This window comes from Bemisia tabaci, chromosome 1, assembly GCF_918797505.1.
Source record: "Bemisia tabaci chromosome 1, PGI_BMITA_v3".
In the NCBI taxonomy this organism is placed as follows: Eukaryota; Metazoa; Arthropoda; class Insecta; order Hemiptera; family Aleyrodidae; genus Bemisia; species Bemisia tabaci.
Window position 1 is genome coordinate 50,387,564 of NC_092793.1, and position 114,402 is coordinate 50,501,965.

The 114,402-nt window shown below is 39.3% G+C and overlaps 4 protein-coding genes across 10 annotated transcripts; 2 read left to right on the top strand and 2 right to left on the bottom strand.

The window, feature by feature from the left end:
* The first annotated feature begins 1,008 nt into the window (after window positions 1-1,008).
* On the top strand, window positions 1,009-3,600 carry LOC140226088 (uncharacterized). Its single transcript, XM_072306558.1, has one exon. It carries the CDS (start codon window positions 1,044-1,046, stop codon window positions 3,453-3,455), a length of 2,412 nt encoding a protein of 803 aa, XP_072162659.1. The 5' UTR covers window positions 1,009-1,043; the 3' UTR covers window positions 3,456-3,600.
* Window positions 3,601-5,154: 1,554 nt separating this feature from the next.
* Window positions 5,155-15,936, top strand: ppk23 (amiloride-sensitive sodium channel pickpocket 23). The gene is made up of 12 exons (XM_072303094.1): window positions 5,155-6,304; window positions 7,071-7,271; window positions 7,998-8,180; window positions 8,923-8,950; window positions 9,287-9,438; window positions 9,516-9,532; window positions 10,062-10,240; window positions 10,985-11,261; window positions 12,298-12,351; window positions 12,888-12,969; window positions 14,090-14,205; window positions 15,293-15,936. The coding sequence occupies exons 1-12, from the start codon at window positions 6,144-6,146 to the stop codon at window positions 15,700-15,702; spliced, it is 1,860 nt and encodes a 619-aa protein (XP_072159195.1). The 5' UTR covers window positions 5,155-6,143; the 3' UTR covers window positions 15,703-15,936.
* Window positions 15,937-19,962: 4,026 nt separating this feature from the next.
* LOC109035592 (uncharacterized) lies at window positions 19,963-53,483 on the bottom strand. 6 transcript variants are annotated; one of them, XM_019049286.2, is made up of 9 exons: window positions 49,586-53,483; window positions 38,564-38,665; window positions 28,022-28,281; window positions 25,310-25,483; window positions 24,545-24,699; window positions 22,820-22,958; window positions 22,052-22,240; window positions 21,159-21,302; window positions 19,963-20,552 (listed from the first exon to the last, which is right to left on the bottom strand). In XM_019049286.2, exons 1-9 carry the CDS (start codon window positions 52,962-52,964, stop codon window positions 20,400-20,402), a joined length of 4,695 nt encoding a protein of 1,564 aa, XP_018904831.2. In that variant the 5' UTR covers window positions 52,965-53,483; the 3' UTR covers window positions 19,963-20,399. The 6 variants fall into 6 exon arrangements, with proteins under 6 accessions (XP_018904831.2, XP_018904829.2, XP_018904834.2 ...); XM_019049284.2 differs by having other exon boundaries at window positions 49,574-53,483; XM_019049289.2 differs by having other exon boundaries at window positions 49,691-53,481.
* A 17,574-nt stretch (window positions 53,484-71,057) lies between these two features.
* On the bottom strand, window positions 71,058-104,769 carry LOC140225082 (protein kinase C-like 2). Of its 2 annotated transcripts, XM_072302594.1 has the most exons (7): window positions 104,098-104,765; window positions 81,037-81,130; window positions 76,466-76,613; window positions 75,446-75,477; window positions 74,491-74,699; window positions 73,383-73,468; window positions 71,058-71,107 (listed from the first exon to the last, which is right to left on the bottom strand). In XM_072302594.1, exons 1-5 carry the CDS (start codon window positions 104,124-104,126, stop codon window positions 74,649-74,651), a joined length of 354 nt encoding a protein of 117 aa, XP_072158695.1. In that variant the 5' UTR covers window positions 104,127-104,765; the 3' UTR covers window positions 71,058-71,107; window positions 73,383-73,468; window positions 74,491-74,648. The 2 variants fall into 2 exon arrangements, with proteins under 2 accessions (XP_072158695.1, XP_072158689.1); XM_072302588.1 differs by lacking the exons at window positions 71,058-71,107; window positions 73,383-73,468 and having other exon boundaries at window positions 73,648-74,699; window positions 104,098-104,769.
* Between the last annotated feature and the right edge of the window lie 9,633 nt (window positions 104,770-114,402).

Here is a 114,402-nt window from a genome sequence, read left to right on the forward strand (position 1 = left end):
TTAACGTAATCCCAATGTACAGTCACTGTACAGTGTGCATTATATAAATACACAAAAAGGAGGTGTTTGCATCTTGAGGATTGTGTACCCTGTGACGTAGGTCGGTACAACCTGGTCAGCAAAATCCGAAATTTGAAGTATGGAAAACGGACAATAACGTTCGATTTTTTTTCTTAAATCAACTCATGATATAATTTCAAACACTTTATGTAGAATGCATTTTTTCCATAAACTACACCATTTCCAAGAAAATCGATGATAAAAGTCGCGGTACCGGCCTACGTCATCAAAAAAAAATCCGTGATGCCCGAAATGCGAACACCTCCTTTTTTTCTCTATGATATATGTATATAAATAATTAGAGTCAATTTGACTCCCCCTTATTATATTACATTTAACTAAGTTAAGCTAATTAGGGTTAATACATATTAGATTGTAGCCCCCTATTTCTTTTAATAAAAAAAATATCTAAAAATAAAAGAAAGTAACATTACTCCACACCACACGCCATACTTCAGGTTTCCATCGTGTTTCTGCAATGCTGACCAAGCCAGCACCGTTTGACAACATCATGATTCGCATTGCCACGACTTTACTCGAAATGATATCCACTTGGGAGGAATGCAGGTGTAAGATTTTCTTTCAAGGAGCGTGTCAGGCGAGTCACTCCTTTTTCATGAAAGTAAAATTCGAACCAAATACTTTTATACCTACTCCGGTCATGTGTTACTTAACATGCCTATACTTTGTCAGAAATATTTTTTTTGTGTCAGAATAGATTATGTGCTACAAACGCTGAATTCAGCTAATTTTTTTTAGTGCATAAGTCAACGTGATTTACGATAATTTCACGTTGATAGTGGTAAAAACAACCGTGTTTAAAACATTATCGCTGCATATTTTGTCTTCAGTTTTCACCTAAAATTTGTGCAGAATCTTGTGCACTGTGTAGTTTCCCTCTATCATTAAGTCTCACTTCAGATGCAGCTATAAAATTCTTCAAAAGTAAGCCTCGTTGGTATTCATATACTCTCTAAAATATCATGTTTTGTAAAACAGGGGTGTCTTTGATTTTGTTCTCAAATCTATTAATTACTGGCCTGACGATGGTGATGGATCCCTCATGCGTAGAGAAAAACTTATTATACTATGCCAGGTTGTGCTCGCTTACTGTTGAACGTTCGCATGTGTCATTTTTTCACATCGTGACTTTGAACGAAGATTTTCCAATCCAAAATTTCACTCAGTTGTTGCATACGAAAGCTATCCCCACAAGCCTTGTTTCACATCACACAGAATTGACCAGAAACATCAATAAACATTCCATCAAAAACGTACTGGTGGTGACGAGGAGTTTGTACGATATTTTCAATCTAATGATGTACACTGTGCCTCCGTTTAACGCCACTAAAGGTGCGTCGGAAACTCCACTGAATCATACTAGACCCTCACACAACCGGAAAACACAAAACTCAGTGCTCACTCAAACTATCAGAAAAAATTCATCTTTTGTCTTACCCAATCATTGTCTTTATTCAAGATCGAACTCTTCAAAAATTTTTGGAAATTGGAATGAGAAGTGTGATGTGAAACTATTTATAGACGAGAAAGACTTAGAAATCGCCGTAAAACCGACTCCTTTCAGCGTCAATCCCTTCCGTAGATTTTACAACAACTATATTTGGAATGCACACAGTTTTTACTTGTTTCTTCAGTACGATAAGTTTTCATGTGCTCTATTGAATTCTAGCGGGATTGAAAAGTACACGCTATGGAAAAATACCTCGTCCCTAAAAACGGGATCCACGGAAAACACAGCAACCCACGAGCACGTGCTCTCCAATAGGCAGAAAATCGACCTCGCATCTGATCCCCGAAGTGATCTCAACAAATCCGTTAGCGTGCACAAAAAATCAAACAGAGAGTTACATTTTATTTTCCGCCTTATTTGGCGATTATTTCGTGGACATCAAACCGTCATTTGCTTAGCCACTCTCTGCTACCGTCGGAAACCGTTCGATGACGAATTGTCGTTTTACTCGCCCGAAAATACATCTTACTTCGATTTCTCATGGCTCACGATGAACGAGAAGCCTCTAAGGATTGTCCTCAAATACCAGCCACCGTACATAGAATATTCCTTCGCTCTGAGGAAGTGGCGAGGATGTAACTTCCAGTTCCTCAAGACTCTCGTCGCCACGATGAAGTTCACCCCGTCGATCTTCCAGCCGTCCGACGGGCGAATCCAAGAGGGTAAATATAAAAATGGATCCTATTCCAGTGCTCTTGGAGATCTCATCGAGGATCGAGCGGATATCAATTTTAACTACGGGCTAATGAGTGATATCACTGCCAGGGATTTCGATTACACAGGCGTCAGCAATAGTATCTACCTGTGTTTTACCCTACAACAACGCGGTCTCATGCCTCAGTACCTGGTCATTTTTCGCTGCTTCTCAACGTTCGTCTGGTTTTGTCTTCTGGCGCTCTATGTTTTCTATTTTATAATTTTCGAGCTCTATCGCTATTGTTTGACACGGCCACAGCCGTTCAGGCGTTGCCACTCGAAGAGCGATCTAATTAAATTTGAAAGGTTGTCTTCGGTGTTGGCCGTTTATCAGTTTTGCCTCTGTCTGGCGCAGAAACATCTCCTACTCGGCAACCTGCGAGCAGGGAAGATTCTTTTCGTTACGGTCACCATGTCCGCCATGATCTTCGCGACTGTGTTCCAGAGTGGAATGGTGACCCTGCTTAGCAAACGAGGATACTTCGAGGACATTGATTCCATCAAAGAGCTCGACGAGTCGGGGTCGTACATAAGCACGAAAAACGCTAATTTTTTCAAGCTCCTATTCCACGATGACCCAAGATTTGCCAGCATGACGGAGCGCTTTCTAGAGGGCTCGTTGAGTGCGCCACGCTCGAAAGTAACCAAACACGCATTGGACCTGCTCAACAACTCCTTCGTGGTTTACGAGGTGAACAGACATCCTGACATAAAGGACAAAGAGCTTCGCGAGCTTTTGATCAAAACAGACTCCTACTTCGAAAACGACGCAGCCTTGACTTGGCTTTCGACAGCCGAGAGATTGGACAAAAACCAGATTTTCAACTACGATATCCTCAATAAGTCCTACCACATACATATTATAAAAGAGTGTGCATTATCCTTCTATCAATCCTTCACCATTCCACGATACTCGACGTATCAAAGTCGAATCAACTCTATCATGATTCGCTGTGTCGAGGCCGGGCTTTTTACCAAGTGGGAGAGAGATGCAATTGAATCGGACAACCGGTTTGAAAGAGTCAGAGATTTGCGGCCAGACGAACCGTTCAGATCTTTCAGCATGACGGACCTACAGATAGCCTTCATCGTTCTATTTTTCGGATTAATCTTCAGCCTGTTTGCTCTAATCATGGAATATTTTTACGCCTTGCTCCTGGAAAAATAGATATTACTAAGGGACTTACCCCCTGGCTACTACGCGGCCAAACCCCCCCCCCCCCTCCGGTCAGAGGGCGCTTCGCGCTCTCTCAGGCCTGCATCGACAAAAGAACTACCAAAAAAAATAAAAATATTTTCATACCCGACTCTCATTTGTCAGATCTCCCTGGAGTTTAAAATATTATAATGTATCAATTAAAACTGTTGCTTTCACACAAAAATGAGTTTTTGTAATTTAAGTACGCGTAATTTCGCACCCCAATTTTAGGTAACAGCCTCACTTCAAGTATATAGATGTAACCATCGATTCTTAATAATAAATACATACATGTACACTTGTACACAGTAGGCCAAAAATTTTTCTTGAGGGAGACAAAAATGAGGTAATTGCACCACAGCTGGCCGTATGGTACTTCGCACCACAAATAATGTATCCGTTTGAAGCCAATTGTTCCTATGACTGTAATAGCGCCGGCAAACTTTAACACCGGTTCTCTCCTGTTTTCTGCTCTCGGATACCTCTATACTTCAAATCGCTGCCCAAAGGGTCAATTTTTGGATTTTCTTTGCGTTTCCCATGAAGGCTATTTCCATTTAAATCTTCCGAAACATTCTTACGGCGCAATGATACAACTATTTGAACTCTCCGGAATGCGTGAGGTATCACACCGCATTTGAAGGCGTTTTCAAAACAGCCAAGTTCTGTTATTGGAGTAATCGTTTTGAATAGTTCATATTATTTTGTTTCCATTATTAACGACTAGTTTAATTATGATCCTCCTATAAAAACCACCCATTTGCTAAGTACAATTCTAGCTGAAGCGCACTTAAGCGCATTCATGACTGCGAAAATGTTAACGGAAATCGAAAAGGCCAGCGTGCTTGAAGGCTATTTCAATTGCAATCTTCCGTCGCATTTCTAAGGCGCAATGATACAACTATTTGAACTCTCCGGAATGCGTGAGGTATCACGCCGCATTTGAAGGCGGTTTCAAAACAGCCAAAGGAAATCGACACGCCCAGCGTGCATGAAGGCCGGCCCGCCACAAGGGGGGGGGGGGGGATACTGGGTCCCTGGTACCGGGTCCCGGGCCCCGGAGGGGGCCCGTGTTACCCATGAAAAACCACTATGAATTCACATGCAAACCTTGTTTCGTAAGAAAAAGTGCAAAATTTACCCTAAAAATGTCGCAAAAGGTGAATAGATTTTCAGAAACACGCTGGGGCACTGTAGAATTCTTCTTGAATTTTAAAAGTTATATACTTCTCTGAAAATGTCTATCTTTTTTCAAGATTTTCAGCACAGAGGGATATTTTTAGTAACTGCGTTTCATTTTCTTCCGTCGTCAGATGCTAAGAGTCTCCAGTCTGGGCATTCTCGACTTCAATGGCTCATGGCTCAAATCCCTTGCCATAGACAAACGAAGGGGGAGTCCAGGGGGGCCTGGTCCTCTTAGAACTGAAAATAGTATCATATCATCAAAAAAAAAAAATAAATAAATAAAATTTTTCCAGATGTTTGGAATGCAACAATTCGCAAGTATTTTGTGCTGAAAGTAGAAAAAAAAAAAAAAAAAAAACATAATTATTCCGCAGAAATGATGGAAAAATTCTTTATGGAAGCTTCAAAATGCGTCCGATTAGTCGTATAAATTTTAAAATTTCTCGGGGGATGCCCCTCGGACCCCCCCCCCCCTCCTTGCTTGGAGCCCGGACCTTAAAACTGTTACCAGGGTCCGAGATGGGATGTGGCGAACCTGCCTATGATGCAGAAGTAACCTCTCCAAGAGTGGGTTAAGATTTTGACCCAGGATGTTCATGAGAGTATCAATCATCGAAAACTGAAAAATGTATTTGAACCTAAACTGGTTGTTTAATCGCGCAGAATTGGAGTTCCCGCCTTAAGGCACATCCGGGCTTGCTGTGCATGTCACATATTTTTTCCGTTTAATATTTTCCGATGTCTAAGTTCCTGTTCGACCAAAACAACTTCAGCACAATATATAGTTAGGCTCTGCTAGCCGCCCATGGAAAGGTGTTACTCTCGCATTTATCGATTTTAGATACTTGGAAACGATAACCGAATTGGATTATAATTAGGAGCATTTTAATGGGTCGTCGTCATGCTTTTTCTACACATCGCGTGACCCTAAAATTATGAGCGACGGCAAAAATCACGACGCAATGATGGCTCAAGCTCATGTTACTTTGTTGTCCTCCTTGTGTGTACCACTAACTTTTGCTGAAAGACTGATCATTTTAAATCGTCTCATCCTACCTACATGCAGATGGCAGGTCAAGAATTGCGTCTCTTTAATTACGTCTCTTTTAACATTCATTTTTTGAAGTTACATTCGACGTTTTTTAATGCTTTTGTTTGAGAACATTGAGCGAGACTTTTCAGAGATATTGAAGTTCCAAAATAGTTATATCATCGAGTAACCTCTTATTAAGATTTATAGAATATGAAAAAAAGTTCTCAAATTGTTTTCGTCTTGAGCTGGAATTGCGTTTATAATTACTAAGATTTGGAGAAGTGAACGATGCGACCATCTATTTCATATATTTTATGTATAATTGATGGACAATTTTTTTCCAAACTGACAAGCCAGGACAGTATCGCATGTTCAATACTTCAAATAATGTTGTAAGTGTCGATTAGTGATATAATTGTCAAAGTACTTATTGAGAAAAAATGAAGAAACGTAAATTAATTAATAATAAAAAAACAACCGATGTGTCATTTTTCAATTTGTTGTGCACTAGTTGGTCTTATCAAATAAAAGAATTTTCGGAGAAAAGTACTTTGCATGGCATCAGGTACGTTGCGGAAACTAAGCGTCCATTCTGTGAAAGGTAAGCACGAAACATTTTCACTTATTATTTGAAAATATACTCAGGAGCTTCTAAGGCATTACAAAACAATACATTCTCTAAGTAGATGCTTTTTCATAAAATCTGATTCGAGTCTATCCCTGAAAAATCTTGAAATAATCATCCTCTCATACCTCCAAGAACTGTGACACTGAGACTACATTTTGCCTTGCGGAACCAATTTTTATCTTAATTCGTTGGAGAAACAAAACAACATGTGCATTATCAGTTCCATCATAGAGGTATGCATACTATCAAAGATATAAACTAGAAATAGTATTTTTTTACAGCTAGACGTTATCAATGTGCAAATCCCGAACATGTTTTATGCTCAGAGAAAGTTTTCTAAAATAAAATGAACTCCTTCAATCTCTTTAACAGTATACTGCTCAGTTATGCGAAATCAGGATAGCAATTAAGCCCTGTATTTTAAATTTGGTAGAACCGAGAGCTCACTCTGCTACTTGAAACGGTTCATTAACTTTGTTTTCATGCAAATAAAACAGATTTGCAAAAGAAATAACCGAAATTGTGCTTGTGACTGCACCACGCCATGAAAGCACTGTAATGTAAATTCCACTGTGTTTTTAATACGAATCTGCGGTTTATTGGAACGCTCGCGCTAACCCGCTTTGTACTTAATGTTTTGATTATTTTCATAATTTTGGAACTTTCATTTAAGACAGAAACAATAGTTTTAATAATATTTTGGACTTCTATTTTTCTCAAAAAAAAAAAAAAAAATTAGGTTTATGTGGTTTTGCTTCATTATGGCTGGAGTTGCTATTGTAACCATCAATGTTGCATCGCTATGGGACAAATATCAGACCAACCCCACCATTACTGGGCTTGACATGGACTTCCACAATTGGGATGTACCATTTCCAACAGTCACTTTATGTCCTGAAAATACGGTGAACGACTCTTTGATCTCCGAATATATTTATGGGTAAGGCTTATGATTATTTAAATAGTTTATCGAAGTTAAAATAAATTACTGTGCACTTTTTTGATATTATGCTCGTGTCAAGTTGCAACATCCTATGACAATCCAAAAAATTCTTTGTGAATTCTAGAAAAGGCATTTTTTTCAATTCTTAGTCCTTTTTTTATTTTTTTTTTAAATTTTTTATTTTATTTTATCACCTCAATTTTTTGATGCTCAGAGTATCTTGAAAATACTGAGTACCTTGAGATAATTAAATATCTAATTGCAAAGCACTTTGATTTTAGTTTAATATCCAATTTGACTGCAAAAATCATCTCTTATTGTGCGTAGGAAATATCTTTAAAAGCCTGGAGATACGCATTCTTTATTTTGATTAATCAATTTTAAAGCACGAAGTCCTAAAACTTTTGAATCATGGAAATTCTCATATCGTAGAATATGTCGTCATTTACTTCTCAGGCATTTCTCAAAATTTGAAGAGACATCTTATCCTATCACAATTCAATTCCATCAGAACATCGCAATCGTGCTCGTAACTCTGATGAGTTTTTCAACTGTTTACGTAAACGAAACATTTCGTTGCGCAGAATTATTTCAGATTGATAATATATTTTCATCGTCAGTGAATAAAATGCATTCATAAATAAAAAATAATATTAAGAAAGTGTGCGAACATTAAAATTTTACGCAAACTTTGCATCCAAGTTTTTTCTTCGTTTTTTTCAGACGATGGGGAGACGTCAAAGACGAGTTGCTAGAGAAGTACACGAATTTTTTAATACATCTTGGAAACATATCTTACGAAAGCTTAGCTGGATTTTCACGATATAAAGACGACCAAATTTTACCTCAAGATAACTTGAGGGAAATATTCAGTCGAGTGGGTGACATCAGCATAATTTTCAATACGTTTTCATGATTTATGTTTAAATAAAGCTGAGCTTTTTACCCTTATATTAAATTTCGCTTGACGACCTTAATGAACCTATGCCTGTAACCTGGCATTAAGTGCAGAGGCCACCAATTTCTATTACAGAAATGTTCGGAAATGGTGTACACCGGGGTAGGTTCTACACCAAGAACATACGGCTTCTTAACGACTTGAGCGCGCACCATGATATACGCGCAATGCATGAAGTATCCTGCAGACTTGTAAGGCGCTATGCGTTGCGCGCATCGCACCGTGCTGTACGCGCAATGCACGAAGTATTCTGCGGTCTTGTAAGGCGTCACTATGCGTTCCGCTCCGTGCGCGCTAGCCGCTAGCCCGTATTCGAACGGCGTCAGACGTTCTCAACTGATTGTTTTGAAGTTTTTGTACAGCTTATTGGAATTATTGTCATTTAAAATGAAAAACATTACATAAAACCCAACTACTTTCCTTCTCCTCATTTACATATTTTTATAAATACTTATAAAGAAATAAAGAAAAGCATGCAAGTGAAACGACTTTTACGTGTAGGCTCCCTAGTTGGTCAGCGATGTAATGGCGTGAATACTTGGACTACATTTTGATATTCGGAACCAAAATTTTTAGCTAATCTGTAAAAGTACTCGTGTGCATAAGGAAACTGTTGTTCCTAAAAGAAGCCAGAAATTTTGGTTCCTAATTGCAAAATGAAGATAATTTGATCGATGAACGCTTTCGAAGCGTAGGTTATGGATTTGACGAATCGGAGGTAATGGATTCAATCGACATGAATCGATCGACGTGATGCGATCGAATAATTATTAAGAAAACGGTCTAGATTCGATCAACATGAATGGATCGAAAAACAATGTCGATTCGATCGACATGAATCGATCGAATGGACACCGGAATTTGTTGGTCGAATTGGCGTCGATCGGTTCACAGCCATTGATTCATGTCTATCGAATCCATGCCCTCCTTTCGAAGCTTCTAGTTTTAAAGTAAAGAGCCTGTTTACGGACTTTTCCCACCAGGAGCTTGTCCGCCTCTGGCTGTTTGCACATTGTAGCTCTTTGTAAAATCTTGCGTTCTTTTGTTCGTATAGGTTGTTTTGAGATGTGAAGACTTAATCGACTTTTATTGCTTGTGGAAGGATGAATCTTATGCTTGCTGCAGAGGTTTCTTCCCAGTTATTTCAGAAAATGGCTTCTGTTATTCATTCAATTCTGAAAGAATAGATTTTAAAAATTGGCCTTGGTAATTATTCTACAAGATGTACTTATCTCACATATCTATTTCAATAAATGTTAAAAATAAAATTATTTTACTGCAAGTGTTTCCCCGAAACCCGGTTATTCAAAAATGTACTAAAGATTTACTCACAGTAAAAAATAGGAATTTGGGTCGTATTCCAACAACCACGAGAAATAAATGATAGGCGCGTGCACGCGTACACAGTAGTTGAGGAATAATATGCACAATTATTCTTATCTTTGCGCACAGAATGCACTATAATACGTAAAAGGGGAAAAAAGAGATTGAGAGCTGGGAAGACAGGAGTAGAAAGGAAAGGGGAATGCAGAGAAAGAGAAAAAGCAAGACAAAAAATTATGCATCAAATTGCAATATGTTGAAGATGTCTTTGAAAAGAAAGAACTCAATTCAATAATATGAATGAGATTTCAGTATAAGATTTTCAAGAAGAGTTTGTTGCCTTCAGAGCTTCATAAAGCTGTGTTTAAATTTGCGGTTGTTGCACTCTAAGTATCTGGTAGTCTTTTAATGTCTGAAATAGTCTGGAAACCGAAGAGGAACTTATACTTTTGATGCAATCGTAGCCCATTAGATCCGCTTTAAGCGAAGTAATTAATTTTGCTTAGCTTTATATGTTGAAATCAGCATCTTACAGTTGCATGAATTAATTAAAATAAACTGCCTATTTTATTTTCTTTCCAGGTTAGATGATATCAGTAGAACCGAAACAGAGTACATTTTTGAAACTGATTCAAATTTACAGCTCTCATTTAATATATTGAATTCTTACGGAAAATATGTGAGGGTAGGTCCTCAAATACTTTTATCAGTTTCGACAAATTTCAATTATGTACTTTATTTACACAACAGATATTTACGCAATTCAAAATATTTATCACCTAAACCATAGAAATACACCAAGCTTATGTTTATAACACATAAAGTAAATGAATGAATAAATGGGCTTGGAAATTCGTTGGCTCTCAGAGAGTTGTAAAAGAATTGCGGAGAATAAACAAATCTCCCGAGGGTGTTCTCTGTATCGATGGCGAAACTAAAAAATCATGTATGTGTCACGGTTTGCGATCTCGTTGACTTCCTGTCATATTTTCTTTAAATCTGAGAAAACAAACCGTTTATTTATCCGTGTCACATTGAATGATTCTGAATATATTCTTAAAAAAATTTTCAGAATGAAAATATTGGTTGATTCTTGCTTTAAATATTTGTAAAAAAATAAATAAAAGAATAAAATAAAAAATTAAAGAGAGAATGTTAATTATGAATCACTGATATCAAGCTATTATGTATTTTTCTATTTTTTTCATCAACATACAGACGTTCTCACTCAATTAATAAAAGTGCTATTCAGCATTCTGTAAATAAATTGATTTTAATATGATTTAAAAATTGTAGTTTAGCATTTTAATTGATATGTTGGCTAAAGATGTTGCTATAAAATTATCAAAAGAGCGTTTGATGAATTCAAGTTAAGACTTTGAGGTCAATGGCATCAATCATATTAACAATAGCCTCGTTGGGTTTTCAGATCTATATACACAACAATAATGAAATACCTGATGTTAAATTTTTCCCTCAACATGTTTGGATGGGACAAAGACGTAGTATACTATTCAGTGCCAAACACACCTACACCATGGATGATGTGCGACAACTCTCTATTCAACAGAGACACTGCGTATTTGAGGACGAGATTCAATTAGTTACTGACAAAGTGTATACCTTCAGCGCATGCATGGCTCAGTGCCGTATGAGATACTCCATGCGTAAATGTAACTGCATTCCCTTTTTCTACAAAGAAACAAGTAATCATTTTTTGTATCTTCACAATGTAATAACACCTGCACACGAGTAGATTTATTTTCGAAACGTCTCTACCGTCACGTTTTCGCTAACACATTACCTACAGGTATATTTTTCTGATTGAACTTTTGTAGTTGGAGATATTAATCCTGAATTACGGTACTTATCGAGCAGCAATTCTCCAAGCGACTGTTGAGGGAAAGAAAAGCGCACAGTCCTGTTAAATGAAAGGATTCAAAGCAGGAGGAGCGAGATGAATGTGTGTTACGATATTTGAATAGATAACTAGCCGCGCTCCCTGTACGCTTGTTGACTAAATGGTATAATTCAAGGCGAACCTCAAGTTGACAAAACTGCCAATATGCCAACGAATTGTTCAACCACTGGTTTCATCAAAATTTACGGAAGGAGATAAATCTGTCTTATTCGAGGAGATAACTACTCGCACTCCCTGGTGTGTTTGTTGCCTATATGGCGAAATTGAAGGCGAACTTCAGGTTGATGAAACCTGTCAACAGATTTACACATTATTTACTGGGCTCTATCGATGTTTGTAGAGTGAAGGTGCTCGTCATTTCAAGAGACAACCCTTAAACTCTATAGCAATATAAGCTACATTCATTTGGGGTAATTTTTAACTCTTAATTCTATCATTAAATTTTCATCGCTCTCCTTACCTATCCTCAAGCGTTCCACGTTCAATATATTGTGTCGAAAGTTGCTATTTAGACGGATCTCATTATTTTTAGCAAATCTGCAAGAATCAAGCTTCAAAATACATCTGTGACCAGTGAAACTGATCCATTTTTGTGAAACGTTTTAAAGAGAATAAAGTGGCTCAACGACACGGTTCCAAAACGTTTCTGAGACTAAATGTGCCACTAGGGTCACAAGCTTGAAATCAGCTTCGATAGATTGTTTTGTTTCAGACTTTTGCCATCTACGTATTATTGTATTGTCCGTGCCGTAAGCAGCAAGGGAAATTCGAATGTGTACTCATAACATCCATTTTAATTATTGATGATTTTCTTTTCTCAGAGGAGTTTCCTCACTGCACATTGAAGGGCCTCAGTTGCTTAGCAGACTATGCCGGTAAGTAAGATAACTTATGGATTTGAGTTTAAACGGTGAGTACTGGCCGTGGCACGGTAAGCACAAGTGTGTGTGTGCTGTAAGGTCCTCTGTGTCAACTCGGTAACAGATCTCACTCCGAATGTTTGACAACTTGTTTGACTAAAATGCCCTAGTCAAAACCTAAGTTTGACAAGGTTATCATAGGTTTAAGGTTTAACTAACCAACGGGATTTACCTGTGAAAAAATGCACAAAAGAAAGCAAACTTGGTAGAGAAAATCGAAGCATATCAATTACTTATTTTCTTCTGCATATCTGTAACAAATCCACTTGATGAGTCAGTGAGTCAGTGAGCAAGGATTGTGACGCACCAATATACCTGTCCGCCTGTCCGAGTGTACAAAAGAGAATTTGTTACATTTTTTTTTTATTATTGCATAATGTTTTGGTGCGTGAAAATGAAAATGGTGCATTCATTTGGGACCAACTATTTTGACATTACCTCGATGACTTCTTTTGCATCTGCCCTTTAAAGTTTTGCCTTGATGGTTACAGATGAGTTAAGGACAGACTTGAATTGTGACTGTGAGTTGGGTTGCAAAAACACCGTTTACGAAGTTGAAAAAATTGATGGCGAGTAAGTTTGGACTATTTTGATTTTATGTTAAATAAAAGATAAGTTCTTGTTCCAAGCCCGATAAACGCATCCAGTCTGTTTGAAAACCCTCTCGCTTTGAGCTGCGCAAAAATCAAGCCGGTGCTAAGACATTACTAGTATTTAACACCGCACATCGATGGCTGTAAAGTTGGAAATGCATATTGTCATTGCGACTTTTAGAAATTCGTCCAGGGTAGTCCATAGTCCAGGGTAAGTAGAATCCGAAAAGCAGATGGGCGTAATAACGACCTACACGTCTAAAGGCTGTTCTTGGTGCGGTGTCCTCAATCGTAATCTTCCGTCGCATTTCTAAGACGCAATGACACAACTATTTGAACTCTCCGGAATGCGTGAGGTATCACGCCGCATTTGAAGGCGTTTTTAAAACAGCCAAGTTCCAATACCCGAGTTATCGTTTTGCAAAGTTCCTATTATTATGTTTTATTTCCTACCATTTGTTTGTTTTTAATCCTCCTATAAAAACTACTCATTTGCTGAATACACATCTGGCTGGAGCGCACTTAAGCTATGCATTCACGACTGCAAAAATGTCAAAGGAAATCGACAAGCCCAGCGTGCATGAAGGCTATTTCAATTGTAATCTTCCGTCGCATTTCTAAGGCGCAATGATACAACTTTTTGAACTCTCCGGAATGCGTGAGGTATCACGCCGCAATTGAAGGCGTTTTCAAAACAGCCAAGTTCCGATACCCGGATTATCGTTTCGCCTACTTCATATTCTTTTGTTATATTCCGTACCACTTGTTTATTTTTAATCCTCGTATAAAAACCACCCATTTGCTAAATACAATTCTAGCTGGAGCGCACTTCAGCTATGCATTCACGACTGCAAAAATGTCAAAGGAAATCGACAAGCCCAGCGTGCATGAAGGCTATTTCAATTATTGATGAAACTTTAAAATCTTGAGTTGTATTAGAAATGGATAATGAAAGAATAAAAACGTCAAACGGTTGTCAAAATTTAGGTCAAACCAGAACCGAAGGTTCAATAAGTCTTTTTTAATATACTACCCAGTTTTTTAACAATCGCATTAGTTTATTCATTTGTTTGTTTGTTTTGTTTTTGTTTTGTGTCTAGAGATAAACAGCAAGAATTCACATCACCAAATCAACCGAATCTTATCGTGGGATTTCTTTCTTGGCCTACCGTTCGTTACAAACGAGAGGTTTTATTTGGATGGGTCGATTTACTTGGTAATACCGTTCTAGCTTCTTACTTTGCAGTGCACAAATATGATTCAAATAAGCAGTATTACACGCGAGAATTTTACTTTTTATCTCCTTGCCATTTGTGTTGGTATCATGATGCCTTCCTTTCCTCCCGCTCCCTTTGAATGTCCTAGCAAGGTAGAATTATGCACTTGGACATTTAATAAAAAGAAAGAGTACTTTTCGTAAAAATCCCACCCCGTTTGACCGTTTTAAATATCGACGGTGAAACTACCAGACCCCGAGTCTCGTTTGCGGCGTTTAAAAATTTCCGCTTCCATTTTATTTTTATGAAGGCGAACAAACCGATATCATTCCTTGAAATTGTCACAGCTTTTTCTTCACACAGAGATAAAATACACGGCACTTTTCAAGCATTAACGTTGAGTAGTTTTACATCTAAAGAATAAAATATGATGGGAAAAGTCTGTCACGTCGCAAACTGAGATACGTGGTCTAATGGTTTCACCGTCGAAATGTAGATACAAAATCAAGATTAGCCAGAACTTATAATGATAGGGTCCTTCAACAATAATGACTTAACTGCCTGTTTTTTTTTTTTTTTTTTTTTTTTTTTTTTTTTTTTTTTTTTTTAAAGATTCAAAACAAAAAAATACCAGAGAGAACGCACCCTGCCCCGAGCTTCTTTCTCAGAGGAGGATCCTACTTTCCCTAGTCTGCCGGCCAATACTGCCGTGCTATGGAAGAACGCCGCATGAACCTTCAGGCGTTGCCAAATTTCCATTTTAAAACCATGAATTTCCTGGTAAACTTCATGAATATTTTTCTTCCAATTTTTCAGATAATGTTGTTCGCAATTTACTTGCAGTTCCTGGAAATTCCAAGAAAAAATATGCATAACTTTTCTCAAAAATACACATTTTATCGACGGAAATTCGGCAACTCTCAAATGTTCATACGGCGAATTTCCTCAGCACGGCAGAATACAAGGTTCGATTCCTAAAACCACGGTATTGGACCGCCACTGTTGATGGATGATCAAAAGTGCGTATGGTCTAGTCATTTCAAGTGTCTAACAATTTCCCTTTCATTTTCTCTTTTTTTGTTACAGTTGCCTTTGGCGGTATCGCCGGTCTTTTTTTGGGGTTCAGTTTGCTGAGCGGGATTGAAATATTTTATTACTTCACTCTTCGCGCCCTGTGTATGGTGCACACAGACAAGAAGAAATTAACGAAGCTACACTGGCAATATAAGTGGGAGAAGGAGAGTCAACTCATTAATCTGGATCTTGAGCCTTTCCTTTTCGGGAGAAAACATCCAAAACTCACCAAAAATTCCGGCTACCTCAAAAATGAAAGAGATACATTCTCCGATAAAACTCAGCATACAGGACGTTCTACGAATCAAATCAGTGTGATATCTTCTGGTTGGACAATAGAATCATCCTCGATGAAACACGGGCAGATTATGTCCACGCTCCACTCAGAGAGTTCTGATTACACGATCCCGTATTTACCGTGATGATCAAAACATATATATAGATGGTGAGATTCATATGCATCTCTCGATTTACGACGTTGTAGACTTTCTGTCGTACCTTCTTTTCTACATGTAAAACAACTAAACATGTTTTTTGAAAACATCGGTGATTTTCCCTCTCTATGTAAAGAATATTTTGTGAAAATTTCAAGTCATGATGGTAGTTTGGTCTCCTCTAAAAAAGTAAAATAGGAGCGGATAGTTTGGGAGACAGCAACTGAGATACGCATCCCTGATAAAAATGAAAAAAAAAAAAAAAAAATTAAATTTAGTGAAATAAATAGTTTGCCGAATGATTACCCTATCATAATTTCTGATTCACGAACTCCTTTTTCCTGGCGGTATAAATAGTCTTGGAAACGAGAAGATATTTAAACGGAGGAAGTTTCCAAGTGAATTTTAAAATTATTCTTGAGCCCGGGCTTTAAGTAGTGAAGCATATGGTTACCATGAACCATGGAATCGGATCTTAATTTTCCGCAAAAGGTTATTTCAAGCAGTTTCCACTAATTTTATCTGTGATCACCCCTTCCACTCTTTCCATAAGGATAAAATGACAGCATTTGTTACTTGTATAATGCGAAACAGGGGTGGAATTTTTCCTGAAAATAGTAGCTTAAGTATAAGGAGCAAGGTATTATCTCCCTTCAGTCCATCCTTATTAAAGGTCGAATGGTTCTACCCATGATGCATGTATACCATCACAAAGATACTTCTCCCAAGAACAATTGGACTACATTTTGCAATTTGGAACTATAAATTCTGGCCTGGTTTAAAAACAACGTATGTGCCATTAGCTTCCCTATGCACATAAAAGTTTTTTTCAGATGAGCCAGAATTTATAGTTCAAAATTACAAAATGCAGTCCAATCAATCCTCATCTAGAAAAATACATATTCACAAATTTCTTTTCAATCATCGTTTCAATGAAGGCGAGATACCTCCTTTGTAAGTGCACGGTAACGAAAGACGGATCATGTATATATTCTCCGGATGCATTTCTGATGAATACTGTTCATCAATTCCTTGTGCGTTTTAAAGATATTATATCTATTCAAACGAAGGAACTGCACCATGTGTTTTGGCGTAAAATAAGGAACACGCCAGAGAAGCTCTTTTAAATCTTAATGAACCTGCAATGAATTAAGTCTCTCGCCAACTTTGCTTGTCAATACGCCAGATTTGATCCAAAAATAGCCTCACAATTTCACTAACAAGATAAATACTCGTGCATGGTTGCATAAGTCTGTACTTTGAATTTTTATTAAGTTTATAAGTATATCTTGCATCATCAGGCAACCGTAGATATCCGGAATTAATTTTGGAAATGGAATATCAATTGAGCAATTAAGCTGTAAACATACTTCTTTAAATTCCCTTGATAAGCCTCTCACAAGTGTACTAAAATTAAGAGCCATAAAATTTTCATCATGAGAAGACGGTGTTCAAATTTAGCTGAAATATTTTCATGCGAGGACTTTCGCGAAACTGGCATAAATTTAGTATACTCCTAAAGCCCGGTGGAAGTTCCAATATATGGACATTTATTGTTACCAGATTTCAAATGAAATTAACATCTATTAAAGTATTCTGTGTCGCTCTATCAAAACCAACTCCTGAAAATGCCTTTCAATAATGACGGTTCCGGTTGGATATTTCAAAAAAAAAGAAAAGAAAAGAATAGAAAGAAGAAATCAAGGCACATGAAGGAGTAAACCATGCAAATACAGCATCATTTCAAAAATAATTATTACAAATGAATTTATTACCTATCTAATATGTATAAAAGCATAGTAACCATTAAATTACACGTCAAATCATATGTACAAATATTATACATACATAGAATGCTTTCAATGTTTCTAGTTTCAATCACATATACATAAAATCGATAATTGTAATAGTAAGTACTTAATTTGACTTTATATATAAATAGTTGAAAAAATTAATAGTTATAAACAAAATGACTAAACATCACAATACAAAAATAGGAAAACCAAAAATTGAACGCTTACAATGAAGTAAAGTGTAAAATTCGGAATTTTGTTTATTTGTGCTGCTAAGCATGTCATTTCTTCTTTCCTATGCAGCACACTCTTACTGGAGATCTTCAAAGGGAATCTAAACCTCGAATATGCCACATTTGGACTTCATTTTGCAATTAGGAGCTATAAATTCTAGCCCGGTTTAAAAACGACGTATGTGCCATTAGTTTTTCCCTATGCACACAAGTGTTTTTTCAGATGAGCCAGAATTTATAGTTTCAAATTGCAAAATGCAGTCCATTTAGCAACACTCGTAAGAATATGCCCAAAAGTAAGCCTCACTATTCAGTATTTCAAAAACTGTGATAAAGAGAGCATTCTGAAATAGGAAGAAAGGTTAAGGAAAAATATCGTTAGAGTTTCATGAGCAATACTCTCAGTTCTCTAACAGTCTTTGAAATTTGATTCTGGATTGCTAAAGAAACTATAGTGTCATGCTTTGGAAAGTGCTTTGAAAAAGGAGAAAACTATATTGAAAAATAAAAATGCGCATTTTAAAATATCTCCAACAATGCATTTGTGTTTTATTTGTTATACGAGCCCGTACTCACGGTTTAAGAGAAAGTGGGCGCAAAAAAGCTAAATATCTCTGCAATCTGGTACACTTCAAAAGTAACTGCATCAAAAAGTGAGATTATGCCTGCGAGTTCAGGTTTTTTGCTCCTCTTATTAAAATAGTTCAGAACTTACTTTTGGGTACATTCGTCACCCGACTGTGCCTACATTGTGGGTTTTGTGCCACCGGGTGACATCATATAAGATCCATCATAGTTTCAAGATGACCCTCCTAAATAGAAAAATATCCATAAGTGATACTCCTCTACAAATTTAATTATCAGTAGTTCATTTGTTTAACTCCCCTTAAATTAATAATTTTCAAATAAAATGAAAAAAATAATTATGACTTAATGTAGAATTAGTGACTCGAGTTTTACAGTATCAAAAATATGAATATTTTTTTCTCTTAATTAGAATAATTCAACATGGATAAAATCAAAAGAAATTGCAATAGAAAAGAAAAAGAAGAAAAGAAAACAATTTAAAAACATTTGGCATCGCATATTACTATTTTGCCCGAGTAGTTGCTCTGATCATTTTATCAGGATTACAAAATTTGTTGATTCAGCGAAGATGAATGCAGGTGTAGTTACAAATTAACTGTAAATATTTGGATGAGGTATGCTCGGTCATTTATCAATAAAACGGATTCAATTATGAAGTTCCTGCTTGAGGTTGAGCAGAAATCTCAAACGAACGTGCATTTCAAGTCGTGGAGGCTCATAAATATTTTCCCGTGTCTCTTTGTTAAAACATGTCATTACATTCGCATTTAGTGGCAACTGCTGACTCCCGGACACATCGATGGTGAAACTGCAAAAACGTGTTAATCGTCTGCGATGTCTTAAAATCTCCGCTCCCAGAGCATTTTATTGAAGGAGGACAAACTTACACTACTTTTCTTTGACATTTTCACAAAGGGAGGAAAAATCAAGACAGTTTTTAACCAATGACGTCGAGTATTTTTAAACATCGAAAATAAATCATACTAGGAATTCTGCAGTGTCACAAACCGAGTTACACGTTTTCGCAGTTTTCTCATCGATATTTGTCGATGTGTTTGACCTAACGCGAATGGTTCGCTTCTGGTTACAGTCCTTGCGCAATAAATAAAACGGGGAGAAAAGCATTTCAAAAAGACATGAGATAAAATCCAAAAACGTTATCGAAGTGGAAGAAGATGAAAAGATTCCTGTGAGCCAAGAAAAATACTTCATATTTTAAAATTATTGCGAATTAATTTTCGTTGTCATCTACTTTAGCGACAAATTATGTTTGTAGGTATTCCCAAGTATAATATGAAGTATGGTAATTATATTATTTGAATAATTGGACGGATTTGTTTTAGTATTAATTTTTAGTAGAGATGGCTCCTGTCGGGAAAATTGCATGCTCTCCATTCTTTCACGAGTTACAAGACTTGGTTTAAATCTAAATTTCAGATATTATCATCGGTTTTACAAAAATAATGCATGTTACGGTCAGATAATAGTCGACCAAACATGATGTAGAGCAGCAAACTTCAATTGAAATACATTAAGAAGTATACACCCCAGTAGGAATTGTAATTTTAAATAATGCTTATTTTTGGTATGTTTATCGGATCCTAGGACACGCCCCAAATATAAGTCAATGTGTGACAAAAAAATCAAATGTGATTTACGACGTTGCAATCGAAGAAACACAGTTTCTCAATTTTACACATAAATATATATGTTGAAATCGGAGAGCATGCTATACTGAATTAATACTGAGAAGTTCTCTCACTCAAAATTGGTCCTTGGAATGGGAAAAGTCTCACCTGCATGTGTCCGAAATCCACTTTTGTGAAACAGAACTTGTCAAAACAAAAATTAATTTTAACCAATTTTTACGTGGTGAAACCAGCCAGCTACATCAACGTTATAAGTTGTCCACAAATATCTGTAGAAAAGACATTTTTGTTTTAGTTTTGAGCTGTATCGCCTTGAAAATAAAACTCAGCTGCACCTAGCAAAAATATCTTCTTGAATCGATGAGCAATCACGGTCGTGTTGCTCTGTGAAGGAAATTGTCGAATTCATGACGTGGCGGGTTTCAACCGTCTGTCGTGGCATTTGGATTTGTGTAACTAAATCCTTGGAACTGAGTTTGATCCATAGATTGTAAAATTGCGCGGTCAATCGGGGTGAGTTTCGGCCTCTCTCGTGTGAACGCCTTCTCGAAATAGTGCACATCTAGAGGATGGGTCTGTAAAAAATATGCAGATGAACACGATGTAAACATTTAAGGAATGATCAGGACATCAAGGGCTTTAGAGATGTCTAGGTTATGATAAAAAATCATGCTTTATCTCGGATCATGGATCTTTTTAATGTTTTTGTTAAATTTTTAATGATTCGGAATGACCAAGTGTTTCGAGGAGTGAAAGCCTAACCAATCACAGCGAAAAAATAATGGCGAAGTGGCCAGCCGGTATACTTTCTGCTTCAATTTTTTTTTCTTTTTTCTCATTTTGTCCTCATATTCCCTGTATTTTAATTTCATTGTTATTTCATTATCCTGGATTAATCTAGATGCCCAAGATGCCTTAAATGGGTCATATTGACCCGAGGCTTGCTAAAAAAAAAACATGCCCCGTGGGTTGTATGTAAGGTCGGTACTTACGAGCTTTAGATATAGGTTTAAAAATATATCATACAAAGAATCAGACGTTAAAGGAAAAAAAACGGATGGGAGAGACGTATTCGGACCTCGTCTCTTAACTTTTCACACATCTGAGATACAAAAAAATAAAAAATAAAAAAAAAAAAAAAAAAATAAAATAATACATAAAGTTTAAAGAGGAATCCTTACCACTCGTGGTTTATAAGGAGGCGTAAGTTCACGTCTCTCAAGTTTGTTCCAATCAAGACCTCGGAAAAATACGTGTTCTGTAATTTCTCCCAAAGAGTTTGTCTCGACCGACCCTAATCGCTTGCTTGCATCTTTTTCAAGGAGCTGGAATGGTAAACAACAAAAAGAAAAAGATTAAAGAGTTGGGAACCACTATCATAAAATTGCTATGATCATGAGTATAAACCAGTATTTTCAGTAATCTGCGTCAAATAATTTGATGTGTGTAAGCACTCGGTTGTGCTCGATACACCGTTGATTGGGTTTTTATATGACGCAACTATTCGGCCTCTGAGGCCACGCTAGGAAGTATCTTTTCAAAATGAAGGCGTTTCTCATGCGTCGACACTCTTCGTTAAATAATTATCTCAAGCAACCGTATTACTCCCGATCCTACGCTGCCTACACATTGATTGGGTTTTTAAATGATGCAACTATTCGGCCTCCAAGGCTACGTGCCGTCTACGAATATCCCTCTCATCAGGAAGTTGCGCCAACAAGAGCGCCTTCTTTTTAAAGAGTTACACAAGACATCACGCCACCAAAAGGTGTGTTTACAAATTAGGCTCCAAAGGTTGATTTCCATTCAAAGAAGCGCCTGTCGCTCCATGTCAGTGCTCTAACTTCATTGTTCCCATTAATCCTGTTCTTTTCTACTTACTTTTTCTACGTTCCTTTTTCTCTCCTCTCCTTTTTATTTTGGCGTCTTCGGCACACTTCAGCGCCCAATGTTGTCGCTCTAATTGCTTAACCCTCACGACGGCACTGCGCTAAGCAAAGACAGCTCAGCAAAATTGTTGAATTTTGTTAAAATTAAGCTTCTTTTAAGAAAATAAGTACAGAGAAAAACTAACCTCTTGAAGAATTTTCTTTGCTTCCACAGATAAATACCGCGGGTAAGTCGGCTGCTCGTTGCATATGGACCAAAAAAGATCATCTTCATCACATCCACTGAAAGGAGACTGACCGATCAGCATCTCGTACAGTAGAATACCAAAAGACCACCAGTCCACGCACCAATTGTATTTCAGTCCCTTTATAATCTGCAACAAGAGAAATGGCCTCAATCATTACCTTGAAAACTTTACCAAAAGATGATGCTAATAATGTTTTTTGGTTCATCGTCCTTCGGAGTCAAAATGAAAACAGTATCACTTTAACTATAACGCGAATATTAATTTATGAATCGTAATGAAAATATAACTGAAAATGTAAAACACTCCACTTTCATAGAAGGGGAGTAAATAAACGAAACGACTTGAGTTGACTTTAGAGAGGTAATTTTCTATCATGAGTCCAATCATGTATCTCCTATGCTGAGTTACAAATGCCACTGAGGTAGCCAAAAATTCCATACGGTAAGGAAATCGGTTGCCAAATTTTTCTCGAGTAGTTTCAACGAATCCTCCGTCCCTTGGAGGATAGTCTGCGAATCCATTTCAGAGGAGGTACTTTTTCAATGTTTCGTACAGCGTGCTGACAACTTTGGAACACCATTGTCAGTAATTTTCAATTAATAATTTTGGCCCTAAAAATGGTGGAGAAGAAAAAGTCTATTTGAAAAGAAAGAAAGAAAGAAAGAAGGAAAGAAAGAAAAATATCCAATACTTAGAATGTTTTACCTCTGGAGCCATGTAGTCGGGAGTTCCACAGAAAGTATCAGCCGTTCTATCGAGGTATATTTGGAGCTTGCACATTCCAAAGTCTGCTATTCGCACGTGTCCATCGAAATCTAATAGCACGTTATCCAATTTTAAATCCCTGAAGCAGAGAGTTCTTTAGTTTTAGTTTGAGCCTCAACATAGATATTTTCATGTAAAGCATAAACCTAGGTTAGGTTAGATTTATTACATTTTAAATTTTCGAATTCTTATGATCAAAATTTCCGTGCTTGAATGAAATTTTTAACGTGTCAGTCAAAGTATCGTAAGCAATGGGATACAGTTATTACGATTCTGAATGAAGACCAAAGTATTCGATGTGGTTAGGACTTGGAATCGATTCATTAAATTTATTATTTTCAGCCCGTGGTGGCGAGTCTGTAAGCTCATGCATAAATGCATCCTCAAGAAAATATATCAATATTAAATTGTTGAGGTTAATATTACAAACTAAAATGAGATGACTATAAGGCATACGTGCGCTGTAAGTTATTGTTATTAGTTAGAAATTGCCTTGATTTTTACTTCCGTATGAAAGCATCCGGTGGAAATTCAAGAAATATTTGTTTAGCAATCGAAGTAAAATTATTCGTGGTTAAGGTACATGGTTTATCAAATCTATTAAAATGTACTCTATATTCTTTTCTTGAGGAACTAACTGGTTAGCTTTGAGTAATCATCTCTAAGATGTTTTACAGTAAGCTACACTTTTCTCCAGAAATTTCGATCCAGGCCATCGCTGGGTTATTATTTTAAAGAGATCAGGGCCGGATTCAGGGGGTGGCCACATGGGCCGCGGCCCATGGCGGAAAATTTTGCAATTTTTTTAAATGTAGGTATAAAGAAAAATCGGATTCAGAAAAAAAATTACAAACGAGAAAAGGTGCAAAATCTCTCATTTCCTATGAGTAGGTATATCTCTAATTTTGTCGTCTTTCTGTGATACAATAGACAGCACCTTTCATTAGTCCAGTTAAGACTAAGAGAGAGACCGAACACGGAATTTAGCCTGGAACGGCGCGGCGCAGAGAGCAATGATGACGAGAAATTGAGATGAAAAGGACAAACCCTCGGCGCGACGCGGCGGTCGGCATGTAACACATATTAGCGCCTACAAGACTGCGTGAATACTTCACGCATTGCGCGTAAAACACAGTGCGGTCGCTGCGCGCGGTCAGCAGCGGGCGGCATGAAACGCATAGCGCCTACAAGATTACATGAATACTTCACGCATTACGTCAAACACAGTGCGGTCAGCGTGGCGCGGCGGCGGAAGTTACAATTATTAAACCACATTTATGTTTGTTCTTTCATGATTTTTTCGTTCATTTCATATAAATGGAAGGCCTTGTCCACACAGAGATAGGTTTACGGAACCTAACTTTCGCGCCAAGTTCCGTGAACTTTTGCTAGTAGTGTTGACAGGGCTTTCGCAAAAAATGTGTCCAACACGAGTGAACGCGTCTTATGAGCCCCTTCCCCTCCGGCACGTTCACATGATGGTTTTTATTGATGTTTCAAAACGAATGAGAAGGAGGCGGCAAATTACAGGCGGCCCGGGGCGGCAAGTAAGCAAATCCGGCCCTGAAAGAGATTAACATATTTTACGTTTGTAGCATCATTTGATCTTAGATTTTCAAAAAGTTTTTGGCGTAAAACATACTTTGAAATGGTAAGTTATTTTACCTATAAACTATGCCTTTTTTATGTAAGAATTTGAGTCCAGAAGTGATTTCCGCAGCATAAAATCGGGCACGTCCCTCATCAAAGCACCCTTGTTGTTGAATGTGGAACATGAGATCTCCGCCATTTAAATATTCCATCACAAAAAATAGGTGCGACTGAAAATAAAATAAAAACACATCATATTTGTGCGAACAAAAATATGTGCATCGACGAAAGGAAGATCCTCTCTATTTCCAAAGAACAAACGAAGTGAAAGGGCAGCAAGTTACAGACGGGTGACCTGCCTCGCATGTACACGGCTTACAATTAGTTTGAAAATGTTAAGCGAACTATTTTCTGATACACGCGTCTCAATAGTCAAAAGTCTCTTGTGACTTGGCGGAGTCACCCGTACCTGTGATGAGTGCCCTGCTTATTTCATCCTGTGATAAAAATAAGTTCAAAAATGTACTATTCAGCACTTCTATAGGACAATATCTCAGGCGTCTTGAACTTGGGTAGGTCACTTTACCCTCGAGTGCCCAACTCTCTCGAGTCCCAAACCCAAAAAACCGTTTGGTTTGACCGTGCATCAGTTGAGCCGGTTTTAATTTCCTCGTAATCGCCTCGAGACAAAACTCCCCAGGATCTTTACAGAAGTTTGTGTCATTTGAAATTATTCTTCCTCTATGATTGTGCCGGAAATTCTTCACATTTAAAATGAGATTATTTAACTTTTAGAGCTTAAAAGAGGAGAGTAAATGTCGCTCAAAGGTCAATACTTACATCTGTTTGAAACGTGCAGAATAAATGACATAGATAGGGGTGCTTAGTTCCAAGTGTGAGGACTTTCCTCTCAATCAGCGTGCACTCCACATCATCATCCTCTAAAACTACGTCTTTCTTTAAACATTTTACAGCATAGTAATACGTTGTACCTTTCAATTCTGCCAGTAGTACCTGTACAAAAATAAATTAAGTTGTCGTTACCTATACATGCAGTTACAGTGATAAGTAATGTGAGGGATCCCCTCTATAAGGCCTCAATTTTTAGAGTTCCTTCAGCTTGGAAGTTCAGAGAAAGTAGTGACATCGCCATCGTGTTTTTCGCGAAATTCTACATACATACATAAGAGTCGCTTCACAGTGCTCTTCGGAGTTCCGCGACGTCCAACCATCTGAGACCTTTTCCTCCCAAAACTAGAGTACCTGTATACGGGAGAGTACTGCCATCTCAATCCTTTTACAACAGAAAAAGTGTGCCGCTCTCTCATTGGTCGGCTATCATGGAGCCCCAAAGTTGAACCAGTGTAAACAAACCTCGCAGCCCCTCTACTCCGACTTGGGCCCAATGTAAACAAGCAATATGGCAAAAAAGTTCTACAAAGTTCTAGACGTGATTTTGGATGTGATAGAAATTTTTTTATATCCAACTTCTGAATTGAATTCGGATCGAACTTTGATTATTATTTTTGCCGAAAATTAAGCTTTGAGTGTGATTATCACTCATTTCTCAGCCAAAAATACGTGTTCCTCTGGGTCGGGTTTGTTTACATTGGGCCAAATTTGGAGCTTAATGATAGCCTAACCAATCAGAAAGCGGCACAGAGATGGCAACACCCCCCCTCCCCTTATACAGGTACTATATCCAAAGCCCCTCAGGGAGTTGGCATCCCCTCACTTCTTGCTCAACTCCGTGACGCAACCCTTTCACTGGGGGCCTCTTTACTTGTCTCTTCTCAGAATGAACCCAATCAAGCATCTTATTTGGCAGCTTTTCTTCAGCGAAATCTCGCATACAGTTATGGGCGGAAGTATGAACTTTGTAGTGGGGAGGCCAGAAGGATACCTCATCAAGGGAGTATGGAGGGTGTGGCTCGAAAAAAGATTCAACTATGGGAGTCTGTCTACGACTATGGTAATCTCCTAGTTCTGGAAGAGGGTACGGGGAATTTTTCCAGCTGTACAGAAAGGTTCGAGGGGCTTCTCCCAGAAAACTTCAAAAAATGAATTGCCTCGAAAGCAAATTTACACTGTTCCAGCTCACCGAAAAATTGACCCAATTCCAATTTCCATTATGAAAGATGAGTCATGCTCATGCACTTGTTAGCAATAGGCATTCATCGCACTTCTTGGGAAGGGTCAAGCAGATTTCTGGCGAGGAACAGGCTCCCTAATTTCCGCCCACGCTTACATAGGGTGTCTGCTAAAATTTTATTTTGGATTTTCCTGATTTCCTTTGATAATTAACCCGAAATTTTCGATTTTGCCTGCACTGAAAAAAAACTTCAGCCGTGGAAGCCGTGCTTACGGGTAACATAGACATACCGTCTGCGTTTCAGGCTCAGAGGTTGAAAACACCCGGAGCAATTGGAGCTTCGGCTCCAGCACCCGGAACTTTAGACCTCTGAGCCCGGAACGGACAGTATGTCTATAAAACCCGTAAATTTTTAAATTTTTTCCAGCGGATAAAATCGAGTTTCCTGATATTTTACACTTTTTCCAATCAGTAGACACCCTGTAACAGTATTGTGACAGCAAATCCCGGTGGAACTCAAGAGCTGTGTTACACTGAAAAAAAAAAACTCCGGCCGTGAGAGCCGAACATAAGGGCTATATAGACATACCGTCCGCGTTCCAGGCTCAGAGGCCGAAAGTTTCGGGCGTTGCACCAGGAGCAACCGAAGCTACGCTGCCGTGCTGAGGAAAAACGCCGTATGAGCCTTCAGGCGTTGCCAAGTTTCCGTTGGTAAATGGAGAATCGTCGGGAAAATTTATAAATATTTTTCTTCCAATCTTTCAGGTGATTTTGTTCGCAATTTTACCTGAAGTTCTTGAAAATTTCTCGGAAAAATATCCATAACTTCCCTCAAAAATAAATATTCTATCGAAGGAAATTTCGCAACTCTTGAATAGGGTGGCAAAATTTCATGAAAAATTAAATCTTGAACTTTCACGTGAAATATTTCATGAAATTTCAGAAATGTATGAAAGGTTTTGAAAAATAGCGGTCCCTTTCCATGTTTCGCGAAGGGTATAAATGTGACTTTCTTCCATTTTTGTGTGTTTGAGTGCGGGTTGCACACTCTAGCCCCTGACAAATATGAAATATTTCACAGCCTCGTGAAAATTCATGAAATATTTCACTGAAATGTCCAATCTTTCATTTCTTTCTTACGTTTCATGCCACCCTGCCCTTCAGTGGCGTGGCGTGCTTTGCGATATATCGATTATTATGCCATTTAAACCTATGGAAAAGGATCGATAAACAGGGTGTTCGCAACGAACACCTTAATAATCGATTCTTTACCATAGGTTTACATGGCATAATAATCGATATATCGCAAAGCACGCCACGCCACTGCTGCTCTTGGATGTTCATACGGCGTTTTTCCTCGGCACGGCAGTACGGTTCCAGCACCCGGAACTTTCGACTTCTGAGCCCGGAACGGATGACGTCTATATAGCCCGTGACTTTTTTTTTCCGGTGTAAGTTACCTTGCCAAAGCTACCCCTGCCGAGGAGTTTGAGGAAGTTGAAATCATCGATGGTGTACTTGCGGAAGCGAGGTATGGTGGTGGCGGGCGGCGTGACGCGGCCGGGGCGGTGGGTGCGGGCCGCGAAGTGGGAGTGGGAGCGGCTGCTGCTGCTGCTGCTCCCGGTGCTCCCGTCGCCGCCTCCCACGCCCCCGCCGTCCGAGTCCAGACACAGGGTCGCGTTGCTCAGGTGCCGCGTCGGCGATCCAGACTCCCGCGGCTCTGAAAATCACCAACATTATCATCCGTTAAAATTCATCTCTCTCTCCATGGTCAAATAAATCAAGGGGTAAGAGCCAGAATGACTTCATGGAGAATTTGCAGGTGTCCTGAATTTTGATGAATTCCGCACGGAGAAAAAAACTTCGTGCGTGGGACCCGAAGTTGAGGTCATATGGATCTCTGAAGTTTTCGGATCACGTATCTAAAAACTTGAGGTTCAGCTGCCGAAGTTCGGGTCAGACATCTGAAGTACTTCGATATATACCGAAGGGTTCGGGTCACACATCTGAAGTACTCCGGTACATACCGAAGTGCCTCGATGTCTGACCCAAACTTCGGCTGCTCAACTTCAAGTTTTCGGATGTGTGATCAGAAAACTTCAAAGATCCATGTAACCTCAACTTCGGGTCCCATGCACGAAGTTTTTTTCTCCGCGTGATTAATGGAGAATTTGCAGGTGTCTGAAATTTGATGAATTCCGTTTCTGAATGGACGCTGCTACCAAGTGAGCTGAACACGAGGATACCCTCGGTTCATATATTGAACAATTATTGCAGGAGATATGATGAAATGATCTAATCTGCTAAAATACATGCGTTTAAACGGGAAATGCCGCCAGATGACGACATTAAGCGGCGCATTTTCTCACATTTAAATCTATTTTTATAATATCTCTCATGGCCGAAAAAAGTTATAAAAATACTGCAAAATCAGCTCTTTAGGCACTTTCAGATGAAGCAATAAAAAATTTGCGTGCAAATTCTCCATTGAACCGATTATTTTCCAAATCACGTGAGCGCCAATCTCTATTTTGGTAGTAGAGGGGTTGTTTTTACTTCATTATCTGTGCTATAATCAATCCTTTGTGATTTCAAAATAGCCTTCTAAAAGAACTTACATTTTTTGGAATTCGAAAATTGTCAAAAAAGCGAAGAAAACGGGTTTTCTTGTTTTTCTCGCATTCGCAATTTAGGCGCGTACGGAATTTGGGAAATAATCGATTCAATTCATGGGCAACGTTGTCAGGTTTCGTATGGAACTTTATTCCGAATCGTAAAAGGGCTCAGACGATTCTCGCAAGTTGCCATTAGAGTACCTGGGTAGGTAACAAGGTGGTAAAATAGTGCTGGATCCACACAATTTTTCCGGGAAACGAGGCCAAAAAGTTCAAACATTTTTTATTGGCTGGGCAAAATTTTGAGCTCCAGTGAATTACAGTGCTGCCGGCTAATAGTTGAAATTGACAGACAAAGAGATAGAAAAAGAAGACAAAAGGAGTACGAATGGAGCGATCCCATTGGTTGAAATGGGTGGTTCTTATAGGCCAATGGAGAAAATGACGACTAAAGGGTCTCTGGTGGGTTGCCGTTAGTCTATTGCCTACCTGCTTTATGTCCATTGCAGCTACCAATAGGATCCCATTATATGCGATTGTCTTCTTTGTCTATCGCTTTGTCTACCAATATAAACAATCAGCCCTGCGGGCTGAACCTTTTACCACCTTGTTACATACTGTTCGTGCCACATTTCTTAGTATTATTTTCTTGTACTTGAATAGGTAGAGTATGGACATGTCTGTAATTTTGGTGACTAGGTTTGATCAGGTCATGGAAGTCTTAAGGCCGAAAAGGGCAGTCAACCTATGATATCAAATTTTGCAAAATGGTTCATTCATCGTTTCAAAAATCATAAAAGAACGTAAAAGACTGAGTTTTCCGCGTAAACCTCGGTTGTACGGAAAGACGCTCATTTAAAAGCATTTTTGACCGTCATGGTCCGACATTTGGAGGCGAAGGTTGACAGCAACAGATTTCTAGTGTTTTTCTTTTAGGAGGATTGGCTGTCGTAAATGAGCTCTATGTTTTGACATGTTCATACTCTCCCTGCGCATAGGTATATACTCTACTTACTAAAATTGGTTTCCCCTCATTGAAATCCTTTACAAATAATCGATTCTATGTGGTTCCACCTATTTTGATAAGTGTAGATGGTTTTATACGTACAATTGAATGGACAAAATTCAGATACGGCAACTTCCAAGAATCGTCACTGTTGACGGGTATGTGTTTCACAGGAAGAGAAATTCGTTGGGTTAAATGAAAAATAAAAAAAAAGCTTAAAAATGTTAAAACAATATTGGTAAATGTTTCAAAGTTGATCGGTATATTATCAAGTGAATCTTTGCAACATTGCGATGCAATCAAGTCTCTTATCTTTGAACTTAATCTTTTTGGATCAGCTCATTATGTGTTGCGAAGGAAACGAGTAATGCGGTCCAAAGCTTGAATGCGTGTTAATCGGTTAGGTTTTGGAAAAATTAGGAAAACTTTTGTGAACCGTGAGTGCACTCTGAGGGAGTCCATTTGGCCAAAACTCGCTCGGTACTAACAAAAACAGTTTGCAAGTCGAGCCAGAGAGAGAGAGCAAACCTACAACCTACTTTTCAATTTTAACGACAGCAATGATTAAGGATGTTAAAGAGTAACTCGAACAATAATGTTTCATTGAAAATACTATCCATTAATCTTAGGCAGATCGCTTATGGTCTAGGTCTGGTAGTGGTCCATCCCTCGATCTAAGCACCGAAGTAAGGAAGAGTCACAGTGGTTTTAAATATATTTTCTTTCATCTTATTCGTATGTGTAGAGGTCTTTCCTCTCTCTGATAAATATTTTTATCAAAATTTCACGTTGAACATTTTGGTAAACTTGTTGAACATTTTACAATCCATTTATAGGAAGGGAAGAAAGCATGGTTTATAGTTTACATCAGAATAGTTCAACTCCGATGTCCGCGAATTCCAAAACATGCGAAAAAACGAAAACTAACGCAAGTTAAATTGATCTTTGAAAACAAAATTATACGTTCGAAAAATTACCATAATTTGGATCTACCAAAATATTTTATAACACCCTCCTCTGCTAAAAAGCACTTCTATTTTGAACTTCTAAGAAAAAGATCACCATTATATAAAATAAATATATAATAATAATAATAATTGCAAATTACTCGAAATATTTTGTGTCTCTTTCAGACTATGGTTCTTGCCAGACGGCAAGTTGAAATTGTCAAAGACAGAAAGTGCCAATTTCTTACTTATCAATTGAATTTTGAACTTTTTAACAAGTAAATCGAACTCCTCGTGTAATTTTAATGAAGTGTCACGCACGGGACGTACTCTGATCATTTTGGCCTATTACAAATTTTTAGTTCGTTTCAGGCTTCAGGTTGAGGTTTTATTCATGACTGAAATTCTCCTCAAAATCCACAAATTTTTGACTGAAAGAAAACGACACGCACAAAAGGAAAATTCCAAGTATTTCTTCAAATACTGTTATTAAACTATTCACTCCTTTAAATGCGCCTACCGGAAGTTAATTCAGCTCAAAAAACCAAAAGAAATGAAGCTCATAGGAGAGACGAAATAATTGTGTTTGGTGAAAATGAAGCAGACATCTGCAGTTTTGACGCCAAAATAATGGCGCAAGGCGGGAGAAAGGGTTATAGGGGAGGGGGAGGGCTTCAGCAGACAAAAATATAACCGAGGCTTGGCAAGCGTGGCGAAAGATCTTGACAGATTTTCCGTATCACATCCTACGCTTTGCCTGGCGACACGTCTTGACAGCCGTGCATTGAACTATTTACTTATCTTTTATTATGACGGTGTCTCTGCCTCTTGAGCCTCTTAGATACGAATATTTCTAATCTAAAAGCCCATATTTTTTTGCCCGGGAAACTAAAGCTGGCTCTATTTAAAATATGCAGTATGGATAACTATCATTGGTTGAGTGGTCTTGCACGGTTCAAAGTACATTAAAAGGTTCACTCCAAGCCGTCTTGCGGCCTATCCTCACCTTCTAAAGATTACTTCGTAAAGACTACTTTTTTACTACATAAAAAAGACCACCAAAACGATAGTTATGCGATAACGTTTGCTGAATGGAGATGATGCATGTTTAAGGGATTTGCGATTTGACCGTCGATTCTTATGTAAAAGTTTGCGAGAAACACGATGATGCAACTGGTTTTCTCTGAAATCACCTCCCAAGCTCAAAAAAAACTCTCAAAGTGAGGCCAAAATGGAGGGGATATCCCACCCTACCCTGAGAGTCCACCTCTACATCAAAACAAACTCTCCATGCAAAGATATGGAGCAAATACATTAGTAGTGATGCCGTGTTTTCAGTTTTGGAGTCCCCAAATAAAGGGGCAACCCTGCCAATGTATTTGCTCCATATCTTTGCATGGAGAGTTTGTTTTGATGTAGAAGTGGACTCTCAGGGTAGGGTGGGATATCCCCTACATTTTAGCATCATTTTGAGAGCTTTTTTTGAGCTTGGGAGATGATTTCAGAGACAACCAGTGGCACCATCGTGTTTCTCGCGAACTTTTACGTAAGAAGCAATGGTCAAATCGCAAATCCCTCACACATGCAACGTCTCCATTAACGGATGCAGAATAAACGCTGGACCTCTTCAAGTTAGTCCGGATGAGAGGTAAGGCGATTCGAGGTTATAATAGGATTCTGTTTTTTCAGACATGCCTCCGAAACTGGAAAGAACTGCATTGGGAGGTTGATTCCTACGAGAGTTAAGATGAATCTCAGAGGGTATGATAAACTGCGAATGATTGGTGTAAGCAGTTTCGGCCTGCGCAGGAGCCGGATAAATTATGCAATTTATTTCATGCTCACGCATTTTGATAATGAAATGTAGACGCTAGCTGGAGAAGCGCCAGGTTTAAGACTACCTCAACACATGCTCGAGCCCAGTGCTCCTCAACCTGAGGCACTCACACATTAAGAAGCACTTAAAAGCAGAGGCCATCGCCTTGCGATCCAGTCATCTCGGCAGACCATGTCTTTCACGTCAACGACGTTGTGGGTCCAAAGCGCCAGAGTCGTTCTAGTGGAAGACATGATCTGACTCTGAAGCTTCGTTGACACAAATTGGGCATAGCCTACAAGCAGCGTTTGATTTTTGCCGGCACAAATTTTTTTCGATTAACTCTCTGAAAGTAGGCAATTGATTTGTGCTATCTGGTCCATTTATTGCCTATGCGGCGAAATTGAAGGCGAACCTAGAGAGGACGATATCAGCCAATATGCTCATGGTTGAGAATAACGTTCATCGCTTTTATCAAATCTTGTGGAGATTTATGTTACATCTCGTCCAAGATCTTGAACTTAATGCACATCTCGTCCAAGATCTTGAACTTAATGCTCATCTCTGAACTTTTTACTTCTTTGCTTGAGCATGGAGCCCATAATAGCGAGGAGACCTCCCTTAGTTTTAATGTCCATCCATTCTTTATTATAATAGAGGATTGAATACTTTTCTTATCTCATCTGAATTGAGCTAACCTAGCCTAACCTAACAAACGCAAATGTTCTACGCGAACACATTTTTTCCGTCTTAACTTCACCAAAATTGTCCTGAAGAACTTTCGGACTCTATGCTTGTCTTATGTCAGAGAATATCTGCACCCCGCGATTTTGGACGCTCGCTTTGATTTTTCAAGGAAATTTTTTCCTCATTAAAGTGAGGATGGAGTCTGAGATCTTGGGCGTGATGAGCAGCCGAGCTTTGTGAGGTCGAGCACGGAGCCCTAAATTAAGTACGTAATGCTACATTACCCCAACAACCAATATACCCCTAGCTAAAACCAAATACCCCTCGCAACAAAAATGTGTGTTTTCAAGTATATAACTATTCTCGCTCCTAGGTATGTCTGTTCCCTACGTGGCGGCATTGAAGGCAAACCTCGAGTTTATTAGAGTGCAAGTATGCCAAAGGGATAACGCATTACGCCTTTGGCTCCACAAAAGTAAATCGAATAGTTGTGCACGCTGGCTGGTGTGTCTGTTGCTCACGAATCAGCAGATTTCATCAATCTGAATTTTTCTACGGTCCCTTCAATCAGTGGCGTGACGTGAATGATCGATTATCGATATCCCGCCATTTGAAGCTATGGTAAAGAATCGATTACTAAGGTGTTCACTGCGAACCCCTAGTGTTCAGATGCTCAATCTGAAAACTTCAGAGATCCATATAACCTAAACTTCGGGTCCCACGCACGAGTTTTTTTTTCTCCGTGTACAAGTATGCCAAAGAGATAACGCATTACGCCTTTGGTTTCATAAAAGTAAATCGAATAGTTGTGCATGCTGGCTGGTATGTCTGTTGCTCACGAATCAGAAGCTTTCATCAATCTGAATTTTTCTACGGTCCCTTCAATTGCAAATTATCGAGTGCGAAATACGGAGTTAAGGGAATCAGTCAGCTGGACAGAACAGCGTCCCACGTGTAGTCGGAGCTAGATAGTTTGATATAGTTGCATGTTGTCTGCCTTGCGTTCCATGCAACTAATTGAAAACGCTTTAGTGAACAATGGGCCTGTTTTAAGGTGCGGGGATTTGTGAATTAATGACTGATTCTAAAGAAAAATTTCATAAAAAGAACGATAGTACCACTACCTTGGTAAAAATTGGCGATAGGAGCTGCGTTTCAAAATCCATAGGAGTTCTTATAGCCGACTAAAGAAGGCTATTGAAAATCATAAAGCTGACTGTAGAAAGCGGGGCAAATCATATAGCCGGGCTATACGAAGCTATAAGAAAGTATACAGTCGGGCTATAGTTCCTATCGCCGCGCTTTACACTTTATCGCCATTGGCTGTAAAAGGCTAAAAGAAATTGTGTGGAAATTCGTGTGCTTTGGAAATCATTAAGTTTGATACGGAACTACCTTAATATTTACAAAACACATATTATATTTTCCTTTAAAACATATTTTTTTTTCATCAATTAAAATGAGAATAATCCATATAGGAGGTGCAAACATTTCAAAATCATGAGTTGAAAAACGCTCACTCCTCGAGATTAAATATTAGAGCCTAACACAAAGCGGAGCGGCGACGCACTGGCGCCTACAAACCTAACAAGGATACTTCAGGCATTGCACAATGCGTGAAGTATCTCTGTTAGGTTTGTAGGCGCTAAGGCGCGTTTCGCGCTCTCTGCCCGCCCGCCGCGCCGCAGCGTGCCACGGCGCTTGAAGCAACTATTTCACACCAGAGGTATTGCACAGTATCATAAGAAATTGAAGGCACTCCAACATATTAGGAATGACAGGCATCCTTCAAAAGTACGGAGTTTTCCTCGCAAAATAAATCAAGATACTACGGCACAAAAAGAGAGCGGTAGTCCAAAAACTAACTAAGTCCTAGTATCCGTAATTAGTAACGTTTAGCATAAACTTTTTCGTCTGGCTGTTGCTTAATCGCCATCGGCTATAAAAGGCTATAAGCAATTGTACAGCCGGCTAGGAGCTATTGGAAATCTTACAGCTGGTTTTAGGTCTATAGTATTTTGGAACACACATTCTACTGCCAATTTTTACCAGGGTAAAAAATCTTGAAATCACCTCTCAAACTAAAAGAAAAGCTGTTTTAGGATCCGACTCATTCAAAACAGTCACTTTTACGCAGGAACGGATCCGGTACACTTTTGCTTGACGTCACAGTACATGAAAAACCTGGTCTCTTTATCAAGCAGCTGCTAATTACATATGGTGAAATACATTTTAAATCATAGGGAGACCAGGTTTGTCATGTACTGTGACGTCACGAAAGTACCGGATCCGTTCCCGCGTGAAAGTGACCGTTTTGAAAATCCGAATTTTGGGGCGTTTTAGTTCCTTAGTTCTTTCGATACGAGAAATAAAAAAAAAAAAATTATGCTAGTGGCCCATTGTCTTTCGAAACTGGTTATAGTCAGAAAAGTTTTGAAATTCCGATTAAAAGAGGAGTAAGCTCTTTGGATGGAATTATGTATATTTACGCTTATCAGCTTCCTTGTATATATATCCGCCCAAATGTTATTCATCTTGCCAGATAAGAAAAGAATAATCTAATTCAAGGTCTTCAGAAAGCTAAACCTCCGTGATCCACGTGCAGAGAAACTCATATTGAATACAAGGATCCAATGCAGCTTTCAATTTCACCCTCACGTAAATCCGTTCTTATTTTTGATTCGTTCCGCTCTGTAGCGAGGGCATCTTTTTTAAAACTCAGAAGAAGAGCAGGCTCATAGAGAAAGGTTTTTGCCTCCTCTTCCGCGTGCCTTCTCGAGTTTGGTTGAAGGCAAGGACACACACACACTCACACAAACACAATAGCAATTTTGAGAATTAGTCAACCGAGAGAAGAGGATTCAAAGAGAGAATATGCATAGGAGAGGCGAGACTATAGAAGAGGCACAGTCGCACAGCATGTAGAAAATAAGAGACGACGAGAGAAACCAGCCGTGAAGACAGGGTACAGAGAGAAGAGAAAGCTCTCTGAAATTGCTTGGCACTAGCCACGCGGAATACTTCGTAGTTTGGAGGTTAGACGAGGGAACAATGAATGTCGCTTCGGTTGGTTGCTACGATGAAATGCGCGGATGAAGATCGAACATCACCTGGGTCCCATTCAATTTATCTCGCATCAAGTTTTATGTACTGTTCTTAGATGACATTGGATGGTTAAGAAGAAAGATATTTAAAACGTTTTTCCCTCTTTCATTTTATTTTTTTTTTTTTTACAAAATTTTTGCTTCTAGAAACGGTGGAATTTTCCAACGTAAGATTCAAGATTGGCTGACGTAACAGATCTCTCCCCCCCCCCCCCCATGGCGCTTTCTACTGTTCATGGTACAATACGCAGCAAATTGTTTGACACTCGCGATCCCGGGACTGCTGAAATTGCCGGAAAATACATGGAAAGAAAGAGCACAGGGTCGTTGGATACTATTTCAGATTAATTGTGGTAGAATCCTAATAAATTAGGTTACAAACCCGAATGTTGCGGTACTACCCCAACTTCAGTTGCGACACTACCACAATTAATTTGATATGACCATATCATCCAACGAATTGAGTTATTACCACAATTATTGGGGGACCCCTAATACTTTTTTTTCCGTGGTAAAAAACGACAACTAGGTATCCCTATGAGACGTATTCTCACTGAAAAGAAAGTATCACAATCTCAACTATACTTCCAGCTGATCTTGGCGCCAGCCGTAAGAGTAGTTGCACTAGTTAGAAGATTAAAGGCACCAGCCAGTGGTATAATTAATTCATCCAAACTTGTGCTGACTGTGAGGGCACCAGCTAGAGGTATGGTTGACCCAACTATACACTTTAAGCTGACTTAACCATACCTTTGGCTTGTGCACCTTCTCTAATATCTGGCGCCACAATCAGCTGGGAGCAGGCCCGCCACATCCCATCTCGGGCCCTGGTACCAATTTTCTGGCCCGGGCCCCTAGCACAGGGAAGGGGGGTCCGGGGGGCCTCCCCCGGAAAATTTTTGAAATTTTAAATCTATTTGGACGCATTATGAAGCTCTTATGATGGAGATTTTCCATCAATTTCTGCAGAATAATTACGCCTTTTTGTTTACTTTCAGCACCAAAAACTTTCGAATTGTTGCATTCAAAACATCTATAAATTTTTTTTTTGAGGGGGCAGATGATAATTTTCAATTCTATGGGGAGCCGGGCCCCCCTGGACTCCCCTTTCGTACGTCTATGGCAAGAGAGTTAAGCCATTGAAGTCGAGGATGCCCAGAAAGGAGCCTCGTAGCATCCGACAACGGAAGAAAATGAAACACAGTTACGAAAAATATCATTCTACATATACTCAAAATCTTGAAAATCTCTAAAAAAGCAAGAAAAATTTTATAGTGCCCTAGCGTGTTTTTGAAACTTTATTCACCTTTTGCGGAATTTTTAAGGTAATTTTTTCACTTTTCCCTACGAGACAAGGGTTACACATGAATTCGCAGTGGTTTGTCACCTGCGTCACGGGCCCCTCCAGGGCCCGGGCCCCGGTACCAGGGACCCAGTATCCCCCCCCCCTTGTGGCGGGCCTGGCTGGGAGTATAGTTGGAATTGTGATACTTTCTTTCCGCGGCTTCAGTTCCTCTGTACTCCCTCATAAACTAACTGAACACTAATTCTATTCTATAGGGATGAATTCAGGCATTTTCCTTCTAGTTTCTCTGTGCCACCTATCTTAATTGAATGAGTGGCCGTCGTATATTCCACTACACGTAGAACGTTTTGAGAAGCACGTTGGAGAATAGTAAGAATCTTACCCTCTCAAACTTAATATTCATTCATTACCAAAACGCCGCAAAAATTACAAAAAGCGTGAGGTGTTCTTGTAGCAAAAAAAAAAAGAAAAAAAAGAAGCAATTGGATGTGAAAAATCAGCCCAGTTCAGGTCAATCTTACCTTTTTTAAGTGACGCAAGAGCTTCTACAATTAGTTTTTGATTAACTCCACATAGGTTTGGCATCAACTTCTCACACTTCTTGTGGCAATTCACATCGCAATCTGAACACACATTATCAGTTGGATAACTTTTTTATTCCGACTATATTTTTAAAAATATGTCAACCAATACCTCACGGATAAAACTTTTCGCTTAAGATGGGACATTAGGACACGTAACAAATAGATAAACAATGATTGTGTGCGATTGTTAAACATAAAATAATATATCATACGATTTTTACCATCGCAGAATAAATTTATTGAAAATGCCCCATAAGCCTCAATTGAAGTAATAAATTAAAAATATAAAAAAGCAATAATAAGTAAGCATGTGAAAAAATAATATTTAAGAAATGATACCGAACTCCCTATAAGTTATTTCAGTCCAATAGCCGAGAAAGAACCAGCGCTTGTTTAATATCTTCAAACTACATTTAGGTAAGAAGCCGCAGGTATCTTCTCTAAACTTTTAAATCGGGGAAATTTAGAGAGTTAAAAAGTCAAAACTCCGGAGCCTCGCCTCCTAATTTTTGGTGCCAAAAGCACAACTGATAGGAAAACATCGAGCAGTACGTTATACTGAAGTTATCATTTGATGTTACAAAATGAAGATGAGTTTATGAAAAATTCTGACATTTAGACCGGTTTGACAACATTTTTGCCTGTTCGTTTAAATAATCGTCTCCAGAGAAGGAGAAAAGTCAAACAAATGACGCTACAAAGATCAATGTACCAAAATTTCACCAGTGAGATCCATAACTAAACTCTACTACTGCCTGAGCAGTGAGTCTCGCTGTATAACAGTAAAGCGGTATCAAGACGGAAGGTTACCCACTTACTCAGAATACTTTCTGGAGCTCCTAAAATGTTTGCAAATTTCTTTGTAAGGAAAAGATACTCAAAACTCTCGGTAAAAAAATTCCAACATAAAAAAAAATTTCCAGGAAAATCAAAATTTTCTTTCCGGTCACTTTCAGTTAGTTTTCTTTCGATTAACCAAGTTGATTAGCTTCATCAACCACATTAATGAGGTGATTAACCGAAACTTTAAGTTATCCCGACTTTTAACCTTGCTTATGGGGTGGGAGGGGAGCCACTGATGTTATGCTTAGTTTGCAATTTCGGTGTCTCCCCCCTTTTTTCCCCCTTTCCTCGTCATCCCGTATACCTCATGTTTTATCACTGCCGTAAATTAATAGATTAGACTTAATAAAACTTAATAGAATTGTCGGTTATGAATAATTGTAATTCAATTCATGTCAATAAAGGATCTCAAACTTTCAGTAACTCAAGTTTTCCGCTTTACCGTTCTCTGGTTGTGACTAGCGAGTGTGGCGGTAGCCAATCACCATCCAATGACGGATGAGCGCAACGCCCTTAGCTCCCACATGATGCGGTGATTGGCCACCGCCACGGCGCCAAGGTAACCAATCAGGACGCGCGAGACGCAGTGCTCCCACCGGTTGGTGGTTAACTACCGCTACACGAGTATAGAGCGAGCGTATTGGATTGTCGGTTACGAGATTTCAATCCGATCCTAGCCGTCTGTGCCTCATTTTTATCGCGACTTGAAGTTTTTCAGCCGAGGAAATTGGTCAATTTGACTAGATGAAAAACTGACCATGAATTTGTGTTCCATCTTGTTCTACTTTCCGTATTAACACAAACTTTGGCTTACTCTTCTCTCCGACACCGTGGAATTGAATTATAAATAAGAGCATTGACCCGTGTTGAAATGGTAGAGTTTATAAAGTGGAATGCTCCCTGAATTTCTTTAATTTAAAAAAACATATGACACAGATATAACAAACTGTCACACGTCTAGTAGAGTTCTCCAGGCGTTCTCTATTTCCTAGCCAGAAAGCGTTGAATCGAGCTGAATACAGATTCTGTCAAATTGCGACAGATATATCCCCCTTTCCACGAGGCGAGTTACGTTGGCACCTAAATCTCTGTCCTCTTTATGTTTAAATCTTAGCTTGGTTCGGATTAGTCGTTGCCACATCTTCGGAAGTTAGATATTAAATTGCCACACGCAAATTTTGAACGGCTTCTATCCAGCCTCTGCCTACACGTAAAAAATTAAATTGCTGATTTACCAATTAAATTGCTAAAAAAAGTGACTGCAATATTTCGATGTAGATTTTCACAACACAAAAATGCTACTTTTACCACTATTGTAAGCTAATTTAACCACGGGGGTGGATAAAGTAGCATTTTTGTGTTATGAGAGCTACGTTGTAATATTGCAGTCACTTTTTTAGCGATTGGATTGTTAAATCAACAAGTTAATTTTTTCCGTGTACCTGATGGAGATAAAGTTGTCGGCAAACAATAAATGATCTGGTTTTTAGGGTACAGTTGGATGGCATTAAGCAAAATGGATCCAACATTTCATGATAGAGCCGGGTCTGCATATTGGATGTGGTTCGGCAAATTTTACATGCATTCTCGCGGAGATAGTCTTATAGATATGTGAAATTTTTCATTTCTAAATGAAACACGAGAGGTTTAGGTTTGCTTTTTTTAAATCGAGAATATTACATTTGCTAGATAATCTTTGCCTGCTCACGTATTTGTTGCGAGATAATTATTCGATAGTTAAAATGGAGACATCGATCACAAGCAAGTAAATTATTTTCCCCATCATTTTCCCCTTTTCTGTCTAAAAAGGCCTTAGAAACAGCCAAAAATAGCTTTAGGGGATCAATTTTAAAACATTTTCGAGAGAATATCCCCGCGCAGATCCCCCTTAAAATTGGAGGGAGGCCCTCTAGACCTCCCCTTGAGGGCCTTAGCATAAAGCGAGCCCCGAGTTCTCCCAGCACCCCGGACTTTATCTTCCCAGTCCGGCCCTGATGGGAAGTATACTGAGTGTTCTTCCTCCTCTCCTGCCCATAATGGTGTTCATGTTCATTTAATCGTCATGCGTTCGAGGAAATGTGTTTCCCGCGAAATGTTTAGAAGGCCACGTATATTTTCTCGGGAGTTCGGATATTTTATGTTTCTTTTTTGGCATGCAGATATGAACGTGGTCTCTGCTTAGTAGTAGCTACTGTCATCAACTGATTCAAGTGGTGTCTGGCGTGAAGTTTTTTTTCTTCATTTTTACGTCAGCACGTCGCATACCAATGAAAGACGCTCAATCCGCCTTTCATTATGAAAACATTTTCAACTTGAAGTTACATACATGTCGAATTTTACGTCACCTTGAAATTTTGACGTATTAGTAAACAAAGATCGTCATTGAAGATAGAGATTGAAGTTTCGGACGTAGCACCCGGTGCAATTGAAGCTACGGCTCCAGCACCCAGAAATTTCGGCTTCTGAGCCCGGAACGGACGGTATCTCTATATAGCCCGCAACTCTTTTTAGCGGCTCTGGTGCTTGCACTAGAGCTGCTATTCCGGACGGTCCCAGCTGGGGAGTATCAATGCAGCATGTTACATTGTAGAGACCGCGCGTTGGTTGATGGGAATCGGCGCCATTTTCGGCTATGTTCCTTGTCATGACTTTATTTTATTGCATACTGTTTTATTGTTAGTCAATGCTATGTTGTGTATTGTATTTTTGGAATCATGGTGATACAGTCAACAATTCAAAACTTGTTTGTGCTTTTATCTCGTGATGGAAAAAATGTACTTTACGTTCAAAATTTGAAAATTTGAATTTTAAAGTTTTCGCGGTTAAGGAAGCTTTAACCACTGGGTTGGAGCTTCCTAGTCATTTACTCGATATCAGCTGATAGCAAACAAAGGTTACCAGGGAAACCGTAAACGTCTAACAACTATCGTGGCCATTGGGGCGATTATTGAAATGATATCGACTTTATGTCGCCGCTTACGACAGGACATAGCCCTATCTTAACTGTGTAATATATCGCAATTCGATATTGTTTTGATTTTTAAAAGGAGCAATTCATTCATACAGTTCCGATTAGTTTTGGCGAACGGGCCCTTAGCCTGCTTAGTACGTATAATCCCAAAACGCAGGAAAATAGATTGTAGGAAAATATTTGCATCGGAAAATCGTAACAATTTTCCCCTAGATGTCTTCCATTCCGGGTACATATTTATTGAAAACGGCGACTTTTTCAACAGTCCTATTTTTATCTACAACATCTGAGTGGCCCTTCATAATCATTTAATTTTGGCCCCTGGCCAGAAAAAGGTTCGGAAATTGCAGTGATTTTGCCGAAAATGCTGAAGTAAGTAAATTTGGGCATTTTTTTTCCTTCTTCAAACTCTGTGGAGAAGCACTTCTCCTCCAGTACATCTATTTTTTTACTTATCTCTCGCAAGGTACATTTACAGAAGGTGTGTTCCAGTATTAACAGTTCAGATTCGTTGTTTTTTTATTATAACGCTTATTTCGGAAAGCAATTATTACATTGTTCAATTCTACTGACTTTCAACACTCGATTATACTCCCGGCAAATTCTGCAGCAGCGTTTCAAATGTTGACTCTAATGCTTCCAACAGCCATCCGATGTCTAAGAGTTTATTCCTAGATTTAGGGATTTTCCGGAATTTCCAGGGATTTAGGGATTTTTCAGGAAATCTAGGGATTTTTTTTTGATGAGGTAAAGTTACCAAAAATCAACTTTTTAACCTCAATTCTAGCTTCGACAATCGAAAACATTTTTTCATCTATATTTTGTAGGCCTTTTTGGCAACACTATTTTCCCCGCAAATAAGCCGGAAATTAAAACGATTGCGTCCTTCGATGTACTTGACATTCAACTGCATTCAACCTGTTAATAATAAGAAATCAACTAATATTCTTTCATTTTATTGGTCTGGATTAGCACTGCTTTCAGAGAGCGCCAAAATTCAAACGAGCCAATCAGATTTAAATATTGCAAATCGCTACATCGAATGACATCATGATTCTTCATAAAAAAATGGCGCTTTTTGCAAAATCTAGGGATTTTTTAAGTATATTTGAGCAAATCTGGGGATTTAGGGATTTTTAGCGAAATCTAGGCATTTTTTTTTCTTCCCCGCTAGGGATTTAATATCGGAAGACTGGCTTCCAGTATCGTAGCGTTGATCGTCGCTGATGTCGAAATGGAACCTAATGCCGGACTTACTGTAACACCTCCATTCCTCAATTCCGGTGAGGAATACGTCTCTACCCTTAACTCAATATAAATATACAAATTGATAAGTGAGTGCTTTAGTCTCCTGAAAACAGAATTGCGAAACTTAAAATTGGAGTAAAATGATGAGTAAATGAAAAAATGGAACCAATTGATGGGATATGTCGCATGCCATTCTGACACAAAATATGGCGTCTATCGAATCACCTTAACTAAATAAAATAACCAAATTTTCAACTCTCAAACTATCAACTATCAACTATCAAAATTCAAACTATCAAAATTTCCAACAATGACAAAAATGATTGTAATATACCTATAATGTAATGAAATATACACGCTCTAATCATTTAATTTGTATTACCTTTATGTTATGTACCTACATGTTATACTATTTTTATAATAAATTTTGCCAACATGCTTTTCAATTCAGTCTACAACATTTCATTCCGACGTGGCAATAATGATTTATAATGCCCCTAAACATTAAAATGAATTACAATAGTAATGCCGCATTATAATGTCGTATTATACATCGCAACGATTCATGTCCTACTGATTATTGATTATTGTAAGATGAATTCTGTTTTCTCTGATTGTATGTTTCATACGTGCGAAGCAAGTACGGGTCACTAGAAACGTGGTTCGTACGGGTGGCTGATGAAATTGATCTTCGAATACCTTTTGATGAGCTAGGGAAATGGAACCATCTGCATCTCATGGACAATAAATAGTTGCCGTAATTAAGGTCATCCCGTGATTAAGGTGCCGTGATTTAAGTCATAAATTCTTCATCTAATTCTTGATTCATCTCCAAAATGTCTGCTAAAGCTTTCATGCGCTTCTCCTTGTATGCATGAATGAGCAAATTGGGTATCGAACAAGCGGACACTTTTTGAAAATTTAGATGATTCTGGACAATATCGTACAGAAGTCCACGAGCTGCAGATAGAACCATTACCTCTAGCTCATCAAAAGTTATTCGAAGATCATTCAACAACCTCTTTGACAAGTTGCAAAAACTTTTCGTTAACAATAGTGTCACACGGTACTAGGAATATTTACTATTTAACGAACCTTATATTTCCCTGACTCAGTCCTAAATTATAGAAGTATGCGTTACTTTTCCAGCAATCCAAAAAAAACAATTATACAAAAAACCAATACCTACACTTTCAGATATAAAAATGCAAATTTTTTGCAGCCTCGCTAAACGACTTATCAACCAGAGATTTTTTAGGAAGCGGACCTCCAAAGAGCTTTCAAAATTAAAAGTATACAACAAGTGATAATGCCATGTATTCGCCATATCAAAGCCCAATACACATTTATACACCGGCTACGTAAATCTGCTAAGTTACAAAACATGAATCGACAGTTGTCGGATTGTACATCAATGACAAAATGTGTCTAGGCCCTCATTCTTGACTACAACTACTGCCCCCAGAGCCGCTCTCCGACGCCAATGCGTTGGAGCTTCCTGCTTGTTTCTGTGTGCCTCGACGCATTTCGACCTCATTCATCGATGTTTCCCTATTTGAAGCTATGATAGATAACCATCGATTTAAGATGCTAGTTGAGAGGACTCTGTTTATCGATCATTTCCTATAGGTTTAAATGGCAGCTCAATCGTTTTATCGCAAAGCACTCCACGCCACCGTTGCGATAATTTTCAAGGTTCAGGTGGGATCTGGATAGATTCTTTCATGAAACCGAACGCCATGTTCGTAGCATTACTTGTGAGCGCACGAGCGGGTAACGAAAATTCCGTCCTTTAAAGAGAGAGAGGAGAATTGAATTGTAAGACAAATCGAAATAAAGATACCTGGGTCAGTTCAGATTCTAAAAAGTTACTGAATCTGTACTCACTCCATTTTAATCCATTAAAAAAATCGATTCTACGCGAGGCACTCTGATTCTTTTGATAGATATTGATGGGGAACTGCAAAACGTGTATCTTTTTTCCAGTCTTTTAAATCTCCGCTTCAATTTTATTTTATCAGAAAAGACCGAACATAGATTTTTTCTTGAAATTTCCACAGAATGATGTTCAAACAAAGGAGAAAAAGCATGGACATTTTTTTAAAAAAAAAAAGTTCGATTGTTGAATCGATATATCAAAAGATCTTGATTGATAGATAGCACTATAAACAAAGGATTTTGTCGATCAAGGTTGTTCAATTACGATTTAACAATCGACCTACTGTCGTGCGTACTTTATACCTCACTGTCAGGGCAAGCGAAGTCGGAACGCCTTCAATTTTTTGAATAGGCAACATGGACATCCATGGAGGACGAATAGTTGCATCAAGGCGCTTGTATGCATTTTGCGTTGCCTTATCACGCCCAGCCGACCATTTTCCATAACTTGAGAGGCAATATTCAATTCGAGTCGAATATATTTAGTGTTTCACTAGACCTTTCTATATTCACAAAGAAATTCAGAATGTTAAGGCCGAGCTAATTTTTTTTTTTTTTTTTTTTTCTTTTTTTTTTTTTTTTTTTACCTAGCATTTTTTCTTTTAAAATTTGATGGGGGAAGGGGCCGTGGAACGTGGTATGAGGATAGAAAAAAAATATGGTCACATGCTTATAGGTATGGGAGTTCTGTGATTTCCTCATTGTAGAATTTTTTTGATTTAAACGTAGATGGAAAGATTTTAAATCAATTTTTATCAGAGGAAGCTAGAGAATATTTAACCACCTAGTAGTTTTGACCTAGCGCAAGGAAGGGGATTAACGAAATCAGAGAGAGGAAAGAATAAGTTGATCTATGACGCTCTAAAAATGAAAAGCGACATCAATAAAGTTTAACGACACGCTAGATGCCTCACACTAACACCGTTCGTGACGCCGCCTGAGCTAGTTTCATCTCGAAGAAATTGGAGATGAGAGAGTCGAGCGCCTTTGCTCCAGAAAAAATAAATAAACTCCCTTGATTTCTCTTCTGTTTAGATTTTCTGCTCTTCAGTTCAACTCATCCTACATTTTTCAGAAAACGTAAACAATGCAGTATAAATAAAGTCCAGAATCTCCTCAATGAGTCGCAAAAAATAATAAATAAATAAAAGGAAGAAAATAATAAGCATCGCTTAAAAAAATTGAAACATTTAAATAGATTTAGATTGTGTTGCACGTGACGAGATGGGTCATCAACCCAATCCTGAATATAGCCCCGTGGCCAGCTGCCATTCCCTGGATTTTAATCTCACACGAGTACGCAATGAAAATTATTATCGATGAGCTTTTCTGCCGTGCTAAAGAAAAACGCCGTATCAACATTTGAGAGTTGCGAAATTTCCTATCAGAAAACAGTCATTTTTGAAGAAAATTATGAATATTTTTCCTTGCAATTTTCAGGAACTCTAGGTGAAATTGAGAACAAAAATATCGGAAAATTGAAGGAAAAATCTTTATAAATTTTCCCGAAAATTGGTGATTTACGGAAGGAAATTTGACAACGTCTGAAGGCTCACACAGCGTTTTTCCTTAGCATGGCAGTTTTTGTACCTTACTCTGTAATTTAAAATCATAAAAGTGTCATATCACGCATCATCTCATGCGTAACGCATAACGCCTGAGACTCGAAGCTTTTCAGGAGGTTGGACCGCGAAGTAAGGGAAGAAAGTACCCTCTAATGACCATCGAGTTCAAAACTTTAAATCGTAAAACGCTGCGAGATCATGTAAGCAACCACTGCAAAGAAATTAATTTGAATGATACAATTCCAAACAGCTCTTCTTGGTTAGCGGTGAGAGTAAAACTCAAAGTTAAGATTGACTGGGGGAACAGGAAAACGGAGGGAAAAATCGCGTAAAACAAGAATGTAAAAGAAGAACAAAGAAATAAAAAATCTGGCGAAGTTGTTAAGTTTGTGTACCATGACAGGTATATTATGTATGCGAGAAGGAACTGCGGAGCGAGGAGTTAGTCTTGTCATTTTTTCATGCGAAAATTGAGATCAGTCTTCGGTAGAAGTTCAAGTTCAGGGTCAAATAAAGTGTGAAAGTAGCAATAAACGATGAATTCAAAATTTAAAATTCTCGAGAAGAAAAAAAAAAACAAATCCGCTTATTCTGATTCGTGCTGAATATGGATTCGCGATTTCTTTTTTCATTCATATGTGTTTCTTATGTTAATATTTTAGTTTTAAACGATTTTAGAAGGCGACTAATTCGTCCTTCCGAATTGAAGGAGCGTCCACAAACGAACCGCATTAAGCTACATTAGCTACTGCCAAATTTAATCGGACAATGTTATTCTGTACATGGAAATGTTCGGGCAGATTTTTGTGTAAATTTCAGTGAATTTTTTGCAAAGTACCTACGAAGCAAATTCCTTATAACATTTTTTAAGGAATTCGCACAAAGGTTCTCTGGTATAAATTTGAATTGCCCATCAGATAAATTTGGCAATATCTGATGTCGCTTGGTTCCTTTCTGCTAAACGCGTGCCAAATGCTAATTATTTATATTTTTCTTATTTATCTCACTAACGGAGTTTGTTTCAAATCAAAAATATTTCACTATGAATCTTTTGGTGCCTTGTATCTTTCAAGTCTCCTGTAACATGCTTCATCCTCTCTAAAAAATCTCATATGGTATTTGACCATGACACTTCGAGAGCACTACACCTCTAAAATTGAATCCATCATTTATTGTAAATTTTCAAGATTAGGGGCGATGGATGAAAATAACGAGAACGCAATGGAGGGTTAAAATGCAATGGTAGTGTAAAAACAAACGATACTGAACTGATCAGATCCGGTAGATTTTGAACGACTAATGGTTTCTCGAAACTACGCTTACAGTTAAATTACTCTGTATTTTTATGGAAATTATCATGTTCGCTTCTGGACGCATATGTATATAGATATATTTCCCATCCCTTTCTTTTCTAATCGTTTCCACGACAAAATATCATTGGTTATCATCGGTCAACAAAACTATACTCGTATAATTCGTCACTTTCGATGTGTTTAGATGGCTTTGCGCTAGGAAAAAGCGAATATATATAAAGATATTTGCATCTCTACGTCTATAACGTTGACAAATAGCTGCTTAGAGTAAGGATTTAAGTATGAAATTACAAGATTAGAATTCCACCCAGTTAAGCTCTCTGTAAACCTCGTCTCGTTTCATAAAAATCATCTCCGAGACAAAGCACTTCTTCCTTTTATCCCAGAATTCTTGACAGATGAATGACCCCTCTTTCTTCATCTCATAAATACCTGACCACGCTTCTGTCATTACTTCAAACTTTTGAAGTGCCTGTAAATTGAGATATCTCCAATTTTATCGCAGTCTGTACTAGCATTTCATCCGAATAAGAGTGATATCCACATGAAACGTTTGGAAATGAGCAAAACCTGTTTCAGACTACAGGTCGAACTTTATAGGAAACTTTTCAAATTGTTTTTTAACTTGAAACTCATACCTTCGGATTCAACTAATTATGTAAACTGAAAGTTTAATGCTAGAAGTAATTTTGAGGAGATTTTAAGTTCAGAGATTTTTGAAGGGAGCGTCTCAAAGAGCTCATCTTCAGTAAAATTTGATAGGTACTCATGGTGCCGGATCATTCGGTTAAAAAAGTAATAAATATAGTGGCGATAGTAAAAAACTTCACTCCCCATGGACGGATAAATTATATTTATTTTATTTATACTGCAAGCTACACGCTTGCAGTTACCTAGCAACCTATGCAGATTGTGCAGTGAAAACTTTGGCAGTATTATTGGTAGATGGTGCGTTTGAAATTCGACACAAATCAACTGCAATTTACGATTTTTACTCGACGAAATTCGACTCGTGAACTAACGGATCTGGTTAGTTCTGTATCCTAGGGGAGAAAATAGTGTAAATGACCTATATTGGTACCCTGGCCTAGGAATGTTCCCGCTGGGCTACTTGGTGGATGGGATTCAAACCCTGAGTCTTCAGATGATGTACTCTTTCGATTACCGGTGCGCTGTTTCACTTCACCTTGATCATTGGAGGACTCCGAAGAGCAGGAACTGGACTCGTCATCGCTTTCGTCACCTGAACATTCTCCATCCTCTTTGACTTCCTCTTCTTGCGGCGACGAAGAATTCTTGTCACTGTCACTTCCCGTTTCAGCGCGACTCTTATCGTCAGAACTTTCTGAAGTCGGCTCTACACATCGTGATTCGGCGCCTTTCGTAACGCCACTTTCCGAGCAAATTTCTCCACCTTTCACTTCTTTTTTAGATTCCTTCACTTGCACTACTTCATCATTATTTTTCGAGACCTCTTTTACCTCTCTTTCGTTTTGGGATGAGACTTCTACTACATTGTTTGCCTTTTCATACTTTGCAGGCGACTTCTTATTGGTTTTTCTGGTGATGATCGGCGAAATGTTTATCACATCAGCTGACTTTTCTACTCCTTGCGTGTCTCCTGGTTTTGGCTTTATCATACATGAGCTATCAAGTGGTTCACTAGTTTGTATCACAGGTGCACAAGTACTTTTCGAGGATTTTTCCACCACTTCAACGACTCGAGATGGCTGCTCAACATTTTTTGCCTTTTTAGCTCTTGCAGGGGACTTTTTATTCGTTTTTTCAGAGATGATTGGTGGGACGTTTATTAAAGCAGACGATTTCTCTGCTCTAAGCTTGGCCTTCGCTTCTGGTTTTATTGAAGCTGAGCTATCAAGTAACTCACTTGTTTGTATCACAGGTGTATCGCTTTTTGAGTCGTTGGTTATTTTAGTCTCATCCACGGACGTTTCGTTTTTTAAAGTCGTCTTGTCATTATTTTTAACTGCAGAAATTTTCTTGGCAAGCCCATGGTTTTTCTTGTCAGGTTCTTTTATCTTCGAAACGCTAATTTCGGCGGGACAATTATTTTCCACTTTTTCTTCTCGCGAGCTTAATTGATTTTTACAAACCGTTTGATTGCTAACATACGGATGTTTATCGTTCGCTTTTTTTCTATCATCCTTTTCATTGGTCGAAATTTCATTCGAAGGGTTAATCTTTTTTGGTTGGGTTTTACATGGTTTGATTTCTTCAGATACTTTAACGGTAACAGCCTCCACGGGCATACTTTCATGTTTTGAAGTTTCGCATATCACAGTGTCTTTCTGGGTAATCTGCACACCTTTTACTTTAGTGCCTTCATTGTTTTTCACTACATCGACTTTTACCTTTTTATTATCAGGCAATTCGATTTTTTTCAAGCACTGTGAATTTTTTAAACCATCTAAAGATTTTGTTTGTGGAGTTGGGGAGTTTTCAGAATCTTCCAGTTTCTCTAACTTTTGTTCCGATTCTTTGAAGTCAATATTTTGTTTTTCTGGCTTTAGATGTATTTTAGAATCAATATAATTTGTTTGAATGGTCCCTCCATCATTTCCTATCCTTGAGATCTCGGGTGTTTGCTTTTTAATGTCCAATGCTTTGAATTTCCAGGCTTTATCATTTGTTTGGTTTTGCACAGGTTTAGACTGCTCAGACGTTCTATTAGTCATGGTTTTATGCAAATTTACGTTTTCGACGCATGGCGCAGCTAAATTTTCTGTCATTACCTTCTCTTTCCTCTGCACCTCCGATGATTTTTCAAGAGGCTTATCTTTAGTGATTGAAATATCAACCGCAGATTGAGAGGTTGTACGGGGATTGAACGGATCTGTTTCTTGTTTGCACTTTTTATTTGTGGCGGTGTTCTCCGTTTTACCTACTTTCAATGCAGGTTTTCCTGATACTCCTTGAGGAGAAACTGTAGATCCTAAGGTTTCAACTACTTTGTTGAATATTTTTTTAGCCTTACTATTCTTATCATTTGATTTGAGACTGACGTCTTGTAACTGAGCATTATTCTTGTCCGAGTCAAAATTCCTGACCTCGAAGGAAGCTTCTACTTTCGCCTTCGAATCCTCTCCAGGGGCAATCGTATCTGCTTGAAATATTGGAGACAGACAACTATTCCCGCCATTAATGATAAGCGGCTTCAACTGTGCATTTTTATTCGATAAGTCTTTTTTCTTCCGTTTCACAGGCTTTTTATTAGTGCTGAGATCAATGTTTCCACTGGCATTGCTATCTTTATCAGAAAACACGTTTTCAGTCTTATTTTGTGCTGAGTTATCACTTAGTTTGCTTGCCGACTCGTAGTCATCATTGGTAGTCACCGTCACTTGATAATCAATCAATTTCGGTGCCTTTCTCGCAGGCGACTTCAAGGACTCCTCTATTTCGACTGAAAATGCCAATTTAGGTTTTTTCCCCTCGTTGATAGGCGGTGTCGGCTCGCTATCAAGACTCGACTGTTTGGGACTGAGCTCAACGCTTTGCTCGAGCACCGTCGGCAGTGCTATTTCCTTGGGCTTGCTCCGAGTAGCGAACCTCTTCTTGCTCTCTTTGAGGTGCTCCAAGGACAGATCCTCCGCCGGGCCGTCGCCCGAAGCCGGGAGCCGGATATAAAACTTCTTCCTGGAGAGGAATAATTTCGGCTCGGATCTGCGCCTGGCCGTCGCCGAACGGATCAAATTCTCCTCGGGTTTCTCCACCTGGACATCTCCGCTGCTGCTCCGCCGACACTTGGGATACTCGTTGCTCTTCATCTCCTCCAAGATGAGGTTGTCGAACCAGGCCTCCTCCTCGCGCAAGATATCCTCGCTGACGGAGGGCTTCCGGAAAACGACTTGCTCCGGGATCGGCTCCACCTCGGAAGGGATGCTGGGTCTCTTGGTCGAGAAGTATCGTTTGATCGAGCCGCTCCCTCGTTTCGCTTCTTTATCCGCGGCGGTCGTCGTCTCTTTCTCGTCGGCCTTGTTCCTGATCAAGAACTTCTCGACGAGCCGCTCCCCGGGCGTTTTCCGTCGGGATTTCGGGCTGTCTTTCTTGCGAAGCGTCTGGATGCGGACGACGGTGCGGCCGCGGTGGATCTTGCCGAAGACGGGACTCCCGGCCTTGGCAGGGCGCGTCCGGGAAGGAGAGACATTGATACTCTCGGTATCCCGGAAGTGAGGTCGCTGCAACTGGAAATGGGGCTTGGGGAGCACGCGCGAGAGCTCGCGGTACACCGGCGAAACGGTCTCGGATATGGACGACAACAACGGGAAGTACGGTCTTCCCAAACTCCGGCCTCCCGAACTGCTACTCGACGACGATAGCGCATTCGTTGGCGAGTATCCGGACGAGTACCCGAAGTTCCGGCCGAAGGTCGGCGAGTACGGCGGCGGGGAGAAGGGCGGCGAGTAGCTGTGGACCGAGTAGTCAGAGAAATAAGGCATTGTCGCAACCGACGAGGAACCCTGGCTTGGAATCTCTGCTGCTGCGGCGGCTCAAGGCATCCAGCTCTCGGTTATCCCATAGTGTTGCAACTGCCAGGAACTTGCGACACGAATCCGATGCGGCACTCTTTCACTGTCACTATCACAACACTAATCCAGTGGGAGCGTGATCGAGTACGAAAGCCGACGGGGTCACTCTAGCTCCTCGGTGGAGGAAAGGGATGGCGCTCCGGGTCCGGTCGAGGAAGCCGAACTCTGCGACTCGCGGTCCAACACTGATGAGGCGTCTCGTCCGATCCGGCGATGTTGGATGCGGCCGCCGCGCCGTCGGGGGAGGGGGGGGGACGGGGCTGCGGGGCAGTTTCTGCTGCTTCTCCACTGCTTTATGCTAAACGTGGAAACTAGGAAGGGACTGCAACGGGGTGAGGAGGCGAGGGGTCGGGCAGAAGAGCAGAGAGATTCAACTTGAAAGCACTATTTATAGGTCAATGATGTCATGAAGAAAGGCGGCTAATGAGCCAAACATAATATCTTGTCCAAATCTCCCACCGTCCATCGCGAAAATGATAACAAAAACAATGTTGGGAGCCCGTCTGGCGTCGTTAACACCTGCTGCTAGCAATGACCTTCCGCGCGACGCAGTTACATGTGTAAAAGTGTGAGTGCAAAATCGAGTACTGTAAGAAATATCGTTCATCTGTCTCCGAGGCTTTAGCTTCGGTCGTCACTTCCTATGCGAATTCTTCTTCTTTTTCAGCTAGCGCTGGTACTGCTCAGGCTTTAAATTGTCAGTTTGTTTACATGCTGGCTTACAGAAATGCCCGCTCCCTGCTTTAGTGCGCAAATTCGTTTTTCACACGTCCATTAATGGATGAATTTTCGACTGCTTCGGCGGTGACATAGGGTCATTAACTACGAAAAACAGCATGACTTGCATTCTGCGGAGCTAAACAAATAGGAAAACTTCCCTAGAACCGTTTTGTGACAATGTATTTACTCTGACGCATTCTGCAACATTAAAAAAAAAAACCCTTTAAAAGACGCAGAGCTGATACTGATTTCGTCTTTAAACTCAGTCAGTGGAAACTCATAACCTGGTGAGCGTCATCAAGTGCTGCTAAGATCATGTAACTGTCTCTCTCATTTGATGAGAATCCGGTAATTTGAGAATAACGGGTTCTTTCTTGAAAACAAGTCCAACCCTTGGATAAAATTCCACAATTGAAAAGTCCATGGGGCGACGGCATTTAGGTTTAACTATATTGAGAAACATTATGCACAGGGCCGGATTAAGGGGGTGGCCACATAGGCTGCGGCCCATGGCGGCAAAATGTAAGGGGCGGCAAATTTTGCAATCTTTTTGAATGTAGGTATCAAAAAAGAGAGCAAAAAATCGGATTCAGAAAATAAATTACAAACGAGAAAAGGCGACAAAATCTCTCATTACCTGAGAGTGAAAGTATAGTAATTTCTAATTTTGTCGTCTTTTGGTGTCACCGGTGAGACACCTTTAATTAGTTGAGTTAAGAGAGAAACCAAACACGCAATTTAACCTGGAACGGAGCGGTGCGGCGGCGGTCGGCATGAGACGCATAGCGCCTACAAGACTGCATGAATACTTCACGCATTGCGACAAACACACTGCGGTCAGCAGCAGTCGGCTTGAGACGCATAGCGCCTACAAGACTGCATGAATACTTCACGCATTGCGCCAACACAGTGCGGTCGGCGCAGCGGCGGCGGAAGTTAAAATATTTAACCACATTTATGTTTGTTCTGTCATAATTTTTTCGTTCGTTTTTTATAAATGGAAGGCCTTGTCCAAACAGGGATGGGTTTACGGAACTGAACTTTTGTTAGTGTTGACATGGCTTTCACAAAAAATGTGCCCAACACGAGTAAACGCGTCTCATACACCCCTCCCCCACCGGCACTTGATGGTTTTTATGATCGTATTCGACAGATCACACAGGTGAGATGATATTGATTTCGATTGGTTCAACATGTAAACACAGCCTCAAAAGTCAATTTAGAAATCTAAGTTAAAGGGTCTTATGTGATCAAATTTTCATTCTCTTGAGTACTAAAGGGCAATGAAAAGTGAAATTGTTAGGAATTTTATCATTTTCAACTTTTCCTAATTAAACCTTAATATTTTTGTTTGAGGTTATGTTCTATTGTTTTGAACCAAACGATACATCGAACCTTCGTCGAATAAAATCCGGCCCTGTATGCACCATCTTCGCAACACCACTAACAACTTCTTAGGTTTTCAATTTTTACTCTTCAAATATTCAGAATCATTCCCCAGCATTTCTGAAAATTGGTACACGCAATTTATGGGCCCATTATTCTTCAATAAAGGGCACTCCAGGAACTAACGTTTGCACTTCTATTCAAGTCAGTTGAAAAAATTTCAACATTTCCTCTAATTTTGTTTAGAACGATGCTTTATCGCACTGATGATTGATTAATTTACCCTGTCTACGACTTGGATCATTTTCAGAAAACATGAGCTGCTTGTTATCTGCCGTTGTCAAATTTGTTATCAAATTACAATTTTTTTCATCAGTAAAAGCCACAGAGTTACACCCAATGATTCTGCATTTTGCTGTTCTATCCTAGTTCTGTGAAATATACAGAAAAATCCGTATGTTACTCTCCTCCAATCCTAAAAAGAGGAAATAAGGGAGACAATTAGAATGATACAAGATAATTTGCAAGGACTGTTTTAGTAAATGGCCGTTTTTGGCCACAGCTCATGCCTTTAAAATATTGAACAGAAAAGACAGTTAGCCACGCCTAGTTAAGTTAAGCGATAAATTTTTCATTTCCTTTTTGATCTCATGCCTTTTTTGAAAAGTTGTTTGTAATTTGTGAGAATTATATGGATTGGTTACACAAATCGTTAGAACTGACAACGAATGCAGATAAAAGAGAAGCAGATGTTCCAAGCTAGATTTTTATTTTGGGTATTTAAAAATAAGACGAAATGTGTTATTAGTTATTCATGGCTGTTTTTTCATTTAACACTCAGTTAAGTAATACCCGAGATATATTTTCGAAAAACGAAAGAACTGAGTGTGGAAGTTCCCAATTTTTCAGAATTCGTCGAATTAATATTGCCAACGGGTTACTCTTTGGAGGCGTCTTCCTAAAGAATACCTTTCTTTCAAAGTGTATTTAAAGTAATTTTAAGTATGAGCGTGGCTGACTAGTTTCACTCGTCAGTTTTTTTATTTTTCCCCCTGGCTCATGCTCATTTTTTCCGGCTAGTTAATCGCACACCTTTAACCGCGCTACCTTTACAAACAGGCGTAAGAGTCACTAAAAAACTCAATGTGCTCGGACTCTCAAGACCTCGCGTAATATTAGAATGGAGAGTATAGCGTCCTCACAATTCGTCGCTCGTCTAACGGAGGGGCTCATATTTCCATTTCCACAAGAGCCCTGAAAAGCATGGAATCGTATAGGCGGCAGGGCTCATCTCAAAATGTAGTCAAGCTCTCCCGTCATAAGATCAACGAATTTTTTCATGCTATATCCGCTAATATATTAAAGACCGCGCCGTGAACTCGATTTATTAAATCAGATGTTTTATTCGATTGGCTCAAATCCAGGGGCAGCTTGGACGCTGCGTCGGACGCCTTCAAAATGCATTTATCAATTTGTATTGGTCTTTCCTCACTTCTGAAAAACTTATTTTTAACTCATTTTTACGCTGTACACAACTGATAATTACATTTCGGTTCAAAAATTGACTACATCTCTGTTCTTTGCACTCTTTTTTAGTATAGTCCTTTAAAATCATGACATAAGAGCCAACGGATTCATTTAAAAAAATGCCTTATCCATGACACCAAAGACACACTCCTTGGGGAATTGACCTAGGTTCATGGGTAAAATCGGAAGTCTTCTGTTAACTGTGCGAATATATCACATGGGTATGTCTATGTAGAAACCTAGACACACTTCTCCTTGCTCGTGGTGTTTCAAAGTCCCCCATTTTATTATCATATTTTTATGAAAATATCACCATCTTTTCTTGCATGCCGTATTCAGGAAATATTTCCCTCTCTCCATCTCTCCTGTAAAAACTGTACTCCGATGCCCTAAAAATGAGCTTATAAGAAATGCAATTCCAACGGATGATACATTTTATTACTTTGATAAGTAAGCAGAAATTGTTTGCCTCTCATTGAACTATTTTCTATGAATTATTCTTAAATTGTTTCACTCTTAATTAAAATTTAACAACCTCTTTTGCTTCTATGGGCTTAATTCTGTTTTCGTGGAAAAAACTACAAGTAATTACAGATTGAAAGTCAGGAAAAGTGAAAAAGAAAAGGGAAAAACAACATATAAAGGTTGGTAAAAGGAAAAATTTCTGCAAATTCAAAGGAAAAAGCGATAAAAATATATATGAAACTTTGAGAGATACCCTGGTAAAAATTGGCGATAGGAGCTGCGTTTCAAAATACCATACGAGTTCTTATAGCCGACTGACACTGAAGAAGGCGATAGAAAATCATATAGCTGGCTGTAGAAAGTGGAAATGATCATACGGCCGGGCTACACGAAGCGATAAAAAATTAAACAGCCGGGCTACAGTTCCTGTCGCCGGGCTTTACACTTTATCGCCTGGCTATTGCTTTTTCGCCATCGGCTAAAAAGACTATAAGAAATTGTGTAGAAATTCGTGTGCTTTGTAAATCCATAAGTTTGTACGGAATCACCATAATATTTCCAAAACGCACATTATATTTTCCTTTCCTACATATTGGTTCTCATCAATTAAAATCAGAATAATCCATACATAATGTGCAAACATTTCAAAGTCATGAGTTGAACAACGCTGACTCCGCGAGATTAAATAGTAGGGCCTAACACAAAGCGGAGCTGCACGCACTGGCGCCTACAAACCTAACAGGGATACTTCACGCATTGCAGGTTTGTAGGCGCAATGCGCGTTCCGCGCTGGCTGCCCGCCCGCCGCGCCGCGCCGAGCCGCGCCGCAGCATACCACGGCGCTTGAAGCAATTATTTCACACCAGAGGTATTGTACAGTATCGTACAAAATTGAAGGCGCTCCAACATATTAGAAATGACAGGCATCATTCAAAAATACGGAGCTTTCCTCGCAAAATAAATCAAGATACTACGGCCCAAAAAGAGAGCGGTAGTCCAAAAACTCACTAAGTCCTAGCATCCGTAGTTAGTAACGTTTAGCATACACTTTATCGTCAGGCTGTTGCTTAATCACCATCGGCTGTAAAAGGCTATAAGAAATTGTGTTATCGGCTATGAAGCTATTGGAAATCTTACAGTCGGCTGTAGGTCTATGGTATTTTGGAACACAGATTCTACACTGAAAAAAAAGTAGTTAGCGTTGAGAACTAATTTGATAAGTTCTCGCCAAGTAGAATCAAAATTAGGCTTCAGAACTAATTTATTGTACTGAAGCACCAATCAATTCGCTTCATACGCTGACTTGACTTTACTAGAGCGCGAACCAGAATTGAAAAACAGCACTAGCTGTAAAATTAGCGCTGTGGTAAGACAAATTCACTTTCGGGTCAAACTAATTCGCCCTCAACGCTAACTGCCACATTGTCCGTTACATTTATTTAGTTTCGAAAAAGTGGCGTCGGTACAACAACCTCAATCGCGTCAGCTCGTGAAAATCAATTAAAATGTGAAATTTCGGGCTCGTTTGACAATGTAAATACTCCCGGTATGATTTATAGTGTCCTCTCTTTCTTGAAAACGTTCGAAAGCAACATAAATAAACCTGTTAAGGTTAGAAATCGTCTGTTCGATTCGAAACGTAAACAAGCATGATATTCGTTGGAGTCGTCAATCTTCTGTATTAAATTGCGATTAAAGCGTTCCGCGTTCAGTTTATATTTTACGAAAATCTGTGAACTTACTGCTTACTTCTATAGTTCGTGTTCTCCCGTAATTTCAAAAGAATATCTCAAGTGTTCGGACGAGATATGTTTATTCAGTGTGAACATTCGCTACCGTTTCATGTGTGAAGGTGTCTCTCTCTAAAGGATAATTCTGTCTACTTGCACATACCTATGGGATATTCCTTTCCTCTGCCGTTCATTTGGAACCGGTCAGTTTATTTTTACCTCTCGTCTTTTAAGAAATCTTCTTTTCCTGAAAGTATTGTCCAGTTATCATTCGCTAAGCCGTTTCTCTCCTCTCTCAGTTTTGAGGTTAGGTTGACCCAACCCTACCGAATGCGAATTAGAGTAGCGGAATTAGTTTCCAGCACTAATAGTGGTTAGTGTACAGAAACCAAAAATCATGTGTGTCCAAATCACACAATTTGAGTTAGTGTATAGAAACCATTTTTAGTCCTCTGACGCTAACTCATTTTTTTCAGTGTACAGCCAATTTTTACCAGGGATATATTGATTTTAAGAACTAGACTTAATTTTGCGTAAATTTTTGATGACATTTCAGACAAATCCTATGATTGGATGAAGTCTCAGACTAGATGATTGGTCGCCGAGAGCGATGGAAAGAGGGGGTTCGGTTAGCGCTAGAATGAAGTTAACTAAAGTTGCATTCTTTTTCCATGAAAAAATTGAAATAAAAAAGGCTCTGATGCGTTCTGCCTAAACATAACCCTGTACGTTTGGTTATTGTATAATCACAAAATTTTATAAGAGTTGCTACACCATACAGGATGTTATAAAAGTCCCCCGGACCCCGGTAGCCTCTTACCTAAATGAGGTAAAGATTCAAAACTTGATGGACATTCCTAGATTAAAGAGAGCTACTTTTCGGTCCCTCTAAAATTTTCAGGGACACCCCCTATAGAGGCAGCCGATCCCAACTTTTTTTTTCAAATAGAGAGACCCTCTTGTGATACTTCGTTTAAAAGTACACAATTGAAGAACAATTCCACACAAACTTGAAGCCAGTATCTGAGATCGTATGAAAATGGTGAAAACCCGTTTGAAAAAGCGAATTAGACGCTATATTTTTTAAAAAACCGAGTTTTTAGGCAACTTTTTCCCAGTTAGAAGACCTATCGTATCTGATATGATAGAAGAGCCTGCTGTGCCTAGCCTAAACTTGATTTGGCAAAAGGCTCATTCTCAATACCAGTTTTTGAAAGAATACCCAATCGCCCAAAATATCAGAGAGCCATTGCCAAATGTGGAAGTAAGCATATCGATAGGTTCCTGGGAATAATTATTAGCCCTTTTCCTTGAGATTTTCATGGTTCAACTGAGGGCAGGAAAACTGCAACGTGCCTCATTGGTGCCTAGGGTTTTTTAAGACTTGAAATATACGAATATCTTAATTAAATTATATTTAATCAGTTAATTGTTGTCCCTAAATAGATTTGACTAAATTGCTTCGCACGACAAAACGGAGCACGGCTCTTAAAAGAGGTCAATCTTGGACCTTGAATTTGACAGCCAAATCGAAGAAAGCTCTGTTCTACTCTAACAGTGCGGCGCGACGTCCTATGCTATTACTCAATGAACAAATCATGAGCCAACTTCACGATACCATTACATTACTCGCATCAGACTAATTGTTTTATGCTTTTTATAATGGGGTAAGAGGCCTGAAATAAACATCCTACAGTTAAAAACTGTTTTCCTTCATGAGTCTTCAATCAGCGAATATCTTGTAAGGTGATATAGCTGACCAAAAACCGAAGTGCTTTCTTTTTGGATCCTTCGAGCCTTAAGCTCGAGTCCACACTCCGCGCATAATTGAACTAATCTTTCTGTGTATGAGAAAAAATTTCAAGCCATTTTATTCTTAATCCGGGGGAAATCTTCTCGTCGGCATATTAAATTGATTTTTATCAACAAGACCAAACTAGGCGCTAATCACTTTCCACAATAGAGTAAAGATATCGAATACTAATAAAGCTCAGTGTGGAAACTTGGAAACCAAGCCTATTTGGCGTGGACTCTACGTTGTCGAGTTTCTATAATCTATGAACAGGGTAGTGAAGTGGTGCTGATCCACACCATTTCACGGGGAAAACAAAGCAAACAAGTTCAAACATTTCAAATGGAGTCAAACTTTTTGGCTTTGTTTTCCCTGCGAAATGGCATGAACTCAGGACCATTTCACCATCTTGTTACTTACAGTTTGGGCCATTTTTTAGTGTTTCTTTAATCTATGAAGAACCTAATCGATAGAGATCGGTCGATAAAAAAACGATAAGATTAAAATAACGAACCCTCAGGCGAACAAATCTTAATTTTCAAACAGAACTGGAGGGTCATTAATGACTCACCGTCACCGGAGTCCGACTCATCTTCATCCTCGCTGTCGGAGCTTTCCCAGTGCTCAAAGAGTGAAGGATCAGGATCGTCGAAACAGTTTCCAGTCGTAAACGGGATGGCATGGAATGTATTCTTCTACTGGTTCCGGTTCGGGCTCTGGCTCTTTCTTCTCGGGCGATTTCTTTTTCTTCTTCACGATCTTTTTCTTTTTTTTAACTATTTTTTTCGCGACCTCTACCACCGGTATCTCGCCCGCACCGTCAGCATTGCCTGTTTCGAGTTCAGTCATTGCCATTTCACTCATTAACGAACACCTGACTCCGGGAACTGGAGTGTATACCACCACGGGAGCTCGGCAAATTTAATGGACGGCAAACTGCAAAATTTGGACGTATGCTTTGAAAGTCGAACTTAGGAGAAAGCAAAACACCATTTTACTCCAACCGTAACAAAAATAGCTGAAAACTATCGCGACCCTTTTATCGTTACCATACCTGTGTGCTTGATTAGCGGTAAGTATTTGCCCTTTCGATTACATCATCCTAGTATGAATTCGTGCGGTTTAAACTTCTAGGATATGAATTAAAACTACTTAAAAATGTTGAGACCCGATCACGAGGCCACGATACTGAAACGAAGCGTCATGAAGCTTCCAGAACACTGTGATTGAGTGGAAGCGTGTGGTAACTTATGGTGCGCACCCTATACGCGAATTGTGCATCGCGGATTGTGGGGTGTTTTGAAACTAAAAGGAGGAGCACTGAAGAAGGAAACGCGGTGTGTGGACGAACTTTTTGCCGGGTCTAGACGTACTGGCGGGGGTGGGTGCGGGGAGCGCACCGCACCAATCACGGGTTATTTCGAATTCAGACGCGCATGATGATGATGACGATGTTGATCGCGTTTGTTGACACTAAGTAATGACACTTGACACTTACTATTCACAAAAATACTCCATCACGGCTGCACACGTGAGCCACGGAGCAGTGTCGCCAACTCAACCGAGTCGGGGACGGAGGAGAAAAGCGCGGAAAAGTGGCCGTTCAAGAGTCGCTCCCTTCGACAGACTGATTCGAGAAAGTTATAATCGACATTTCACTGAGTCATTAGTACAATTTTAATTCTGAAAAGACAAAGAAAAGACCGGACAAAATGGTGGAGGTGAGCCAAATGGGTCAGTAAGACGTGCTCGGCCGTTCGGCTAATTCAACTGGCCACACAAGGGGTGCCACCTGTGCTCGCCACGTCATCCCGTCACCTAGCCTGGACTTCGAACCCGATTTTCGAGTGTTTCCTTTACTCTCATCTCAATTTAAACAATCCCCTAAAATTTACTGGAATTTCAAGATTACTTCAAACCAAAAATTATAATATAAACCTCAGCAGAGGGTTGAAAATTTTGAAAAAAAGAGGATTTATTATAGTTTTGGACAAAGGACGGTTATTAAGAGCTCGAAATGTCAGCTGATTGATGTAAAAATTAATTTAAAAGATGTATCAAATTTATACGTTTCGCGTGGATGGAATTTTTTTGAAGTTGAATTATACAGAAAAGATTTACTTATTGGTGGTTCTAGATTATTACGGTACTGCGTTTTCCGAGTCATCGACCCAGAAAAAGCTTAGTATGCAGATTAACAAAATTCAATTTACCTGCACAAGTTGGCACTGCGCTTTAAAAATCAAGTAAATATATGTACCTAGATTGTACATTAATTTTATATTAAATTACTTGTCTCGTACATAGGCAGTGAATTCTGATGTTATGAGCAGTCTTTAAATCAAGTGATATTAGCTCAAATCCAATAGGACTCTTCAGAAAAATTCAAATGGTGACTGCTGAAAAATGATAGATAAATAATCTCCAGATTCTGGTTGCTTCTCATCCTCCAAATGCAACTCAGGTGCATGGGTAAGAGCTGAACTTGGGGCGAACTGTACAAGCACTTAGAACTCAAATTAATGGTGTACTAAAGAGATTGCTGTGAATTTGACTGGTTTCCAAATTCATTACGTTTTTAATTAGCATTTCGATGCCAAAATAATAATCTATGCAGGTGAACTGAAAGTGCGTTGGAGGTGGAGATTATATTAGGAACATTTTCTAACTAAATTTAAGCTGCGCTGTCCTCATATAATTGCATGAATGAAAGAAGGAAAAAGTTCGCCTTGAGAGCCGACTTTTATAATTTGATTTACATGGCCATTTTTTTTCTTCCTTCCAAATTTCATCCTTAGAATTTAGGGGGAAGGATTACTTATTACTTCCTCAGAGGTATAAATGAAAAGAATTATGCTGTTATTCTTGTTGTTTCAACGGGCAAATAAATGTATTTTAGTTCAAAATACCTAGATCAAAGCATTATATTTTTGGCAATGCTGAAAATTAACGACGTATAAAGCACTGCAGATGGAAAGTTACTTTGGAGCTTATTTTCAAATAACAAGTTCAATGCAACGTGTTTCAAATTTATTGAACACGGATTGACTTGGAAATCTCGAGCATTTTTTAAGATATTTGACTTAATAGTAATTGTTCAAATGCCACTAAAATGTCGGCAACGATTTCTAGACGATTTTGTAGGCTGAGTTATACGGGTATGGAGAATGAAGCTGTAAGGTGCAAAAAGAATATCGTGGCATTTCTTTCTCATCAAATTAATATAGTATTCTTCCAAAAACAGCTCCTCTCAAATTTTGATCCGGAAAATTAGAGCTGGTTCATTTTACGGGGATTCATAGCTCCAAAAGTGCTAATAATAGTCTGAAATTTTCGAGAAATTAAATGAATATGCGCTTGAAATTTAGATCTTACATGAAATTTGGCACAATAAAGGATCTTTGCCCTTGAAGTAGATTTTTTTCGTCGAGTCTCGAAATAAGTACACATTTGGCACGCTAGAGGTTTGCGTAGATGTCTTTTATTCCAATTTGAAGACGTCAAATGCTTTGAATGATGAACTTCGTAACGCAGAGTGCTGGGGTAAGCTACGTCCACGTTGACCGAGTTGAATTTGATGGGGGAGTCATAAATTATCGCGGAAAAATCTGACTCTCAAACCGATAATAAAACTAAGCGAAAACCGAAAACCAGGAATTTAATTGAGGCTTTCTCAAGTAATGATGAGTTTACATCTGCGTGGTGGGTAACGAATTAATTTATTGTGTTAAAACATCTCCTCTTTAAAATTTCCATCATTGTATTTTAAAATTGTTCCCTCCCCAATAATTTGACTGATATTTATTGAACCTCAGTGGCGTGGCGTGAATTGCGATGTATCGATTGTTTTGCCATTTAAACGTATGGTAAGCTGCGAACACCCTGTTTATCGATCCTTTTCCATAGGTTTAAATGGCATAACAATCGATATATCGCAAAGCACGCCACGCCACTGGAACCAATCTAAGCTTCTTGCGACTCGTAGGTCATCAGTGTTTAAGAGCGCTTTATACGAAATTTTGTCAAATGTACTTCATGGCGTATGAGGCTTTGGCCACTAATGCTATTTTTATCATGAATCAATTCAATGCAAAATCGTGTCATCGTAAAGTTCTTTCCGTCCCTTGATGTAGTTTCTTTGTTCTGCGACAAATAATTATCTTATTTAGCCTTTAAACTAGGTATACTATTTTAAGAGGTCATAGTTAGTACGCAGTAATTCACAGCAGCTGAGCGCGGGTGAATATTCCCACAAACAACAAAATCGTATGATAAGCTAAGATCGTTACTTGCGGCCTTCAAGTGACTAGGAGGATAAAGGGCTCTTTTGAATGCTCTCTCAGTTCAAATCATAACAAAACCCGTGTCCTACACTTACAACGAATGAAACTCTTTTTATATTTTTAAAAGAAATTCGGATTTAAAAAGAAATGGTTATTTCACATCGATAGTGAAACGCCAGGAAAGTGTATCTCGGTTTGCGGCGTTGCAGACTTCCGGATAGCGTACTTTATTTCCTACACAAAAAACTACTCAACGTAATTTTTTAAAACTTCGGTGATTTTTCTTCTCTTCGTGAAGAGTATTTTGTGAAAATATTAAGCCATGATGCTGGTCCGAAAATAAAATAAGAGCGGGAATTTGTAACATCGCAATCTATATACATTTTTTTTTTTTTGCAGTGTCACCGTTGATATGACCTTAGGGAAGACGTCAATAACTAAAAATTTTAAAAACTTTCAAATTTGCAATTTATGCAGATTATGAAAAACTGTAAAATTGTGTCAACCAAACATATTTAATTGATGGTCCACACGAAAAACGAAGTAAACTTCGATAAGCTTTTCAGTTAGTAAGTAAAATGAAAAAGAGGCTAAATTTGTTCTTGCGCGCTGAGTACCCGAGGCTACATTTGAACTCTGGCAATGAGTGGAGGCATTTTGCTATGCCAGGCGGGTATGGACAGGAGGGGAAGGAGAGGCTTGCTGGGATCAAAGGGAGAGAGTTGACTAACATTGACACGGCGTGCAGTAGTCAAAAGATCACCTTGGAAAAAGTGTGGGATCGAAAATAATTGCAGCGGATCGTCAAATGTTGAAGGAGCATTGCCAATCCGTCATTATCACCTTCGATTAAGCAATCGACCAATTCGTCTATAAATCTCTCCACTGTCAATTTTTGATTAATTGCTTGGCAATTCATACCGTGTCAAAAACGTTTGATCTTCATTTCCTTATGAGTGTGACTTTCATTTCTCGAGTTCGGGGTAAAATATGAGGGGAGGGGTCGGAAATTTTATACGCTGAGGTCTTGAAAATGAAACAAAGCACGGTTTTTATTCGGTAAAGAATGCTTGTGTGTGATTATCATCAGATCAAAGTGATATTCTACGTCTCATTTTTTGCGCACTTGATTTTTCTCATGAAAAGCGGCGCTAAGTCTGTAGACTAGTCCAAGTATTATTTGGGATAGCAAGAAAAACTTTAGCGTGACCAAAGTGTGGATTTTATCCTTATATGAACAATTCCAACTCACTAGGAAACCAATAAGAGCCCAAAAGTTGAGTTCCGCTGACATCATATATAGCACATCTGTCCATTCAAATGGACCGCGTTTAACAAAAAGGAACCAAGCCGTATCAGCCATTGCCAAATACTGGTCAATTTTATGTTTTACGAGAGAACGTTTGTGCAGATTCCTTTGAATATTTTAAGGAATTTGCTTCGCACAATGGAGAAAACTCACTGTTTCAAAATCCGATTTTTCAATCCAACTCGACAAGGATCTCTCAAATGAATATATTGCTACCGTAAACGAAGGTCCCTTCTCGTGGATGAAGGCCACACAAATCGATCAACTTGTCCTTCTGCCTTCATTTAATTTCTTTCACTGGTCACTTCTCTCCCTTTAAAAACCCCTTTTCACGGGATAAGTAATTGTTACGGGCTTAGACCCGACTTAGGTGGGTTTAGAAGTAAGTTCCTCCAAGACTTTATTCTCTTTATTTTTTATCAGTTTTGTATATGTCGCAGGCAATTAGTCAAATCAGGCATTTAGTCAAATGCCTAGGCAAATAGTCAAGAAATGTAAGAAACTAACGAAGTTTACTATTTGCCTAGGCATTTGACTAAATGCCTAGGCGCTTGATTAAATGCCTAGGCATTTTATTAAATGCCTGAGCATTTGACAAAATGCCGAGAGGTGATCAGGCACATAGTCAAATGAACGGACCGGGGCTAGAGGTGCTTCCATCGCATTTTGAACCGATCACCGTACACGGCTCTGTTTGGTTTCGGAACCGAAAATGGGTCTTGGAAGCACCAATATACCATCCTCCATTCTTGCTAAATTAACGACTGAAGAAGATTTTGAAAACTTGCAGAACAAAGGGAATGAAGAAAGAAAACGCTCTAGGGATTCAAATGAGCCGGAACCATCGGATGCACCTGTAGAAAAAGCTGCTAGATTGGAAGATGACATAAATGATGTCCCTTGCTGTAACTGTCAGACAGGTGGTAAAACTGAACAGTGTTCGACATGTCCTAATGTCTGCCATGCACAATGTGGGCAAACTACCCTCGAAGACGGGCAAACATCCCTTACCTTCCTTTGTAACTTATGCCAGAATGAAATAGTAATTCGTCAGACACGTTCTGAAACTCATGAAAGGCAAAAAGATGCAGCAGCTGGCATGGCAGAATCAAGTAAAAAACTGTTTGATGATTTACAAATAGAAGACAAAGTTATTTTAGCCGTCCCAAAAGTCGATAGAGGGCCGCTTGATCATCAGAATGTACAAGGTTTCGTAACAGATATTCGTAACGGAGTTTACCAAGTCGGAACTATTGGTGGAATCATAAAAAAATTGGTGCGCCAGACCTGACCTTCGACGAATCGACTGTGTTGATTTCGACTTTTCACAAATTCCGCGAGAAAAATTCATATCGATCCGTGAGGCGGTTGCAGCCGGCTCTATGTTTGGCGGCCAAGGTGTTATGAAGTGTTCCTGTAAGCCAAGCAATTTGACTATTTGCCTGATTTTTAACGAGTTTCACTATTTGCCTAAAGGCCATACGGCATTTAGTCAAATGCCTAGGCTCTTTATCAAATGCCTAGGCACTTTATCAACTGCCTAGGCGAATAGCCAAAGTGGGTTTTCGGTAAAATTTGACTATTTGCCTAGGCATTTGACTAAATGCCTGATTTGACTACTTGCCTGCGACATATACAAAACGGTCAACAACCCTGGTAAAAATTGGCGATACGGGCTGCGTTTCAAAATACCATAGGAGTTCTTATAGCCGACTAAAGAAGGCTATTGAAAATCATATAGCTGGATGTAGAAAGCGGAGTAAATCATATGGCCGGGCTATACGAAGCTATAAAAAAGTATACAGTCGGGCTATAGTTCCTATCGCCGGGCTTTACACTTCATCGCCATTGGCTATAAAAGGCTAAAGGAAATTGTGTAGAAATTCGTGTGCTTTGGAAATCATTAAGTTTGATACGGAACCACCTTAATATTTACAAAACACACATTATATTTTCCTTTAAAACATATTTTTTTTCATCAATTAAAATGAGATGGTCCATACAGAGTGTGCAAACATTTCAAAATCATGAGTTGAATAACGCTGACTCCGCGCGATTAAATATTAGAGCCTAACACAAAGCGGAGGGGCGACGCATTGGCGCCTACAAACCCAACAGGGATACTTCACGCATTGCGCGGCGACGCACTGGCGCCTACAAACCTAACAGGGATACTTCACGCATTGCGCAATGCGTGAAGTATCCCCGTTAGGTTTGTAGGCGCCAATGCGCGTTTTGCGCTCTCTGCCCGCCCGCCGCGCCGCAGCGTGCCACGGCGTCTGAAGCAACTATTTCACACCAGAGGTATTGCACAGTATCATAAGAAATTGAAGGCACTCCAACATATTAAGAATGACAGGCGTCCTTCAAAAATACGGAGCTTTCCTCGCAAAATAAATCAAGATACTACGGCATAAAAAGAGAGCGGTAGTCCAAAAACTAACTAAGTCCTAGTATCCGTATTTAGTAACGGTTAGTATGAACTTTATCGTCTGGCTGTTGTTTAGTCGCCATCGGCTATAAAAGGCTATAAGAAATTGTACAGCCGGCTACAGAAGCTATTGGAAATCTTACAGCCGGCTTTAGGTCTATAGTATTTTGGAACACACTTTCTACTGCCAATTTTTACCAGGGAAAAGCGGTAGTTCTACTGCAAATTTTCCTTTGATCGCGATATTTATAGGATGAAAATCGCAGTTTGATCGTTCCTCAAGACTTCTGTTCAACTTAGAAGAGGGTTTAAATAGTGTTCCTCCTTCAGGACTATTAATGCATAAAAAACACAAAAAACGAAGGGTTGGTCAAACCGCGAACTCCAATCAAGATGCTCTTTTTGTAGATCCATACAAAAATCTTGACTACGACTTAGTCCATTGTTTGTCTCTAGAAATTCTTGTCAGCTTGAAAGGTCTTCTTTCAAGCAGCATTCACGTATATTTCAAATCGCTCGGGACTTGAAATAAGTAGTCGCTGGGTGCATTGTATGGATCAACGAAAAGAGCATTTTAATTAAAGTTTACGGGTCGAAAAATCTTTGTTTTTTTGTGTTTCTTTGTGAAGAATAAACGAAATTCATGCGGAATAACAGAGACAGACTATCCTAAAAACCTCACTATTTCGAACTGCATTTCAACTTGAATTTTTAGAACACATCACGCGTGAATGGACGTACCTCCGGCGGTCGGCGGTTTTGTTCCAGCATGAATCGTCGCAAGACCAAAATTTATGGCAGGATTTCAGCTTTCGCTGTGCCTATCAATATTCTAAAACTGTTAAAAATAATCGAAACTAAAAGTAATGGGTATCTTATTTTTGATCCATCAATGTATTAGCAATATTTTACGGTAATGAATCAATAACTTCAGAAGGTGAGATAAAGGGGGAACTGAAGTAAAACTAAAGATGTTCTATGGTGAAGTCATACAGGTAGCAAAGCGCCGATCAGCACGTGTTTCGAAAAATTTGTATTTCTCTTACCAGGGGTTGTCTAGCCGACATCCCGGGCCACGTCGAACCGAAGAAAATTACGATTAACAGCTTTTTGTGACAAATTACCCAATACAATCTGAGAGGCACAGCGTCGCCGCAGCCTATGGACCGATTGTAAGACCTCTGCGGGCCGATTATTGAAATTTATAGACAAAGCTAAAGACAAAGAAAACAAAAGAGATATTGAGGGATCCTATTGGTGAAAGCGGGTCCTTGTAATGGACAAAGAAGGTAGGTAATAGACTAAGAAATGGCAACCCACGAGGGAACCGATAGTTAGTCCATCATTTTCTCCCTTAGTCTATAGGAACCAATTTATTCAACTAATTTCAATCAATAGGATCGCTCCATACTCATCATGTCCTCTTTGTCTATCGCTTTGTCTATCAATTTCAACAATCGGCCCGCTGGTCAGGTACTTGTCAAAGTAGTGGTTTGAGCTGACCGGAGCTTGACCAGAGGTAGGAGTGTATCACTCCCGGTTTTCTTCATGTCAAGTCCCGGTCAGCCTTTGTTCTCTCTCGCAAACCAATAGTTAGCCTGATTAGCAGATTTACTGCTGGTCAGAGTCTGACCCTTGGTTTGGTGGCTAGAGGTTGACAAGAGATCTTACAAACGGCCCTATGTCAGTGCTTTGCGTCAATTGTTTGAGCTTGCAGAAAGCCGGTACGCCTGTAGTTTCTTGCGTATGCAGCACAGATAACCGTAGAAGACGTTTAGTTGTATCTAGGCGTTAGCACCCAAGTCACGCCTCTACGTCGCTAAACATTCTGCCGTGCTAAGGAAGAACACCGTATGAAAATTCGAGGGTTGCCAAATTTCTTTCAATAAAATGTTTATTATTTTGGCAACTTGTGAATATTTTTCCTTGAAATTTTCAGGAGCTTTAGGTGAAATTGCGACTAAAATTATCTGAGAAATTGGAAGAAATATAGTCATAAGTTTTTCGGGAAATTCGTTTTTTATCAATGGAAATTTGGCAACGCCTGAAGGTTCATACGGCGTTCTTCCTTAGCACGGCAGCATTGTAAACATTGCACACTGCATGTTACTTCATTGTGTTATTGTAACATTGAATAACGGTTTAATTACCTCATCATGTGAAAATGTCAGAATTTTTCATAACATCACTAGCGTAAAATCTATTACTTTTTCGTTGTAAGGTCCAAGTTAGCAGAATTATTAAGAAGAAGTATAGAAATGAAAGTAGAACGTACCTTACCTTCACATTTGAGTCCTTGCCTAAGTAATACATAAATTAAGGAACCGCAGTGATCACAGAATGTAGGAGACATAAAATTATGGATTTTGAACCGATGAGGCACGTCTATTTTAAACCTTTCTCTCAGGTACTGCAACCAAAAACCATTTAGAAAAATAATCGACAGGCTGAATTTCAACAAAATCTTTGGAAAAACAAAGAAAAATTCAAATACGTTGTCCATCAAATAGGATACTATCATTACAAAAAGTTAGATTGCATCGCACATAACGTCGTTTCCTGTACAAAGGAACGTTACTCCATTCTGAGGCCGCAAACTTCACTCAAATGATTCAATTTTTTCAAGGATGTACTCTTGCAATTTTAGTCCAAAATATTTCTGATTTCTGCACGAGATCAGAGGAAAAATCAGATAAATTTTTAATCTAAAATACCCAAAATTCTTCTTGTAAAAATGCAATCTGCGAGGGGAAACTTGGCAGCACTGAAATTTAGTTACGTTCTTTCGTAGGGGAAACAGCGATTAATGCGATCAGTCGTTGTGATGTACCTTCTCCTGAGGAGGTTCTGTCCGATTTTATGATCTACCTCCGCTCTCGAATCGGCAGGATATTATATACTATCTTAACTCAAAATTGCTCAAAAATTGCTACAAAGTAACACTAAATCGTACTATTATCATTGGCGGATCAAGCAATTTGGCAACACCGGATTTCCTCCATTTAAACTTATTGAAATGTATCGATCCTAAGAGGGGCTAGGTGCTCCGACAAGAATCGATTATATAGCATAGAGTTAAAAGGAGCAAATACGGTGTTGCCTTGCTGGATCCGCCTCTGACTATTATTCACTTTTTACTGTATGTACTGATAGATCTATTGGAATTATTTCATTTGATTAAGTTCAAATTAAACCTAAGATCCATTCAAAAGTGGTAGGGAGTTGAAGGGTTTGCTTTGCATTCCTTTTTCACTGCTTATGGGAAGCGCTATACACCAAACAGTTGGCTATATTTCAGTTTATCAAACGCCATTGTATTACCTGCGCCTAAAAAGATGGATCATATTCAATTGGGCGCCAAATCTGATGGGATACAGACAAATTTCTTTACCCACAATCATTAAGGGAGTTAAGAACCCTTGCCATGAAGGTAGCCTTCCATCAATCCGTTTCTACCTGACGATCCAGATGTTTGGAATCTTTCGTCGTTGTCGTAATTCAATATTTGAACTTGCAACCATGGAGGTTGGATGCAATAAAAATAACGTATCTTATGAACCCAACGATCACATCAAAGTCCTTGCTGATTTTTAATAAAAAATATAACAGGAACAAAGTATTTCTCTTTGTAGTAGGTTGAACTTTCTTGGTTTTGGACTTGGGAAAACACAGTAGAAACAGCCTGTGCCGCACTTAATCTGGTAAGTGATGTCGGAAAATTCGATCTATTAAATGTTTTGGGCAAGGGACTGTCCGTTCATTTTTAAACAAGTTCCATGAAACATTTTACACACGGGAAGCATGAAATCTTATTCATCTCTGATTATTTAGACATCACTTTAATAAATGTTGCGATTGCGAATATTTTTGGCAGGCAATTGAGATCTCTGATCAATTCCAAATCAATTCTGAAGCAACAGAAAAAGTAAAATGCGCTGTGTGCATGCTGCTCTCATCAAATAAGGCGTGTAATCCCACGATCAGTTAAAATAATGATCTCTGCTTGCACAGCGGTAGTCATGATGGGGTAGCCGTCCATACACGAAGTGTAGTAACATATCAACGCGGCACGGCAGCGAAGCGCAAGGCAAAACGCCTTCAATTTTCGCCTATGCAACACGGACATCCTTCGAACACGAATAGTTGTATCAAGGCGTTGCTTTGCAATCCACGGGTATTTGCAACCATGCTACAGCTACAGTGTGAAGCCATTCTGGTGATAAGAGGAATATAACGCAATAGTCCGATTCGATAATAAAAAATAAGAAAAATACATTTAGAAAAATAGGTTCAACAAAACAAAATGGGAAACAAACACAGCTAGGCCGTTGTGGATTAATTATATGATCATTTGAACCAAAAATAAAATAAAAAAGTTGAAAAATTAGTTTTAATTTCTGAATTCTTCTTGATTTTAATTTTCTTGTTTTTGCCTTTTGGCTCTTTTTTCTGTTGAAAATTGGCATATAATTGGTCCGACCGACACGTCCTGCCATGTGTGTATTTGCCATTTAATTCTGTGATACCTATTTTACAATGTATTTATCTTTTATCTTATGTTGATGAGGATATAATTGTTTCGTATTTTCGTCCTTTGGCGATAAAATTAGCAAAGTATGCTATGAAAGCGACTTATCCTAAAAGTTTTGAATTTCCTGAACGGAAACTGTAAAGGAAATACTTACTATCGTACTTTCGGAATCTTGACTAGAGCCTGGACACTTGGATAATAGTTTTTCATGACATTTTTTATGAACTGCAGTTTGACATACTGAAACAAAAAATCAAAATATCAAGTATAGCAATTGAAACAACATTCGTGAAAAATCAAAATCAGTCTTAAAATCAGGATAGAAAAGTAACTCTTTATAAAGAGCAAGTTTTTTTTTTTTTTTTTTTTTTTTTTTTTTTTTTTTTTTAAATGCTGCTGTTTTCTCTTCCTTTCAATTACAGTAGAGCCAATTATTCCACATTAATCAACCGTATGATTATTTACATTATTTATTACACCATTTTAATGTGAATCATATCTGAATAGTTTGTGAATGTATGTGACATAGTTGAGAAAAATCGAAAATTATATTAAATTTGAATTAACTTTCTTTCACTGCCTAAAGAATTCGGTTTCGCATCATTTGCCGGAGATTACCCAAATAAAAAAAAAGAAATCGATTGGTCTCTCATTCTTTGGGCTGTTTTTTAGGGCAAACAACGCAGAGCTTATCCCTATGAGGAACAAAATGTGGATATATAAGAACCTCTTCTTTTTTAGTCGCATATGTGAACTGTATATCGACACACAGAGGAACTATTGTGGTGGGGGTGTTGGGTCAAAATGCCAAATAATAGAAAAAAAGTCTAAAACTCATACATTTTGACGGCGTAAGTCCGCAGTCACATATCTCGTGGTGTCTGAAAATCTCCGCCTCTATGTTATTTTTTTTTAAAGGAGAACAAATTGTCATCATTCCTTGAGGTGTTTGCAAAATTTTCTTTGTACAGAGAAGAAAAATCACGGCAGTTTTAAAAAATTGCCGTGGAGTAGTTTCTCGTTTAAATAATAAAGTATGACAAGAAGTCCTCGACGTCGCAAACCGAATCATGTGATTGCCGACTTACACTGTCGATTTGCAGAGATAAGGATGTTCATACTGCCGAAAGTTCCAAATATATAGAATGTCCACTTGGGGTAGCGTGACCGAAACAAAAATGACCGAATATAAGTTTCCTTTATTTTTCATGCCGTAAGTGACTATGAATGGGAACCATGCTTGAAAGAGTTGTAAAGCTTACTTAATAATTCTGCTCGAGCAGTGCCACCGTGACAAATGGATTAAGTACATTGTTGATATTTCTGATATCATATGAGAAATATGATAATAATCGCTCAATTAAATAAAGTAAAATCAGCTGCAAAGCCTTATAGGAATTGCTCACTATGTTTTGGGTTTCTAGTGAGCTGCAAAACGAGTGATGAGGAAAACAATGAAGCATGAGGAGTTCTGGAAACAGACAGATTACGTCTCAGATACTTTACCACGAAAGTATAAATATATATTTGGTCATGTTACGTTACCTCTATCAAACTCTATAGGCATTTGGTCATTTTGATAGTATAGACTTGTTTACCTCTAGATGCATACGTGTATTGAACATTTTTATCCGTCACCAACTCATTACACCGCGGCGTGCCATTGGAAGCATTCGTCTCACAAACGCCTTCAATTGAGAAAGTATGCAGAGCAACGCTTTAAATTTGCCTATATGTGTATTTGTAGGCTTTTCTGAACGGCTCATCAATGGGCGGTGAAATTTTGCAATTGAAAGCTGATTAGATTGGACAAGAAATTAATCGATTCCGTGAGTTATGATAGTTATAGATATGGACGGTTTCTTCCGAACTGTCGGCTTATAAACCGTTTTATGACCTCCATAACCCATAAACTCTCATTGTCACTATGTTTATTTTTTTTACAAGTATAAAATCCTGTAATTGTGTTGATAATACGTCTGTGTGCTTAAAAGGGTATGAAGCTGTCTCCTTGCCCTGTTTTTAGTTGTTTTCCAATGAGTGGTAAAAAGTCGGTTTTCAACTGAATGAAACGAAAAGAGGAACATTTATAAGTAGCCCTAACATATCAGAGGGATGATTACTGACAAAAGCCCTAGATTTTGGACAAATTTAAGGACTTACAATCCGTTTTCCTGCGCACGATATTTTATTTGAGGTAACTGAATAGGTACTTACACTGACATTGATACCCTTGTTTCCCAAAACCCCTGAAACAGAACAAAAGTAACTTTTTAGTTGCGTAACCCAAACAAAAGAATAATGCATAAGGATGAATGCATTCAGAAAGATAATTCATTTAAAGATGGTGCTGAAAAAAAATGATGTACAGTGGCGTCAGAGAATGACCCGAGTAGTTCGATACAGCGACCTATTGTCCAATGTCCATCCCCATTCTCTATATATCTGAAGTCAAACCTACGCCTTATTAACCTCTCTACGCATAAAAAGCAAGGAAACCTCTTTGACGAGGACTCTATGGAGCTCTAAAAAGTTCTTTTCCTTTCATTCATCTTCTTTTAACTGACTTTAAGTGTACATTTTGCCTTTTTTCAGCTTGAAAATTCTCGTTTTTTCCTGGATTCTTTCTTGAGGAAAAAACATCCCTGTGATGAAATTTTTAATGCAGCTAAATAAGTGAGGATGTTATAAAGAAATGAGTACGTTTTAAAAAATAAGGGTGTTGTTTATACAATAATTCCCTCGAAAATTGATTTCCTGGTAAATTCTGTATTTCTTTTAGGTACCTACATACTTTTAGAAGACCATTTAGGTCTCAAGCGATCTATCATTTTCTGAGAATGTCAGAGTTTTTACACTGGCTTCTCCAAGACTGCTGTACAGCAATCCTCCGTGCTAGCTTTGGCCTATACTTTTAAAGCGGGTAATGAAGCTTCCACTAGTTTGCACCAAGTTTTAATACTTCAGTGGGTCATTTCATGAGGGAATATACCAATCCCGGTATATTGAAGCGGCTAATTTTCCTAAATTACGATTCAACCATCGTGAGAATTTGCGAATCCTCCGATACATCTCATCATCACATCGCTGTATTTAAGTCACTCTTTGCCGCTTGTCTCGCGTAGAGGAGATGCGCCTCATTTGCCGGACGTTCATTGATCGGTCAAAATCAAAATTACTTTTTGGAAGAGGCAGGGGGTAAGGAAATAATGAAAGAACATAGAAAGAGACATTTACCATAAAAAATCTTTACAAAATGCACAGAAAGTTGGTTGCCGGAAAAATTTGGCGACAAAATAATGGCCTTTGACATTATGAACTTTGTGGTGTTTAATAGCCCCTCTTCTTCTCGTGATGGCATGACTCCTTGCTCCTCGTTCGTCGGCTGGAAATGAAAGAAACCCATAAAATTAGACTGACACGTTTTGAAATTCTGAAAACATAATTGTTTGATCTAAATGCTTACTCTTGCACACTGAATGGGTCAGTTGCGCTGGTCACTGAATTGTGTATTTTGATGCTTGATTCTAGGAGATTAGCTAAAAATATTAAGATCTGTTCCAACCGCAACTTTCTACGTTCAATATTAACCGAAATATCGCCCTGTGAAAAGTTGGGTTTATGACGTCATCCACCGCGGTAGTGACACCCTCGGTTTCTTCCACCTTGGTTTTATCAGTCAGGGAGACGCACATTATATAGCACTGGTTACTCTACGTGAAACGCGGATGAAAGCAAGTGGAAGAAACCAAGGGTGTCACTACCGCGGTGGATGCCGTCAAAAACTCGACTTTTCAAAGGGCGATATTTCGGTTAATATTGAACGTAGAAAGTTGCGGTTTGGACAGATCTTAATATATTTAGCTAATCTACAAGAATCAAGCATCAAAACACAATTCTGTGACCAGCGCAACTGACTCATTGCATAAAAAGTGCAAATGTACGTCAAACAATGTGCACGTTATTTTCTGAAGCTTACTGATCTCTAAGGTTTAATTAATGAAATATTGACTTTTTGTGAAACCATTTACGTAACCACATCTGCAGACTTTGACCGGTGACGGCATGGAAACCAGTCATACAATCAGCGAGAGAGAGAGGCAGCGTTTGTCCAATAAGAAATTTGAGGGCGTTGTTCCTCGACTCATCCATTCATCTGTGAAATCGAAGAACAGAAAATATTCTTTGGCAGCCTTCCAGTTGAGGAGTAAAAGTTTATCATAAATACAAAATGCACAGCTCCAATGACTCGAAAAATGTTTATTTTACTCATGTATTTTAATTAGGTCACAACTATTGCCTTCATCGACTCGTCAATTTTTACTTTCTCCCTCGTATAACCCTACTTTATTGATGACGAGTATACTATCTGAATTTATATTATTCAGGGCTATATCAAATTTCTCTAAAAAATACTAAAAAATCTCTGTTGTGTAAGACCTATCGAATAAGTTACGGCCTAATATTCCTTTGCAATTCTTGCTAACCACGACTATATTCACATGAGAATCCATGTAAGAGATTGCATTTTATCACAAAAACACATATACATACATGTAAAGTTAAATTTCTTGTGGAGGTAATTAGACATTAAAAACCCCTATTTTTGTTTACATTAAACTTAGACGCTCAGCTGCTTCACGGTGTCTGATTGCTTCGCTCTCAGAGTGGTAATATGTTGTATTTCATGCAATGGAGTACTTTCACGTAAAATTATTTCTCAGTGAATATCCTGGGCTCATCATAGTTGGCACGGATGTGTGCGAGTAAGCTGTTTGTGTCATCGTTCAATATTTGTTTTCCGTTATTTACGGAAAAGCGAAGAGGTGTGAGCTCAGTTAGTTTCCATTGAGTGAAGAGAGCAGAAAATGAGCCTTGCTTTGTCAGAATTCCTCCACTCTAACCCCTTTCGGATACTACCACCACCTCCGTGAAAGTAAGATCAACCTTCGGAGTGGACTCCCACCTCCCATAGGTAGCAAATCGCGATAAATAGCGATTTTATGGGTTGGTTATCGTGATTATATCGGTGGCAATATTTTGAGGTGTTATCGCATTAAATAATCGCGAGTTATGGCGATTACATCACTATACACCGCAATTATTGGTTCGATAAAATCGCGATAATCGTCGATAAAATCGAGATTATATCGCCATTTATCGCGATTTTTTTATCGAAAATATGAGATGAATTGATATCGCGATAAAATCGCGATTTTATCCTAATAATGTCGACGATAATCGCTCAGATGATGATGATGATCCCAGCGATTTTATCACCGAAAAAATTGCAATATATCCCAATTTTTCCGTTGAAAAATGCTACTTGGGTTGTCTACTTCTCAAATACATGTGAGTGCAGTTATCTTATGAGTTCTACCTGACTGCACTACGTCATACATGAGCATTTGTACATAGGATGATCGAGCGGGCATGCATAGCTAACATGCAGTTTCTGTCAAGATTGGATGAATTTGGACAGTTTGTGCCCAGCTGCACATACGATGCACTACCAGATTCTCCGAAAAGGAAATAGTGCCTTGCCCCCTCCCCCACCTCCCCCGTAAAAGCTGTATAGCTAGGTTCATGTTTCTTGGCAAATGTGGGAACGTGAAGTGAGAGTGTATTTCATTTTGGTTCGTTGTGTGCATGAAAATATCTGGTACCCAAAACTTTAGTCAGAGTGACTGAAAACGTAGGTCCAGCGCGCAGTTTATGTGAGAGCCAGAACCACCCATTAAACTAATGATGACCGTTGTTTATTTTAGAGTAAATCCATTTTATCCAAATGAATCTATGTTTTTGGCATGTGACCAAACCATTTTTCTCGTTTATACCTACGTACATAAATAAATAAATAGTTTCAAGGCAACGGTAAGCTTATGGATTATCAATACTTGGAATGCTATTTATGAAACCTTTTGAATCATTTCCCAGGATTGCCCTCAAAATATCCCAACATTTATTGACCAGCGATAACGGATGACCGCATAAACAACTCCAGCTCAGAAAAGCATAATCTATTCCCTGCACGTGAATTTATGAGTGATGATAAATTTCATTTATCCGCGCTCAAAAATTAAATTTTAAATACTTTCCTTGACGGTCTACGGCTTTGAATTGAAACGCTATCTTTGCGTTTCTTCTCTTAAATTTCAAATAAAAGATGACATATAAGATAGAATTTTAAAAGCCATTCCAAAAGTTGTTTGAAATACATTGAATTTATAAAAAGAGCCCAATTATATACCACATTTATCTGAGTTCAACTGTTTTTTTTTTAAAGCAAAAAATTAGGAAAATTAACTATGCTCCTGAATTTCTCAAAAATTACCAAACCTAAAGGCCGATTAAAACATGCTTAGATGTAGTTAAAAGCCATAGATATAATTTATAATCCTGTCGAAGATTTGTGCTCTCATATTTTGTTTTACGGTTGTCAAATCAATAATTGAAAACGGTCCCTCGATTTGAGACCAACAATCTAAGTACTTCTTACTCATGAATTTTCATGAAATCCCTGGTAAAAATCGGCGGTAGGAGCTGCGTTCCAAAATACCATGGGAATTCTTATAGCCGGCTAAAGAAGGCAATAGGAAATCATACAGCTGGCTGTGGATAGCTGAGCAAATCATATAGCCGGGCTATACGAAGCGATAAAAAAGTATACAGCCGGGCTATAGTTACTATCGCCGGGCTTCACACTTTATCGCCATCGGCTATAAAAGGCTATAAGAAATTGTGTAGAAATTCGTGCGCTTTGGAAATCATTAAGTTTGATACGAAACCACCATAATATTTACAAAACACACATTATATTTTCCTTTAAAACATATTTTTATTCATCAATTAAAATGAGAATAGTCCATAGAGAGTGTGCAAACATTTCAAAATCATGGGTTGAAAAACGCTGACTCCGCGAGATTATATATTGGAGCCTAACACAGAGCGGAGCGGCGTGCTGCCAGAGTTAAGCGCGCACTAGCGCCTACAAACCCAACAGGGATACTTCACGCATTGCGCAATGCTTGAAGTATCCCTGTTAGGTTTGTAGGCGCTAATGCGCTTTCTGCGCTGGCTACCCGCCCGCCGCGCCGCAGCGTGCCACGGCGCTTGAGGCAACTATTTCACACCAGAGGTATTGCACAGTATCATAAAAAATTGAAGGCACTCCAACATATTAAGAATGACTGGCGTCCTTCAAAAATACGGAGCTTTCCTCGCAAAATAAATCAAGACACTACGGCATAAAAAGAGAGCGGTAGTCCAAAAACTAACTAAGTCCTAGTATCCTTATTTAGTAACGGTTAGTATAAACTTTATCGTCTGGCTGTTGCTTAATCGCCATCGGGTATAAAAGGCTATAAGAAATTGTACAGCCGGCTACAGAAGCTATTGGAAATCTTACAGCCGGCTTTAGGTCTATAGTATTTTGGAACACACTTTCCACTGCCAATTTTTACCAGGGATGTATAATTTGCAAATGATTTCATTCGTATACACCATAAAAGTTGATCTCAATATATTGGTCACTACTTGATTGGATCTCACAAAAAAATCAAGAAACTTTTTATTTTCCTTTTTTGAATTTTTCGTGAGGTGATACAATGAAAATGTAATACAACTAAAGCAGAATGATCTCCATTATTTTTTCTTCCGCTCCGTGATTGCAGCGCGTTCAATACGATCTGCGATTCAAAAATTCTTTCTGGCTAGCCTTCCCTTGGAAATTCTCGAGTACGAGGTTTGGTCGTTTAAAGGGAGGGCAACATATCCATGAATGAAGAATCTAACGGTGGGGAACTCACGGTCTGCTGGTAGTGACAAGTTGGTATTGTCACTGAGATTCCTGTGCACACCAGTTGGGCAACCCGGCGGCCTCCCATAAGACCTTTGCCTAACCTGCAATGATAACATTTAAATTTAACACATGACATCAATGAATATAGATATTTTAGCAACGTTTGAACTGTGAATTTTCACTAAATAGTAGAGGAAGAGAGAAAAATTGACTTTTTTTTTTTTTTTTTTTTTTTAATGTACCGAGAAAAATCTTTTAATGATTCATTTGGTCTGTTTCAATAAATGGTTATTAGACACAAATATTTAGATGTCCATGAAACTCAATCGGTAACTACTAAAAGTGGATTAGGCTCAACCAGAAAGTATTACAAAGTAATCACCCACAAGTAAAAAAATCCATGCCGCGTGGGCTGCATGGGGCTGGTAAATAAATACGAGTTTTAAACATATATATCGACGGTGTAAGTCGGCAATCACATAACTCGGTTTGCGACGTCGCAGACTTCCTGTCATACGTTATTTTTTAAACGGAAAACTACTCAACGGCAATTCTTTAAAACTTCCGTGATTTTTCTTCTCTGTGCGAAGAAAATTCTGCATAAACTTCAAGGAATTATGTTGATTTGTTCTCTTTTAAAAAAATAACATAGAGACGGAGATTTTTAGACACCGCAAACGAGTTATGTAATTGCCGACTTACATAGTCGATATGTAGAAATACGTCGTAAGAAAAAGAATCAGACATCAAATTGAATAAAAAAACCGAGTGTCAGGGATTTTTTTGTGACAACTACTCCCAGAAATCCCAAGTCGTGTCTAATTAATCCGAGCCCGACTATCTACTGTGGAGGAGTTATGCGGCGATAACATATGATCTTTATACATAGGTATAGGTTTACAAATACATCCTAAAAAAAGAATAAGACATCAAAATGAAAAAAAAATCGAGTGTCAACAAGGCTGAATATAGGGGAACCTTGATTGGGCCATGTTTCTTAACTCTTTTCCCGAATCTGAGCGGCACCTCATCGACAACAGAGAGCAGAGCATTGCGATCTCACGTCTCTCGCCATCGCGCCTTCAATTTTGTAGACGCAATACGGACATTCGAACACGAATAGTTGCATTTCTGCGCCGTCATCAACGCGCGTTGAGGTGTCTCTCATTATGAAATATGAGAAAATTAAGGTTAAATTTGGGGCACGTCTTAAAATTGATATTTTGATACGAAAGTTGTGTCGTGTCAGGGAATTTATTTATTTTTTTTCATACGTGTACTCCTTAGAAATCTAAATTTTGTTTTTTTACAGTGACAAATCACTGTAATCCTGTAAAGATGAAGTTCTCAAGGCAAACTGTTGAATTTTACTTTTCCGTACAAATGGCCTATTGCCTAATGGCCTAGAAATGGTTTATTTTATCACGTTAAAGGCATCCCTGAAACTCCCTCAATCATTAAAGGTCTTCTTAATGAAAGAAGCTAAAGATTGACGATCCCTTAGCTATGCCGGGCGGTTCAAAAAGTTGATTATAGAAGAAAACAATCACACATTTTTGAATCCTCGAAAAAAATTTGTGTCGTAATTTCAATAGATAACGTCGGGGAAGAACCGTCAGAGAAGAAGCGTGGATCGTTTCCGAAGACAAACTGCGTTTGAGGACCGCAGTGCTCTGGCCCAGTCAATGACTTCGGTTTCAATCAATTCTCCCTGCTCCGAAGCGATTTGGAGAGGCGCCAGAATAGGGTTGGGATGCGCCGTTCGAAGTTCTCGAGAAACCAAAACGCACGTGCTGTTGAGATTTTCGAACAAGAACACCTGCTCCAGATTGCGCCGCGCCGTGCGCGCCGTCGCTTCGACGTTCGCTCGAGCATTTCGTCGGGCGCAGACGTCTTGCGCTTTCATCCGTCATCGTAAAGGGTCCAGAGGGAGAAAGATACAGAGGGAGAGGAACGGAGAAAGAAGGAAAGAAAGAGGAAGAGAACCGGATGATTCAGTTCGAACATTGAATGGCGAGAAAATAGTAAATTTTAAAAAACCCCAAATTACGGCCATTTTAATTATTTTTAGCTCAATTTCGATGTCATATTTATGATCTGCATAAAATATTAATTATGGAGTAATTTCTAAAAGTTTGATGGATGGACACAGAGTCTCGCTATGCACAGTCAAAGAGAGGGAAGTCGAGAAAATGAGAAACACTAAGACGGGCTTTTTTGAATATCGCTAAAATTCACCCTATCTTTGGGGGTTGATATCTCGAAAACGGGGCGTCGGATGGGAAAACTCTTCTTCTCGGTGTCTTAGAATGCTGTAAAGACTTTGTAAACCAATTTTTAGCCAAATCGGAGGGGGTCAGGTTCCGCGCCTGGCACAGTTGACGTAGAATGACCTAAAAGTAAAGTTTTACGAAAACGAACCTAGTAGCGTCAGCGTCCGCGCAGAAAATTGCATTCAACACATCTTCATCTGCCCTCTAAAATTCTGGAGGCAATTCGACCTCGGTCAGTCCGCGCCCAGGACAAAATTCCAGATTTCTGAGACGCTTTGTGCCTCAGACATGCATAAATCAGATATTATACAATTTTCTTTTTTCAATTGTGATTTTCTGTTATTTAGAGTCTGACTGCTACTTAGAGGGTATGTTCATTCCTACCAGGAGTTACACGAGCAACTTGACCATGGGCTCCTAAAATATAAAATCAAATACAGAGGCTTCCTCTAGGCTGCATTTTTATTCTTCTCCTCTTGAATTAATTTTAAAATTGCAACAGAGCAAGTGAAACCAGAAGCATAAGCGTCCTAAAACCGTGCATAAATTTAAATTAACTTTGGTTCTGTCAGACGTAGGGGATGGGGGAGGGAGAGAAGAGGAGGATACATTACTTAGTTTGTTGCTCTATGTTCAGATGCCAATATAGAAGAGCTTTTTGGAAAATGACCTTTGAATGGAATGTTCTTTTTGAAAATGTGAGAAAAAGATTCTCCGCACCCTCTACGGTGTTCGCATGTATAGTAGATCAACGAACCCATTCTGCGAGACAGAAGATGACCGGACCACTCTTCCTTTGTCAGAGTCTCAGATTTAAGGATGTTTTCGGAAGAAACCTCCTCAGTTCTTTGGTAATTCAGGCATCATTCACCCAAGGCTCCTGTTTCTTTCCCTTTATAATTCCTTCATGATGCCTACTTAATTTGCATTTATCGCTGAATTGCTCTTAGGGATGAACCAGCTTCTCAAATCAATAACAGAGTTCCAATCTTTGATAAATCACCCTGAGCAGTCAGACAAGGATAATGGAGTTTTCAACTAAAAACAATCGGGCCCTTCTGAGAATCGTCTCAATTTTTCTGAAAAAAAACTGCGTTCATTAAAAAAGAGGATGATGATTTTACACAGAATTGAAAATCCATACCAGAAAGTGTGTCAGTAAATTGAGATTTTGCGGCCTGTCACTATACTTTCCATTTCAATTTGAAGGGTTCTAACCATCTAGTTCGGGTCGGATGAGCAGTCAGGAGCCCGCACATTTGCGGATTGCCTACTCTCTAAATTGAAGGCATTTCACGTTTCCCAAAAAACGAAGATTAAGGCTACGACTTCCCCACTGTCGCAGCCTCCACGGTCATTTCATTCAAGGGCAGATAAAATACCTATTAAAATAGCTCTCAGATTAGGGGTATTTTCATGGTATGAATGAAATTTAACTGCACGCCTAAAGAATAGACCCCTAACCCCGGCCCAGCATCTAGTCTTTAGTAATATGAACGTATTTCCTCCCTAGGAACTAAGCCTCAAATGTGGACAGAGTCAATATTAGAATTAACAGTGAATGAGCATCTTGAATTTTTTGTTTTGGTTTATTTTTTGTTCTGTAAGACCAATAACCTGGCAATGTTGGAAACTCTCAGCCGACCTTTACTAATAATAGATCAATCTGTTGGAATCGAGGTATCATTTAATTCAAATGCATAAATATGTCTACAGCTTACAGGACTAACGTATGGGTTCTAAATTTCATTGGGGCATATTATGTGTTTATTTATCTACATCCTAAAGCGTATAGTTTGTTTCAGTTAATTTATGACTATAGTAAGTCATTCATTTGTGTATCGTTGGTCTCGTTCGTCTACTAGATTGTTGTTCTCGATCGTAAATTTTGCTGACCTTTCTCTCAGTCTGTACCTGTGAGACATTGCCATTTTAAGATTTATTTAACTTTGGACAGCACAACGAAAAAGTTTTTCCAGCAGTCATCTCAAATTAGACGGATTAGCTTTCGGTCACTCTAAGAAAGTTTAGGGAGAAAATGATACATTTCCTATCAAATAAGCTTCCTCCTTATTATTTTGCTTATAAGATGACATGGGAATAAATATGTACAATTATTGTATTTATCTTAACCGATCACTAATGTTTTCGTACCTCAGAAAACTACGATTACTTAATTGAAAAGTACTCTATAATAATAGGCAGTTTTTCCAGCAATACAAATAAAGAGACTTTGAATCCGTTAGAGCATCCAGATCATGATTAGCATGTAAGAGGGAGACGCTCATTGGCGATGAATTTGCTGACACGACAGTCCTGTAATAGTATTGTTACTAATTGAAAAAAAAAAAGATTTTCAAACGAAACCAATTTGGTTATAGTAAGCCAAAAATTTTCCCCTTCGCAAGGAAACTTTGAGCGATTTTTAATTCCATACGTTTTGGCTTTCATTTTAAATTATTAAATTTAGGAGGTAATTGAAGTTTAGCTATGACTTCAGATGGTTTTGAAGGTAACAGCCTCAATCACAAATGTTACTACAAAAGCAATCGGAGCTATCTTTTTCGAGCAAATATCGTCGTTACATTCTGTACTTATTGAGGCAATCACCTTTGTTTCATTGACAGACGAATATGGAACAAGTTGTCATCAGTTGGTATTCAAAACAATCCGCAGTCAATATCCCAAAATAACGAGCATTTCAAATTATTTGGATTCAATTTTTGGACCACAAAATATTCACCCTTTTTACATCCATTGTGACTTTGCTAAGATATTACAACTTCTTCTGTCTGTGAGGAGAAAAATGTTTAACAGTCTCTATCTGCGCAAGAATTGTACAATAATTGAAAAAGAAAATGTGTGAATTTCATGTATTCGTATAATTTTAATTGCTTCAAAGTAAAACAAGTATTTGCGTAATCTTGGACGGTAATCCAGAATTGCGCGAAAGGTCTAAGAAAATATTTAAGGATTTTGCGAAAAAGGCACAAGGATTGCGCGAATAGAAACCTTAACATCTGCTACAGGAATGCGCGAATTTTAAAATGAAGTTAATTTAAGGTAGAAGTTTGGCAAAGCAGTAAACAATTCGAAAATAAACGCATTATTATGTTACGCTAGTTTCGGTTAGTTTGTTGACAGATCATCGATGTCTTACCCTCTGATGAAATGTAGTGATATGATTGAATATTGGTCAAGGGTATAAAGAACTTACCTAACTTTTCTCGGAAAGAAATATTTACTCGGGAGAAACGAGGCAACGTTGAAATGCTTATGCGGCATCAAAATACAACATGGGCCTTTAGTTCTATTATTCGATGCCGTGATTATTGTAACGGGAGTTCGGATAATCGCGCCAAACAGTGCAGCCGGCGTTAAACGTATATTAGCGCCTGCAAGACTGTGGGAATACTTCACGCATTGCGCCAAACGGTGCGGTTGGCGCACAGCCAATATCAGCGCCTACAAGACTGCATGAATACTTCTTGCATTGCGCCAAACGCAGTGCAGTCGGTCAGTTGGTCTGAAACGCATATCAGCGCCTACAAGAATGCTAAGGAATACTATTGGACTGCGAGTCATCATTTTAGCGGCTCTGGTGCTTGCACTAGAGCTGCTATTCCGGACGGTCCCAGCTGGGGAGTATCAATGCAGCATGTTACATTGTAGAGACCGCGCGTTGGTTGATGGGAATCGGCGCCATTTTCGGCTATGTTCCTTGTCATGACTTTATTTTATTGCATACTGTTTTATTGTTAGTCAATGCTATGTTGTGTATTGTATTTTTGGAATCATGGTGATACAGTCAACAATTCAAAACTTGTTTGTGCTTTTATCTCGTGATGGAAAAAATGTACTTTACGTTCAAAATTTGAAAATTTGAATTTTAAAGTTTTCGCGGTTAAGGAAGCTTTAACCACTGGGTTGGAGCTTCCTAGTCATATTACTTGATATCAGCTGATAGCAAACAAAGGTTACCAGGGAAACCGTAAACGTCTAACAACTATCGTGGCCATTGGGGCGATTATTGAAATGATATCGACTGTATGTCGCCGCTTACGACAGGACATAGCCCTATCTTAACTGTGTAATATATCGCAATTCGATATTGTTTTGATTTTTAAAAGGAGCAATTCATTCATACAGTTCCGATTAGTTTTGGCGAACGGGCCCTTAACCTACGGCACTCGGCTCATGGGAATTTTTTAACTTGTCCTGGACGGACTCGTCTGTAGCGCCTCGTTCTTCGTTGTGTGTGTGATTTCGTGAAGAAGTTTCCATGGCAATTTGCTTTTATTTGTGAGCTGTATTTTCACGGGATTTTTGAATGTTCTGTACGAATAAATTCGGTGAGTACCTCATTTATCCCTCCTTCCAGTAAAATTATTTCAACTTTTCCTTCTCCCTCATTCTGGACCCACTCATGGGCTGATTATTTTCTCATTCTTGAAACTTTAGACTGGCCTAACTTTAGAATCACCTTAACTAAATAAAATAACCAAATTTTCAACTCTCAAACTATCAACTATCAACTATCAAATTTCAAACTATCAAAATTTCCAACAATGACAAAAATGATTGTAATATACCTATAATGTAATGAAATATACACGCTCTAATCATTTAATTTGTATTACCTTTATGTTATGTACCTACATGTTATACTATTTTTATAATAAATTTTGCCAACATGCTTTTCAATTCAGTCTACAACATTTCATTCCGACGTGGCAATAATGATTTATAATGCCCCTAATCCATTAAAATGAATTACAATAGTAATGCCGCATTATAATGTCGTATTATACATCGCAACGATTCATGTCCTACTGATTATTGATTATTGTAAGATGAATTCTGTTTTCTCTGATTGTATGTTTCATACGTGCGAAGCAAGTACGGGTCACTAGAAACGTGGTTCGTACGGGTGGCTGATGAAATTGATCTTCGAATACCTTTTGATGAGCTAGGGAAATGGAACCATCTGCATCTCATGGACAATAAATAGTTGCCGTAATTAAGGTCATCCCGTGATTAAGGTGCCGTGATTTAAGTCATAAATTCTTCATCTAATTCTTGATTCATCTCCAAAACGTCTGCTAAAGCTTTCATGCGCTTCTCCTTGTATGCATGAATGAGCAAATTGGGTATCGAACAAGCGGACACTTTTTGAAAATTTAGATGATTCTGGACAATATCGTACAGAAGTCCACGAGCTGCAGATAAAACCATTACCTCTAGCTCATCAAAAGTTATTCGAAGATCATTCAACAACCTCTTTGACAAGTTGCAAAAACTTTTCGTTAACAATAGTGTCACACGGTACTAGGAATATTTACTATTTAACGAACCTTATATTTCCCTGACTCAGTCCTAAATTATAGAAGTATGCGTTACTTTTCCAGCAATCCAAAAAAACAATTATACAAAAAACCAATACCTACACTTTCAGATATAAAAATGCAAATTTTTTGCAGCCTCGCTAAACGACTTATCAACCAGAGATTTTTTAGGAAGCGGACCTCCAAAGAGCTTTCAAAATTAAAAGTATACAACAAGTGATAATGCCATGTATTCGCCATATCAAAGCCCAATACACATTTATACACCGGCTACGTAAATCTGCTAAGTTACAAAACATGAATCGACAGTTGTCGGATTGTACATCAATGACAAAATGTGTCTAGGCCCTCATTCTTGACTACAACTACTGCCCCCAGAGCCGCTCTCCGACGCCAATGCGTTGGAGCTTCCTGCTTGTTTGACTTTCTGCTCAAGATTTTACCATAATTAAAGGGGAAATATGTATCCTCATTGTAACGATTCATAAACTCAGATGAGTTTTAATATTATTTTGGTTACATTAAAAGAAAATAGAACGGACGAAAACATCGCGCCGAAATTTTCGATACTTTATTTGAGATCATTTAGGTAAATTCGCGGAAGCTTTTCAGAAAAACTGTGTGTAGCTTTTTAAAAACACATATTAAAAGTGATGCATAACGTTGCAATCAGAGATAAATATGCGCTTTCTTTCGGGTGTACCCGTCGTGTTTTGAATCCATCCGTCTCTTAAAAAACTTGAACATGGCTTCTCTACGATTTTTTACGTGTGATTTTTTTCAGTGGTTGGTGGCCAGAGGCCCCTAGTTCACTTGGGATGTGCGTGTGTGCGTGTTGCATTTTCAGACAGAAGGCACGCTGGCCTCTATCACTCTTGCGCTAAGTTTCCGCCGGCGAGACACACAGTGGACCAATATCAATAGGAGGGGTCGGACAAAATGTGGAAACTCTAAAAGCTTATAACTCCATTTATACACAATTTTGAGTTTCTGAAAGTGGTTTCATTGAGTCCTCGTAGAATTTTCCTCTGTAAGCATCCCCCTTAAAACTTAAAATGTGACGAAATAAACGTCTAAATTCGCAATTTTAGTCAAGAATTTCATGTCCGACCTCTCTGATAGACTCGATCCACCGTGCGACGCACGCAGTGCGAACGCTGGCCTGTCACTGTAATAGGGCACCAGCCTATCAACATCTAACACTTTTTATCAATTTTATTATATTTTTGCCAAAGCGTAATGCAAATTAGTTATCCGCAGGTCTTTATTTTAACAACGAAATTCTGATGCAGTATTCTCAAATTAATTTTCAAAATAATGAATATGTCCAATTAAGTAAAGCCACGTGCGCCATGTTTGTATCAAAGACATAGAGCCCCCCCCCCCCCTCGTGCCCCGTGTCCCATCCCCTCGAGTGCGTTATTCGATACTCGAACACACCCTAATGTCCGTTCCAGGAGCTAATGAAGGAGTGATCAATTTTGCCGTCAGTGCAGTCAATTCTCCGACATGGGTACGAACCTCTACACCGTTTGTGGCCGATAAACTTGCAGAGCATACGAAGAACGGCAACATCGGACGGCGACGGACCGGCGGTGCGTGGACCGGAAGTTAGTAAACGTCGTCTAACGGACGCCTCCACTCTACGTGTAGCGCGAATTCGAGGCGCTAAGTTCAACAATTAAATATAGGTCGCTTACTAATCATCCACTGGTTACTCATCATTCGAATATGTGACACAGAGTCGGGAGAGCCCTCTTAACTTCCCCCGCCAAAATTCTGCAAGACCACGGAGAGCTACTCTGCACGGAGAAAAAAACCTCGTGCATGGGACCCGAAGTTTAGGTCATACGGATTTCTGAAGTTTTCGGATTGAGCATCTGAACACTTTAGGTCTAGCTGTCGAAGTTCGGAACATCTGAAACTTCAGTTCTTAAATCTGAAGTACTTCAGATGTGAGAGCCAAAGTTTTTCGGATATGAAAACCGAAGTACTTCAGATGTAAGAACTGAAGTTTCATATGTGCGATCCAAACCTCAGCAGCTGGACCGAAAGCGTTCAGATGCTCAATCCGAAAACTTCAGAGATCCATATGACCTAAAATTCGGGTCCCACGAACGAAGTTTTTTCTTTGTGTGCCGTGCTAAGGAAAAATGCCGTATGAACCTCCAGGCGTTGCTAAATTTCCTCTGATATGATGCTAATCTATTGCATGGTAGATTATACCCTCTGATCTCCCCCTCCACTCCCTCTTGCCAACCTTTTACTATGGACTTCCACGCCGCCCCCTTCCGGGAGGAACCTAATCAAATACCTTTCTGGGCAACCTACCATCTTGGTGCATAGTTCCTTTTGCTATAATCTCAATTTACATCTCTCAATTCTGCCCAAAGGAATCACGCCCACTTTACATTGTTTCTTATGCAGCTTTTACGAGTACACCCCATCTTTCCCACCCGTCCCTTGCTCTCTTTAGCATAAATACGCCCATCAATAAAAGAACCACTGATTTTGGAGGTAGATACTGGGAGCGCGACGCGACGTGGTCAATTTTCTCGAACCAACGCTGAGGATGAAGTTCAAGTACCTGAGAATCTATATTTTACCTCGGTGCGGTGTTCATTGGTCGGCGGGGACCGTCGTCATAGCTGGGAGTCAAAGCGATCAGGGGTATGACAAAACCAACGGCGTCGCGACGAGACGTGAAGTGACGTGACGTGACGCCGACGCGGACGACCGCGAACCGCGGGCAACCACGTTGCCAGATGTGGCTCTTCAAATCGGATGTCTCACCGAGCGTGTCATGTCGCACACTGCCGTGCTATGGAAAAACGCCGCATGAACCTCCAGGCGTTGCCAAATTTCTTTTGATAAAACAAAAATTCCCTGGTAAACTTATGAATAATTTTTTTTCAATTTTTCAGAGAGTTTGGTTCGTATATTGTTCTAGAGTTCCAGAAAATTTCAAGGAAAAATATTCATGACTTTTTTCAAAAATAAACATTTTATTGAAGGAAATTTGGCAACTGTCGAATGTTCACAGTGCGTTCTTCCTTAGCACGGCAGCGCACTGGGCCGAGTCAATAGGCGAAGTTGGAAAAAATCTAGAAACTATAAAAACTTATATTTTCGAAAATATGAAACAAAACAGTTTCAGAAAGGTCCCATTGGTTTTATCGTGAAAGTTCCTTTCAGAAACACTCCTTAAAATTGAATTTGAGACGCTTTGAAAAAAAATTCTCTGCGTTTTTACCAAGGTCCGTTGGTACCTTTACCATCTCACTTTTTTTACCAATTATTGGTCATTTTACCAAGACAGACTGGTAAGCTTACCTAAAAACCGGTATTTTTACTGTTTTTTTCAGGTAAGAATGCCGCTTTTCTTGGTAACCAGTTCCCGGTAACTTTGCCATTTTATCTAGGTAATTCCACCACAGTCGATAAAAAATATTGACGTTTTTACCAAGGACCAGTAAAATTACCAAGAAAGTTCAATAATTTTACCGAGATTTCTCGGTAAAATTAGCAATTCCATAAATGGTAATTTTACCAAGAAAAAACTGGGATCGAATAGAACCCTGAATTCTTGGTAATTTTACCCTTTTCCTGGTAAATACACCGAGATTTTTTTTTCAGTGCGGAATAAACATCAAAATTTGAAATTAGCCAACGATTTCATGTCCGACCTCGACCACGATTGACTCGATCCACTGTGTGGCGGCTGTGCTCGTGCTCGTGGTGGCGCGGCGTGTTCGCCTGACAACGAAAATCAAAGCCCCTCGGTGGAGGTATTTTGACGCGACAGGCGCGGGGACCCGCGCTGCGTTCCATGTCATCCGTGCGGGAGCCGGGTTCATCGCGTATCCGCCCAACGTTGCCTAGTGGCGATTCTCCCAAGTTGGCAACACTGTTTTCCCGCCATTTACACCCATTAATAAGTGCCGTATTCTGGGTGAGGCAATGTACTTTTGACGGCTATTAAAATGAATAAAAACGTATATTACCTGTGAAAATTTAAAACTTCACGCACAAACTAGCGTACGGGTTAAGTCAGAACTTGCGCTGAAAAAAAAATCTCGGTGTATTTACTAAGAAAAGGGTAAAATTACCAAGAATTCAGGGTTCTATCTGATCCCAGTTTTTTCTTGGTAAAATTACCATTTATGGAATTGGTAATTTTACTGGACCTTGGTAAAAACGCCAATATTTTTTATCGACTGTGGTAGAATTACCGAGATAAAATGGCAAAGTTACCGGGAATTGATTACCAATAAAAGTGGTATTCTTACCTGAAAAGACAGTAAAAATACCGGTTTTTAGGTAAGCTTACCAGTCTATCTTTGTAAAATTACCAATAATTGATAAAAAAAGTAAGATGGTAAAGGTACCAACGGACCGTGGTAAAAACGCCAAGAATTTTCTTTCAGTGTGGAAATTTCCAACTAATTATGGTAGTATCCCAATAAATTGGATTACTCACCCAAATATTGCGGTGCTATCCCAACTTGAGTTATGGTACTACCACAATTAATAGGCAATGTCCATATCATCCAAAAAATTGGGGTGGTACCACAATTTTAGGGGATAACTCCCAACACTTTTTCCCGTGATAGGGTTGATACCCACTACCTACTAGAACAATCATTGGGAGAATTTTAAAAGACACATGTTTAAACTTTGAAAAAATGGCGCACTTATAAGTTCTTTAAAGAACCTGATATGTACATCAACAAATCCGAGCTGAGAGGAGCCATTTTCAAACGAATAATAATCAAGTGGAACTATGAGATATGCAAATCCTAAAATTCATTTGAACATAGTTCCGTTTATCATAATTACGTTCTTATACTCCAAAATTGCATTGTACAATTAACAGATATCACTGTAAATATAAATTAAAGGAATACATCCATTTTGCTCTCTATGTCAGCATTCTCCCCTTACAATTGACCATATTATGCTATCTTGCCCAAAAACCTGTTCATCACGCATTGTACCTAATTCAAAATTACCTTCCTCCAAGCATCCATCCTTTAAGCTCTGATGATCCCAAAGTAATTACCAAAATTTTAAAGCTCTTTAAGCGAGTAAATTCAAAAATTTAGGGTAAATTTTTGGCCTCCGACTTCAATAACCTAGTTACTGCGCGTCGTAATAAATTCACTAACTAATTTATTAACTAAGGGAATATGAGGTGTAAATTTAAGTACCTATTTTTTAAATGATAAAATCAAGTCAGCATGTAATTATTAAAAACATTAATTGGATTACATCTGTATGAGTATCTATAGAAAGAATAGATTATAATTTTTTTTTTTAAAAAAAAAAAAAAAAAACTGATTCAAACGTGAATCATATTTGAATTCGATTTTTCAATCGATTGTTTTACATTCGTCAAACCGGCGGAAAAACAGTATTGCCACTGCCCACCCATCGCGCGCTTTGAGCCGAGACTATCTCGGCTCCGTCGACGATCTCGCGACCCGCTTTCCAGAGTTTCTTCTTTTTTCCCGCTTTTCTTCTGCCCTATTTTTGCATGAATGTCACACTTCGGCGTTGCTCCCGAAACGATGACAGTTGTATCACAATGGGAAGCAGGGGGAGGGGGAGTAAACTCGTTTGGTCCGATAGAGAGAATAATTATTTGTCCGTGCGTGTGGTACGCGAAAATGATGCAATGGCTTCAGTGGCGTGGCGTGCTTTGCGATATATCGATTGTTATGCCATTTAAACCTGTGGAAAAGGATCGATAATCAGGGTGTTCGCAGCGAACACCCTAATAATCAATTCTTTACCATAGGTTTTAATGGCAGAACAATCGATGCATCGCAATTCACGCCACGCCACTGAATGGCTTCACTCAGGATTCACGGGCGCACCTCAATTTGCGACGTTGCATATCTTCTTTAAAATTAAAAAGACGCCTTCTGTCACGCCAAAAAACCCACGTAAAAAGATTAGGACGTTGCTGAATTTTCACCGATGAAATAAGTATCTCCTGAGAAACGTGTCATCATTTTTCGCTGAAATTTTAAGAGAATTGAGACAACAGATACACTTGCACTTTAATTTAATGTCTCTATACAAATTTTAAGTGAAAATATTCACTTCTTTTTTTGGGAGAGGGAAGGGGGGGGGGAACAAACTTAATTTTTCCATCCAAGGTTTGGCGAAATTTGAATTCTCAAATGGCGTTTTTCCTTAGCATAGCAAGGCAAGAAGAATGAGTAGGACTTACACATTACAGGATATGTTGCCACATCGAGAACTAACGGAGATAAATCTAAGTTTTATTGAAAAAGTTCAAGATCAACTGATGCGAGCTACCCTGGTAAAAATTTTGCGATAGGAGCTGCGTTTCAAAATACCATAGGAGTTCTTTTAGCCGATTGAAAAAGGCGATAGAAAATCATATAGCTAGCTGTAGAAAGTGGAAAAATTCGTACGGCCGGGCTACACGAAGCGATAAAAAATTATACAGCCGGGCTATAGTTCCTATCGCCGGGCTTTACACTTTATCGCCTGGCTGTTGCTTTTTCGCCATCGGCTATAAAAGACTATAAGATATTGTGTAGAAATTCGTGTGCTTTTTAAATCCTTAAGTTTGTACGGAATCACCTTAATATTTACAAAACGCACATTATATTTTCCTATACTACATATTTTTTCTCATAAATTAAAATGAGAATAATCCATACAGAGTGTGCAAACATTTCAAAGTCATGAGTTGAAAAACGTTGACTCCACGAGATTAAATATTAGAGCCTAACACAAAGCGGAGCGGCGGCGCACTGGCGCCTACAAACCTAACAGGGATACTTCACGCCTTGCGCAATGCGTGAAGTATCCCTGTTAGGTTTGAAGGCGCCAATGCGCGTTTCGCGCTGGCTGCCCGCCCGCCCGCCGCGGCGCAGCGTACCACGGCGCTTGAAGCAACTATTTCACACCAGAGGTATTGCACACTATCATACGAAATTGCGGGTGCTCCAACATGTTAGGAATGGCAGGCATCCTTCAAAAGTACGGAGCTTTCCTCGCAAAATAAATCAAGATACTACGGCATAAAGAGAGAGCGGTAGTCCAAAAACTCACTAGGTCCTAGCATCCGTAATTAGTAACGTTTAGCACAAGGTAGATTTACACAGGTATGGACAGAACTTAACAACTGGCCTCTGATTGGCTCTCCAGCGGCCCCTTAACGTCAGCCATTTTGAATGTTTTGATTATTTTGAATTATTATGTTCGGTTTATCGTTTGTCAAAATTTTGTTGGATTTTTTGCACAATTTTGATAATGCGATATTAATCTTAACGTTTAAACGCACAAACGTTTGAATGTTAATTTGATTGTAATTTAATTTAAAAACGGGCCTTTTAACCTATGTCACGTAGTCATGTGACACGTACTGAGGCTCATGGGAAATTTTCAACTTGTCCATACCTGAGTAAATCTACCTTGCGTTTAGCGTACACTTTATCGTCAGGCTGTTGCTTAATCGCCATCGGCTATAAAAGGCTATAAGAAATTGTGTTGCCGGTTATAGAAGCTATTGGAAATTTTACAGCCAGCTGTAGGTCTATGGTATTTTGGAACACATATTCTACGGCCAATTTTTACTAGAGGATGTAAGTTCGTTCGTTCCTTAGAGATGAGCCTGGGAAAGCGTTAATTTATACGGACGACACGATTCATCGCACAGTGTAGTTCGGTGTTGTGGCGGGCTTTGCGATATATCGATTGATCTGCCATTAAAGCCTATGAAAAAGAATCGATGAACAGGGTTTCGCAACGAGCACCTTAAGAATCGATTCTTAACCACAGCTTCAAATGGGAAATATCGATAATCGATCATTCACGCCTCGCCATTGGTGTAGTTACGTTCTTATGCCAGGAGAGGGATGATGTAAGAGGAGGGTTTGAACTACATTCAATGACACTCTGGAAATAATTATTCACTCACATTCAATTGGACGTATGCTAAAAAGAACTATGTGCATGGGGGTTGTGTGGAACATAGTTCCTTTTAGGATAAATATGTTCAATTAAGGAAATAAAAAAAGTGTTCTTTTCAAATTGTTATAGGTCATTTTCATGTCAGTCTCCTTATATCCTACGTGACTGTTGAAAGAAGTGCAATAGGTACTTTTAGGGTTATTGGTTGAGACAATGCGGCAGTCTTTGTCATCAATGAATCGAAATTCATGTTTATTTTAAGATTTATAAGGTCTCTTTTGGGATGTAGTGAATTTCAGAATGAAGAACGCTCTTTCATTCAGACTCTTCTCCACGGAGTTTTCTGTGGATGCTAACTCCCACGGGAATTCATTCGCGAAGCTGTTTAAATAGGGTTCTTTGATTATGTACTAATTTCGGCACTGTCTGGGGGTATTTCAATCCTTAATTTTAGTTTTCTTCATTTCCCTACGATAGTTCGCTGTGTTAAATTTAGTATTTCAAAGACTTCCAAGATCGGTAATTCACAATTCAGGATTCTTATCTAGGATCGTCATTTTTCTGATTTCCAAATTTTCCGATCTCTTAACGTTATCGCTACTTATTCCCGACAATTTTTCGAACACACCGAAGTGGTTTACACAGTCACTCTCTCTGTTCTTCAATTTCCGTTTTGTTTTAAAAATACCTAAATACTCATTAAGTATGGATTATTTTCACGCAAAAACCAACTTAGCGCTGAGCCCTAAAACTTCAGGTAAAATAGCGCCAACAAGATGAGGCACTAGTGGTGCTAAGCCCCACAGGCTTTGGGGCTCAGCTTTACTGCCTGTGGTTGGCGCTATTTTACCAAAAGTGTTAGGGCTCAGCTTTAAGTTGTTCTTTTAGTGTTCAATTTATCCACACTAAATTTCTAGGACGATTTCAATTGGCTCCATGAATATTCTCAATAACCACTCAAAAAGATACTCCACAGACAGTTTTTAGACATAGTAACAAGATCCACATCAAATTTCCCAAAATGTAAAGTTATCTTTTAATATTTTTAAACTTTGTCCCCTAATTTGTCTTTAGGTTTTTTTTCCAATTCAATTTTCATGATACTTTAAGGTGACCACATTATGCAGTGCGGATTTTTAGGGACAAGAGACTATGAATTTTATGATATATTTAAACATTTTAATATCCACCGGGGAATTGAGGATTCGAAACTCACCTTTGATTTCTACGTTTTTGAGTTCAATGTAGAAGAAATATCTATCATTTTAAAGTTTGTAAAGCTTGTTTTTCCAGCATGTTGTTTTCATCTAGTTCCTTTAATATAATTTTCATGTAAAAAAATTGATCGTTAATTATCAAAAATAATTATAAGTGGAATATTAGATTCATAAATAAACTCTCCTCATTAATATCAAATAATAATAATATTTTTTTTTTAAATGACTCGAGGGCACCGATAAAAAAAATGGACAAGGTAAAAATAAACCAATTATTTCTAAGATTCAAAGAATGAGAGAAGATAAATGCGGGTATTCCACAAAGAGGAAGGATCCGGCAACCAAACCACACTAGCTCTAAAATTAGAACGTAACGCGTAACAACTAATAGGGAGTCAATGAATTAGTGTGAGACAAGTTAAAGTTCAACGAGTAATTCTTCGAAGTCACAGGTGCCGTTACTGAGGATTTAATTGGCGAAGCCTCCTTGAACCTTTATCCTCGGCCCACAATTTATCACTCCCCTGACGTAAGAGCGTACCTCCACTTCCACATAAGCCTTGGGAAGCATAGAGTCACACGGGGCACAGGGTTCTCGTGGGACTTTAGATACGCCCTTACGTCAGAAGGGCAACGAATCAGTCAGATTAGACGTGACCGTAAGATGCATCATTCCCATTCCACAACTGGAGGCTTTCTGCTTCTTTGAGGTGAAGAGTATGCCCAGACTTCGGATTTTCATTCAACGGAGACGGATTTCTGGAAGAGGTCGGCAGGAATTCATAATAGAGATCAGGTCCGCAATTATAGAGAGCGTCCGACAATGAATGTTGAAAATGAAGTTGCATCGCCGTTATGACTAAACAGCTGGACTGGTATGGTCATGCTAACAGGATGACGTAAAGGCTGCCGAAGGGGGTGCTTGATTGAGTTCCTCCTGGGAGGAGCCGAAGGGGGTGACCGGCGAAAGGATGGCGACCGGCGAAAGGATGGCGACCGGCGGGCCGATTATTGAAATTTATGGAGAAAGTTATAGATAAGGAAGACATAAGGAGTATAGAGCGATCCTATTGGTTGAAATGGGTGGTTCCTATAGACTAAGGGGGTAAAAATGATGGACTAACGGGTCTCTCGTGGGTTGCCGTTACTTAGTCTATTAACTACGTCCTTCGTCCATTACCACCACCCGCTTCCACCGATAGGATCCCTCCATATCCTTCTTGTCCTCTTAGTCTATTGCTTTGCCTATCAATTTCAATAACCAGCCCGCTGGGGTTTTAATGAAGTGAGTGATGTGTTCCTGAAGGGCTTTGGGAGAATAGTAGACTTCGGTGGCCAGGTGTCGCAGAGCGCCAGAGAGCGCTGTGAAAGCGGCTTTTATGCATCTATGTATGTGTTCCACATATTCCGGAATATTACTTCATGATGAGTCAGAATGGTCTTCAAAACTTGTTTCGTGATCATAGTTTTTTAGGTGAATCACCTCAGAACCCCGCCTCAATTGCGAATATCTTCCTCAAACCCTCGACCTCAACATCTATGCACCACTATTTAAAGCTCCGGCAACAGTGTAGCCAGAGGGAGAGAGGCCCAGTATAACCGGACACCCCCTTAATCGAACAATTTTCTTTAAAAAAGAGGCATTTTTTGTGAATGTCAGGAATTTTTACCTTTAAAACCCCCTTGCACGAGAGATTTCTGGCCACGATACTATACTTCGGACTGTCGAATCACATACATTCTCACAGCCATGCGAGGGCAGCGAACCGCCAAGAACGTGGATCAGTGGCGTGGCGTGAATTGCGATATATTGATTGTTGTGCCATTTAAACCCGTGAAAAAGATCGATTATCAGGGTGTTCGCAGCGAACACCTTAGTAATCGATTCTTTACCATATAGCTTCAAATGGCGAGATATCGATAATCGATTATTCACGCCACGCCACTGACGTGGATAGAACGTGGACGGGATTGCTTTCGAATCCTTTCTGATAAACTTCCTCCTGATTCAGTTTAGTACGACAGAAAATGAAAGACTATGTAGCTTGACCGGTAGTTGTAATGAAAAGAGTATTAAAAATTACCTATCCTATACCTAAAAGATAATTATTTCACTTCCGCTTCTCTCTGAAGGTTTCAAATAGAAAATCGGATCACTGAAGCTTCAGTCTAAGCTTTAAATTCAAGCTCCAACTTTACGAAAGAAGATCCGCTCTACTGTATCGATAGCGCGCGCACGTGTTCTCTGTCACGGCGATTTTTATTTAAAATTATTCCGAGCACGAATTAAGGAGCCGGTCTCGCGCCGCACCACCTTACTAACCTTTAAGCTGTACGTTAGTTTATCGAGTCCTCGTGTTTCTGTTGCCCATTACTGGGATCCCTGACTCTCCTCGCCACCACCTCCTCATCACATCGCTCATTTGAACCGGAGGACGCTTAATTAGATAAAAGCTTTGAATATTCGAGGCGTGTGCTCTGCAAGTCGTGAAAACGAGGAAGCCCATTGAATTAAGTCAATTGCCACCGCTTCTTGATTATGTATACTGATTGTGAGTTCGACTGGGTAAGGAGTGAGATTGCGATTGCGACCTTGAGCGAGGCTGAGGTACTTGCTCGGCTGTACAAAATATTTGACAGACCCGCCCAAAAAGATTTGCCTGGTTCAGTGAAAACTGAGCAAGCATTCCAGCGGGCCGATTATTGAAATTGATGGACAAAGCAATAGACAAAGAAGACATAGGGAGTATGGAGCTATCCTGTTGGTTGAAATGAGTGGTTACTATGGACTAAGGGAAAAAATGATGGACTAACTATCGGGTTCCTCATGAGTTGCCGTTACTTAGTCTATTACCTACCTTTTTTGTCCATTGCAACCACCCGCTTCCACCAATAGGATCCTAGATCCCTCCGTATCTCTTTTGTCTTCTTTACCTATAGCTTTGTCTATCAATTTCAAAAATCGGCCCGCAAAGCCAGACTATAGCCGGGGCACGGGGGTGTTACAGCACCCCAGGTTCCCGGCCCTACAAGCCCCCAAAACGGTTTTTTTTTTAATTATAATTTTCAATTTATTCTCTGCAAGTGGTCCGATCAAATCTTTTGGGGCCCTAGGAGTCTTGGAAAGATTTTGGAGGATTTGAAAAGTCCCGAAACTAGGATATCGTGGGTCATGGTGTCCTTAAAGTTCAGGACTATGGACTATTAATGACCAATTGTAAAACTGAGACTGAAAATCCGACGAAACTTTGAGATCAGGATTCCGTGCATGGACCCTGCATGTCGACGGTGAAAGTACCGGACCACGTGTCTCGGTTTGCGATGTTGTAGACTTCCTGTCATACTTAATTTTTTTTATGGAAAGCAACTTGATGTCCATTTTTGAAAACTCCCGTGTTTTTCTTCTCTGTACGCGAGGAAAACTCTATGAATAGTTCAAGAAATGATATTGATTTTTCTCTCTTACAAAAAAATAAAATGAGAGGGCGGGTTTTTTAAACATCGAAAACGAGATACGCGATCTGGCAGTTTCACCGTCGATATGACAATTTTTTTTCTTTCATGTTCGGTCAGAGGATTGATTCGATCTTTCAGGGGCCTCAGCCTGTAATCCGAAATGTTCTCCTTTTTTGAGAGGGTGAGACTAGAATTTTTGGGGCCCCGCTCCCTGAAGCTAGGAATTTTGGAGCCCCTGAGACAGGAATTTTGAGCACCTCAGGAGTCATGAATTGTGCGCCCCCTCAAAAACCACAATTTTTTTTCATATAAGGTCGCAAAGCTCTTAAATCAGTATATTTTTTTCTCGGGAGTCCGAAAACATTGTGAGGGCGTCTAGGACCCTTTAATCTCTTGGACACGTAATCCGCCTTCAATTCACAAAATACAACCCACAATGTGTGGAACCTTTTACTTGCAAGTACTCCGGGCCCCTGAGCGCTGATCCGCCTCGGAAACAAAAAACACATTATATTTTCCAGTAGTACATATTTCTTTTTCATCAGTTTAAAAGGGAATAATCAATGCAGAGAGTGCAAACATTTCAAAATCATGAGTTGAAAAACGCTGACTCCGCGAGTTTAAATATTAGAGCCTAACACAGAGCGGAGCAGCGTGTTAGCAGCGCAGAACGCGCACTGGCGCCTACAAACCTAACCGGATACTTCACGCATTGCGCAACGCGTGAAGTATCCCGTTAGGTTTGTAGGCGCCTGTGCGCGTGTCACGCTGATTGCCTGCCGCGCCGCAACGCTTTAAGCAACTATTTCGCGTCAGAGGCGTTGCACAGTATCCTGCAAGATTGAAGGCGCTCGAAATAACTAGTTAAAGAGGACTTTCAATTTTGACTGCATCTGTTACTGAAAAATGGTTAATTTGGCATTGGAGCGTTTCCTAGGCTCCCGCTTTGGTTTTCATCTTATCATATCCGTACAGTGTACACATGAACATATGTTTTTATCTGCTCTTAGAGTCTGTACTCTTCCATGACTTGATTCATGAATGAAATGTTTTTAAGAATGAAGGTAGTAGTAGTATGCATTTATTTTTGAGGTGGTTCCTGTCATTTAAATGAGGAGAAAAAAATGTGGACATAACATGTCCACAATTTGGACAATTTTGGACATATTCATTGTTGACATTAAATCATGTGGACTTAATAAAGACTGGACTTAACGTTTAGTGGACATAAATAGCGGTGGACATTTATTTAATGGACGAAAGGTAGGTAGACATAAAGTCCTGGAAGCAAAATGAATAGTACCACGATTCCTATCAGTTTAATGTACAGTACTACTCAAAACATGTTTGAGTTTCTGAAGACCATAAATATGTTTCATGTAATGATCGGTCAACTGATCACAACCGATTTGGGCCGAATCAGGACCGATTGTGAGAATATCTCGCACTATAGTATCAGTTTGCTTCATGAGGAGCATCGGGGTTGTCACGAGGTTGTGGCGGGGAAAAAATCGTTCCTCTTACAATGCTCATTGTAGATTCTACGTCCCACTTTTTTTTCTAGTTGTAGGTAGTTGCAATGTTCCTCTTGGAGTGACAATGTTTTGGTCCCAATAACTATGTCGCATAGTCACCGTAACCGAATCAATTTTTACCACAAAAATAACATTGTATTGTAGCTAGAAAACTAGAAACGTAGGCGGGCCCCAGAATCCACTGTGAGCATTGTCGGAGCAGCTATTCTTTTTTCGCTCTTAGGGTTGTATATCTGTAATCTGTTTGACGCCAGTTAATATGAAACGGACATCATTGTGATGTGTGTGAATTCACATTTTTTAATTCACGTCAAACTGATGTCAACCTCTTCTATTAAAAAAAGTCCAATAAAATAATGGTATGCCAAATGTGCTCACTTTGACAAATCATTATTTTATTGAATTGTATTACAAGGTGCAATATGTAGATTAAACTTGATTAAAAAAAGTCTGTTTTGATCAGTCTGACATCAGATCGACCTACATTACACTACGGTAGGAGAAGCCAGAGTTCTTCATATCCTCGTTTCCCAGACGAAGGAACATTACTCCATTTCAAGGTTGCAAAAGTGACTCAAAGAATAAATGGGTGTACAAGAATGTACTTGTGCAATTACTGTTCAAAATTGTTCTGATTTTTGAATGAAAGCAGAACAAAAATCGGTGAAATTTTCAGTAAGACAGTTCCAAGACTGTCCTGGTAAAAGTGCAATTTGTCGGAAGAGATTTGGCAACATTGAAAAAAAAGTTACGTTTTTTCGCGAGGGAAACGATGATATGTGATGCAGCAGAGGAAAGCGTGCTTGAGGTGGAAGCCCGTGTTGTTCAGTACAGCAGAAAGTCTGTTTGGAATCAAGAATATCGATAATTTTCACACTTTGCACTTTGTTGTAACCATAATACACTTTATTGCTGATGATTATGAGCGTTCGAAGTGAATCGTTCCCTATATGGTTGCGGCAACAGCGCAATCAAAAACGGCGGTCTTTTCGAAACATTCCTTTCTGGTCATCGAACTTATATGAATCGCTGCAGAAGGCTCATTTTGTTGAATTTTTGGAAGTGCTCTGTGCCAAATAATGCAAAATCGATCCCAATAAGGGTGGTATGTCAACATCCCTTCCTTGAGGCACATTATGCCCTACTGCTACGTCACATACACTGTTCGAGTTGATCAAATGAATCAGCTTTGTTGATTTTTTTCACCATTCAATTTGAATCAATTAACTCGAACAGTATAATCGTTTCCACATGACTCACGCGTGTTGATGGAGAAAAATTGAACTTACATCTTGATAACTGGTTCTGGCTCGTTCATGCTGCGACGATCCGTAACGCTTCTGAGAGGAACTATTGGAACTTTTTTTCCTGGCGTGGTTACCACCAGTAAACATCATATTGTCGGCTAAAATTCTCATATTTCCTCCTCAGCGAAGAAGAACTGCGACCACTAACTAGAGAACACACTGCACTTGCGCATGGCACGCATAAACACGGCAGCACTAGGATTCACTAGGGACATTGAGATTAGGGTTTTTTGGGGGTGGTTCACTGGAAGTTTGACGCACTGGGGGGCACTCGGGGCACACGGGGGAGGGGGATTTTCTTCATGTCTCTACGGATGCGGACTCCGGGTGCGGCAGGAGTTGAGACGGCACATTCACCGATTACTGAAACCTCGCCGGAAGCCGAGCCGAAGCGAACCTATTTTAACTTTTTTTCTCCTTTTGAAAGCCGAAGCCAAAGCCAGCGCCCGGCGGACGGAGAGAAGTAGAAAGTCGGCATATGCGAGGTGGTTCCGACGCCTCTCGCGCGACTTGAGAAACAGTCCGATTCTAAATAAGAAAGAAGAAAATTCTGGGGTGGGGAGAGTGAATTTAGCCACGCCGCCGCGCCAAGCCGCGCCGCGCGTCCGGCACACAGACTCAAATAGACTCCCCGATCCCAACTGGAATGCTAAACGCCGTTCAATTTCAAAATAACATACGGTGAAACACTCCCATTTGTACACCGAGTGTCCATTCACCGATCGCCGCCATCACCCCGCAAATTGGAAACGAGCGCTACAAAATCCACCCTCGCCACCCTCTCCCTCGATATTCGCCTTCCCGCCGTTCCTTCTCTACCTGCACTGCCGTGCTACGGAAGAACGCCGTAAGAACATTCGAAAGTTGCCAAATTTCTTCCAATGAAGTGTTTATTTTTGAGGAAAGTTATGAATTTTTTTTCATTCAATTTTCAGAGTCTTTAGGTAAAATTGCGAACTAAATCATTTGGAAAATTGGGAGGAGAATATTCGTGAATTCACCAGGAAATTCGCGTTATATCAAAGGAAATTTGGCAACGCCTGAAGGTTCATACGGCGTTTTTCCTTGCCACGGCAGTGCAGTCCTCCGCGTCCCCCAATTTTACCATTGGAACCAGCTCTGTCGTGCGATGGAAAAGCGCATCATGAGCCTTCAGGCGTTGCCGAATTTCCTTTGACAAATCAATAATTTTCGAGAAAATGTGTGGATATTTTTCCTCCAATTTCTCAGGTAGTTTTGCTTGCAATTTGATCTGAAAATTCTGCAAATTTCAAGGAAAATATTAATTATTTTCCTCCAAAATAAACATTTTATCGGAGGAAATTTGGCGACTCTCAAATGTTCATTCGATGTTCTTCCATAGCGCGGCAGCGCTCCAGCTTTAGGATGTTTAAATCTCTTCTGACATAATCTAATACCTACCCACTTCAACTCAACCTGAAATGGAGCTCTTGCATGTGTGGGGTATTTGCGGTTTAAGTACATCTTCTCACGTAAAATTTTGCGAGAACGACGATGGCGCGCCATTGGTTTTCTCTGAAACAAACTCCATAGCTCAAAATAAGCTCTCAAAGTTGCGGTATTAATGGAGTGGACGTCCCATGCTACCCTGAGACTTCACCTCTATATCAAGTGAAATCCTCCATGCAAAGAGAGGGTGCAAATAATTTAACAGGGTTGCAGCTTTGTTTAAGGACCTCAAAACTGAAAACGCGACAACCCTGCTGATGCATTTGCTCCTTATCATTTGAATGGAGAGTTGAACTTGATACAGAGGTGGACTCTCAGGATAGCGTGGGATATCCCCTTCATTATGGCCTGCATTCTGAGAGCTTTTTTAAATGACAAAAATGATCATGTATATTTTGATCGCGTGATTATTCATAATTTTACAGGAATTAGTGTTTAGCTGTTTTGTTTCGAGAGTTTTCCGCGATAATTACGGTTCCTGGAAGATGTGCAAATACAAACTTGGAATGAAAGTAACATTTTTACTACCCTCCCTCTTCCGTTTTCCACCGAACCCATCAATACCATCTGCCCAGCAATGTTGCCTGGAAAAACAACCGCATGGACGATGCTCAGCTTAGAAAAGCAGGAAATGAAAACATGTATCTTATGCGGAGTTTGCCAGACTATGCATGTTTGGCACGCGACAATATTATCGCAAGCAGTGGCCAAACGCCGAATACTGAATTATGAGTTGCTTTCGACTTGCACTTGCAAACGAAAAGAAGAACGCGATTGATTTTCATGGCCAATGTTATAAATCTCTCGCTGGTTACTCATCGATGACTGAAATCGCGGAAGTGAGAGAGCGGGAATCTCTTTGCACTCACCCGTGTAAGGCGCCTCTGCAAGGGCAGTGTTGCCGTATCGTCGTGTTAGCATTCAATTTACCTGGAACATTATGCATGATCAACATGTTGCATGTAAAAAGAGTTCAATGATGATGTGTTCCGTGAACCTATCTATGTGTGGACAAGGCCTTCCATTTATAAGAAATGGACAAAAAAATTATGAAAGAACAAACATAAATGTGGTTTAATAATTTTAACTTCCGCCGCCGCGCCGCGCCGCGCTGGCCGCACTGTGTCTGACGCAATGCGTGAAGTATTCATGCAGTCTTGTAGGCGCTATGCGTTTCACGTCGACCGCTGCTCACCGTATTGTGTTAGACGCAATGCGTGTAGTATTCATGCAGTCTTGTAGGCGCTAATGCGTGTTGAGTGCCGACCACTGCGCTGAGGGCTTCTCTAAGTCCTTGTCATCATTGCTCTCTGCGCCGCGCCGTTCCAGACTCGACTAATTAAGGGTTCTTTCGCTTGTATCACCGAAAGACGACAAAATTAGAACTAACTATACTCTCTGAAAATGAGAGATTTTTCCGCCTTTTCTTGTTTGTAATTTTTTTTCTGAATCCAATTTTTTTTTATAGCTACATTTAAAGAATTGCAAAATTTTCCGGCCTCTAAAAATGGCCCCAATAGGCCGCGGCCCACGTAGCCACCCCCTAAATCCGGCCCTGATGTGCTTAGCATGATTTGCGGAGCAACTATTTGTGCCTAAAAGGATCTTTGTAGTACAAACGAATCAAAAGAATCGAAAGCGCTCTGTCATTTTGGATTCTCGCAGTTCAGTCCGCTGCCTAAGAGTGCTTGGAGAGCCAAAATGCCTTCAATCCTCTCGCGTATGCAACACGGACATCCGTGGAGTTCAAATAGTTGTATCCAGGCGATATAATGGAATTTGTCTAGTGTTTATCGCATACGATACGAACTGCAGGTGATATCGTTGTTTCTCTTACACCTTAACTTAATATCAGAGTTACATATTGTGCTGATGAAATAAACTTTCACCGGTTTTATTGTCGCATCGTCAATTTTCCTGAGAAATGCATTGATTGTTTATATTTTTTACAACGTTGCTGGCCTTCAAAATTGCAAAAAAAAGAGGGCACCTGAGCAAGATTTGTAGAGCTTCCTTTAACCTACATTAACGAGTCATCATTTGTTTGGATTTGTTTTCTTCTTTTGGAAAAATGTTTTTAACTTATAAGTGAGAAATTTTAAAGGAACGGTCTTCGAAGCCGGCCCAAAGTTCCTCGCATAAAACCCTAGGTAAGGCTTCAATAAAATTCCTGTATATGTTCCTTCTGTTCTTTAAGTTTGCCTTTATTTAAAGATTTAATTGCGTTTTCGAGGTGAGTCTCAACAATATTCTATTTGTGCTGTTGGGCAATGCATCTCACTTATAGGTTAAGCGCTTCTAGGTACCGTCCACCGTATGACGCATACATAATGTGCTTTGTAGGTACATTGAGAGGAAAGTGTGAGCTCCAGATCGAGCGCATTTTTCCCCCATGGTAATCTCAGGGATTAGTTCACGTGAATTTACTAAAAGTTTCCATTTTATTAAAAAGAAAATTGACCCGACTCCTCCTTCTGTAATTTCTTTTCAACTCTTAGCACTCATTGTTAGAAAATAGTTGCCTTTAAATTATCTATTGAAAAAAAATAGGGGAAGCAGTGCTTCCCTTGCTTATAGAGACACCACACTACTGGGGGCTAAATCTTCCAACCCTACGGAGGGGCAAAGAAGGGGGGGACACGTGACCGATGTTAGCCCCCCCCCCCCACCCGAAAATCATAGCGAGAGTGATTCCTCAACTGGATTTCCGCGGTTGCGCTGCGGTTCACATAGTTGATGTGCTTTTATGGGTCACGGACGCGGAGTTTTGTTTTCTTGCGTGGCTCCAACGTTGTTGTCTTGTGGTATATAATATCTCTTCTTTATTTCATGGGACACCTTTACCTTGTCTTCGTTCATTCTGAGTTCTCTGTGCGGTGCAAATACCTAGAGAAAACAGGATTCCAGCCCCAACATCGCCCTATCTGCGGCCGAACTTAGTCGGAAAAAGCGGGTTCAAGTACCCTTTTGAATTAGGATAAGTCGTAATCGTACTTAAAAGTGATTTGTATGGGTTCTTGGCGTGGTTGAACTGGTGTAAGACACATAGCATGGATTAAGTAAAAAATCTTGGCGATTCTTGACTTTTTAGCCCAGAAGAGAGGGAGAGAGAGAGAGAGAGAGAGAGAGAGAGAGAAAAAAAGGAAGAAAGAAAGAAAGAAAGAAAGAAAGAAAGAAAGAAAAGAAAAATATGGCGTTCTCTGCAAATTTTGAATGAAGTCAAACAGATTCTGAGATATCGCTGTACACAGATTTGTGGGACGCCTGACGTACCGACACACATTTTTTCAAGTATAGTTATTTTGACTCCTGGGACCTTAAAACGTCCAGAAATTATTAAATTTCAACTCCCCCCCCCCCCTTGCAGGATGACAATACTTTCTCTACCCTAGGGTAGCGAGAAAGTAAAAACAATCGATTGCTCTAGGAAGCAGGACAAGCCTAACTGGATTTGTTTGTTGTGTCTGGATATTCCACGTGTCCGACCATTGACGATAAATCAACCTATCGGAAGATTGCATTCATTTAAATTCGCCTTCAATTTCGCTGGATAGGCAACGAACCAACCAATAGTAGTGCAAAATCTACGAGAACTGGAGAAAGAAAATATTGAATAGAGGTCACATCAACTTGTGTGCATCAAGCATCACTTAGTTGGCCCATTGGTTAGCATATATGTTACGGGTAATCTAGTCAAACTGGGTAATGTCGGCAATAATTGACATTACCCAGGCCGTTTTGGTTAGGTTAGGTTAGGTTAGGTTAGGTTAGGTTAGGTGAGGTTAGGTTAGGTTAGGTTATAATACCCGCCATCCCACCCCTCAGTCGTCAGGGAGGGCCGCAGACGGGACCGGCTGGACCTAACCTAACCTAACCTAACCTAACCTAACCTAACCTAACCTAACCTAACCAAAACGGCCTGGGTAATGTCAATTATTGCCGCCATTACCCGGTTTGACTAGATTACCCGTAACATATACATTTCTGTTGTAGGTATGTCTTCATTCTCTGATGTGACTTTAGCCTAATCTTTTTTCCCCCAGTTTCACGGAAAAAGAAATCCCTCTTTTATTAGCAAAATGAAAATTGGCATCCTGGTAGAGGCAGACAATGGTCGAATTTTTCAAATCGATCCTTACAATTAAGAATATTCAGCTTTCTTCTTTGGCACAAATTGATTTTTTTTTTTTTTTTGGCGCGTATACGTAGTATACCGCCTTTGCGATCGTTTCGAACCTTGCTCGATACAATAACCGAGTCCCTTAGTTCCTTACCGAAAAGTGACTACCGCGAACTTCTGAGATTTTCCAAAGCGTGTAAAAAGTTTATTTATCCGTCAATAATTATGATTTAAAGTTGTTTCTCATTCTGGGGCTCTCTAGTTTATGTGCAGTGAATACCAAGAGTCTACGTTACTTGGTTTTCTTAAAAAAAGCCTAAGAGTACGACGCGCTGATTTAAAATATGCATATATAAGCAGAATCAAGCGAATTGATTCGAGGATGGCTGAGCAGGTCGGCACTCTCGGAATGAGAATTTAACTCCTCCGCTTTGTTCAGAACGTTGCTTTGACAGATCTCCAAACCTCTGTTATACTTTTCAAAAGTTGGTACCCGTGCTCTGATAGTGCTGTTCATCTGACAACAATGTCAGTGTCAGCTGATAATAATATTTTTATCATATGAGGTTAATAAAAAGTTTTCAGTCAGTCTTTGACATCCTGAATAATTGTCTTGGTATTTATTTACTAATTTTACAGAATTATATTTTATTTCTTATTAAAACTAAGAAATACAGTGCAATCTGTGTAAGTGCAATCTGTGATGAGCCTCGAGACTCATTAGACCATTAGCTAAACGTGGCTCATACAGGAATCCACTTACCCCTCTCTTCCCCACGCTCCTGATCACTGCGTCGGCGCGGCGTCTCGACGAACAATAGCTAATGACGGTCGCCAAGCTAGGCCGGGATCCTCAGCTCCTCGCCCAATTACTTACGCTTCATTAACCATTTCACCGTCACGCTAGGATTCGCCCAATTTTCGAAAAAATTATTTCGCGAGTTTTTAGCAATTTTTTCCTTACTCTCCGTTGAAACACGAATTAAAAGAGGTCTCATTCATAAAAATCGGCCAAATAGAAGAGAAGTTACAGTATTCGAAATCCGAAGAAATCAACAAAACTTCTCCAAACAAAAAATAAAATGAAGGGGAAAAAAAGAAATGTATAAATTACAATTTAATATGATTGACCTCAATGTGACAAGCAATTCAATTATAAAAAGGAGAAAAAATTGAGTGAAATTACAAAAAATTAGCCTCTTGCAAGGGGCTTCCTTGTATGAGTTTTGACCTGAAGACAAGTAAATCCCGTTACATTATTAAAACGAAATTGACTCCATAGTTTAATGCCTTAGTTTCTTGAATACGATTATTTTAAGCTCTCGAAAATTTATACCAGCAATTTTACCCATGGGGTGATTTCCTGAGAGCTGATAATATCACGAATTTCTCATAGAGCCCTTCAAAAATGGCTTGCTTTTTGGGCAGCCGATTCGGCCATCAAACCGGGGTTTAAATGGAAGCTGATAATAACACAAAGCTCTGAGAAAAATTTTGAGATGAGTATAGGAACGGTTTGTAAATTACGAGGAGAGGCGGGCATTCTGTTCAGCATATCGATACATAAGTATTTTCACACGTAGAATTTAATTTTCACGTCAGGGAGTCGACATATTTTGATTTTTTCGATTTTATACGGAAAATGTATGGTTTTTCGGGATTGAAATTACTTACAATTGTTTCATGAAAAATGAATGCACCCAAAATGACTATAGCATTTTGACTTTCACATACGTGCACTCACTAAATCGATTGGTAAATTCAAAGAGTGGGTACATCGACCTGATATATCAAGTTTCTGCAATTTTTCACGGCAAATCGGTAGATTTACGGGATGTGGATTGCTTACTTTCAATTCATGAATGAATAAAGCATGGACATGGTTAAGCTTCTTTGCATGAAAAGACGTTTAAAATAAAAAAATCAAGACATATTTAATACAATTGCATTTATATCGAGTATAAATCCCTTTTCAATAATATAACGGGATTTATAATACCGGTGATTTGGGTATTTTAGCCCAAAAATACCTTTAAATCGACTTTATCTTCTAGGAGTTCGACAGAATTTTTCCTTTCTTCGCTTAAATTTTTCCGTAGCACTTTTCTTCAAGAATCTGATAAGATTTTGCTTGAGGCAGATCAAAAAACTTAAATTTGTTCGAATAGCTTTCTAGATTTACAATACACGGTCTCGTCAAGGTGCCTCGTTGACCTTGCACTGTTGGATCGTTAATTCTCTTGTTGTGCTGCTTGCCTTTTTTGAAATCTCTGTAAACGAAAACTAAAGGGGTTGATATGTGCGAGTTAATGACGCGCCTTATCAACACATTGTGTTGGAGTTCCGCTTTTTTTTTTTTTTTTTTTTTTTTTTTTTTTAAGTCGATTTTTACAAAATAGGTATCTGCATATCTGCATCTCCACCGGTTGGGTAACACGCCTACCTAAATAGCGAATGGTTATCTACTCGAAAAACATACAGTAGACGTTTCATTACCTACATTACTTTAGACGCACCGTGGCCTGCGACGTACAAATAGCCCCTCCAAGGAATAATTAGTTGCATTCCCCGCGAGAGAGATGAAATATGAACTGTCGACATTTTGCAACAATGTAATACTAACGAAAGTTTTTAACTTCTGATGTAGCTGAACCGTAAGAGCGTGGTATGCGTAACGCGGAAACAGTGGCCAGCAACGTTGAGAAACGCGAGCTGCGCCCGGACATCGATTAGAACTCCGGACGTCGAATAATATTTATCTCGTCTGAAATTCGAGGCAGTCTCGCAAATCTTCAAAATTATTTATCGAGTCGTAATTTTCTCATCTCTGGACCAGCCCTTCCTCCCCCTGGCCGGTGCCCCCCCCCCTCCTCCCCCCGCGATCGATTCGCATTTCTGGCCGAGGATAATACATTTTGTATGATGTTTGGCGAAGGGCATATACGACCGACGCTACGTCTTCATTGAACTTACGCTGTATCAACATTCCAAGATTACCAATTTTTTCTTGATAAGGTATTTCGACGGTGAAACTACCAAACCACGTATCTCGGTTTGCGACGTTGCAGACTTCCTGTCATACTTTATTTTTTAAATGAAAAACTACTTAACATCTATAGTCTTGAAAATTTCTGTGATTTTTCCTCTTTGTGCGGAGAAAATTCCGTGAAAATTCCAAGGAATGATATTGATTTGGTCTACTTCAAAAAAATAAAATGTGAGCGTAGATTTTTAAACACCACAAACGAGATACGTGGTTTGGTAGTTTCACCGTCGATTTGAATCGTTGGGTACAGTTATGGCATTTCTTAGTTTCGGCGTTTTAGAATCTCCAGTGTGAATTTTTATTTTGGACATGGCCGGATTTGAATCGTTGGGTACAGTTATGGCATTTCTAAGTTTCGGCGTTTTAGAATCTCCAGTGCGAATTTTTATTTTGGACATGCGGCCGGATTCACCTACTTGCCGCCCATGGGCCGCCTGTATTTTGCCGTCCCCCTCTTATTCGTTTTGAAACTCGATAAAAACCATCAAATGGGCGTGTCCGCGGAGGAGGGGTGCATAAGACGCATTTACTCGGATTGAACACATTTTTTTGGGAAAGCCTTGTCGACATTACTAGCAAAAGTTCACGGAACTTTGCGCGAAAGTTATAGGTTCCGCAAACCCATCTCTGTGTGGACAAGGCCTTCCATTCATAAGAAATGAACGAAAAAATCATGAAAGAACAAACATAAATGTAGTTTAATGATTTTAACTTCCGCCGCCGCGCCGCGCAGACTGCACTGGGTTTGGCGCAATGCGTGAAGTATTCCGACAGTCTTGTAGGCGCTATCCGTTTCACGCTGACTGCAGTGACCGCACTGTGTTTGATGCAATGCGTGAAGTATTCGTGCAGTCTTGTAGGCGCTAATATGTGTTACCTACATGCCGATCGCCGCGTCGAGGGCTTCTCCTTTTCATCTCAAGTCCTCGTTATCATTTCTCTGTAAGTCGTGCCGTTCCAGGCCAATTGGCCGTGTTTGGTCTCTCTCTTAACTCGACTTATTGAAAGTGCTGTCTCTTGTATCACTAAGAGACGACAAAATTAAAAATTACTATACTCTCAGGGAATGAGAGATTTTGTCGCCTTTTCTCGTTTGTAATTTTGTTTTTATAAATCCGATTTTTTTAATACCTACACTTTAAAAAATTGCAAATTTTTGCCGCCCCTTAGATTTGCCGCCATGGGCAGCGGCCCATGTGGCCACCCCCTTAATCCGGCCCTGATTTTGGAGAGGAAACCATTGGGTGAATTTCCTAGAATTTTACGTTTCTAGCACTGTAAAATCGTGAAGAATTCAGTAAAATTTACAAAGAATTACATACATTTTCTTCAATTATGATGGATGAAACATTGGCGGAGATTTTGAGACTCTGCAACCAAGAGTTGTCCTTTCTGAACCCAGCGCTCCATTTATTTTTGGGGAAAGTTATTCATATGTTCCCCTCAAATGTCCAGGTATTTGCTACTTATCGCTACTTTCTTTATCTACCTCAGTTATGAACTTAATAAAATAAGGTAACATGCATTCTGCATGACCCTTGTATCGTTACCTTCCGGCCAAAGTACAAGCGCCATACAACCTTTAAAAATTTTCGCCGCCATTTTATTTTTTTACTGAGAAATTGTTGGTTGAAGCTGTTTGAAAATTTCA

Coding starts and splice junctions, on each gene's coding strand:
- ppk23 (XM_072303094.1), top strand. CDS start 6,144: ATGAAGAAACGTAAATTAATTAATAATAAAAAAACAACCGATGTGTCA. Junction 10,241..10,984: donor CTTACGGAAAATATGTGAGG/GTAGGTCCTCAA, acceptor TTGGGTTTTCAG/ATCTATATACACAACAATAA. Junction 11,262..12,297: donor CTTTTTCTACAAAGAAACAA/GTAATCATTTTT, acceptor TTCTTTTCTCAG/AGGAGTTTCCTCACTGCACA.
- LOC140226088 (XM_072306558.1), top strand. CDS start 1,044: ATGTTTTGTAAAACAGGGGTGTCTTTGATTTTGTTCTCAAATCTATTA.
- LOC140225082 (XM_072302588.1), bottom strand. CDS start 104,226: ATGAGAATTTTAGCCGACAATATGATGTTTACTGGTGGTAACCACGCC. Junction 81,131..104,097: donor CCAGAACCAGTTATCAAGAT/GTAAGTTCAATT, acceptor TTATCATTGCAG/GTTAGGCAAAGGTCTTATGG. Junction 76,614..81,036: donor CTTGTCACTACCAGCAGACC/GTGAGTTCCCCA, acceptor TTTCATTTCCAG/CCGACGAACGAGGAGCAAGG.
- LOC109035592 (XM_019049284.2), bottom strand. CDS start 52,964: ATGCCTTATTTCTCTGACTACTCGGTCCACAGCTACTCGCCGCCCTTC. Junction 28,282..38,563: donor TCTTGCGTCACTTAAAAAAG/GTAAGATTGACC, acceptor GGTGATTTTCAG/AGCCGCGGGAGTCTGGATCG. Junction 22,959..24,544: donor AAAAAAGGCATAGTTTATAG/GTAAAATAACTT, acceptor TCTCTGCTTCAG/GGATTTAAAATTGGATAACG.